Genomic DNA, 144,179 nt, shown 5'->3' on the forward strand with positions numbered 1-144,179 from the left:
CACTAATATGACCCCACCATCAATAGACACTAATATGACCCCACCATCAATAGACACTGATATGACCCCACCATCAATAGACTGATATGACCCCACCATCAATACACTAATATGACCCCACCATCAATACACTAATATGACCCCACCATCAATACACTAATATGACCCCACCATCAATACACTAATATGACCCCACCATCAATACACTAATATGACCCCACCATCAATACACTAATATGACCCCACCATCAATAGACACTAATATGACCCCACCATCAATACACTAATATGACCCCACCATCAATACACTAATATAACCCCACCATCAATACACTAATATGACCCCACCATCAATACACTAATATGACCCCACCATCAATACACTAATATGACCCCACCATCAATACACTAATATGACCCCACCATCAATACACTAATATGACCCCACCATCAATACACTAATATGACCCCACCATCAATAGACACTAATATGACCCCACCATCAATACACTGATATGACCCCACCATCAATAGACACTAATATGACCCCACCATCAATACACTAATATGACCCCACCATCAATAGACACTAATATGACCCCACCATCAATAGACACTAATATGACCCCACCATCAATACACTAATATGACCCCACCATCAATACACTAATATGACCCCACCATCAATACACTAATATGACCCCACCATCAATAGACACTAATTTGACCCCACCATCAATACACTAATATGACCCCACCATCAATACACTAATTTGACCCCACCATCAATACACTGATATGACCCCACCATCAATAGACACTAATTTGACCCCACCATCAATACACTAATATGACCCCACCATCAATACACTAATTTGACCCCACCATCAATACACTGATATGACCCCACCATCAATAGACACTAATTTGACCCCACCATCAATACACTAATATGACCCCACCATCAATACACTAATTTGACCCCACCATCAATAGACACTAATATGACCCCACCATCAATAGACACTAATATGACCCCACCATCAATACACTGATATGACCCCACCATCAATACACTGATATGACCCCACCATCAATACACTAATATGACCCCACCATCAATACACTAATATGACCCCACCATCAATAGACACTAATATGACCCCACCATCAATACACTGATATGACCCCACCATCAATACACTGATATGACCCCACCATCAATACACTAATATGACCCCACCATTAATGACCCCACCATCAATAGACACTAATTTGACCCCACCATCAATACACTAATATGACCCCACCATCAATACACTAATTTGACCCCACCATCAATAGACACTAATATGACCCCACCATCAATAGACACTAATATGACCCCACCATCAATATACACTAATATGACCCCACCATCAATATACACTAATATGACCCCACCATCAATATACACTATGACCCCACCATCAATAGACACTAATATGACCCCACCATCAAAAGACAATATGGCGGTTGTTTTGCTTTACACACAAGCCTCAAAAGACTAGTCTGAAGGTAGACCAGTTTAAAAAATGAATAGACATATACAGTTTATTTGGTACACCCATCTAGTACTGGGTTGGACCCCCCCCCCCCCCCACCCTCATTTCCTCCAGAAAAGCCTGAATTCTTCAGGGCTTGGAAACATTGCTCAATTGGTATCAAGGGGCTTAACGTGTACCAGGGAAACATCATTACACCTCCGCCACCAGCCTGTAACGTTGACACCAGGTAGGTTGTGGCCGTGGACTGATGCAGCTTACGCCAAATCCTGACTCTGCCATCAGCATGACGCAACAGGAACTAGGATTCATCGGGCCAGGCGATGTTTTCCACTCCTCAATTGTCCAGCTTGCATGATACCTGCCATTCTATTTCATCAACGAGCTGTTTTCACCATAAAGAACTGCCACTGACTGGATGTTTTTTGTTTGTCGCACCATTCCCCTTGCTTACAGGTGTATAAAATCGAGCACGCAGCCATGCAATCTCCATAGACAAACAGTGGCAGGAGAATTGCCTTACAGAAGAGCTCAGTGACTTTCAATGTGGCACCATCATAGGAAGCCACCTTTTCAACAAGTCAGTTTGTAAATGTAAGTGCTGTTATTGTGAAGTGGAAAAGCCCAACAGCGGCTCAGCCATGAAGTGGTACTTCACACAAGCTCACAGATTTGGATCGTCGAGTGCTGAAGCGCGTTTCCACTGCTAAGTATAAATCGTATGTCCTTGGTTGCAACACTCACTACCGAGTTTAGAACTGCCTCTGGAAGCAACGTCAGCACAATAACTGTTCGTCGGGAGCTTAAGAAATGGGTTTGCATGGCCGAGCAGCCGCACACAACCCTAAGATCAGCATGCTCAATTGCAGGAGTCGACTGGAGCGGTGTGAAACTCACCGCAATTGGAGCAGTGGAAATGCGATCTCAGGAGTGATGAGTCACCATCTGGCAGTCCGACTGACGTATCTGGATTTGGCAGATGCCAGGAGAATGCGACCTGCCCGAATGCATAGTGCCAACTAAAGTTTGGTGGAGAAGGAATAAGGGTCTGGTGCTGTTGTTCTTGGTTTGGGCCCCTTAGTTCCAGTGAAGGGAAATCTTAATGCTACTGCGTACTATGACATTGTAGACGATTCTGTGCTTCCAATTTGTGGCATCAGTTTGGGGAAGGCCCTTTCCTGTTTCAGCATGACAATCCCCCCGTGCAGGTTTATACAGAAATGGTTTGATGAGATTGGTGTGGAAAAACTTGACTGGACTGCACAGAGCCCTGACCTCAACCCCATCGAATACTTTTGGGATAATTGGAACGCCAACTGTGAGCCAGGCCTAATCGCCTAAAATCAGTGCCCGACCGCTCTTATGCTGTTGTGGCATAATGGAAGCACGTCCACCACAGCAATGTTCCGACATCTAGTGCAGAGCCTTCACATAAGAGTGGAGGCTGTTATAGCAAAGGGGGGACCAACTCCATGATTTTGGAATGAAATGTTTGAGGCAGGTGCCCACATACTTTTGATCATGTGGTGTGCGTTTTAGTTATAAAATTAACTAGTTAGCAAATTATAGGCTGAACATTTACTTACCCCACTAAAGTTATTAATTTCACTTTTTGGATGTCCTGTTCAGAGGGCAATGATGTGAATCACCCATTCTAGCTAGCTAATGCTGTAGTGACCATGTTCAGGCAAGTTTCCTCCCTGCCTCCAAATATGGGTATGAACATGAAGTACCCTGAACATGAATAGATCATTCTGGCCCTAAAAGATCAGATGGCATCAACATGTAACAAAACCAGGAGATATGAATTATCTTTCATCAAGTCATCCTACAAGTTCTAATACAACATTTACTCATGTAAAGATGAAGAGCAAGTACTTTATTTTACAGGATGATATAATGCATGAAGCAAACAATGGAATGATTTAGTGAAATGTGAAGCTGTAGACTCAGTAAAGGGGTCTTTCATCCCTCTGTGGCCTGGAACAATTCTTCAGCCTCAGAGTAGCATGGTTCTGATTGTGGACTCTGCTGAACTCCTGTATGTATATTGGAATGACATTTCGATGTCTATGAAGGACCAAAGCTGCCATAATTACAATTAATGTATTAAGAGAAATCCACACAAAGGAAATACTGACAGATTTGATTCCACAGTCCAAGTCCTGCAGTCAGAGTTAGGATGTGAATATTTGTAAACTCTTTCAGTTGTGTTCCGTGGGTGTCACTGAGTAGGCTGATGCCCCATATCATGGACCCAAGATCCACAGGCATTAGGAAGGCCTTGCCTGTGCACGTGACTAAACCCCACAACCCCCTTCTCAGCTGTCAATCTTTCTGATTTCCACCAATCAGAGTTGATGTCAGAATGATTAGAGGGACAATAGAGTGCTGAGTACCAGGCAGTTAACAAGTGTGGTAGACTACTAATGACCATCACCAGCATCAGAGCTTGGAGAAGCCTAATTACTACATGGTCACGTGGAATTTAACTGCCTTCATGTCCTGTAACTGCCGGTGTGGTGGTAATACAGTCACCATAACAGTCCTACTCCTTCCTCCATTTCCCAGAAATGAACTGGTTCAGATACATTGTTCAGCATATCACACCAACAAGAAAGAAAGTAAATCAACAGTTTAATCTCTGGATTTCTTCATTTATTTGTATAGAATGTGAATCAGGTCCTGTAGTACAGTAAAGACAACTGTCAAAGTCTTCAACGTCTTCGTTCCAACTCCTTTCATCTCGGTCCACATCTACAATTACAGACACAACATAAACATTGACAACATCCAGAACCAGCTGCAAAGAAATAACATTTAGTGAATGAGTGAGAGTGTGTGTGTTTTTGTGTGTATATACATTGGTGGACAAATGGCTAGTTGGTAGCAGTTGGTAGCAGTGCCTGGAGGAGTCTCAGTACCCGGGATCTTCTGTCCAGAACTGTTCACACACCAACAGTAACCTACCAGAAATGGACATGTTAATAACCTGTTACATATATAATATTTACACATTTTACTGTAACACATTGAATTTGTCACGTTCAACTGAATTGGATAATTTACTGTGGGCTTGTATGTGTGTGCGTGTTAACCTGTAGAGCCTGAACATTGCTCAGGGGTGTATTGTCCAGCGGCGTCACACGTGGGGATGAAGGCTCCAATTGGGCCATTTAGCGCGGCATCTCTAGCACGCTCACAAGGGGTCTTGGGTCGTATCGTAGCATCTGGTTACAGGGAACATACATTGTAATGTGGACATAACATTGCAGGACAATATACATTTCTGGACATACATTCTGGAATCTTGGAGTGCGTCCACTATGGGCCTTATTCAGAAGTAGTTTATACGGAATAGGGTTCCATTTCAGATGCAACCTAGGTACTTCCTGTCTAAATATTGAAGTTCTGCTACTTGTTTAAAAGGCCTGTAGAGTCAAATTCCAGTTTCGTAGAAGAGCTGATGAAACTAAGACTGGAAATTGTATCAGTGTTATTTCCTGTTAGTTGCTAGACAATATAATCAAACAAACCATTCATATCAGAATACCTCAGTCACCAATATCTAGACACCAATATACATCTCTGGAACTAGAGGAGTGGCAGGTAGCCTGCTGTTTGAGAGTTGGGCCAGTAGTTCAAATCAGTGATCTGACTAGTTGATATATCCGTCTATGTGCCCTTCAGCAAGGCACAACCTTCATTTCTCCAGTGTCAAGGTTGATAATGGCTGACCTCTCAGAGGGTGTCCCATGGAGAACCGGTTATGAATAGAAACACATTTCCAAATCACACCTGCGTATTAATACCTACATGTGTGAAGTAGGACAGAGCAACACCAACAAATGTTTTTATTAAAATGTAGGTGAGTAAGTGTGAGGTATGTCACGCTTACCTCCCAGAGCAAAAGCTGTGCTGACAAGCAGAATGATGGTGAATATCGCCATGGTGATCGTCTCCTGAGAGAGAAAGAGTGTAAGATTAGTTGAGCATTTTAAATCTGGAATGGCTGTGGGTACTAGAGGAGAGGTTAAGGAAACCAACTGTAAGGTGCAAAACTTAAGCAACTGCCAAAGCAGAAATTTTCTAAACCCAGTACTGAGGTAGTGGTGAGATTTTAATGGGTCTAGGAACGACAGATTTGTACCTTGTCAGCTCGGGGATTCGATCTTGCAACCTTTCGGTTACTAGTCCAACACTCTAACCACTAGCCCCCCGACACATAAACTACTGCAGCATAAATCACATATACAAAACACAGGGCTGAAACCCATTCAAAAGAGCGAGGAGTACCTCGAATAAATACACAGGAGGAGACCCGAAAACAGAAGCGCACAATGATACAACACGGGATGAGACCCGTAATTATCTATGCACAATACAAGTGGCACGAAAGCCAACACAACAAGGCACAGGTACTCACACAACCGACGGACATTGGAACAATAAATCGACAGCCCAATTGAGAACAAAGGGCACAAACATACAATTACTATTCAGGGGAGAATATGTGGACCAGGTGTGGGTAATGACACAGTTCAGTTCCTAGAGGCCGGTGACGTTGGCCTCCGAAGCCGGTGCACGGAAAGAGCAACAGTACCGGAGGGATCCGTGACAGAGAGGTTAAGGAAACCCTGTGTAAGCTACAAAACTTATGCAACTGCTAAGGCAGCATTTTCCCAACTCGGTCCTGGTGATCCCAGGTATCATCTCTTCAACCACTTACAATAGATTCTCCTTGCACACAGGAACATGGATGCTTCCCAAATGGCTTCTTATCCCCTATGTAGTGCACTACTTTGGACCAGGGCCCACAGTGAACTAAATAGAGAATAGCTCAGGGCCACAAAGATAATATGGACCCTTGTCTAAAGTAGCTCACTACAAAGGGAATAGGAGGTCAGTTGGGACGCAGCCAGGTACAGTATTAGATGAACAGATGTTGAAATCTCACCTTCTGAAGTCTTCAGTTGTAGCTTCACTTCTTCAGAGATCTTCAAAGGTCTTCACTGGGTCTCTCTCTCTCTCTGTCCTGCCTGTGAGTTGAGTTCTACCTCTCCCTCAACTCCTATTTAAGGACCCGTCCAGTCAGACCCCTCCCTCTATTTTTCTCAATCTCTCATCCTTCAACCCTCCACATACTTTCTGTCCAGCCCAAAACCTGCTGGACCTGTCTATCTATTTGTTTGACAGGGTTGGGGTCAATTCAAAGAGAAGGTATTGAACTTTTGTAACACATTCATGTGCTGCATATTGGGTCACAATATGGTTATGAAGATACTTAATTCTACCTAATTGAAGCTGATGAAGATGTAGTCTGAAGTGCATTACAATGTCTTGGAAACACAATGACATTTCAGAAGGAGATAAATAATGAGCAGGAAAACCTCTTGTCATCATTGTGATGTCACCAGCTAACTCTGGAATGTTTAATTCATTTGAATGAACTGTGTTCTATTTGAATTAAGTGCCAACCCTGCTGTCTGTCTGTTAGCTAATGATGAGCTTTATTCACCCCAAATCACTGTATCAGAGATGGGCCACTACACCCCTTAGGGACCCACAAAGGCTGTCCCAAATGGCTCCCAATCGCCTATGATATTGTGCCCTACTTTTGACCAGGGCCCATATGACTTTGGTCAAAAGTAGGGCACTATAAAGATAGGAAGTTGTGATTTGTAATGCTACCCATGTAATTGAGAACATATGTTACTGTGTTACAGTGTTGCTGTTTGTAACCTTATTTTACAATGAATTTAAAGAATCGACTTGTATTTTTTTCCAGAGTTTCCTGGTCTTTGCATTAACAAGATAATAATTTCCAGCACCCTTCAGACCGTTGAAAATGCAAGACAGGGAGAGGAGTACAGGCACAGCCTGCCCCACCACTCCCAATCATTCTCGGGTAGCGGTGGCTAATGTTAGCAGAAGTTTGTAGGAAGTTGGTTGGTTTCTAATATTCTTAAATATCCTCCTGATTTCAGTTGATGTGACACAACAATCAATGTAACATGTAGAGAATCACTGTACCATCTAAACCACTGTAATGTATATTTCCAATAACCAAAAATGTCAAAGAGTAAGGTTAGAGAGACCATAGTGCACATAGAATAGAATAGATCTACAACTTATTGACTCACTTCCCATGGGAATGACAGATCTATAACGTGACTTTCTATCTGAAATGAGTCCAGTCATACACCAAACTACATAATGGACCTATCGAAGAAAACGTAATGTAACTTGTATTATCCAGGCTTCTAATATGCATCAATAAAATAGATATTCCTAACATCACACCTTGTAAGGCTGCCGGTCCGGTCCAGCCAGCACGGAACGTTGAAATGGAACAGGAATGACTGTCGAATTCTACAACGTCTTCATTCTATTCATTCTATTACAGGTGAGGTGAAGGGTCAATGTCTTAAGGCTGAAGGGCTGGAAGGGAGATATGTAGTAGGACCAGGGTTGTGTTGTTAGGAGAGGGGGGAGAGGAGAAGAGGAGAGGGAAGGAGGAGAGGTGATGGGTCAATGTCTTAAGGCTGATGTATTGGAGGAGAAATATGTTGTAGGACCAGCAGCATTCCTTTATGAGGAGATGAGGGGATGTGAGGCGGAGAGAAGGGGGGAGGGTGATTAGCTAGCATCCCTTTCTTTGTGAAGGTGAAGCCTCTCTCTCTCACCACACCATGTCATCAAAATGACTTTCTGTATTTCTGGAGGAACAATACAATGGAATAGATGGATGGAGTCTGAAGTGACGTGGTACAAGAAAATAAGATATGAGACAAATGTGTGGATGAGAAGAGGGGAGAGAAGAGAGAGAGGGGGAAGGGAGAAGAGAGAGAGAAAGAGAGAGTGGAGGGGAGAGAAGAGAGTTAGAGGGTAGGGGAAAGGAGTTTCTGTATTTATGGAAGAACAGGACAGTGGAATAGATGGATGGGTTTTTAAACGAATCTATTATGGGTCAACATGTACATTTTGTGGTTTGTTCGTTATGTTCTCCTGTCTCTTAGTGAATCCTGACCAGTGGTGTTATATTCTCCTGTCTCTTAGTGAATCCTGACCAGTGGTGTTATATTCTCCTGTCTCTTAGTGAATCCTGACCATGGTGTTATATTCTCCTGTCTCTTAGTGAATCCTGACCATGGTGTTATGTTCTCCTGTCTCTTAGTGAATCCTGACCAGTGGTGTTATGTTCTCCTGTCTCTTAGTGAATCCTGACCATGGTGTTATATTCTCCTGTCTCTTAGTGAATCCTGACCAGTGGTGTTATATTCTCCTGTCTCTTAGTGAATCCTGACTAGTGGTGTTATGTTCTCCTGTCTCTTAGTGAATCCTGACCATGGTGTTATGTTCTCCTGTCTCTTAGTGAATCCTGACCAGTGGTGTTATGTTCTCCTGTCTCTTAGTGAATCCTGACCAGTGGTGTTATGTTCTCCTGTCTCTTAGTGAATCCTGACCAGTGGTGTTATGTTCTCCTGTCTCTTAGTGAATCCTGACCAGTGGTGTTATGTTCTCCTGTCTCTTAGTGAATCCTGACCAGTGGTGTTATATTCTCCTGTCTCTTAGTGAATCCTGACCAGTGGTGTTATGTTATCCTGTCTCTTAGTGAATCCTGACCAGTGGTGTTATGTTCTCCTGTCTCTTAGTGAATCCTGACCAGTGGTGTTATGTTCTCCTGTCTCTTAGTGAATCCTGACCAGTGGTGTTATGTTCTCCTGTCTCTTAGTGAATCCTGACCAGTGGTGTTATGTTCTCCTGTCTCTTAGTGAATCCTGACCAGTGGTGTTATATTCTCCTGTCTCTTAGTGAATCCTGACCAGTGGTGTTATATTCTCCTGTCTCTTAGTGAATCCTGACCAGTGGTGTTATGTTCTCCTGTCTCTTAGTGAATCCTGACCAGTGGTGTTATGTTCTCCTGTCTCTTAGTGAATCCTGACCAGTGGTGTTATGTTCTCCTGTCTCTTAGTGAATCCTGACCAGTGGTGTTATGTTCTCCTGTCTCTTAGTGAATCCTGACCAGTGGTGTTATGTTCTCCTGTCTCTTAGTGAATCCTGACCAGTGGTGTTATATTCTCCTGTCTCTTAGTGAATCCTGATCAGTGGTGTTATGTTCTCCTGTCTCTTAGTGAATCCTGACCAGTGGTGTTATGTTCTCCTGTCTCTTAGTGAATCCTGACCAGTGGTGTTATGTTCTCCTGTCTCTTAGTGAATCCTGACCAGTGGTGTTATGTTCTCCTGTCTCTTAGTGAATCCTGACCAGTGGTGTTATGTTCTCCTGTCTCTTAGTGAATCCTGACGAGTGGTGTTATGTTCTCCTGTCTCTTAGTGAATCCTGACCATGGTGTTATGTTCTCCTGTCTCTTAGTGAATCCTGACCAGTGGTGTTATGTTCTCCTGTCTCTTAGTGAATCCTGACCAGTGGTGTTATGTTCTCCTGTCTCTTAGTGAATCCTGACCAGTGGTGTTATATTCTCCTGTCTCTTAGTGAATCCTGACCATGGTGTTATATTCTCCTGTCTCTTAGTGAATCCTGACCAGTGGTGTTATGTTCTCCTGTCTCTTAGTGAATCCTGACCAGTGGTGTTATGTTCTCCTGTCTCTTAGTGAATCCTGACCAGTGGTGTTATATTCTCCTGTCTCTTAGTGAATCCTGACCATGGTGTTATATTCTCCTGTCTCTTAGTGAATCCTGACCAGTGGTGTTATATTCTCCTGTCTCTTAGTGAATCCTGACCAGTGGTGTTATGTTCTCCTGTCTCTTAGTGAATCCTGACCAGTGGTGTTATGTTCTCCTGTCTCTTAGTGAATCCTGACCAGTGGTGTTATGTTCTCCTGTCTCTTAGTGAATCCTGACCAGTGGTGTTATGTTCCCCTGTCTCTTAGTGAATCCTGACCAGTGGTGTTATGTTCTCCTGTCTCTTAGTGAATCCTGACCATGGTGTTATGTTCTCCTGTCTCTTAGTGAATCCTGACCAGTGGTGTTATGTTCTCCTGTCTCTTAGTGAATCCTGACCATGGTGTTATGTTCTCCTGTCTCTTAGTGAATCCTGACCAGTGGTGTTATGTTCTCCTGTCTCTTAGTGAATCCTGACCAGTGGTGTTATGTTCTCCTGTCTCTTAGTGAATCCTGACCAGTGGTGTTATCTTCTCCTGTCTCTTAGTGAATCCTGACCAGTGGTGTTATGTTCTCCTGTCTCTTAGTGAATCCTGACCATGGTGTTATGTTCTCCTGTCTCTTAGTGAATCCTGACCAGTGGTGTTATGTTCTCCTGTCTCTTAGTGAATCCTGACCAGTGGTGTTATGTTCTCCTGTCTCTTAGTGAATCCTGACCAGTGGTGTTATATTCTCCTGTCTCTTAGTGAATCCTGACCAGTGGTGTTATGTTCTCCTGTCTCTTAGTGAATCCTGACCAGTGGTGTTATGTTCTCCTGTCTCTTAGTGAATCCTGACCAGTGGTGTTATATTCTCCTGTCTCTTAGTGAATCCTGACCAGTGGTGTTATGTTCTCCTGTCTGTTAGTGAATCCTGACCAGTGGTGTTATTTTCTCCTGTCTCTTAGTGAATCCTGACCATGGTGTTATGTTCTCCTGTCTCTTAGTGAATCCTGACCAGTGGTGTTATGTTCTCCTGTCTCTTAGTGAATCCTGACCAGTGGTGTTATGTTCTCCTGTCTCTTAGTGAATCCTGACCAGTGGTGTTATGTTCTCCTGTCTCTTAGTGAATCCTGACCAGTGGTGTTATATTCTCCTGTCTCTTAGTGAATCCTGACCAGTGGTGTTATATTCTCCTGTCTCTTAGTGAATCCTGACCAGTGGTGTTATGTTCTCCTGTCTCTTAGTGAATCCTGACCAGTGGTGTTATGTTCTCCTGTCTCTTAGTGAATCCTGACCAGTGGTGTTATGTTCTCCTGTCTCTTAGTGAATCCTGACCAGTGGTGTTATATTCTCCTGTCTCTTAGTGAATCCTGACCAGTGGTGTTATGTTCTCCTGTCTCTTAGTGAATCCTGACCAGTGGTGTTATTTTCTCCTGTCTCTTAGTGAATCCTGACCATGGTGTTATGTTCTCCTGTCTCTTAGTGAATCCTGACCAGTGGTGTTATGTTCTCCTGTCTCTTAGTGAATCCTGACCAGTGGTGTTATGTTCTCCTGTCTCTTAGTGAATCCTGACCAGTGGTGTTATGTTCTCCTGTCTCTTAGTGAATCCTGACCAGTGGTGTTATATTCTCCTGTCTCTTAGTGAATCCTGACCAGTGGTGTTATATTCTCCTGTCTCTTAGTGAATCCTGACCAGTGGTGTTATGTTCTCCTGTCTCTTAGTGAATCCTGACCAGTGGTGTTATTTTCTCCTGTCTCTTAGTGAATCCTGACCATGGTGTTATGTTCTCCTGTCTCTTAGTGAATCCTGACCAGTGGTGTTATGTTCTCCTGTCTCTTAGTGAATCCTGACCAGTGGTGTTATGTTCTCCTGTCTCTTAGTGAATCCTGACCATGGTGTTATGTTCTCCTGTCTCTTAGTGAATCCTGACCAGTGGTGTTATGTTCTCCTGTCTCTTAGTGAATCCTGACCAGTGGTGTTATGTTCTCCTGTCTCTTAGTGAATCCTGACCATGGTGTTATGTTCTCCTGTCTCTTAGTGAATCCTGACCAGTGGTGTTATGTTCTCCTGTCTCTTAGTGAATCCTGACCATTGGTGTTATGTTCTCCTGTCTCTTAGTGAATCCTGACCATGGTGTTATGTTCTCCTGTCTCTTAGTGAATCCTGACCAGTGGTGTTATGTTCTCCTGTCTCTTAGTGAATCCTGACCAGTGGTGTTATTTTCTCCTGTCTCTTAGTGAATCCTGACCAGTGGTGTTATATTCTCCTGTCTCTTAGTGAATCCTGACCAGTGGTGTTATGTTCTCCTGTCTCTTAGTGAATCCTGACCAGTGGTGTTATGTTCTCCTGTCTCTTAGTGAATCCTGACCAGTGGTGTTATGTTCTCCTGTCTCTTAGTGAATCCTGACCAGTGGTGTTATGTTCTCCTGTCTCTTAGTGAATCCTGACCAGTGGTGTTATGTTCTCCTGTCTCTTAGTGAATCCTGACCATTGGTGTTATGTTCTCCTGTCTCTTAGTGAATCCTGACCAGTGGTGTTATGTTCTCCTGTCTCTTAGTGAATCCTGACCATGGTGTTATGTTCTCCTGTCTCTTAGTGAATCCTGACCAGTGGTGTTATGTTCTCCTGTCTCTTAGTGAATCCTGACCAGTGGTGTTATTTTCTCCTGTCTCTTAGTGAATCCTGACCAGTGGTGTTATATTCTCCTGTCTCTTAGTGAATCCTGACCAGTGGTGTTATGTTCTCCTGTCTCTTAGTGAATCCTGACCAGTGGTGTTATGTTCTCCTGTCTCTTAGTTAATCCTGACCAGTGGTGTTATGTTCTCCTGTCTCTTAGTGAATCCTGACCAGTGGTGTTATGTTCTCCTGTCTCTTAGTGAATCCTGACCAGTGGTGTTATGTTCTCCTGTCTCTTAGTGAATCCTGACCAGTGGTGTTATGTTCTCCTGTCTCTTAGTGAATCCTGACCAGTGGTGTTATGCTCTCCTGTCTCTTAGTGAATCCTGACCAGTGGTGTTATGTTCTCCTGTCTCTTAGTGAATCCTGACCAGTGGTGTTATGTTCTCCTGTCTCTTAGTGAATCCTGACCATTGGTGTTATGTTCTCCTGTCTCTTAGTGAATCCTGACCATGGTGTTATGTTCTCCTGTCTCTTAGTGAATCCTGACCAGTGGTGTTATGTTCTCCTGTCTCTTAGTGAATCCTGACCAGTGGTGTTATTTTCTCCTGTCTCTTAGTGAATCCTGACCAGTGGTGTTATATTCTCCTGTCTCTTAGTGAATCCTGACCAGTGGTGTTATGTTCTCCTGTCTCTTAGTGAATCCTGACCAGTGGTGTTATGTTCTCCTGTCTCTTAGTGAATCCTGACCAGTGGTGTTATGTTCTCCTGTCTCTTAGTGAATCCTGACCAGTGGTGTTATGTTCTCCTGTCTCTTAGTGAATCCTGACCATGGTGTTATGTTCTCCTGTCTCTTAGTGAATCCTGACCAGTGGTGTTATGTTCTCCTGTCTCTTAGTGAATCCTGACCAGTGGTGTTATGTTCTCCTGTCTCTTAGTGAATCCTGACCAGTGGTGTTATGCTCTCCTGTCTCTTAGTGAATCCTGACCAGTGGTGTTATGTTCTCCTGTCTCTTAGTGAATCCTGACCAGTGGTGTTATGTTCTCCTGTCTCTTAGTGAATCCTGACCATTGGTGTTATGTTCTCCTGTCTCTTAGTGAATCCTGACCATGGTGTTATGTTCTCCTGTCTCTTAGTGAATCCTGACCAGTGGTGTTATGTTCTCCTGTCTCTTAGTGAATCCTGACCAGTGGTGTTATTTTCTCCTGTCTCTTAGTGAATCCTGACCAGTGGTGTTATATTCTCCTGTCTCTTAGTGAATCCTGACCAGTGGTGTTATGTTCTCCTGTCTCTTAGTGAATCCTGACCAGTGGTGTTATGTTCTCCTGTCTCTTAGTGAATCCTGACCAGTGGTGTTATGTTCTCCTGTCTCTTAGTGAATCCTGACCAGTGGTGTTATTTTCTCCTGTCTCTTAGTGAATCCTGACCAGTGGTGTTATGTTCTCCTGTCTCTTAGTGAATCCTGACCATTGGTGTTATGTTCTCCTGTCTCTTAGTGAATCCTGACCAGTGGTGTTATGTTCTCCTGTCTCTTAGTGAATCCTGACCATGGTGTTATGTTCTCCTGTCTCTTAGTGAATCCTGACCAGTGGTGTTATGTTCTCCTGTCTCTTAGTGAATCCTGACCAGTGGTGTTATGTTCTCCTGTCTCTTAGTGAATCCTGACCATGGTGTTACGTTCTCCTGTCTCTTAGTGAATCCTGACCAGTGGTGTTATGTTCTCCTGTCTCTTAGTGAATCCTGACCAGTGGTGTTATGTTCTCCTGTCTCTTAGTGAATCCTGACCAGTGGTGTTACGTTCTCCTGTCTCTTAGTGAATCCTGACCAGTGGTGTTATGTTCTCCTGTCTCTTAGTGAATCCTGACCAGTGGTGTTATGTTCTCCTGTCTCTTAGTGAATCCTGACCAGTGGTGTTATGTTCTCCTGTCTCTTAGTGAATCCTGACCAGTGGTGTTATGTTCTCCTGTCTCTTAGTGAATCCTGACCATTGGTGTTATGTTCTCCTGTCTCTTAGTGAATCCTGACCAGTGGTGTTATGTTCTCCTGTCTCTTAGTGAATCCTGACCAGTGGTGTTATGTTCTCCTGTCTCTTAGTGAATCCTGACCATTGGTGTTATGTTCTCCTGTCTCTTAGTGAATCCTGACCAGTGGTGTTATGTTCTCCTGTCTCTTAGTGAATCCTGACCAGTGGTGTTATGTTCTCCTGTCTCTTAGTGAATCCTGACCAGTGGTGTTATGTTCTCCTGTCTCTTAGTGAATCCTGACCATGGTGTTATGTTCTCCTGTCTCTTAGTGAATCCTGACCACTGGTGTTATGTTCTCCTGTCTCTTAGTGAATCCTGACCAGTGGTGTTATGTTCTCCTGTCTCTTAGTGAATCCTGACCAGTGGTGTTATGTTCTCCTGTCTCTTAGTGAATCCTGACCAGTGGTGTTATGTTCTCCTGTCTCTTAGTGAATCCTGACCATGGTGTTATGTTCTCCTGTCTCTTAGTGAATCCTGACCAGTGGTGTTATGTTCTCCTGTCTCTTAATGAATCCTGACCAGTGGTGTTATGTTCTCCTGTCTCTTAGTGAATCCTGACCAGTGGTGTTATGCTCTCCTGTCTCTTAGTGAATCCTGACCAGTGGTGTTATGTTCTCCTGTCTCTTAGTGAATCCTGACCAGTGGTGTTATGTTCTCCTGTCTCTTAGTGAATCCTGACCATTGGTGTTATGTTCTCCTGTCTCTTAGTGAATCCTGACCATGGTGTTATGTTCTCCTGTCTCTTAGTGAATCCTGACCAGTGGTGTTATGTTCTCCTGTCTCTTAGTGAATCCTGACCAGTGGTGTTATTTTCTCCTGTCTCTTAGTGAATCCTGACCAGTGGTGTTATATTCTCCTGTCTCTTAGTGAATCCTGACCAGTGGTGTTATGTTCTCCTGTCTCTTAGTGAATCCTGACCAGTGGTGTTATGTTCTCCTGTCTCTTAGTGAATCCTGACCAGTGGTGTTATGTTCTCCTGTCTCTTAGTGAATCCTGACCAGTGGTGTTATTTTCTCCTGTCTCTTAGTGAATCCTGACCAGTGGTGTTATGTTCTCCTGTCTCTTAGTGAATCCTGACCATTGGTGTTATGTTCTCCTGTCTCTTAGTGAATCCTGACCAGTGGTGTTATGTTCTCCTGTCTCTTAGTGAATCCTGACCATGGTGTTATGTTCTCCTGTCTCTTAGTGAATCCTGACCAGTGGTGTTATGTTCTCCTGTCTCTTAGTGAATCCTGACCAGTGGTGTTATGTTCTCCTGTCTCTTAGTGAATCCTGACCATGGTGTTACGTTCTCCTGTCTCTTAGTGAATCCTGACCAGTGGTGTTATGTTCTCCTGTCTCTTAGTGAATCCTGACCAGTGGTGTTATGTTCTCCTGTCTCTTAGTGAATCCTGACCAGTGGTGTTACGTTCTCCTGTCTCTTAGTGAATCCTGACCAGTGGTGTTATGTTCTCCTGTCTCTTAGTGAATCCTGACCAGTGGTGTTATGTTCTCCTGTCTCTTAGTGAATCCTGACCAGTGGTGTTATGTTCTCCTGTCTCTTAGTGAATCCTGACCAGTGGTGTTATGTTCTCCTGTCTCTTAGTGAATCCTGACCATTGGTGTTATGTTCTCCTGTCTCTTAGTGAATCCTGACCAGTGGTGTTATGTTCTCCTGTCTCTTAGTGAATCCTGACCAGTGGTGTTATGTTCTCCTGTCTCTTAGTGAATCCTGACCAGTGGTGTTATGTTCTCCTGTCTCTTAGTGAATCCTGACCAGTGGTGTTATGTTCTCCTGTCTCTTAGTGAATCCTGACCAGTGGTGTTATGTTCTCCTGTCTCTTAGTGAATCCTGACCATGGTGTTATGTTCTCCTGTCTCTTAGTGAATCCTGACCAGTGGTGTTATGTTCTCCTGTCTCTTAGTGAATCCTGACCAGTGGTGTTATGTTCTCCTGTCTCTTAGTGAATCCTGACCAGTGGTGTTATATTCTCCTGTCTCTTAGTGAATCCTGACCAGTGGTGTTATGTTCTCCTGTCTCTTAGTGAATCCTGACCATGGTGTTATGTTCTCCTGTCTCTTAGTGAATCCTGACCAGTGGTGTTATGTTCTCCTGTCTCTTAGTGAATCCTGACCAGTGGTGTTATGTTCTCCTGTCTCTTAGTGAATCCTGACCAGTGGTGTTATGCTCTCCTGTCTCTTAGTGAATCCTGACCAGTGGTGTTATGTTCTCCTGTCTCTTAGTGAATCCTGACCAGTGGTGTTATGTTCTCCTGTCTCTTAGTGAATCCTGACCATTGGTGTTATGTTCTCCTGTCTCTTAGTGAATCCTGACCATGGTGTTATGTTCTCCTGTCTCTTAGTGAATCCTGACCAGTGGTGTTATGTTCTCCTGTCTCTTAGTGAATCCTGACCAGTGGTGTTATTTTCTCCTGTCTCTTAGTGAATCCTGACCAGTGGTGTTATATTCTCCTGTCTCTTAGTGAATCCTGACCAGTGGTGTTATGTTCTCCTGTCTCTTAGTGAATCCTGACCAGTGGTGTTATGTTCTCCTGTCTCTTAGTGAATCCTGACCAGTGGTGTTATGTTCTCCTGTCTCTTAGTGAATCCTGACCAGTGGTGTTATGTTCTCCTGTCTCTTAGTGAATCCTGACCATGGTGTTATGTTCTCCTGTCTCTTAGTGAATCCTGACCAGTGGTGTTATGTTCTCCTGTCTCTTAGTGAATCCTGACCAGTGGTGTTATGTTCTCCTGTCTCTTAGTGAATCCTGACCAGTGGTGTTATGCTCTCCTGTCTCTTAGTGAATCCTGACCAGTGGTGTTATGTTCTCCTGTCTCTTAGTGAATCCTGACCAGTGGTGTTATGTTCTCCTGTCTCTTAGTGAATCCTGACCATTGGTGTTATGTTCTCCTGTCTCTTAGTGAATCCTGACCATGGTGTTATGTTCTCCTGTCTCTTAGTGAATCCTGACCAGTGGTGTTATGTTCTCCTGTCTCTTAGTGAATCCTGACCAGTGGTGTTATTTTCTCCTGTCTCTTAGTGAATCCTGACCAGTGGTGTTATATTCTCCTGTCTCTTAGTGAATCCTGACCAGTGGTGTTATGTTCTCCTGTCTCTTAGTGAATCCTGACCAGTGGTGTTATGTTCTCCTGTCTCTTAGTGAATCCTGACCAGTGGTGTTATGTTCTCCTGTCTCTTAGTGAATCCTGACCAGTGGTGTTATGTTCTCCTGTCTCTTAGTGAATCCTGACCAGTGGTGTTATGTTCTCCTGTCTCTTAGTGAATCCTGACCATTGGTGTTATGTTCTCCTGTCTCTTAGTGAATCCTGACCAGTGGTGTTATGTTCTCCTGTCTCTTAGTGAATCCTGACCATGGTGTTATGTTCTCCTGTCTCTTAGTGAATCCTGACCAGTGGTGTTATGTTCTCCTGTCTCTTAGTGAATCCTGACCAGTGGTGTTATTTTCTCCTGTCTCTTAGTGAATCCTGACCAGTGGTGTTATATTCTCCTGTATCTTAGTGAATCCTGACCAGTGGTGTTATGTTCTCCTGTCTCTTAGTGAATCCTGACCAGTGGTGTTATGTTCTCCTGTCTCTTAGTTAATCCTGACCAGTGGTGTTATGTTCTCCTGTCTCTTAGTGAATCCTGACCAGTGGTGTTATGTTCTCCTGTCTCTTAGTGAATCCTGACCAGTGGTGTTATGTTCTCCTGTCTCTTAGTGAATCCTGACCAGTGGTGTTATGTTCTCCTGTCTCTTAGTGAATCCTGACCAGTGGTGTTATGCTCTCCTGTCTCTTAGTGAATCCTGACCAGTGGTGTTATGTTCTCCTGTCTCTTAGTGAATCCTGACCAGTGGTGTTATGTTCTCCTGTCTCTTAGTGAATCCTGACCATTGGTGTTATGTTCTCCTGTCTCTTAGTGAATCCTGACCATGGTGTTATGTTCTCCTGTCTCTTAGTGAATCCTGACCAGTGGTGTTATGTTCTCCTGTCTCTTAGTGAATCCTGACCAGTGGTGTTATTTTCTCCTGTCTCTTAGTGAATCCTGACCAGTGGTGTTATATTCTCCTGTCTCTTAGTGAATCCTGACCAGTGGTGTTATGTTCTCCTGTCTCTTAGTGAATCCTGACCAGTGGTGTTATGTTCTCCTGTCTCTTAGTGAATCCTGACCAGTGGTGTTATGTTCTCCTGTCTCTTAGTGAATCCTGACCAGTGGTGTTATGTTCTCCTGTCTCTTAGTGAATCCTGACCATGGTGATATGTTCTCCTGTCTCTTAGTGAATCCTGACCAGTGGTGTTATGTTCTCCTGTCTCTTAGTGAATCCTGACCAGTGGTGTTATGTTCTCCTGTCTCTTAGTGAATCCTGACCAGTGGTGTTATGCTCTCCTGTCTCTTAGTGAATCCTGACCAGTGGTGTTATGTTCTCCTGTCTCTTAGTGAATCCTGACCAGTGGTGTTATGTTCTCCTGTCTCTTAGTGAATCCTGACCATTGGTGTTATGTTCTCCTGTCTCTTAGTGAATCCTGACCATGGTGTTATGTTCTCCTGTCTCTTAGTGAATCCTGACCAGTGGTGTTATGTTCTCCTGTCTCTTAGTGAATCCTGACCAGTGGTGTTATTTTCTCCTGTCTCTTAGTGAATCCTGACCAGTGGTGTTATATTCTCCTGTCTCTTAGTGAATCCTGACCAGTGGTGTTATGTTCTCCTGTCTCTTAGTGAATCCTGACCAGTGGTGTTATGTTCTCCTGTCTCTTAGTGAATCCTGACCAGTGGTGTTATGTTCTCCTGTCTCTTAGTGAATCCTGACCAGTGGTGTTATTTTCTCCTGTCTCTTAGTGAATCCTGACCAGTGGTGTTATGTTCTCCTGTCTCTTAGTGAATCCTGACCATTGGTGTTATGTTCTCCTGTCTCTTAGTGAATCCTGACCAGTGGTGTTATGTTCTCCTGTCTCTTAGTGAATCCTGACCATGGTGTTATGTTCTCCTGTCTCTTAGTGAATCCTGACCAGTGGTGTTATGTTCTCCTGTCTCTTAGTGAATCCTGACCAGTGGTGTTATTTTCTCCTGTCTCTTAGTGAATCCTGACCAGTGGTGTTATATTCTCCTGTCTCTTAGTGAATCCTGACCAGTGGTGTTATGTTCTCCTGTCTCTTAGTGAATCCTGACCAGTGGTGTTATGTTCTCCTGTCTCTTAGTTAATCCTGACCAGTGGTGTTATGTTCTCCTGTCTCTTAGTGAATCCTGACCAGTGGTGTTATGTTCTCCTGTCTCTTAGTGAATCCTGACCATGGTGTTATGTTCTCCTGTCTCTTAGTGAATCCTGACCAGTGGTGTTATGTTCTCCTGTCTCTTAGTGAATCCTGACCAGTGGTGTTATGTTCTCCTGTCTCTTAGTGAATCCTGACCATGGTGTTATGTTCTCCTGTCTCTTAGTGAATCCTGACCAGTGGTGTTATGTTCTCCTGTCTCTTAGTGAATCCTGACCATGGTGTTATGTTCTCCTGTCTCTTAGTGAATCCTGACCAGTGGTGTTATGTTCTCCTGTCTCTTAGTGAATCCTGACCATGGTGTTATGTTCTCCTGTCTCTTAGTGAATCCTGACCATGGTGTTATGTTCTCCTGTCTCTTAGTGAATCCTGACCAGTGGTGTTATTTTCTCCTGTCTCTTAGTGAATCCTGACCAGTGGTGTTATGTTCTCCTGTCTCTTAGTGAATCCTGACCAGTGGTGTTATGTTCTCCTGTCTCTTAGTGAATCCTGACCAGTGGTGTTATGTTCTCCTGTCTCTTAGTGAATCCTGACCAGTGGTGTTATGTTCTCCTGTCTCTTAGTGAATCCTGACCAGTGGTGTTATGCTCTCCTGTCTCTTAGTGAATCCTGACCAGTGGTGTTATGTTCTCCTGTCTCTTAGTGAATCCTGACCAGTGGTGTTATGTTCTCCTGTCTCTTAGTGAATCCTGACCAGTGGTGTTATGTTCTCCTGTCTCTTAGTGAATCCTGACCAGTGGTGTTATGTTCTCCTGTCTCTTAGTGAATCCTGACCAGTGGTGTTATTTTCTCCTGTCTCTTAGTGAATCCTGACCAGTGGTGTTATATTCTCCTGTCTCTTAGTGAATCCTGACCAGTGGTGTTATGTTCTCCTGTCTCTTAGTGAATCCTGACCAGTGGTGTTATGTTCTCCTGTCTCTTAGTGAATCCTGACCAGTGGTGTTATGTTCTCCTGTCTCTTAGTGAATCCTGACCAGTGGTGTTATGTTCTCCTGTCTCTTAGTGAATCCTGACCAGTGGTGTTATGTTCTCCTGTCTCTTAGTGAATCCTGACCAGTGGTGTTATGTTCTCCTGTCTCTTAGTGAATCCTGACCAGTGGTGTTATGTTCTCCTGTCTCTTAGTGAATCCTGACCATGGTGTTATGTTCTCCTGTCTCTTAGTGAATCCTGACCATGGTGTTATGTTCTCCTGTCTCTTAGTGAATCCTGACCAGTGGTGTTATGTTCTCCTGTCTCTTAGTGAATCCTGACCATGGTGTTACGTTCTCCTGTCTCTTAGTGAATCCTGACCAGTGGTGTTATGTTCTCCTATCTCTTAGTGAATCCTGACCATGGTGTTATGTTCTCCTGTCTCTTAGTGAATCCTGACCAGTGGTGTTATGTTCTCCTGTCTCTTAGTGAATCCTGACCAGTGGTGTTATGTTCTCCTGTCTCTTAGTGAATCCTGACCAGTGGTGTTATGTTCTCCTGTCTCTTAGTGAATCCTGACCATTGGTGTTATGTTCTCCTGTCTCTTAGTGAATCCTGACCAGTGGTGTTATGTTCTCCTGTCTCTTAGTGAATCCTGACCAGTGGTGTTATGTTCTCCTGTCTCTTAGTGAATCCTGACCAGTGGTGTTATGTTCTCCTGTCTCTTAGTGAATCCTGACCAGTGGTGTTATGTTCTCCTGTCTCTTAGTGAATCCTGACCAGTGGTGTTATGTTCTCCTGTCTCTTAGTGAATCCTGACCATGGTGTTACGTTCTCCTGTCTCTTAGTGAATCCTGACCAGTGGTGTTATGTTCTCCTGTCTCTTAGTGAATCCTGACCAGTGGTGTTATGTTCTCCTGTCTCTTAGTGAATCCTGACCAGTGGTGTTATGTTCTCCTGTCTCTTAGTGAATCCTGACCAGTGGTGTTATGTTCTCCTGTCTCTTAGTGAATCCTGACCATGGTGTTATGTTCTCCTGTCTCTTAGTGAATCCTGACCAGTGGTGTTATGTTCTCCTGTCTCTTAGTGAATCCTGACCAGTGGTGTTATGTTCTCCTGTCTCTTAGTGAATCCTGACCATGGTGTTATGTTCTCCTGTCTCTTAGTGAATCCTGACCAGTGGTGTTATGTTCTCCTGTCTCTTAGTGAATCCTGACCATGGTGTTATGTTCTCCTGTCTCTTAGTGAATCCTGACCATGGTGTTATGTTCTCCTGTCTCTTAGTGAATCCTGACCAGTGGTGTTATTTTCTCCTGTCTCTTAGTGAATCCTGACCAGTGGTGTTATGTTCTCCTGTCTCTTAGTGAATCCTGACCAGTGGTGTTATTTTCTCCTGTCTCTTAGTGAATCCTGACCAGTGGTGTTATATTCTCCTGTCTCTTAGTGAATCCTGACCAGTGGTGTTATGTTCTCCTGTCTCTTAGTGAATCCTGACCAGTGGTGTTATGTTCTCCTGTCTCTTAGTTAATCCTGACCAGTGGTGTTATGTTCTCCTGTCTCTTAGTGAATCCTGACCAGTGGTGTTATGTTCTCCTGTCTCTTAGTGAATCCTGACCATGGTGTTATGTTCTCCTGTCTCTTAGTGAATCCTGACCAGTGGTGTTATGTTCTCCTGTCTCTTAGTGAATCCTGACCAGTGGTGTTATGTTCTCCTGTCTCTTAGTGAATCCTGACCATGGTGTTATGTTCTCCTGTCTCTTAGTGAATCCTGACCAGTGGTGTTATGTTCTCCTGTCTCTTAGTGAATCCTGACCAGTGGTGTTATGTTCTCCTGTCTCTTAGTGAATCCTGACCAGTGGTGTTATATTCTCCTGTCTCTTAGTGAATCCTGACCATGGTGTTATGTTCTCCTGTCTCTTAGTGAATCCTGACCAGTGGTGTTATGTTCTCCTGTCTCTTAGTGAATCCTGACCAGTGGTGTTATGTTCTCCTGTCTCTTAGTGAATCCTGACCAGTGGTGTTATATTCTCCTGTCTCTTAGTGAATCCTGACCAGTGGTGTTATGTTCTCCTGTCTCTTAGTGAATCCTGACCAGTGGTGTTATGTTCTCCTGTCTCTTAGTGAATCCTGATCAGTGGTGTTATGTTCTCCTGTCTCTTAGTGAATCCTGACCAGTGGTGTTATGTTCTCCTGTCTCTTAGTGAATCCTGACCAGTGGTGTTATGTTCTCCTGTCTCTTAGTGAATCCTGACCAGTGGTGTTATGTTCTCCTGTCTCTTAGTGAATCCTGACCAGTGGTGTTATATTCTCCTGTCTCTTAGTGAATCCTGACCAGTGGTGTTATGTTCTCCTGTCTCTTAGTGAATCCTGACCAGTGGTGTTATGTTCTCCTGTCTCTTAGTGAATCCTGACCAGTGGTGTTATGTTCTCCTGTCTCTTAGTGAATCCTGACCAGTGGTGTTATGTTCTCCTGTCTCTTAGTGAATCCTGACCAGTGGTGTTATGTTCTCCTGTCTCTTAGTGAATCCTGACCAGTGGTGTTATGTTCTCCTGTCTCTTAGTGAATCCTGACCAGTGGTGTTATGTTCTCCTGTCTCTTAATGAATCCTGACCAGTGGTGTTATGTTCTCCTGTCTCTTAGTGAATCCTGACCAGTGGTGTTATGTTCTCCTGTCTCTTAGTGAATCCTGACCATGGTGTTACGTTCTCCTGTCTCTTAGTGAATCCTGACCAGTGGTGTTATGTTCTCCTATCTCTTAGTGAATCCTGACCATGGTGTTATGTTCTCCTGTCTCTTAGTGAATCCTGACCAGTGGTGTTATGTTCTCCTGTCTCTTAGTGAATCCTGACCAGTGGTGTTATGTTCTCCTGTCTCTTAGTGAATCCTGACCAGTGGTGTTATGTTCTCCTGTCTCTTAGTGAATCCTGACCATTGGTGTTATGTTCTCCTGTCTCTTAGTGAATCCTGACCAGTGGTGTTATGTTCTCCTGTCTCTTAGTGAATCCTGACCAGTGGTGTTATGTTCTCCTGTCTCTTAGTGAATCCTGACCAGTGGTGTTATGTTCTCCTGTCTCTTAGTGAATCCTGACCAGTGGTGTTATGTTCTCCTGTCTCTTAGTGAATCCTGACCAGTGGTGTTATGTTCTCCTGTCTCTTAGTGAATCCTGACCATGGTGTTACGTTCTCCTGTCTCTTAGTGAATCCTGACCAGTGGTGTTATATTCTCCTGTCTCTTAGTGAATCCTGACCAGTGGTGTTATGTTCTCCTGTCTCTTAGTGAATCCTGACCAGTGGTGTTATGTTCTCCTGTCTCTTAGTGAATCCTGACCAGTGGTGTTATGTTCTCCTGTCTCTTAGTGAATCCTGACCAGTGGTGTTATGTTCTCCTGTCTCTTAGTGAATCCTGACCATGGTGTTATGTTCTCCTGTCTCTTAGTGAATCCTGACCAGTGGTGTTATGTTCTCCTGTCTCTTAGTGAATCCTGACCAGTGGTGTTATGTTCTCCTGTCTCTTAGTGAATCCTGACCATGGTGTTATGTTCTCCTGTCTCTTAGTGAATCCTGACCAGTGGTGTTATGTTCTCCTGTCTCTTAGTGAATCCTGACCATGGTGTTATGTTCTCCTGTCTCTTAGTGAATCCTGACCATGGTGTTATGTTCTCCTGTCTCTTAGTGAATCCTGACCAGTGGTGTTATTTTCTCCTGTCTCTTAGTGAATCCTGACCAGTGGTGTTATGTTCTCCTGTCTCTTAGTGAATCCTGACCAGTGGTGTTATTTTCTCCTGTCTCTTAGTGAATCCTGACCAGTGGTGTTATGTTCTCCTGTCTCTTAGTGAATCCTGACCAGTGGTGTTATGTTCTCCTGTCTCTTAGTGAATCCTGACCAGTGGTGTTATGTTCTCCTGTCTCTTAGTGAATCCTGACCATGGTGTTATATTCTCCTGTCTCTTAGTGAATCCTGACCATGGTGTTACGTTCTCCTGTCTCTTAGTGAATCCTGACCATGGTGTTATGTTCTCCTGTCTCTTAGTGAATCCTGACCAGGGGTGTTATATTCTCCTGTCTCTTAGTGAATCCTGACCAGTGGTGTTATGTTCTCCTGTCTCTTAGTGAATCCTGACCAGTGGTGTTATATTCTCCTGTCTCTTAGTGAATCCTGACCAGTGGTGTTATGTTCTCCTGTCTCTTAGTGAATCCTGACCATGGTGTTATGTTCTCCTGTCTCTTAGTGAATCCTGACCAGGGGTGTTATATTCTCCTGTCTCTTAGTGAATCCTGACCAGTGGTGTTATGTTCTCCTGTCTCTTAGTGAATCCTGACCATGGTGTTATGTTCTCCTGTCTCTTAATGAATCCTGACCAGTGGTGTTATGTTCTCCTGTCTCTTAGTGAATCCTGACCAGTGGTGTTATGTTCTCCTGTCTCTTAGTGAATCCTGACCATGGTGTTACGTTCTCCTGTCTCTTAGTGAATCCTGACCAGTGGTGTTATGTTCTCCTATCTCTTAGTGAATCCTGACCATGGTGTTATGTTCTCCTGTCTCTTAGTGAATCCTGACCAGTGGTGTTATGTTCTCCTGTCTCTTAGTGAATCCTGACCAGTGGTGTTATGTTCTCCTGTCTCTTAGTGAATCCTGACCAGTGGTGTTATGTTCTCCTGTCTCTTAGTGAATCCTGACCATTGGTGTTATGTTCTCCTGTCTCTTAGTGAATCCTGACCAGTGGTGTTATGTTCTCCTGTCTCTTAGTGAATCCTGACCAGTGGTGTTATGTTCTCCTGTCTCTTAGTGAATCCTGACCAGTGGTGTTATGTTCTCCTGTCTCTTAGTGAATCCTGACCAGTGGTGTTATGTTCTCCTGTCTCTTAGTGAATCCTGACCAGTGGTGTTATGTTCTCCTGTCTCTTAGTGAATCCTGACCATGGTGTTACGTTCTCCTGTCTCTTAGTGAATCCTGACCAGTGGTGTTATATTCTCCTGTCTCTTAGTGAATCCTGACCAGTGGTGTTATGTTCTCCTGTCTCTTAGTGAATCCTGACCAGTGGTGTTATGTTCTCCTGTCTCTTAGTGAATCCTGACCAGTGGTGTTATGTTCTCCTGTCTCTTAGTGAATCCTGACCAGTGGTGTTATGTTCTCCTGTCTCTTAGTGAATCCTGACCATGGTGTTATGTTCTCCTGTCTCTTAGTGAATCCTGACCAGTGGTGTTATGTTCTCCTGTCTCTTAGTGAATCCTGACCAGTGGTGTTATGTTCTCCTGTCTCTTAGTGAATCCTGACCATGGTGTTATGTTCTCCTGTCTCTTAGTGAATCCTGACCAGTGGTGTTATGTTCTCCTGTCTCTTAGTGAATCCTGACCATGGTGTTATGTTCTCCTGTCTCTTAGTGAATCCTGACCATGGTGTTATGTTCTCCTGTCTCTTAGTGAATCCTGACCAGTGGTGTTATTTTCTCCTGTCTCTTAGTGAATCCTGACCAGTGGTGTTATGTTCTCCTGTCTCTTAGTGAATCCTGACCAGTGGTGTTATGTTCTCCTGTCTCTTAGTGAATCCTGACCAGTGGTGTTATGTTCTCCTGTCTCTTAGTGAATCCTGACCAGTGGTGTTATGTTCTCCTGTCTCTTAGTGAATCCTGACCAGTGGTGTTATGTTCTCCTGTCTCTTAGTGAATCCTGACCAGTGGTGTTATGTTCTCCTGTCTCTTAGTGAATCCTGACCAGTGGTGTTATGTTCTCCTGTCTCTTAGTGAATCCTGACCAGTGGTGTTATGTTCTCCTGTCTCTTAGTGAATCCTGACCAGTGGTGTTATATTCTCCTGTCTCTTAGTGAATCCTGACCAGTGGTGTTATGTTCTCCTGTCTCTTAGTGAATCCTGACCAGTGGTGTTATGTTCTTCTGTCTCTTAGTGAATCCTGACCAGTGGTGTTATGTTCTCCTGTCTCTTAGTGAATCCTGACCAGTGGTGTTATGTTCTCCTGTCTCTTAGTGAATCCTGACCAGTGGTGTTATGTTCTCCTGTCTCTTAGTGAATCCTGACCAGTGGTGTTATGTTCTCCTGTCTCTTAGTGAATCCTGACCAGTGGTGTTATGTTCTCCTGTCTCTTAGTGAATCCTGACCAGTGGTGTTATGTTCTCCTGTCTCTTAGTGAATCCTGACCAGTGGTGTTATGTTCTCCTGTCTCTTAGTGAATCCTGACCAGTGGTGTTATGTTCTCCTGTCTCTTAGTGAATCCTGACCAGTGGTGTTATGTTCTCCTGTCTCTTAGTGAATCCTGACCAGTGGTGTTATGTTCTCCTGTCTCTTAGTGAATCCTGACCAGTGGTGTTATGTTCTCCTGTCTCTTAGTGAATCCTGACCAGTGGTGTTATGTTCTCCTGTCTCTTAGTGAATCCTGACCATGGTGTTATGTTCTCCTGTCTCTTAGTGAATCCTGACCAGTGGTGTTATGTTCTCCTGTCTCTTAGTGAATCCTGACCAGTGGTGTTATGTTCTCCTGTCTCTTAGTGAATCCTGACCAGTGGTGTTATGTTCTCCTGTCTCTTAGTGAATCCTGACCAGTGGTGTTATGTTCTCCTGTCTCTTAGTGAATCCTGACCAGTGGTGTTATGTTCTCCTGTCTCTTAGTGAATCCTGACCATGGTGTTACGTTCTCCTGTCTCTTAGTGAATCCTGACCAGTGGTGTTATATTCTCCTGTCTCTTAGTGAATCCTGACCAGTGGTGTTATGTTCTCCTGTCTCTTAGTGAATCCTGACCAGTGGTGTTATGTTCTCCTGTCTCTTAGTGAATCCTGACCAGTGGTGTTATGTTCTCCTGTCTCTTAGTGAATCCTGACCAGTGGTGTTATGTTCTCCTGTCTCTTAGTGAATCCTGACCATGGTGTTATGTTCTCCTGTCTCTTAGTGAATCCTGACCAGTGGTGTTATGTTCTCCTGTCTCTTAGTGAATCCTGACCAGTGGTGTTATGTTCTCCTGTCTCTTAGTGAATCCTGACCATGGTGTTATGTTCTCCTGTCTCTTAGTGAATCCTGACCAGTGGTGTTATGTTCTCCTGTCTCTTAGTGAATCCTGACCATGGTGTTATGTTCTCCTGTCTCTTAGTGAATCCTGACCATGGTGTTATGTTCTCCTGTCTCTTAGTGAATCCTGACCAGTGGTGTTATTTTCTCCTGTCTCTTAGTGAATCCTGACCAGTGGTGTTATGTTCTCCTGTCTCTTAGTGAATCCTGACCAGTGGTGTTATGTTCTCCTGTCTCTTAGTGAATCCTGACCAGTGGTGTTATGTTCTCCTGTCTCTTAGTGAATCCTGACCAGTGGTGTTATGTTCTCCTGTCTCTTAGTGAATCCTGACCAGTGGTGTTATGTTCTCCTGTCTCTTAGTGAATCCTGACCAGTGGTGTTATGTTCTCCTGTCTCTTAGTGAATCCTGACCAGTGGTGTTATGTTCTCCTGTCTCTTAGTGAATCCTGACCAGTGGTGTTATGTTCTCCTGTCTCTTAGTGAATCCTGACCAGTGGTGTTATATTCTCCTGTCTCTTAGTGAATCCTGACCAGTGGTGTTATGTTCTCCTGTCTCTTAGTGAATCCTGACCAGTGGTGTTATGTTCTTCTGTCTCTTAGTGAATCCTGACCAGTGGTGTTATGTTCTCCTGTCTCTTAGTGAATCCTGACCAGTGGTGTTATGTTCTCCTGTCTCTTAGTGAATCCTGACCAGTGGTGTTATGTTCTCCTGTCTCTTAGTGAATCCTGACCAGTGGTGTTATGTTCTCCTGTCTCTTAGTGAATCCTGACCAGTGGTGTTATGTTCTCCTGTCTCTTAGTGAATCCTGACCAGTGGTGTTATGTTCTCCTGTCTCTTAGTGAATCCTGACCAGTGGTGTTATGTTCTCCTGTCTCTTAGTGAATCCTGACCAGTGGTGTTATGTTCTCCTGTCTCTTAGTGAATCCTGACCAGTGGTGTTATGTTCTCCTGTCTCTTAGTGAATCCTGACCAGTGGTGTTATGTTCTCCTGTCTCTTAGTGAATCCTGACCAGTGGTGTTATGTTCTCCTGTCTCTTAGTGAATCCTGACCAGTGGTGTTATGTTCTCCTGTCTCTTAGTGAATCCTGACCATGGTGTTATGTTCTCCTGTCTCTTAGTGAATCCTGACCAGTGGTGTTATGTTCTCCTGTCTCTTAGTGAATCCTGACCAGTGGTGTTATGTTCTCCTGTCTCTTAGTGAATCCTGACCAGTGGTGTTACGTTCTCCTGTCTCTTAGTGAATCCTGACCAGTGGTGTTATGTTCTCCTGTCTCTTAGTGAATCCTGACCAGTGGTGTTATGTTCTCCTGTCTCTTAGTGAATCCTGACCAGTGGTGTTATGTTCTCCTGTCTCTTAGTGAATCCTGACCAGTGGTGTTATGTTCTCCTGTCTCTTAGTGAATCCTGACCATTGGTGTTATGTTCTCCTGTCTCTTAGTGAATCCTGACCAGTGGTGTTATGTTCTCCTGTCTCTTAGTGAATCCTGACCAGTGGTGTTATGTTCTCCTGTCTCTTAGTGAATCCTGACCAGTGGTGTTATGTTCTCCTGTCTCTTAGTGAATCCTGACCAGTGGTGTTATGTTCTCCTGTCTCTTAGTGAATCCTGACCAGTGGTGTTATGTTCTCCTGTCTCTTAGTGAATCCTGACCATGGTGTTATGTTCTCCTGTCTCTTAGTGAATCCTGACCAGTGGTGTTATGTTCTCCTGTCTCTTAGTGAATCCTGACCAGTGGTGTTATGTTCTCCTGTCTCTTAGTGAATCCTGACCATGGTGTTATGTTCTCCTGTCTCTTAGTGAATCCTGACCAGTGGTGTTATGTTCTCCTGTCTCTTAGTGAATCCTGACCAGTGGTGTTATGTTCTCCTGTCTCTTAGTGAATCCTGACCAGTGGTGTTATGTTCTCCTGTCTCTTAGTGAATCCTGACCAGTGGTGTTATGTTCTCCTGTCTCTTAGTGAATCCTGACCAGTGGTGTTATGTTCTCCTGTCTCTTAGTGAATCCTGACCAGTGGTGTTATGTTCTCCTGTCTCTTAGTGAATCCTGACCAGTGGTGTTATGTTCTCCTGTCTCTTAGTGAATCCTGACCAGTGGTGTTATGTTCTCCTGTCTCTTAGTGAATCCTGACCAGTGGTGTTATGTTCTCCTGTCTCTTAGTGAATCCTGACCAGTGGTGTTATGTTCTCCTGTCTCTTAGTGAATCCTGACCAGTGGTGTTATGTTCTCCTGTCTCTTAGTGAATCCTGACCAGTGGTGTTATATTCTCCTGTCTCTTAGTGAATCCTGACCAGTGGTGTTATGTTCTCCTGTCTCTTAGTGAATCCTGACCAGTGGTGTTATGTTCTCCTGTCTCTTAGTGAATCCTGACCAGTGGTGTTATGTTCTCCTGTCTCTTAGTGAATCCTGACCAGTGGTGTTATGTTCTCCTGTCTCTTAGTGAATCCTGACCAGTGGTGTTATATTCTCCTGTCTCTTAGTGAATCCTGACCAGTGGTGTTATATTCTCCTGTCTCTTAGTGAATCCTGACCAGTGGTGTTATGTTCTCCTGTCTCTTAGTGAATCCTGACCAGTGGTGTTATGTTCTCCTGTCTCTTAGTGAATCCTGACCAGTGGTGTTATGTTCTCCTGTCTCTTAGTGAATCCTGACCAGTGGTGTTATGTTCTCCTGTCTCTTAGTGAATCCTGACCAGTGGTGTTATGTTCTCCTGTCTCTTAGTGAATCCTGACCAGTGGTGTTATGTTCTCCTGTCTCTTAGTGAATCCTGACCAGTGGTGTTATGTTCTCCTGTCTCTTAGTGAATCCTGACCAGTGGTGTTATGTTCTCCTGTCTCTTAGTGAATCCTGACCAGTGGTGTTATGTTCTCCTGTCTCTTAGTGAATCCTGACCAGTGGTGTTATGTTCTCCTGTCTCTTAGTGAATCCTGACCAGTGGTGTTATATTCTCCTGTCTCTTAGTGAATCCTGACCAGTGGTGTTATGTTCTCCTGTCTCTTAGTGAATCCTGACCAGTGGTGTTATGTTCTCCTGTCTCTTAGTGAATCCTGACCAGTGGTGTTATATTCTCCTGTCTCTTAGTGAATCCTGACCAGTGGTGTTATGTTCTCCTGTCTCTTAGTGAATCCTGACCAGTGGTGTTATGTTCTCCTGTCTCTTAGTGAATCCTGACCAGTGGTGTTATGTTCTCCTGTCTCTTAGTGAATCCTGACCAGTGGTGTTATGTTCTCCTGTCTCTTAGTGAATCCTGACCAGTGGTGTTATGTTCTCCTGTCTCTTAGTGAATCCTGACCAGTGGTGTTATATTCTCCTGTCTCTTAGTGAATCCTGACCAGTGGTGTTATGTTCTCCTGTCTCTTAGTGAATCCTGACCAGTGGTGTTATGTTCTCCTGTCTCTTAGTGAATCCTGACCAGTGGTGTTATGTTCTCCTGTCTCTTAGTGAATCCTGACCAGTGGTGTTATGTTCTCCTGTCTCTTAGTGAATCCTGACCAGTGGTGTTATGTTCTCCTGTCTCTTAGTGAATCCTGACCAGTGGTGTTATGTTCTCCTGTCTCTTAGTGAATCCTGACCAGTGGTGTTATGTTCTCCTGTCTCTTAGTGAATCCTGACCAGTGGTGTTATATTCTCCTGTCTCTTAGTGAATCCTGACCAGTGGTGTTATGTTCTCCTGTCTCTTAGTGAATCCTGACCAGTGATGTTATGTTCTCCTGTCTCTTAGTGAATCCTGACCAGTGGTGTTATGTTCTCCTGTCTCTTAGTGAATCCTGACCAGTGGTGTTATGTTCTCCTGTCTCTTAGTGAATCCTGACCAGTGGTGTTATATTCTCCTGTCTCTTAGTGAATCCTGACCAGTGGTGTTATGTTCTCCTGTCTCTTAGTGAATCCTGACCATGGTGTTATGTTCTCCTGTCTCTTAGTGAATCCTGACCAGGGGTGTTATATTCTCCTGTCTCTTAGTGAATCCTGACCAGTGGTGTTATGTTCTCCTGTCTCTTAGTGAATCCTGACCATGGTGTTATATTCTCCTGTCTCTTAGTGAATCCTGCCCAGTGGTGTTATGTTCTCCTGTCTCTTAGTGAATCCTGACCAGTGGTGTTATGTTCTCCTCTCTTAGTGAATCCTGACCAGTGGTGTTATGTTCTCCTGTCTCTTAGTGAATCCTGACCAGTGGTGTTATATTCTCCTGTCTCTTAGTGAATCCTGATCAGTGGTGTTATGTTCTCCTGTCTCTTAGTGAATCCTGACCAGTGGTGTTATGTTCTCCTGTCTCTTAGTGAATCCTGACCAGTGGTGTTATGTTCTCCTGTCTCTTAGTGAATCCTGACCAGTGGTGTTATGTTCTCCTGTCTCTTAGTGAATCCTGACCAGTGGTGTTATATTCTCCTGTCTCTTAGTGAATCCTGACCAGTGGTGTTATGTTCTCCTGTCTCTTAGTGAATCCTGACCAGTGGTGTTATGTTCTCCTGTCTCTTAGTGAATCCTGACCAGTGGTGTTATGTTCTCCTGTCTCTTAGTGAATCCTGACCAGTGGTGTTATGTTCTCCTGTCTCTTAGTGAATCCTGACCAGTGGTGTTATGTTCTCCTGTCTCTTAGTGAATCCTGACCAGTGGTGTTATGTTCTCCTGTCTCTTAGTGAATCCTGACCAGTGGTGTTATGTTCTCCTGTCTCTTAGTGAATCCTGACCAGTGGTGTTATGTTCTCCTGTCTCTTAGTGAATCCTGACCAGTGGTGTTATGTTCTCCTGTCTCTTAGTGAATCCTGACCAGTGGTGTTATGTTCTCCTGTCTCTTAGTGAATCCTGACCAGTGGTGTTATATTCTCCTGTCTCTTAGTGAATCCTGACCAGTGGTGTTATGTTCTCCTGTCTCTTAGTGAATCCTGACCAGTGGTGTTATGTTCTCCTGTCTCTTAGTGAATCCTGACCAGTGGTGTTATATTCTCCTGTCTCTTAGTGAATCCTGACCAGTGGTGTTATGTTCTCCTGTCTCTTAGTGAATCCTGACCAGTGGTGTTATGTTCTCCTGTCTCTTAGTGAATCCTGACCAGTGGTGTTATGTTCTCCTGTCTCTTAGTGAATCCTGACCAGTGGTGTTATGTTCTCCTGTCTCTTAGTGAATCCTGACCAGTGGTGTTATATTCTCCTGTCTCTTAGTGAATCCTGACCAGTGGTGTTATATTCTCCTGTCTCTTAGTGAATCCTGACCAGTGGTGTTATGTTCTCCTGTCTCTTAGTGAATCCTGACCAGTGGTGTTATGTTCTCCTGTCTCTTAGTGAATCCTGACCAGTGGTGTTATGTTCTCCTGTCTCTTAGTGAATCCTGACCAGTGGTGTTATGTTCTCCTGTCTCTTAGTGAATCCTGACCAGTGGTGTTATGTTCTCCTGTCTCTTAGTGAATCCTGACCAGTGGTGTTATGTTCTCCTGTCTCTTAGTGAATCCTGACCAGTGGTGTTATGTTCTCCTGTCTCTTAGTGAATCCTGACCAGTGGTGTTATATTCTCCTGTCTCTTAGTGAATCCTGACCAGTGGTGTTATGTTCTCCTGTCTCTTAGTGAATCCTGACCAGTGATGTTATGTTCTCCTGTCTCTTAGTGAATCCTGACCAGTGGTGTTATGTTCTCCTGTCTCTTAGTGAATCCTGACCAGTGGTGTTATGTTCTCCTGTCTCTTAGTGAATCCTGACCAGTGGTGTTATATTCTCCTGTCTCTTAGTGAATCCTGACCAGTGGTGTTATGTTCTCCTGTCTCTTAGTGAATCCTGACCATGGTGTTATGTTCTCCTGTCTCTTAGTGAATCCTGACCAGGGGTGTTATATTCTCCTGTCTCTTAGTGAATCCTGACCAGTGGTGTTATGTTCTCCTGTCTCTTAGTGAATCCTGACCATGGTGTTATGTTCTCCTGTCTCTTAATGAATCCTGACCATGATGTTATGTTCTCCTGTCTCTTAGTGAATCCTGACCATGGTGTTATATTCTCCTGTCTCTTAGTGAATCCTGACCAGTGGTGTTATGTTCTCCTGTCTCTTAGTGAATCCTGACCAGTGGTGTTATGTTCTCCTCTCTTAGTGAATCCTGACCAGTGGTGTTATGTTCTCCTGTCTCTTAGTGAATCCTGACCAGTGGTGTTATATTCTCCTGTCTCTTAGTGAATCCTGATCAGTGGTGTTATGTTCTCCTGTCTCTTAGTGAATCCTGACCAGTGGTGTTATGTTCTCCTGTCTCTTAGTGAATCCTGACCAGTGGTGTTATGTTCTCCTGTCTCTTAGTGAATCCTGACCAGTGGTGTTATGTTCTCCTGTCTCTTAGTGAATCCTGACCAGTGGTGTTATATTCTCCTGTCTCTTAGTGAATCCTGACCAGTGGTGTTATGTTCTCCTGTCTCTTAGTGAATCCTGACCAGTGGTGTTATGTTCTCCTGTCTCTTAGTGAATCCTGACCAGTGGTGTTATGTTCTCCTGTCTCTTAATGAATCCTGACCAGTGATGTTATGTTCTCCTGTCTCTTAGTGAATCCTGACCATGGTGTTATGTTCTCCTGTCTCTTAGTGAATCCTGACCAGTGGTGTTATGTTCTCCTGTCTCTTAGTGAATCCTGACCATGGTGTTATGTTCTCCTGTCTCTTAGTGAATCCTGACCAGTGGTGTTATGTTCTCCTGTCTCTTAGTGAATCCTGACCAGTGGTGTTATATTCTCCTGTCTCTTAGTGAATCCTGACCAGTGGTGTTATGTTCTCCTGTCTCTTAGTGAATCCTGACCAGTGGTGTTATGTTCTCCTGTCTCTTAGTGAATCCTGACCAGTGGTGTTATATTCTCCTGTCTCTTAGTGAATCCTGACCAGTGGTGTTATATTCTCCTGTCTCTTAGTGAATCCTGACCATGGTGTTATGTTCTCCTGTCTCTTGGTGAATCCTGACCAGTGGTGTTATGTTCTCCTGTCTCTTAGTGAATCCTGACCAGTGGTGTTATGTTCTCCTGTCTCTTAGTGAATCCTGACCATGGTGTTACGTTCTCCTGTCTCTTAGTGAATCCTGACCAGTGGTGTTATGTTCTCCTATTTCTTAGTGAATCCTGACCATGGTGTTATGTTCTCCTGTCTCTTAGTGAATCCTGACCAGTGGTGTTATGTTCTCCTGTCTCTTAGTGAATCCTGACCAGTGGTGTTATGTTCTCCTGTCTCTTAGTGAATCCTGACCATGGTGTTATGTTCTCCTGTCTCTTAGTGAATCCTGACCAGTGGTGTTATGTTCTCCTGTCTCTTAGTGAATCCTGACCAGTGGTGTTATGTTCTCCTGTCTCTTAGTGAATCCTGACCAGTGGTGTTATGTTCTCCTGTCTCTTAGTGAATCCTGACCAGTGGTGTTATATTCTCCTGTGTCTTAGTGAATCCTGACCAGTGGTGTTATGTTCTCCTGTCTCTTAGTGAATCCTGACCAGTGGTGTTATGTTCTCCTGTCTCTTAGTGAATCCTGACCATTGGTGTTATATTCTCCTGTCTCTTAGTGAATCCTGACCAGTGGTGTTATGTTCTCCTGTCTCTTAGTGAATCCTGACCAGTGGTGTTATGTTCTCCTGTCTCTTAGTGAATCCTGACCAGTGGTGTTATGTTCTCCTGTCTCTTAGTGAATCCTGACCAGTGGTGTTATATTCTCCTGTCTCTTAGTGAATCCTGACCAGTGGTGTTATGTTCTCCTGTCTCTTAGTGAATCCTGACCATGGTGTTATGTTCTCCTGTCTCTTAGTGAATCCTGACCAGTGGTGTTATGTTCTCCTGTCTCTTAGTGAATCCTGACCAGTGGTGTTATGTTCTCCTGTCTCTTAGTGAATCCTGACCAGTGGTGTTATGTTCTCCTGTCTCTTAGTGAATCCTGACCATGGTGTTATATTCTCCTGTCTCTTAGTGAATCCTGACCAGTGGTGTTATATTCTCCTGTCTCTTAGTGAATCCTGACCAGTGGTGTTATGTTCTCCTGTCTCTTAGTGAATCCTGACCAGTGGTGTTATATTCTCCTGTCTCTTAGTGAATCCTGACCAGTGGTGTTATGTTCTCCTGTCTCTTAGTGAATCCTGAACATGGTGTTATATTCTCCTGTCTCTTAGTGAATCCTGACCAGTGGTGTTATGTTCTCCTGTCTCTTAGTGAATCCTGACCAGTGGTGTTATGTTCTCCTGTCTCTTAGTGAATCCTGACCAGTGGTGTTATGTTCTCCTGTCTCTTAGTGAATCCTGACCAGTGGTGTTATGTTCTCCTGTCTCTTAGTGAATCCTGACCAGTGGTGTTATGCTCTCCTGTCTCTTAGTGAATCCTGACCAGTGGTGTTATGTTCTCCTGTCTCTTAGTGAATCCTGACCAGTGGTGTTATGTTCTCCTGTCTCTTAGTGAATCCTGACCAGTGGTGTTATGTTCTCCTGTCTCTTAGTGAATCCTGACCAGTGGTGTTATGTTTTCCTGTCTCTTAGTGAATCCTGACCAGTGGTGTTATGTTCTCCTGTCTCTTAGTGAATCCTGACCAGTGGTGTTATGTTCTCCTGTCTCTTAGTGAATCCTGACCAGTGGTGTTATGTTCTCCTGTCTCTTAGTGAATCCTGACCAGTGGTGTTATGTTCTCCTGTCTCTTAGTGAATCCTGACCAGTGGTGTTATGTTCTCCTGTCTCTTAGTGAATCCTGACCAGTGGTGTTATGTTCTCCTGTCTCTTAGTGAATCCTGACCAGTGGTGTTATGTTCTCCTGTCTCTTAGTGAATCCTGACCAGTGGTGTTATGTTCTCCTGTCTCTTAGTGAATCCTGACCAGTGGTGTTATGTTCTCCTGTCTCTTAGTGAATCCTGACCAGTGGTGTTATGTTCTCCTGTCTCTTAGTGAATCCTGACCAGTGGTGTTATGTTCTCCTGTCTCTTAGTGAATCCTGAACATGGTGTTATATTCTCCTGTCTCTTAGTGAATCCTGACCAGTGGTGTTATGTTCTCCTGTCTCTTAGTGAATCCTGACCAGTGGTGTTATGTTCTCCTGTCTCTTAGTGAATCCTGACCAGTGGTGTTATGTTCTCCTGTCTCTTAGTGAATCCTGACCAGTGGTGTTATGTTCTCCTGTCTCTTAGTGAATCCTGACCAGTGGTGTTATGTTCTCCTGTCTCTTAGTGAATCCTGACCAGTGGTGTTATGCTCTCCTGTCTCTTAGTGAATCCTGACCAGTGGTGTTATGTTCTCCTGTCTCTTAGTGAATCCTGACCAGTGGTGTTATGTTCTCCTGTCTCTTAGTGAATCCTGACCAGTGGTGTTATGTTCTCCTGTCTCTTAGTGAATCCTGACCAGTGGTGTTATGTTTTCCTGTCTCTTAGTGAATCCTGACCAGTGGTGTTATGTTCTCCTGTCTCTTAGTGAATCCTGACCCGTGGTGTTATGTTCTCCTGTCTCTTAGTGAATCCTGACCAGTGGTGTTATGTTCTCCTGTCTCTTAGTGAATCCTGACCAGTGGTGTTATGTTCTCCTGTCTCTTAGTGAATCCTGACCAGTGGTGTTATGTTCTCCTGTCTCTTAGTGAATCCTGACCAGTGGTGTTATATTCTCCTGTCTCTTAGTGAATCCTGACCAGTGGTGTTATGTTCTCCTGTCTCTTAGTGAATCCTGAACATGGTGTTATATTCTCCTGTCTCTTAGTGAATCCTGACCAGTGGTGTTATGTTCTCCTGTCTCTTAGTGAATCCTGACCAGTGGTGTTATGTTCTCCTGTCTCTTAGTGAATCCTGACCAGTGGTGTTATGTTCTCCTGTCTCTTAGTGAATCCTGACCAGTGGTGTTATGTTCTCCTGTCTCTTAGTGAATCCTGACCAGTGGTGTTATGTTCTCCTGTCTCTTAGTGAATCCTGACCAGTGGTGTTATGTTCTCCTGTCTCTTAGTGAATCCTGACCAGTGGTGTTATATTCTCCTGTCTCTTAGTGAATCCTGACCAGTGGTGTTATGTTCTCCTGTCTCTTAGTGAATCCTGACCAGTGGTGTTATGTTCTCCTGTCTCTTAGTGAATCCTGACCAGTGGTGTTATGTTCTCGTGTCTCTTAGTGAATCCTGACCAGTGGTGTTATGTTCTCCTGTCTCTTAGTGAATCCTGACCAGTGGTGTTATGTTCTCCTGTCTCTTAGTGAATCCTGACCAGTGGTGTTATGTTCTCCTGTCTCTTAGTGAATCCTGACCAGTGGTGTTATGTTCTCCTGTCTCTTAGTGAATCCTGACCAGTGGTGTTATATTCTCCTGTCTCTTAGTGAATCCTGACCAGTGGTGTTATGTTCTCCTGTCTCTTAGTGAATCCTGAACATGGTGTTATATTCTCCTGTCTCTTAGTGAATCCTGACCAGTGGTGTTATGTTCTCCTGTCTCTTAGTGAATCCTGACCAGTGGTGTTATGTTCTCCTGTCTCTTAGTGAATCCTGACCAGTGGTGTTATGTTCTCCTCTCTCTTAGTGAATCCTGACCAGTGGTGTTATGTTCTCCTGTCTCTTAGTGAATCCTGACCAGTGGTGTTATGTTCTCCTGTCTCTTAGTGAATCCTGAACATGGTGTTATATTCTCCTGTCTCTTAGTGAATCCTGACCAGTGGTGTTATGTTCTCCTGTCTCTTAGTGAATCCTGACCAGTGGTGTTATGTTCTCCTGTCTCTTAGTGAATCCTGACCAGTGGTGTTATGTTCTCCTGTCTCTTAGTGAATCCTGACCAGTGGTGTTATGTTCTCCTGTCTCTTAGTGAATCCTGACCAGTGGTGTTATGTTCTCCTGTCTCTTAGTGAATCCTGACCAGTGGTGTTATGCTCTCCTGTCTCTTAGTGAATCCTGACCAGTGGTGTTATGTTCTCCTGTCTCTTAGTGAATCCTGACCAGTGGTGTTATGTTCTCCTGTCTCTTAGTGAATCCTGACCAGTGGTGTTATGTTCTCCTGTCTCTTAGTGAATCCTGACCAGTGGTGTTATGTTTTCCTGTCTCTTAGTGAATCCTGACCAGTGGTGTTATGTTCTCCTGTCTCTTAGTGAATCCTGACCCGTGGTGTTATGTTCTCCTGTCTCTTAGTGAATCCTGACCAGTGGTGTTATGTTCTCCTGTCTCTTAGTGAATCCTGACCAGTGGTGTTATGTTCTCCTGTCTCTTAGTGAATCCTGACCAGTGGTGTTATGTTCTCCTGTCTCTTAGTGAATCCTGACCAGTGGTGTTATATTCTCCTGTCTCTTAGTGAATCCTGACCAGTGGTGTTATGTTCTCCTGTCTCTTAGTGAATCCTGACCAGTGGTGTTATATTCTCCTGTCTCTTAGTGAATCCTGACCAGTGGTGTTATGTTCTCCTGTCTCTTAGTGAATCCTGACCAGTGGTGTTATGTTCTCCTGTCTCTTAGTGAATCCTGACCAGTGGTGTTATGTTCTCCTGTCTCTTAGTGAATCCTGACCAGTGGTGTTATGTTCTCCTGTCTCTTAGTGAATCCTGACCAGTGGTGTTATGTTCTCCTGTCTCTTAGTGAATCCTGACCAGTGGTGTTATGTTCTCCTGTCTCTTAGTGAATCCTGACCAGTGGTGTTATGTTCTCCTGTCTCTTAGTGAATCCTGACCAGTGGTGTTATGTTCTCCTGTCTCTTAGTGAATCCTGACCAGTGGTGTTATGTTCTCCTGTCTCTTAGTGAATCCTGACCAGTGGTGTTATGTTCTCCTGTCTCTTAGTGAATCCTGACCAGTGGTGGTATGTTCTCCTGTCTCTTAGTGAATCCTGACCAGTGGTGTTATGTTCTCCTGTCTCTTAGTGAATCCTGACCAGTGGTGTTATGTTCTCCTGTCTCTTAGTGAATCCTGACCAGTGGTGTTATATTCTCCTGTCTCTTAGTGAATCCTGACCAGTGGTGTTATGTTCTCCTGTCTCTTAGTGAATCCTGACCATGGTGTTATGTTCTCCTGTCTCTTAGTGAATCCTGACCAGTGGTGTTATGTTCTCCTGTCTCTTAGTGAATCCTGACCAGTGGTGTTATGTTCTCCTGTCTCTTAGTGAATCCTGACCAGTGGTGTTATGTTATCCTGTCTCTTAGTGAATCCTGACCAGTGGTGTTATATTCTCCTGTCTCTTAGTGAATCCTGACCAGTGGTGTTATGTTCTCCTGTCTCTTAGTGAATCCTGACCAGTGGTGTTATGTTCTCCTGTCTCTTAGTGAATCCTGACCAGTGGTGTTATGTTCTCCTGTCTCTTAGTGAATCCTGACTAGTGGTGTTATATTCTCCTGTCTCTTAGTGAATCCTGACCAGTGGTGTTATGTTCTCCTGTCTCTTAGTGAATCCTGACCAGTGGTGTTATGTTCTCCTGTCTCTTAGTGAATCCTGACCAGTGGTGTTATGTTCTCCTGTCTCTTAGTGAATCCTGACCAGTGGTGTTATGTTCTCCTGTCTCTTAGTGAATCCTGACCAGTGGTGTTATGTTCTCCTGTCTCTTAGTGAATCCTGACCAGTGGTGTTATGTTCTCCTGTCTCTTAGTGAATCCTGACCAGTGGTGTTATGTTCTCCTGTCTCTTAGTGAATCCTGACCATGGTGTTATGTTCTCCTGTCTCTTAGTGAATCCTGACCAGTGGTGTTATATTCTCCTGTCTCTTAGTGAATCCTGACCAGTGGTGTTATGTTCTCCTGTCTCTTAGTGAATCCTGACCAGTGGTGTTATGTTCTCCTGTCTCTTAGTGAATCCTGACCAGTGGTGTTATGTTCTCCTGTCTCTTAGTGAATCCTGACCAGTGGTGTTATATTCTCCTGTCTCTTAGTGAATCCTGACCATGGTGTTATGTTCTCCTGTCTCTTAGTGAATCCTGACCAGTGGTGTTATGTTCTCCTGTCTCTTAGTGAATCCTGACCAGTGGTGTTATGTTCTCCTGTCTCTTAGTGAATCCTGACCATGGTGTTATGTTCTCCTGTCTCTTAGTGAATCCTGACCAGTGGTGTTATGTTCTCCTGTCTCTTAGTGAATCCTGACCATGGTGTTATGTTCTCCTGTCTCTTAGTGAATCCTGACCATGGTGTTATGTTCTCCTGTCTCTTAGTGAATCCTGACCAGTGGTGTTATTTTCTCCTGTCTCTTAGTGAATCCTGACCAGTGGTGTTATGTTCTCCTGTCTCTTAGTGAATCCTGACCAGTGGTGTTATGTTCTCCTGTCTCTTAGTGAATCCTGACCAGTGGTGTTATGTTCTCCTGTCTCTTAGTGAATCCTGACCAGTGGTGTTATGTTCTCCTGTCTCTTAGTGAATCCTGACCAGTGGTGTTATGTTCTCCTGTCTCTTAGTGAATCCTGACCAGTGGTGTTATGTTCTCCTGTCTCTTAGTGAATCCTGACCAGTGGTGTTATGTTCTCCTGTCTCTTAGTGAATCCTGACCATGGTGCTATGTTCTCCTGTCTCTTAGTGAATCCTGACCAGTGGTGTTATATTCTCCTGTCTCTTAGTGAATCCTGACCAGTGGTGTTATATTCTCCTGTCTCTTAGTGAATCCTGACCAGTGGTGTTATATTCTCCTGTCTCTTAGTGAATCCTGACCAGTGGTGTTATATTCTCCTGTCTCTTAGTGAATCCTGACCAGTGGTGTTATTTTCTCCTGTCTCTTAGTGAATCCTGACCAGTGGTGTTATATTCTCCTGTCTCTTAGTGAATCCTGACCAGTGGTGTTATGTTCTCCTGTCTCTTAGTGAATCCTGACCAGTGGTGTTATGTTCTCCTGTCTCTTAGTTAATCCTGACCATGGTGTTATGTTCTCCTGTCTCTTAGTGAATCCTGACCATGGTGTTATGTTCTCCTGTCTCTTAGTGAATCCTGACCAGTGGTGTTATGTTCTCCTGTCTCTTAGTGAATCCTGACCAGTGGTGTTATGTTCTCCTGTCTCTTAGTGAATCCTGACCAGTGGTGTTATGTTCTCCTGTCTCTTAGTGAATCCTGACCAGTGGTGTTATATTCTCCTGTCTCTTAGTGAATCCTGACCAGTGGTGTTATATTCTCCTGTCTCTTAGTGAATCCTGACCAGTGGTGTTATGTTCTCCTGTCTCTTAGTGAATCCTGACCTGTGGTGTTATGTTCTCCTGTCTCTTAGTGAATCCTGACCAGTGGTGTTATGTTCTCCTGTCTCTTAGTGAATCCTGACCAGTGGTGTTATGTTCTCCTGTCTCTTAGTGAATCCTGACCAGTGGTGTTATCTTCTACTGTCTCTTAGTGAATCCTGACCAGTGGTGTTATGTTCTCCTGTCTCTTAGTGAATCCTGACCAGTGGTGTTATGTTCTCCTGTCTCTTGGTGAATCCTGACCATGGTGTTATGTTCTCCTGTCTCTTAGTGAATCCTGACCAGTGGTGTTAAGTTCTCCTGTCTCTTAGTGAATCCTGACCAGTGGTGTTATGTTCTCCTGTCTCTTAGTGAATCCTGACCAGTGGTGTTATATTCTCCTGTCTCTTAGTGAATCCTGACCATGGTGTTATATTCTCCTGTCTCTTAGTGAATCCTGACCAGTGGTGTTATGTTCTCCTGTCTCTTAGTGAATCCTGACCATGGTGTTATATTATCCTGTCTCTTAGTGAATCCTGACCAGTGGTGTTATGTTATCCTGTCTCTTAGTGAATCCTGACCAGTGGTGTTATGTTATCCTGTCTCTTAGTGAATCCTGAACCTGGTGTTATGTTCTCCTGTCTCTTAGTGAATCCTGACCAGTGGTGTTATGTTCTCCTGTCTCTTAGTGAATCCTGACCAGTGGTGTTATGTTCTCCTGTCTCTTAGTGAATCCTGACCATGGTGTTATGTTCTCCTGTCTCTTAGTGAATCCTGACCAGTGGTGTTATATTCTCCTGTCTCTTAGTGAATCCTGACCATGGTGTTATGTTCTCCTGTCTCTTAGTGAATCTTGACCAGTGGTGTTATGTTCTCCTGTCTCTTAGTGAATCCTGACCAGTGGTGTTATGTTCTCCTGTCTCTTAGTGAATCCTGACCAGTGGTGTTATGTTCTCCTGTCTCTTAGTGAATCCTGACCAGTGGTGTTATGTTCTCCTGTCTCTTAGTGAATCCTGACCAGTGGTGTTATGTTCTCCTGTCTCTTAGTGAATCCTGACCAGTGGTGTTATCTTCTCCTGTCTCTTGGTGAATCCTGCCCAGTGGTGTTAAGTTCTCCTGTCTCTTAGTGAATCCTGACCAGTGGTGTTATGTTCTCCTGTCTCTTAGTGAATCCTGACCAGTGGTGTTATATTCTCCTGTCTCTTAGTGAATCCTGACCATGGTGTTATATTCTCCTGTCTCTTAGTGAATCCTGACCAGTGGTGTTATGTTCTCCTGTCTCTTAGTGAATCCTGACCATGGTGTTATATTATCCTGTCTCTTAGTGAATCCTGACCAGTGGTGTTATGTTATCCTGTCTCTTAGTGAATCCTGACCAGTGGTGTTATGTTATCCTGTCTCTTAGTGAATCCTGAACCTGGTGTTATGTTCTCCTGTCTCTTAGTGAATCCTGACCAGTGGTGTTATGTTCTCCTGTCTCTTAGTGAATCCTGACCAGTGGTGTTATGTTCTCCTGTCTCTTAGTGAATCCTGACCATGGTGTTATGTTCTCCTGTCTCTTAGTGAATCCTGACCAGTGGTGTTATATTCTCCTGTCTCTTAGTGAATCCTGACCATGGTGTTATGTTCTCCTGTCTCTTAGTGAATCTTGACCAGTGGTGTTATGTTCTCCTGTCTCTTAGTGAATCCTGACCAGTGGTGTTATGTTCTCCTGTCTCTTAGTGAATCCTGACCAGTGGTGTTATGTTCTCCTGTCTCTTAGTGAATCCTGACCATGGTGTTATGTTCTCCTGTCTCTTAGTGAATCCTGACCAGTGGTGTTATGTTCTCCTGTCTCTTAGTGAATCCTGACCAGTGGTGTTATGTTCTCCTGTCTCTTAGTGAATCCTGACCAGTGGTGTTATGTTATCCTGTCTCTTAGTGAATCCTGACCATGGTGTTATGTTCTCCTGTCTCTTAGTGAATCCTGACCAGTGGTGTTATGTTCTCCTGTCTCTTAGTGAATCCTGACCAGTGGTGTTATATTCTCCTGTCTCTTAGTGAATCCTGACCAGTGGTGTTATATTCTCCTGTCTCTTAGTGAATCCTGACCAGTGGTGTTATATTCTCCTGTCTCTTAGTGAATCCTGACCAGTGGTGTTATGTTCTCCTGTCTCTTAGTGAATCCTGAACATGGTGTTATGTTCTCCTGTCTCTTAGTGAATCCTGACCAGTGGTGTTAAGTTCTCCTGTCTCTTAGTGAATCCTGACCAGTGGTGTTATGTTCTCCTGTCTCTTAGTGAATCCTGACCAGTGGTGTTATATTCTCCTGTCTCTTAGTGAATCCTGACCATGGTGTTATATTCTCCTGTCTCTTAGTGAATCCTGACCAGTGGTGTTATGTTCTCCTGTCTCTTAGTGAATCCTGACCATGGTGTTATATTATCCTGTCTCTTAGTGAATCCTGACCAGTGGTGTTATGTTATCCTGTCTCTTAGTGAATCCTGACCAGTGGTGTTATGTTATCCTGTCTCTTAGTGAATCCTGAACCTGGTGTTATGTTCTCCTGTCTCTTAGTGAATCCTGATTAGTGGTGTTATGTTCTCCTGTCTCTTAGTGAATCCTGACCAGTGGTGTTATGTTCTCCTGTCTCTTAGTGAATCCTGACCATGGTGTTATGTTCTCCTGTCTCTTAGTGAATCCTGACCAGTGGTGTTATATTCTCCTGTCTCTTAGTGAATCCTGACCATGGTGTTATGTTCTCCTGTCTCTTAGTGAATCTTGACCAGTGGTGTTATGTTCTCCTGTCTCTTAGTGAATCCTGACCAGTGGTGTTATGTTCTCCTGTCTCTTAGTGAATCCTGACCAGTGGTGTTATGTTCTCCTGTCTCTTAGTGAATCCTGACCAGTGGTGTTATGTTCTCCTGTCTCTTAGTGAATCCTGCCCAGTGGTGTTAAGTTCTCCTGTCTCTTAGTGAATCCTGACCAGTGGTGTTATGTTCTCCTGTCTCTTAGTGAATCCTGACCAGTGGTGTTATATTCTCCTGTCTCTTAGTGAATCCTGACCAGTGGTGTTATATTCTCCTGTCTCTTAGTGAATCCTGACCAGTGGTGTTATGTTCTCCTGTCTCTTAGTGAATCCTGACCATGGTGTTATATTATCCTGTCTCTTAGTGAATCCTGACCAGTGGTGTTATGTTATCCTGTCTCTTAGTGAATCCTGACCAGTGGTGTTATGTTATCCTGTCTCTTAGTGAATCCTGAACCTGGTGTTATGTTCTCCTGTCTCTTAGTGAATCCTGACCAGTGGTGTTATGTTCTCCTGTCTCTTAGTGAATCCTGACCAGTGGTGTTATGTTCTCCTGTCTCTTAGTGAATCCTGACCATGGTGTTATGTTCTCCTGTCTCTTAGTGAATCCTGACCAGTGGTGTTATATTCTCCTGTCTCTTAGTGAATCCTGACCATGGTGTTATGTTCTCCTGTCTCTTAGTGAATCTTGACCAGTGGTGTTATGTTCTCCTGTCTCTTAGTGAATCCTGACCAGTGGTGTTATGTTCTCCTGTCTCTTAGTGAATCCTGACCAGTGGTGTTATGTTCTCCTGTCTCTTAGTGAATCCTGACCATGGTGTTATGTTCTCCTGTCTCTTAGTGAATCCTGACCAGTGGTGTTATGTTCTCCTGTCTCTTAGTGAATCCTGACCAGTGGTGTTATGTTCTCCTGTCTCTTAGTGAATCCTGACCAGTGGTGTTATGTTATCCTGTCTCTTAGTGAATCCTGACCATGGTGTTATGTTCTCCTGTCTCTTAGTGAATCCTGACCAGTGGTGTTATGTTCTCCTGTCTCTTAGTGAATCCTGACCAGTGGTGTTATATTCTCCTGTCTCTTAGTGAATCCTGACCAGTGGTGTTATATTCTCCTGTCTCTTAGTGAATCCTGACCAGTGGTGTTATATTCTCCTGTCTCTTAGTGAATCCTGACCAGTGGTGTTATGTTCTCCTGTCTCTTAGTGAATCCTGAACATGGTGTTATGTTCTCCTGTCTCTTAGTGAATCCTGACCATGGTGTTATGTTCTCCTCCCTCTTAGTGAATCCTGACCAGTGGTGTTATGTTCTCCTCCTGATTGACCTTTAGCAGCATCTTCACCACTCTCTCAAACGGCTAACTCCACCCTCTCGCGGAACAGGCCGAGAAACAAACTACACCAGCTCGCAGTCAACTCAGTGTATTTGAGAGATGCCGGAGAAAAGGCAATTTTAAAACCGTCCTGAAACTGCTGCATAGTCTACAGATATCCCTCAAACAAACAAAAAACGACTCTAATAGAATGAGTGGTAAAAATTAGCTTATAGAGAGTGTTTAATTTGTAAATCAGGAGGTCCCTGAACACACAGATAGTAGGCCTAGTAGCCTAATATCTATGGTGGTGAAATGGACAGCATTTTAGACTTCACTGCAGTGTCATGACGTGGCCCTCTTTGGGGATAGCGAGTACCATCCCCTTGTCTCTGCACCATCTCTCTCTCTCACCACCTCTCTCTTCCCCCTACACCCAGGCTCTGTTATCGCAGGTCATACATTCCTAGAGGAGTCTCTCTCCTCAGGGCCATGCTGTATAGACAGAGAGGTTTCACAGGAGAACAAAGGAACCTCTTCTCCATCATAGAACTGGGGGAACTGAACAATGTCCATGTTTTGGAGAATGTGTACACGGTCGGGGGAGAACACGGCAAAACTCCCGAAAAATTTTCAGTAATCTGATGAAACTATATTGAAAAAACATACTTTACGATGATATGGTCACATGTATCAAATAAAATCAAAGCCGGAGATATTAGTCGACTATAACGGCAGCTAAACAGAAGGCAAATCCATGTCTCCCTGCGCGCTCTCCAGAAAACCGGAAATGAGGGACACGTCATACAAAGAGCTTGTATTCCACCTCAGACCAAGATAAACACGAAATTTCTTCTCTCACCGCCTCTTGACATCCAGGGGAAGGTGTATGAAGTGCACGTATACTCTTACGTATCATGCCCATGTATAGGCAGGAAGTAGAACAGAGCATCGATTTCAGACTTTCCACTTCCTGGTCAGGAAGTTTGTGCCAAATGAGTTCTGTTTGACTCACAGATATAATTCAAACGGTTTTAGAAACTAGAGAGTGTTTTCTATCCAATAGTAATAATAATATGCATATTGTACGAGCAAGAATTGAGTACGAGGCCGTTTGAAATGGGCACCTTTAATCAGAGCTACTCAATACTGCCCCTGCAGCCATAAAAAGTTATACATAAATCTTCAATAATGTTTCAACCGGAGAATTCCTTTGTCTTTAGAAATGCATTGGAACGCAGCTAACTCTCACGGGAGCGCGCCTGAGTGAGCTCATGGCCTTCTGGCAGACCCCTTACTCAATCAGCTCTTATTCTCTCTTCCTTCACAGTAGAAGCCTGAAACAAGGTTCTAAAGACTGTTGACATCTAGTGGATGCCTTAGGAAGTGCAATCAGACCAAATTTCCACTGTATATTGGATAGGCAAAGACTTGAAAACCTACAAACCTCAGATTTCCCACTTCCTGGTTGGATTCTTTCTCAGGTTTTTGCCTGCCAAATGAGTTATGTTATACTCACAGACATCATTCAAACAGTTTTAGAAACTTCAAAGTGTTTTCTATCCAAATCTACTAATAATATAATTCATATTCTAGCTTCTGGGCCTGAGTAGCAGGCAGTTTACTCTGGGCACCTCTGGGCACCTTATTCATCCAAGCTACTCAATACTGCCCCCAGCCATAAGAAGTTATTAACTGACTTGCCTAGTAAAATGTAGGTTATCAATGACCAGCTGATATAGGTATTACCGTGATGTCGGATCAAGAAACAAAAGCATTTCACCCGCTAAACAGATGTGACCAGATTTGATAGCCCACCCTCTTTTCCCTATGTCAATCACGTTTTTAGAAGGCTTGCTGACAATTTGTGATGAAATGCAGGGGGGGGGGGGGGAATCAGAGCCTCTGCCACCTGAAAAGGTCTATGCACAGTCTGTATCTGACACCTTAGAAGGCTGAGCTGATAAGTCTCTCGTGTGTTTTCATACAATACATGCAACACTTCGGTGAAGTCTAAATGTGACTCACTCTACGTCAGCCATTAAAATAATATTGTATGATTCTTGATAGTGTATTTGCTGCCATTTGTATTTGACAAGTTCCAGGTAGAACATACAGGAATCTGATTAGATTCTTATACTATACATCTTTTCCATGTTGAAGTCCCCCCCCTCCCCCCAACATACAGATCTAGAATCAGCTTCCTCTCCCCCAATCCTAACCTTAACCATTAGTGGGGGAAATGCAAAACTGACCCCAGATCAGCATCTATGGGTAACGTCACTATATACCGCCTGTCTTGCCACTGTTCCCTGGGCTCCGAAGACATGGATGTCAATTATGGCAGCCCCCCGCTCTCTGATTCAGAGGGGTTGGTTAAATGCAGGAAGACACATTTCAGTTGAATGACTAGGTTGTAACACTGACTAGGTATCCCCCTTTCCCTTTCCCTTTCCCAGTCATGTCAAGGTTTTCAGGGTTCTTTGCCTTCTCTCTGCTTCCATCTAGTGGTTGTTGTGAACAGCATCGGTTTGTGAAAAAACAATCAAATCACTCACACAGACAAAGTCTTGAATCAATGCTTTATTTCTGTGTCACGTTTGTACCAAGAAAACAAGGGTTGAAGGTCAAGGTCAACAAGGAAGTGATGTCATCAGTGGTGGACGACCCTGGTCCTGTGCAGAGTTTAGAGCCATCCCAGCACTAACTAACAGACTGGCTACAGCTGATCAACTAATCATCAAACCTTGACTATAGCTGTTAACGGGTATGTTAGTGCTGGGTTGGAACTAATCCCTGCACCCCCTGTGGGTCCCATGGACCAGGATTAAGAGGAGTGATCGTAACCATTATATATATATATATTACATAGGCTTGTCTCCCAAATGGCACCCTATATAGTGCACAACTTTTGACATAGGGCTCTGGTCAACGGTAGTGCACTACGTAGGGTATAGGTCAACACTAGTGCACTACGGAGGGGATAGGGTGCTATCTAAGGGGCAGACAGAGTAGAACCTAAAGACTGAGAAAGTGACCTACTATATCGTATAGGTCAACCCACTTCTCAGCTGTCCATCTTTGATTTCCACCAATCAGAGTTGATGTCAGAGTGATTAGAAGGACAATAGAGTGCTGAGTACCGAACGCTTTTCAGAAGACAATGTCGAGGTCCCCCGCGCGCCGTCGAAGACAAAGAAATCCCTGACCTGTCACTCCAAAAGCTCTTGTTCGGCCTCAGATCAAGATAGACACCCCATTCCAACTTCCACTGCCTGTTGACATCTAGTGGAAGGCGTATGAAGTGCATACATATCGATAAATAAAAGCCAGTTGAATAGGCAGGCCCTGAAACAGAGCCTCGTTTTCAGATTTTTCACTTCCTGTATGGAAGTTTGCTGCCAAATGAGTTCTGTTTCACTCACAGATATAATTCAAACCGTTTTAGAAACTTCAGAGTGTTTTCTATCCAATAGTAATAATAATATGCATATTGTATGATCTAGAACAGAGTACGAGGCCGTTTAATTTGGGCACGATTTTTTCCAAAGTGAAAACAGCGCCCCCCTATTGACAAGAAGTTTTAAGACGGAGATAAACTAGTATCTTTAAAAGAATGTTTTAAAAAAAAATTGTTGCGATGGTCAATATTTGGTTGAGAGTCCAGAAGATAAATTCTCAGCGAGGCTGGCCGACTGACTAATAGATGAAATGTGTTTGTTAATTGCTTGGCTATTATTGTAGATAATATTTTTCTAAACTGACTTGCCTAGTTAAATAAATACTTTCTTCTCTAGAGGCACTGTGTGTCCCTTGGTGATCAACTGGTGTCTGTACCCAACGTTGTGAAGTACCTTGGCGCAAACCTGGCATCTGTGCACAGCTCCGAGGAGGATCAGTTTCTACAGGCGTTGGTCTTGCTGAAGACTGTTCGTTTCCCTCCTACCTGGATTGGCGGATTTTATTCTGTTAAGGTGGGACCATTAAACGTACGGTGTTATATGGCCATTATTGCAAGGAACTCTGTTCCATCATCTTTCGCAAGTGAAAAGCAAACCTTGTTAAAAATGTGAGGTTTGGCATGTAGGCTACCTGTAATTTGTTTATATAGTTCTGTCTGAGTTGTGTGATGTTCTAATGTGATTTTGTGTGGACCCCAGGAAGAGTAGCTGCTTTTTTTTAACAGATACTCAAATGGGTTCCTAATAAAATGTCAAGATTACCCAGGTGACAGGTAGCCTCGCCGTTAAGACCATGGGGCCATTAAAGGCAAGGTTGGTAGTTTGAATCCCAGAGCTCACAGCGTGAAATCTGACGTGCCCTTGAGCAACACCCTTAACCCTAAATGATCCTGTAAGTCATTCTAGATGAATCTACTAAATTACTTTAATGCATTTAACTGTCAACTTCAGTAGGAGGCTTTTATACACATGTAAAACGGTTCTAGTTAAGTATAAATGCGATCGAAGTAATATATTCCAGGCAGTCTGCTTGTAAGCATGTGTATGGGGTTTCTAGCTTCAAGTTGTAGACCAGTTATGGTCTTTGAAATGCATTGGGATGATTGAAAATGTGAGGAGTAGGCTCCACGTTCTTTACACAAGCATCAGTCGGTGTGTTGTGGTAGCTTAGTTTCAGGTCGTCGAAGAAAGACTACATTAAGTTTATTCTGAAACCCCACTTTTCCCCCCTCAGGACAGGCGGTGGTTCTGGAGCGATGGCTCCAACTTTGATCACCAGAACTGGGCAAAAGGAAGGCCTGACTCTGCTGGTGTCAGAGACACTTGTATTCATATCAACTTTGGAGGTACAGTAAGCCCAGTATCATTCACTGAGTCATCAAATTAAACTTTAAATAGTTAAATGACCTAGAATAATCTCTCATGTAGACCTTCCTACTGTAGTCTGTGTACAGCTGAATATTTCGGTTGTGTTTCGTCTTCAGGGGAACACCGCTGGAACAATGAATTATGTGTAATGAGCTTGCCCTCGGTGTGCTCCCTGAGACTCCTGCCTCTTCGTCAGACTATGCATTAAAAGCAGCAATGCTATTCCGTAGTTCTGCATCAATACTTCATGGTAACGTCATACTTTGTTGCTGTTAAATGAAGTCTCATTTACTACACAAATATTGAGGAATTGTTTGCAGCCAATAAAATGTGTACACTATTTTGTCTCATGAGTTATTGAACATGAATGATACGTTGTAGTTAGTATTCTTTCTTACTGGTCCCCTGTGGGACTCAAACCCACAACCCTGATGTTGGAAGTGCCATGTTCGACTGTGTCACCAGGACATAACTGTCATTGTGCTTAACTTTTTGTAAATGTTTACCTGCAAAATGACGCAGTATGTTTAGGATACTGAAGGTTCAAAATACATGTTTAACCTGTCATGAAGGTTATTTTGTTTAAATGTTTGTTTCTTAAGTTGCGTTTTAAAGAACAATGTCATTATACCTGTCCTTTGTCACCACTCTAAAAATAGGTGGTTTTTATTCACATAGGCAAGTCCACTTGTTTACAATGACAACCTACTCTGGATGGCGCTAGGCTGATTGTGCGCTTCCTTTTGGGACTCAATCACGGCTGAATGTGCCACAGCCTGGATTTGAACCAGGTACTGTAGCGACTCTTGCACTGAGATGCAGTGCCTTTTACTGCTGTGCCACTCAGTCACAGGTTCCTGGAGTATCTTTTAGGGTTTCTTAAAATTGTAACTAGGGGGAACCCCTATGTTCAGAGAACCCCTTGTAAGTGATCCTTGAAGAAAAAATTAAATCATGAGGTGAAATGCCAGAGGAGCTTCAAGTCCAATGTTTTATATCTGGGGTGTTGATGTTCTCTATCCGTAGCCAGAATGCTCACCATGCACTGCAACATCAAACACGAATCCAGTTACATTCATCAGTCGTGTAGGGAGGTTGAAGTCTGAACATTTTTATTATACAGATGAACAAAACAAGGGCACGACAGAATTCATACCTCGGTGAATGACTTTTGCTAAAAGTTCTCATACCTTGTCCATAATGTAGAGTCCTATAGGGTATTAACCTTTCTAGGACACACGTTTCCCCCCACAACATTCCGCTGAAAAGGCAGCGCGCGAAATTAAAAAATATTTTTTAGAAAATATTTTCACACCTTAACAAGTCCAATACAGCAAATGAAAGAAACATCTTGTTAATATACCCATGGTGTCTGATAATAAAAAATGTACAGCGAGATCAACATTTATGCTAGATCACCAAATCCAAAAAACACACAGCCATTTTTCCCAGCCAAAGATAGTCAAAGCCGAAATAGAGAAAATGAATCACTAATCTTCATCAGATGACACTCATAGGACATGTTAAACAATACATTTGTTTTGTTCGATAATGTGCATATTTATATCCACAAATCTCGGTTTACATTGGCGCTATGTTCAGAAATGCCTCCAAAATATCCGGAGTAATTAGAGCCACGTCAAATAACAAATATTCAAACTTTGATGAAAGATACATGTTTTACATATAATTAAAAATACACTTGTTCTTAATGCAACAGCTGTCAGATTTTTAAAAAACTTTAGGAAAAAGCTTACCATGCAATAATCTGAGACGGTGCTCAGAAATACACAACATTTCTCCGCCATGTTGGAGTCAACAAATTACATAAATATTCCCCTTGATCTTTCATCAGAATGCAGTGCCAGGAATCCTAGTTCCACAAATCGTTGATTTGTTTGATAATGTCCATTACTAGTGTCCAATTAGCTACTTTTGCTAGCACGTTTAGTTCACATGTCCAAACTCTTGCGACGGTCCAGTTGAACTCGGACGAAAACTTAAAAAAGTTATATTCCAGGTCGAATAAACTGGTCAAATTAAGTAGAGAATCAATCTTCAGGATGTTATATATCTCCAATAACGTTCCAACCGGAGCGTTCGTTTTTGTCTACAGAGCAATGGAACACATGGCCATATCATGACTAGTGCGCGTGACCAGGAACTAGCATTCTGCCAGACCACTGACTCAAATAGCTGCCATCTGGCCCCACATCACACTAGAGGCTTCCTTCCACGTTCTACTGACTGTTGACATCTAGTGGAAGGCGTAGGAAGTGCCGTCAGATCCATATCTTACTGGGATGTGAATAGACAATGAGTTTAACATCAACCAGCCCCAGAATTTCCACTTCCTGTTTGGAATTTTGCCTGCCATATGAGTTCTGTTATAATCACAGACATAATTCAAACAGTTTTAGAAACTTCAGAGTGTTTTCTATCCAATAGTAATAATACTATGCATATATTAGCATCTGGGACAGAGTAGGAGGCAGTTCACTATGGGCACACGATTCATCCAAAGTGAAAATGCTGCCCCTATCCCTAAAAAGTTAATTGAAGAGGTAAGGGAGGATGAATGTGCTCTGCATAACATACCAATACCAATTGACGTACCTCGTCTGTATACCTGCGGACACAAGTCTTCTGCACGCAATACAGCTAACCTTATCCATTGAATTGTGTCCATGTTCTGTTTAAGATTGACACAGGAAAAGATGGTATCAAACAATATTTGTCATACAAGGGACAAACCTCACCTTCATCATTCCATTTTTCAGTTAAGAGCCTGCTTCTACTGTCCTTATCTAAATGTTTGTTGGGCAGGTAGGTTCCTGTAAGGACCCCCACCAGCTAAGGAGGTTCAATGATGAACCCCACCTATCTTATTCAACTGTAATCATGCATCTGCAACAAAGATAGCTCAGATGTGCGAGTGCCTTCTGAATCCTAGTCCAAGTACACTCTAAAAATGTGGGGTTCAACGAGATCTAAGGTCCGCAGTTCTTTTTAGAACCTTACGGTTCTTGGCACTGAAAATGCCCCCCAAAAGGTTCTTCCAAGAACCCCATAGAAGGTGGAAAGATCTAAAAAAAATATATATCAGAAGACACTAATATGACCCCACCATCAATAGACACTAATATAACCCCACCATCAATACACTAATATGACCCCACCATCAATACACTAATATGACCCCACCATCAATACACTAATATGACCCCACCATCAATAGACACTAATATGACCCCACCATCAATACACTGATATGACCCCACCATCAATACACTGATATGACCCCACCATCAATACACTAATATGACCCCACCATTAATGACCCCACCATCAATAGACACTAATATGACCCCACCATCAATACACTAATATGACCCCACCATCAATACACTAATATGACCCCACCATCAATAGACACTAATATGACCCCACCATCAATACACTAATATGACCCCACCATCAATAGACACTAATATGACCCCACCATCAATACACTAATATGACCCCACCATCAATACACTAATATGACCCCACCATCAATACACTAATATGACCCCACCATCAATACACTAATATGACCCCACCATCAATACACTAATATGACCCCACCATCAATACACTAATATGACCCCACCATCAATAGACACTAATATGACCCCACCATCAATACACTAATATGACCCCACCATCAATAGACACTAATATGACCCCACCATCAATAGACACTAATATGACCCAACCATCAATAGATACTAATATGACCCCACCATCAATACACTAATATGACCCCACCATCAATAGACACTAATATAACCCCACCATCAATACACTAATATGACCCCACCATCAATACACTGATATGACCCCACCATCAATAGACACTAATATAACCCCACCATCAATAGACACTAATATAACCCCACCATCAATACACTAATATGACCCCACCATCAATAGACACTAATATAACCCCACCATCAATACACTAATATGACCCCACCATCAATAGACACTAATATAACCCCACCATCAATACACTAATATGACCCCACCATCAATACACTGATATGACCCCACTATCAATAGACACTAATATAACCCCACCATCAATAGACACTAATATGACCCCACCATCAATAGACACTAATATAACCCCACCATCAATACACTAATATAACCCCACCATCAATACACTAATATGACCCCACCATCAATACACTAATATAACCCCACCATCAATACACTAATATAACCCCACCATCAATAGACACTGATATGACCCCACCATCAATACTCTAATATGACCCCACCATCAATAGACACTAATATGACCCCACCATCAATACACTGATATGACCCCACCATCAATACACTAATATGACCCCACCATCAATACACTAATATGACCCCACCATCAATACACTAATATGACCCCACCATCAATACACTAATATGACCCCACCATCAATACACTAATATGACCCCACCATCAATACACTAATATGACCCCACCATCAATACACTAATATGACCCCACCATCAATACACTGATATGACCCCACCATCAATACACTAATATGACCCCACCATCAATACACTAATATGACCCCACCATCAATAGACACTAATATGACCCCACCATCAATAGACACTAATATGACCCCACCATCAATAGACTGATATGACCCCACCATCAATACACTAATATGACCCCACCATCAATACACTAATATGACCCCACCATCAATACACTAATATGACCCCACCATCAATACACTAATATGACCCCACCATCAATACACTAATATGACCCCACCATCAATACACTAATATGACCCCACCATCAATAGACACTAATATGACCCCACCATCAATACACTAATATGACCCCACCATCAATACACTAATATAACCCCACCATCAATACACTAATATGACCCCACCATCAATACACTAATATGACCCCACCATCAATACACTAATATGACCCCACCATCAATACACTAATATGACCCCACCATCAATACACTAATATAACCCCACCATCAATAGACACTAATATAACCCCACCATCAATACACTAATATAACCCCACCATCAATAGACACTAATATGACCCCACCATCAATACACTAATATGACCCCACCATCAATAGACACTAATATGACCCCACCATCAATACACTGATATGACCCCACCATCAATAGACACTAATATGACCCCACCATCAATACACTAATATGACCCCACCATCAATAGACACTAATATGACCCCACCATCAATAGACACTAATATGACCCCACCATCAATACACTAATATGACCCCACCATCAATACACTAATATGACCCCACCATCAATACACTAATATGACCCCACCATCAATAGACACTAATTTGACCCCACCATCAATACACTAATATGACCCCACCATCAATACACTAATTTGACCCCACCATCAATACACTGATATGACCCCACCATCAATAGACACTAATTTGACCCCACCATCAATACACTAATATGACCCCACCATCAATACACTAATTTGACCCCACCATCAATAGACACTAATATGACCCCACCATCAATAGACACTAATATGACCCCACCATCAATATACACTAATATGACCCCACCATCAATATACACTAATATGACCCCACCATCAATATACACTATGACCCCACCATCAATAGACACTAATATGACCCCACCATCAAAAGACAATATGGCGGTTGTTTTGCTTTACACACAAGCCTCAAAAGACTAGTCTGAAGGTAGACCAGTTTAAAAAATGAATAGACATATACAGTTTATTTGGTACACCCATCTAGTACTGGGTTGGACCCCCCCCCCCCCCCCCCCACCCTCATTTCCTCCAGAAAAGCCTGAATTCTTCAGGGCTTGGAAACATTGCTCAATTGGTATCAAGGGGCTTAACGTGTACCAGGGAAACATCATTACACCTCCGCCACCAGCCTGTAACGTTGACACCAGGTAGGTTGTGGCCGTGGACTGATGCAGCTTACGCCAAATCCTGACTCTGCCATCAGCATGACGCAACAGGAACTAGGATTCATCGGGCCAGGCGATGTTTTCCACTCCTCAATTGTCCATCTTGCATGATACCTGCCGTTCTCTTTCATCAACGAGCTGTTTTCACCATAAAGAACTACCACTGACTGGATGTTTTTTGTTTGTCGCACCATTCCCCTTGCTTACAGGTGTATAAAATCGAGCACGCAGCCATGCAATCTCCATAGACAAACAGTGGCAGGAGAATTGCCTTACAGAAGAGCTCAGTGACTTTCAATGTGGCACCATCATAGGAAGCCACCTTTTCAACAAGTCAGTTTGTAAATGTAAGTGCTGTTATTGTGAAGTGGAAAAGCCCAACAGCGGCTCAGCCATGAAGTGGTACTTCACACAAGCTCACAGATTTGGATCGTCGAGTGCTGAAGCGCGTTTCCACTGCTAAGTATAAATCGTATGTCCTTGGTTGCAACACTCACTACCGAGTTTAGAACTGCCTCTGGAAGCAACGTCAGCACAATAACTGTTCGTCGGGAGCTTAAGAAATGGGTTTGCATGGCCGAGCAGCCGCACACAACCCTAAGATCAGCATGCTCAATTGCAGGAGTCGACTGGAGCGGTGTGAAACTCACCGCAATTGGAGCAGTGGAAATGCGATCTCAGGAGTGATGAGTCACCATCTGGCAGTCCGACTGACGTATCTGGATTTGGCAGATGCCAGGAGAATGCGACCTGCCCGAATGCATAGTGCCAACTAAAGTTTGGTGGAGAAGGAATAAGGGTCTGGTGCTGTTGTTCTTGGTTTGGGCCCCTTAGTTCCAGTGAAGGGAAATCTTAATGCTACTGCGTACTATGACATTGTAGACGATTCTGTGCTTCCAATTTGTGGCATCAGTTTGGGGAAGGCCCTTTCCTGTTTCAGCATGACAATCCCCCCGTGCAGGTTTATACAGAAATGGTTTGATGAGATTGGTGTGGAAAAACTTGACTGGACTGCACAGAGCCCTGACCTCAACCCCATCGAATACTTTTGGGATAATTGGAACGCCAACTGTGAGCCAGGCCTAATCGCCTAAAATCAGTGCCCGACCGCTCTTATGCTGTTGTGGCATAATGGAAGCACGTCCACCACAGCAATGTTCCGACATCTAGTGCAGAGCCTTCACATAAGAGTGGAGGCTGTTATAGCAAAGGGGGGACCAACTCCATGATTTTGGAATGAAATGTTTGAGGCAGGTGCCCACATACTTTTGATCATGTGGTGTGCGTTTTAGTTATAAAATTAACTAGTTAGCAAATTATAGGCTGAACATTTACTTACCCCACTAAAGTTATTAATTTCACTTTTTGGATGTCCTGTTCAGAGGGCAATGATGTGAATCACCCATTCTAGCTAGCTAATGCTGTAGTGACCATGTTCAGGCAAGTTTCCTCCCTGCCTCCAAATATGGGTATGAACATGAAGTACCCTGAACATGAATAGATCATTCTGGCCCTAAAAGATCAGATGGCATCAACATGTAACAAAACCAGGAGATATGAATTATCTTTCATCAAGTCATCCTACAAGTTCTAATACAACATTTACTCATGTAAAGATGAAGAGCAAGTACTTTATTTTACAGGATGATATAATGCATGAAGCAAACAATGGAATGATTTAGTGAAATGTGAAGCTGTAGACTCAGTAAAGGGGTCTTTCATCCCTCTGTGGCCTGGAACAATTCTTCAGCCTCAGAGTAGCATGGTTCTGATTGTGGACTCTGCTGAACTCCTGTATGTATATTGGAATGACATTTCGATGTCTATGAAGGACCAAAGCTGCCATAACTACAATTAATATAGAGAAACCCACACAAAGGAAATACTGACAGATTTGATTCCACAGTCCAAGTCCTGCAGTCAGAGTTAGGATGTGAATATTTGTAAACTCTTTCAGTTGTGTTCCGTGGGTGTCACTGAGTAGGCTGATGCCCCATATCATGGACCCAAGATCCACAGGCATTAGGAAGGCCTTGCCTGTGCACGTGACTAAACCCCACAACCCCCTTCTCAGCTGTCAATCTTTCTGATTTCCACCAATCAGAGTTGATGTCAGAATGATTAGAGGGACAATAGAGTGCTGAGTACCAGGCAGTTAACAAGTGTGGTAGACTACTAATGACCATCACCAGCATCAGAGCTTGGAGAAGCCTAATTACTACATGGTCACGTGGAATTTAACTGCCTTCATGTCCTGTAACTGCCGGTGTGGTGGTAATACAGTCACCATAACAGTCCTACTCCTTCCTCCATTTCCCAGAAATGAACTGGTTCATATACATTGTTCAGCATATCACACCAACAATGAAGTAAGTAAAACAACAGTTTAATATCTGGGTTCCTTCATGTATTTATTTGAATGGAATGTGACTCAGTTCCTGTAGTACAGTAAAGGCAACTGTCAGTCTTCTACATCTTACTTCCAACACCTTTCATCTACAATTAGAAAACAAAAAATACACATCAATAACCAGCTGCAAAGAAGTAACATTTAGTGAAAGAGTATGTATATACACACACCTTGGTGGAACAGTTGATTGCAGTGCCTGGTGGAGTCTCCGTACCCTGGATCTTCTGTCCGGTACTTGTCACACACCAACAGTAACCAACCAGAAAGACATGTTGCATATACAATATATACACATTGAATTGTCACATTCAACTGAATTGATTATTTTGTGCGTGCGCGCCAGTGTTAACCTGTAGAGCCCCAACATTGCTCGGGGGTGTATTGTCCATTGCCGTCACATGTGGGGACGTAGGCTCCAATTGAGCCATTTAAAGCGGCACGTCTAGCAACCTCACAAGGGGTCTTGGGTCGTGTCATAGCATCTGGACATAGGTAACATACATTGTAATGTGGACATAACTGCAGAACAATATACAATTCATGACATACATTCTGGAATCTTGGGGTGTGTCCCATATGGGCTTTATTCAGAACTATTTTCCTGGCTAAATATTGAAGTTCTGCTACTTGTTTAAAAGGCCTGTGGAGTCAAATTCCAGTTTCTGTGTTTTGTAGAAGAGCTGATGAAACTAAGACTGGAAATTGTATCAGTGTTATTTCCTGATAGGTGCTAGACAATCCAACCATACATCCAGTTGAATGATCAAACCGTTCGTATCAGAATACCTCAGTCCAGCATCTAGACACCAATATACATCTCTGGAACTAGAGGAGTGGCAGGTAGCCTGCTGTTTGAGAGTTGGGCCAGTAGTTCAAATCAGTGAGCTGACTAGTTGATATATCCGTCTATGTGCCCTTCAGCAAGGCACAACCTTCATTTCTCCAGTGTCAAGGTTGATAATGGCTGACCTCTCAGAGGGTGTCCCATGGAGAACCGGTTATGAATAGAAACACATTTCCAAATCACACCTGCGTATTAATACCTACATGTGTGAAGTAGGACAGAGCAACACCAACAAATGTTTTTATTAAAATGTTGGTGAGTAGGTGTGAGGTATGTCACACTTACCTCCCAGAGCAAAAGCTGTGCTGACAAGCAGAAGGATGGTCAATATCGCCATGGTGATCGGCTCCTGAGAGAGAGAGAGAAAGAGTGAGATTAGTTGAGCATTTTAAATCTGGAATGGCTGTGGGTACTAGAGGAGAGGTTAAGGAAACACACTGTTAGGTACAAAACTTAAGTAACTGCCAAAGCAGCATTTTCTAAACCCAGTACTGAGGACCCCAAGAACCGAGTATGGGCAACACGGTGCTACTAGTCTTCTGCCAAAACCCAGTACTGAGGTAGTGGAATAGTGGTGAGGTTATAATGGGTCTAGGATCAGATAGGGCCAAGTAGTGGAATAGTGGTGAGGTTATAATGGGTCTAGGATCTCACACTAGCACGAGCGAGTGAGCGCACACACACACATACTAAATTCTCCAATTCAACCTCGGTGTATCCCCTGCGGGATGGTTGAGCTAACATGCGCTAATGTGATTAGCATGAGGTTGTAAGTAACAAGAACATTTACCAGGACATAGACATGTCTTATTCGGGCAGAAAGCTTAACTTCTTGTTAATCAAACTGCACTGTCCAATTTACAGTAGCTGTTACAGTGAAAAAATGCCATGCTATTGCTTGAGGAGAGTGTACATTTATCTACTTGAAAATGTATATATTGATCAATTAGGCACATATGGGCAGACTTTATACAACATTTTGAATAGAAATGCAAAACTTTGCACTTACACTGCTGGCATCTAGTAGCCAAAATCTAAATTCACCTAATACATTATGGCCCCTGTTTGCATGAGAATTGTCCATTCTAAATCAAAACAAATTTCACAGATTTAGTACATTTAAAGACAAGATTAAATCAAGAATAGTCTGATGGGTGACAATATTAGCCCATCAGTTGTGAATGATGCCCAGTGGAATTCAAGAAACAGCACATACCTTTTTTTGGGCCACTTTTTCAAATCATAGTGCCACACCTCATGTAGCTGAGCCCATAGGCCTATATGTTTTATTTTACCTTTATTTAACTAGGTAAGTCAGCTAAGAACAAATTCTTATTTTCAATGACGGTCTAGGAACAGTGGGTTCAGAGGCAGAACGACAGATTTGTACCTTGTCAGCTCGGGGATTCGATCTTGCAACCTTTCGGTTACTAGTCCAACACTCTAACCACTAGCCCCCCGACACATAAACTACTGCAGCATAAATCACATATACAAAACACAGGGCTGAAACCCATTCAAAAGAGCGAGGAGTACCTCGAATAAATACACAGGAGGAGACCCGAAAACACAAGCGCACAATGATACAACACGGGACGAGACCCGTAATCATCTATGCACAATACAAGTGGCACGAAAGCCAACACAACAGGGTACAGGTACACGACCAACGACCGACGGACATTGGAACAATAATCGATTGAGAACAAAGGGCACAAACATATAATTACTAATCAGGGGAGAATATGTGGACCAGGTGTGGGTAATGACACAGTTCAGTTCCTAAAGGCCGGTGACGTTGGCCTCCGAAACTGGTGCACGGAAAGAGCAACAGTACCGGAGGGATCCGTGACAGAGAGGTTAAGGAAACCCTGTGTAAGCTACAAAACCTATGCAACTGCTAAGGCAGCATTTTCCCAACTCGGTCCTGGTGATCCCAGGTATCATCTCTTCAACCACTTACAATAGATTCTCCTTGCACACAGGAACATGGATGCTTCCCAAATGGCTTCTTATCCCCTATGTAGTGCACTACTTTGGACCAGGGCCCACAGTGAACTAAATAGAGAATAGCTCAGGGCCACAAAGATAATATGGACCCTTGTCTAAAGTAGCTCACTACAAAGGGAATAGGAGGTCAGTTGGGACGCAGCCAGGTACAGTATTAGATGAACAGATGTTGAAATCTCACCTTCTGAAGTCTTCAGTTGTAGCTTCACTTCTTCAGAGATCTTCAAAGGTCTTCACTGGGTCTCTCTCTCTCTGTCCTGCCTGTGAGTTGAGTTCTACCTCTCCCTCAACTCCTATTTAAGGACCCGTCCAGTCAGACCCCTCCCTCTATTTTTCCTATATGTTAGCAAACAATTCAATTAAAACACGCCCATTCATAAGAATTTGTAAGATACTTATTTGCATAAATGGACAGAAACCAGTCTCAAAATCAATCAATCAATAGCGTTTATTCTCGAGAGTACTGATCATATTACAATTTACATCAGGTTATATAATAATAATGACGTGATAGGTTTTAAAATGTCCTTCCTCCTCTCGGATACAATGGCAATACTGTTCACAGCTTCCTTATTGTCTGCCACCTGTTAAACAATCTACAACCAGCCCAAGGTCTCTCCCCTCCCTGGGTAGAGACAGAATGTCCTGTAAGGAACGCATCATTCCAGCCTGTCTGATGATGACTCCATTCTTTCTAACAAGGAACAGACATTCCTTGTTCCAATTCTTGATTACAATTTCACACCTTATATTCAGCATTATGATTATAATAAGTTTCATTCATCCATACAGTAACATAGTAGTATTCTGTTTAGTTATAATTAAGTTATAATAAGTCAAATGTATACATATTTTAGTCATTATTCATAAAAGTCCCGTAACATATCCACCCTATGACTAAATATGATGAAGATGTAGTCTGAAGTGCATTACAATGTCTTGGAAACACAATGACATTTCAGAAGGAGATAAATAATTAGCAGGAAAACCTCTTGTCATCATTGTGATGTCACCAGCTAACTCTGGAATTTTTAATTCATTTGAATGAACTGTGTTCTATTTGAATTAAGTGCCAACCCTGCTGTCTGTCTGTTAGCTAATGATGAGCTTTATTCACCCCAAATCACTGTATCAGAGATGGGCCACTACACCCCTTAGGGACCCACCAAGGCTGTCACAAATGGCTTCCTATCGCCTATGATATTGTGCCCTACATTTGACCAGGGCCCATATGACTTCGGTCAAAAGTAGGGCACTATAAAGATAGGAAGTTGTGATTTGGAACGCTGCCCATGTAATTGAGTACATATGTTACGCTGGCTTGTGTTGCTGTTTGTAACCTTATTTTACAAAGAATTTAAAGAATCGACTTGTATTTTTTCCCAGAGTTTCCTGGTCTTTGCATTAACAAGATAATAATTTCCAGCACCCTTCAGACCGTTGAAAATGCAAGACAGGGAGAGGAGTACAGGCACAGCTTGCCCCACCACTCCCAATCATTCTCGGGTAGCGGTGACTAATGTTAGCAGAAGTTTGTAGGAAGTTTTCACATGATCGTAGCACAAAAGTATTGTGCAAAGTCCCCAAAAATACCATAAACCTCATAATCTCACAGTGTGATTTAATTTGAAATGTTGTAAGGAGGTAATTACTTAAAAAGAGTTTATTAAACTAAGCAATACATAAATAGTTGCCTCTAATGGCATTCTATGTCATATTTAGCTCTGCCATTTCCTGGTTCCATTTCCATGGTTTCTAAGATTCTTAAATATCCTCCTGATTTCAGTTGATGTGACACAACAATCATTGTAACATGTAGAGAATCACTGTACCATCTAAACCACTGTAAAGTATATTTCCAATGACCAAAAATGTCAAAGATTAAGGTTAGAGAAACCATAGTGCACATAGAATAGTACAATAATACAACTTATTGACTCACTTCCCATTGGAATGACAGATCTATAACTTGACTTTCTATCTGAAATGAGTCCAGTCATACACCAATCTACATAATGGACCTATCGAAGAAAACGTAATGTAACTTGTATTATCCAGGCTTCTAATATGCATCAATAAAATAGATATTCCTAACATCAGACCTTGTAAGGCTGCCGGTCCGGTCCAGCCAGCACGGAACGTTGAAATGGAACAGGAATGACTGTCGAATTCTACAACGTCTTCATTCTATTCATTCTATTACAGGTGAGGTGAAGGGTCAATGTCTTAAGGCTGAAGGGCTGGAAGGGAGATATGTAGTAGGACCAGGGTTGTGTTGTTAGGAGAGGGGGGAGAGGAGAAGAGGAGAGGGAAGGAGGAGAGGTGAAGGGTCAATGTCTTAACCTGTTAGGCGGGCTGTCCCGTCGTCGGTACACTTATGACAACATCCAGCTCAATTGCAGGGCGCGAAATTCAAAATCTATTTTTTTTAAATATTTAACTTTCACACATTACCAAGTCCAATACAGCATTTGAAAGATAAACATCTTGTTAATCCAGCCAACGTGTCCGATTTTTAAAATGTTTTACAGCAAAAACACCACGTATATTTATGTTAGTTCACCACCAAATACAAAAGAGGGCAGACATTTTTCACAGCACAAGTAGCATGCACAAAGCCAACCTAACTAACCAAGATCCAACCAAACAAACCTAGAAACAACTTCCTCAGATGACAGTCCTATAACATGTTACACAATAAAACTATATTTTGTTCGAAAAATGTGCATATTTGAGCTATAAATCAGTTTTACATTGATGCTACCATCATAGCTACAGTCAGAAATAGCACGGGAGTAGCCAGAGTAAATACAGACACCAACGTCAACTATCTAATTACTCATCATAAAACATTTCAGAAAAATATATGGTGTATAGCAAAATGAAAGACAAAGATCTTGTGAATACAGACAATATTTCCGATTTTTTAAGTGTTTTACAGCGAAAACACAATATATCGTTATATTAGCTTACTGCAATGGCTAACACACAACAGCATTGATTCCAAGTAATCGGTAGCGATAGCACAGCTCGACAGATATATTAAATAGCATCCCAAATTGGGTCCTTATCTTTGTTGATCTTCCATCAGAATGTTGTAAAGGGGTCCATTGTCCAGTACCGTCTTTGTTTGGATCCAGAACGAACTATTTCCCTCTTGAATTAGCAAGCACACTGGCCGTGCGGCGCTAACCTCTCCTTCTTGAAAAAATTCTTCCAAAGCATCACGTCTAAAGTCCCGAATAAATTTCAATAATATAATTAAACTATATTGAAAAAACATACTTTAGGATGATATTGTGACATGTATCAAGTCAAATCGAAGCCGGAGATTATATTCACCTATAACGACAGTTTTCCAGGAGGCAATACAAAGTCCAACTTCGCGCCTTGGAGGAAAAAAATAATGGCGGTCCTCTCACTCCATGAGGCTGTATTCAATCCCTGAACGAGATATTCAAGTCCTTTCTGCTCTCACTTCCGCATGACACCCAGGGGAAGGCGTATGACGTGTTTCTATGGTCCCAAGTGACATGCCCTTTTATAGACAAGCTCTTGAAAAGAGACCTCGCATTTGGAAATCTCACTTCCGGATAGGAAATGGGCTGCAGAAAGAGTTCTGGTTCACTTAGAGAAATAATTCAAACGGTTTAAGAAACTAGAGAGTGTTTTCTATCCAATAGAAATGATAATATGCATATTGTACGAGCAAGAATTGAGTAGGAGGCCGTTTGAAATGGCCACCTATTTTCAGGTTACTCAGTGCTGCCCCTTGCAGCCATAAGAAGTTTTTAAGGCTGAAGGGCTGGAAGGGAGATATGTAGTAGGAGCAGGGTTGTGTTAGGAGAAGGGGGGAGAGGAGAAGAGGAGAGGGAAGGGTTAATGGTGGTTCTTGTGAAAAGGCCCAGAGGTCTGATCACCATACAGTCCAATGGAATAGGCCCACAGGAGGTGAGTCAGTCCCATGGAATAGACCTACAGGAGGTGAGTCAGTCCCATGGAATAGACCTACAGGAGGTGAGTCAGTCCCATGGAATAGACCAACAGGAGGTGAGTCAGTCCCATGGAATAGACCTACAGGAGGTGAGTAAGTCCCATGGAATAGACCTACAGGAGGTGAGTCAGCTACATGGAATACACCTACAGGAGGTGAGTCAGTCCCATGGAATAGACCAACAGGAGGTGAGTCAGTCCCATGGAATAGACCTACAGGAGGTGAGTCAGTCCCATGGAATAGACCTACAGGAGGTGAGTCAGTCCCATGGAATAGACCTACAGGAGGTGAGTCAGTCCCATGGAATAGACCTACAGGAGGTGAGTCAGTCCCATGGAATAGACCTACAGGAGGTGAGTCAGTCCCATGGAATAGACCTACAGGAGGTGAGTCAGTCCCATGGAATAGACCAACAGGAGGTGAGTCAGTCCCATGGAATAGACCTACAGGAGGTGAGTCAGTCCAATGGAATAGACCTACAGGAGGTGAGTCAGTCCAATGGAATAGACCTACAGGAGGTGAGTCAGTCCCATGGAATAGACCTACATGAGGTGAGTCAGTCCCATGGAATAGACCAACAGGAGGTGAGTCAGTCCAATGGAATAGACCTACAGGAGGTGAGTCAGCTACATGGAATACACCTACAGGAGGTGAGTCAGTCCCATGGAATAGACCAACAGGAGGTGAGTCAGTCCCATGGAATAGACCTACAGGAGGTGAGTCAGTCCCATGGAATAGACCTACAGGAGGTGAGTCAGTCCCGTGGAATAGACCTACAGGAGGTGAGACAGTCCCATGGAATAGACCCACAGAAGGTGAGTCAGTCCCATGGAATAGACCTACAGGAGGTGAGTCAGTCCCATGGAATAGACCTACAGGAGGGGAGTCAGTCCCATGGAATAGACCTACAGGAGGGGAGTCAGTCCCATGGAATAGACCTACAGGAGGTGAGTCAGTCCCATGGAATAGACCTACAGGAGGGGAGTCAGTCCCATGGAATAGACCTACAGGAGGGGAGTCAGTCCCATGGAATAGACCTACAGGAGGTGAGTCAGTCCCATGGAATAGACCTACAGGAGGTGAGTCAGTCCCATGGAATAGACCTACAGGGGGTGAGTCAGTCCCGTGGAATAGACCTACAGGAGGTGAGTCAGTCCCATGGAATAGACCCACAGAAGGTGAGTCAGTCCCATGGAATATACCAACAGGAGGTAAGTCAGTCCCATGGAATAGGCCTACAGGAGGGGAGTCAGTCCCATGGAATAGACCTACAGGAGGGGAGTCAGTCCCATGGAATAGACCTACAGGAGGTGAGTTAGTCCCATGGAATAGACCTACAGGAGGTGAGTTAGTCCCATGGAATAGACCTACAGGAGGTGAGTCAGTCCCATGGAATAGACCTACAGGAGGTGAGTCAGTCCCATGGAATAGACCTACAGGAGGTGAGTCAGTCCCATGGAATAGACCTACAGGAGGTGAGTCAGTCCCATGGAATAGACCTACAGGAGGTGAGTCAGTCCCATGGAATAGACCAACAGGATGCGAGTCAGTCCCATGGAATAGACCTACAGGAGGTGAGTCAGTCCAATGGAATATACCTACAGGAGGTGGGTCAGTCCCATGGAATAGACCTACAGGAGGTGAGTCAGTCCCATGGAATAGACCAACAGGAGGTGAGTCAGTCCCATGGAATAGACCTACAGGAGGTGAGTCAGTCCCATGGAATAGACCAACAGGAGGTGAGTCAGTCCCATGGAATAGACCTACAGGAGGGAGTTCAGTCCCATGGAATAGACCTACAGGAGGTGAGTCAGTCACATGGAATAGACCAACAGGAGGTGAGTCAGTCCCATGGAATAGACCTACAGGAGGTGAGTCAGTCCTATGGAATAGACCTACAGGAGGTGAGTCAGTCCCATGGAATAGACCCACAGGAGGTGAGTCAGTCCCATGGAATAGACCCACAGGAGGTGAGTCAGTCCCATGGAATAGACAAACAGGAGGTGAGTCAGTCCCATGGAATAGACCCACAGGAGGTGAGTCAGTCCCATGGAATAGACTTACAGGAGGTGAGTCAGTCCCATGGAATAGACCCACAGGAGGTGAGTCAGTCACATGGAATAGACCCACAGGAGGTGAGTCAGTCCCATGGAATAGACCTACAGGAGGGGAGTCAGTCCCATGGAATAGACCAACAGGAGGTGAGTCAGTCCCATGGAATAGACCTACAGGAGGTGAGTCAGTCCCATGGAATAGACCCACAGGAGGTGAGTCAGTCCCATGGAATAGACCCACAGGAGGTGAGTCAGTCCCATGGAATAGACCTACAGGAGGTGAGTCAGTCCCATGGAATAGACCCACAGGAGGTGAGTCAGTCCCATGGAATAGACCTACAGGAGGTGAGTCAGTCCCATGGAATAGACCCACAGGAGGTGAGTCAGTCCCATGGAATAGACCTACAGGAGGTGAGTCAGTCCCATGGAATAGACCCACAGGAGGTGAGTCAGTCCCATGGAATATGCCTACAGGAGGTGAGTCAGTCCCATGGAATAGACCAACAGGAGGTGAGTCAGTCCCATGGAATAGACCTACAGGAGGTGAGTCAGTCCCATGGAATAGACCCACAGGAGGTGAGTCAGTCCCATGGAATAGACCCACAGGAGGTGAGTCAGTCCCATGGAATAGACCTACAGGAGGTCAGTCAGTCCCATGGAATAGACCTACAGGAGGTGAGTCAGTCCCATGGAATAGACCAACAGGAGGTGAGTCAGTCCCATGGAATAGACCTACAGGAGGTGAGTCAGTCCCATGGAATAGACCAACAGGAGGTGAGTCAGTCCCATGGAATAGACCTACAGGAGGGAGTTCAGTCCCATGGAATAGACCTACAGGAGGTGAGTCAGTCACATGGAATAGACCCACAGGAGGTGAGTCAGTCCCATGGAATAGACCTACAGGAGGTGAGTCAGTCCCATGGAATAGACCTACAGGAGGTGAGTCAGTCCCATGGAATAGACCTACAGGGGGTGAGTCAGTCCCGTGGAATAGACCTACAGGAGGTGAGTCAGTCCCATGGAATAGACCCACAGAAGGTGAGTCAGTCCCATGGAATATACCAACAGGAGGTAAGTCAGTCCCATGGAATAGGCCTACAGGAGGGGAGTCAGTCCCATGGAATAGACCTACAGGAGGGGAGTCAGTCCCATGGAATAGACCTACAGGAGGTGAGTTAGTCCCATGGAATAGACCTACAGGAGGTGAGTTAGTCCCATGGAATAGACCTACAGGAGGTGAGTCAGTCCCATGGAATAGACCTACAGGAGGTGAGTCAGTCCCATGGAATAGACCTACAGGAGGTGAGTCAGTCCCATGGAATAGACCTACAGGAGGTGAGTCAGTCCCATGGAATAGACCTACAGGAGGTGAGTCAGTCCCATGGAATAGACCAACAGGATGCGAGTCAGTCCCATGGAATAGACCTACAGGAGGTGAGTCAGTCCAATGGAATATACCTACAGGAGGTGGGTCAGTCCCATGGAATAGACCTACAGGAGGTGAGTCAGTCCCATGGAATAGACCAACAGGAGGTGAGTCAGTCCCATGGAATAGACCTACAGGAGGTGAGTCAGTCCCATGGAATAGACCAACAGGAGGTGAGTCAGTCCCATGGAATAGACCTACAGGAGGGAGTTCAGTCCCATGGAATAGACCTACAGGAGGTGAGTCAGTCACATGGAATAGACCAACAGGAGGTGAGTCAGTCCCATGGAATAGACCTACAGGAGGTGAGTCAGTCCCATGGAATAGACCTACAGGAGGTGAGTCAGTCCCATGGAATAGACCCACAGGAGGTGAGTCAGTCCCATGGAATAGACCCACAGGAGGTGAGTCAGTCCCATGGAATAGACAAACAGGAGGTGAGTCAGTCCCATGGAATAGACCCACAGGAGGTGAGTCAGTCCCATGGAATAGACTTACAGGAGGTGAGTCAGTCCCATGGAATAGACCCACAGGAGGTGAGTCAGTCACATGGAATAGACCCACAGGAGGTGAGTCAGTCCCATGGAATAGACCTACAGGAGGGGAGTCAGTCCCATGGAATAGACCAACAGGAGGTGAGTCAGTCCCATGGAATAGACCTACAGGAGGTGAGTCAGTCCCATGGAATAGACCCACAGGAGGTGAGTCAGTCCCATGGAATAGACCCACAGGAGGTGAGTCAGTCCCATGGAATAGACCTACAGGAGGTGAGTCAGTCCCATGGAATAGACCCACAGGAGGTGAGTCAGTCCCATGGAATAGACCTACAGGAGGTGAGTCAGTCCCATGGAATAGACCCACAGGAGGTGAGTCAGTCCCATGGAATAGACCTACAGGAGGTGAGTCAGTCCCATGGAATAGACCCACAGGAGGTGAGTCAGTCCCATGGAATATGCCTACAGGAGGTGAGTCAGTCCCATGGAATAGACCAACAGGAGGTGAGTCAGTCCCATGGAATAGACCTACAGGAGGTGAGTCAGTCCCATGGAATAGACCCACAGGAGGTGAGTCAGTCCCATGGAATAGACCCACAGGAGGTGAGTCAGTCCCATGGAATAGACCTACAGGAGGTCAGTCAGTCCCATGGAATAGACCTACAGGAGGTGAGTTAGTCCCATGGAATAGACCTACAGGAGGTGAGTCAGTCCCATGGAATAGACCTACAGGAGGTGAGTCAGTCCCATGGAATAGACAAACAGGAGGTGAGTCAGTCCCATGGAATAGACCCACAGGAGGTGAGTCAGTCCCATGGAATAGACTTACAGGAGGTGAGTCAGTCCCATGGAATAGACCCACAGGAGGTGAGTCAGTCACATGGAATAGACCCACAGGAGGTGAGTCAGTCCCATGGAATAGACCTACAGGAGGGGAGTCAGTCCCATGGAATAGACCAACAGGAGGTGAGTCAGTCCCATGGAATAGACCTACAGGAGGTGAGTCAGTCCCATGGAATAGACCCACAGGAGGTGAGTCAGTCCCATGGAATAGACCTACAGGAGGTGAGTCAGTCCCATGGAATAGACCCACAGGAGGTGAGTCAGTCCCATGGAATGGAAACTTAAATCCGTTTTACCTAATTTACATCAACATGTTAAATGTGCAACCAGAGTGAAAATAACTCTGTACCACCTGTACTCCACACACAGAGATGCATACAAAGCTCTCCCTCGCCCTCCATTTGGCAAATCTGACCATAATTCTATCCTCCTGATTCCTGTCTACAAGCACAATGAAAGCAGGAAGCACCAGTGACTAGATCAATAAAAAAGTGGTCAGATGAAGCAGATGCTAAACTACAGGACTGTTTTGCTATCACACACTGGAATATGTTCCAGGATTCTTCCGATGGCATTGAGGAGAACACCACATCTGTTATTGGCTTCATCAATAAGTGCATCGACGACGTCGTCCCCACAGTGACTGTACGTACGTACATACCCCAACCAGAAACCATGAATTACAGTCAACATCCGCACTGAGCTAAAGGCTAGAGATGCCGCTTTCAAGGAGCGGGACTCTAACCCAGAAGCTTATGAGATATTCCTCCAGTCCCTCCAACGAACCATCAAACAGGCAAAGCGTCAATACAGGACTAAGATCGAGTCGTACTACACCGGCTCTGACACTCGTCAGATGTTCAACGGTTGTGGCAGGGCTTGCAAACCATTACAGACTACAAAAGGGAAGCACAGCCAAGAGCTGCCCAGTGAAACGAGTCTACCCGACGAGCTAAACTACTTCTATGCTCGCTACGAGGCAAATAACACTGAAACATGCATGAGTGCACCAGCTGTACCAGAAGACTGTGTGATCACGCTCTCCACAGCCGATGTGAGTAAGACCTTTAGACAGGTCAACATTCACAAGGCTGCAGGGCCAGAAGGATTACCAGGATGTGTACTGCGAGCATGCAATGACCAACTGGCAAGTGTCTTCACTGACATTTTCAACCTCTCCCTGTTTGAGTCTGTAATACCAACATGTTTTAAGCAGACCACCATAGTGCCTGTGCCCAAGAACACTAAGGTAACCTGCCTAAATGTCTACAGACCAGTAGCACTCACATCTGTAGCCATGAAGTGCTTTGAAAGTCTGGTCATGGCTCACATCAACACCATCATCCCAGAAACCCTAGACCCACTCCAATTTGCATACTGCCCCAACAGATCCACAGATGATGCAATCTCTATTGCACTCCACACTGCCCTTTCCCACCTGGACAAAAGGAACACCTATGTGAGAATGCTGTTCATTGACTACAGCTTAGCGTTCAACACCATAGTGCCCTCAAAGCTCATCTATAAGCTAAGGACCCTGGGACTAAACACCTACCTCTGCAACTGGATCCTGGACTGGCCGCCCCCAAGTGGTAAGGGTAGGTAACAACACATCCACCACGCTGATCCTCAACACAGGGGCCCCTCAGGGGTGCGTGCTCAGCCCCCTCCTTTACTCCCTGTTCAGGCACGACTCCAACACCATCATTAAATTTGCCGATGACACAACAGTGGAAGGCTTGATCACCGACAACAATGAGACAGCCTATAGGGAGGAGGTCAGAGACCTGACCGTGTGGTGCCAGGATAACAACCTCTCCCTCAACGTGATCAAGACAAAGGAGATGATATTGGACTACAGGAAAAAGAGGACAGAGCACGCCCCCATTCTCATCGACGGGGCTGCAGTGGAGCAGGTTGAAAGATTCAAGTTCCTTGGCGCCCACATCAACAACAAACTAGAATGGTCCAAACTCACCAAGACAGTCGTGAAGAGGGCACGACAAAACCTATTCCCCCTCAGGAGACTGAACATATTTGGCATGGGTCCTCAGATCCTCAAAAGGTTCTACAGCTGCACCATCGAGAGCATCCTGACTGGTTGCATCACTGCCTGGTATGGTAACTGCTCAGCCTCCGACCGCAAGGCACTACAGAGGGTTGTGCGTACTGCCCAGTACATCACTGGGGCCAAGCCTTCTGCCATCCAGGACCTCTATACCAGGCGGTGTCAGAGGAAGGCCCTGAAAATTGTCAGACTCCAGCCACCCTAGTCATAGACTGTTCTCTCTGCTACCACACGGCAAGCGGTACCGGAGTGCCAAGTCTAGGTCCAAGAGGCTTCTTAACAGCTTCTACCCCCAAGCCATAAGACTCCTGAACATCTAGTCAAATGGCTACCCAGACTATTCACATTGCCCCCCCTCCCCTCTCCACACCACTGCCACTCTCTGTTGTCATCTACATGTATGCAGAGTCACTTTAATTAACTCTACCTACAATGTACATACTACCTCACCTAACTGGTGCCCCGCACATTGACTCTGTACCGGTACCTCGCTGTATATATTCTTATTTTTTACTGCTCCTCTTTTATTACTTGTGACTTTTATCTCTTATTCCTATCCATATTTTTTGAAACTGCATTGTTGGTTAGGGGCTCGTAAGTAAGCATTTCACTGTAAGGTGAAACATGTTGTTCTCGGGCGCATGTGACAAAAACATTTTGATTTGATTTGATCATTTATATCAATCATGCAACTGGTTTTAAAAATAAATATATGTATAATTTATATATACACTGCTCAAAAAAATAAAGGGAACACTTAAACAACACAATGTAACTCCAAGTCAATCCCACTTCTGTGAAATCAAACTGTCCACTTAGGAAGCAACACTGATTGACAATACATTTCACATGCTGTTGTGCAAATGGAATAGACAAAAGGTGGAAATTATAGGCAATTAGCAAGACACCCCCAAAAAAGGAGTGATTCTGCAGGTGGTGACCACAGACAACTTCTCAGTTCCTATGCTTCCTGGCTGATGTTTTGGTCACTTTTGAATGCTGGCGGTGCTCTCACTCTAGTGGTAGCATGAGACGGAGTCTACAACCCACACAAGTGGCTCAGGTAGTGCAGTTCATCCAGGATGGCACATCAATGCGAGCTGTGGCAAAAAGGTTTGCTGTGTCTGTCAGCGTAGTGTCCAGAGCATGGAGGCGCTACCAGGAGACAGGCCAGTACATCAGGAGACGTGGAGGAGGCCGTAGGAGGGCAACAACCCAGCAGCAGGACCGCTACCTCCGCCTTTGTGCAAGGAGGTGCACTGCCAGAGCCCTGCAAAATGACCTCCAGCAGGCCACAAATGTGCATGTGTCTGCTCAAACGGTCAGAAACAGACTCCATGAGGGTGGTATGAGGGCCCGACGTCCACAGGTGGGGGTTGTGCTTACAGCCCAGCACCGTGCAGGACGTTTGGCATTTGCCAGAGAACACCAAGATTGGCAAATTCGCCACTGGCGCCCTGTGCTCTTCACAGATGAAAGCAGGTTCACACTGAGCACATGAGCACATGTGACAGACGTGACAGAGTCTGGAGACGCCGTGGAGAATGTTCTGCTGCCTGCAACATCCTCCAGCATGACCGGTTTGGCGGTGGGTCAGTCATGGTGTGGGGTGGCATTTCTTTGTGGGGCCGCACAGCCCTCCATGTGCTCGCCAGAGGTAGCCTGACTGCCATTAGGTACCGAGATGAGATCCTCAGACCCCTTGTGAGACCATATGCTGACACATGCACATTTGTGGCCTGCTGGAGGTCATTTTGCAGGGCTCTGGCAGTGCTCCTCCTGCTCAAAGGCGGAGGTAGCGGTCCTGCTGCTGGGTTGTTGCCCTCCTACGGCCTCCTCCACGTCTCCTGATGTACTGGCCTGTCTCCTGGTAGCGCCTCCATGCTCTGGACACTACGCTGACAGACACAGCAAACCTTTTTGCCACAGCTCGCATTGATGTGCCATCCTGGATGAACTGCACTACCTGAGCCACTTGTGTGGGTTGTAGACTCCGTCTCATGCTACCACTAGAGTGAGAGCACCGCCAGCATTCAAAAGTGACCAAAACATCAGCCAGGAAGCATAGGAACTGAGAAGTGGTCTGTGGTCACCACCTGCAGAATCACTCCTTTTTTGGGGGTGTCTTGCTAATTGCCTATAATTTCCACCTTTTGTCTATTCCATTTGCACAACAGCATGTGAAATTTATTGTCAATCAGTGTTGCTTCCTAAGTGGACAGTTTGATTTCATAGAAGTGTGATTGACTTTGAGTTACATTGTGTTGTTTAAGTGTTCCCTTTATTTTTTTGAGCAGTGTATATAAAACACCACAAATGATTATACCATCTCACCACCAGAGGGTGTTGCAGCAACTCCAGCACCCCTACTTCCCACGGCTGTAGTATCTTCCATAAGAGACATGTAATTTTCTACACTGTATTGGTGAATCGTTGGTAGGTAGGCTGCTGGCAGGCTTCAGCTGCAGCTCAGCAAAGCCAAGTCAGCCCGTACTCGTTGTTCTCACAAGGGAAGGGAACTGATAGGCTACAATGACTCTGCTCATGATGTACGTCATAGATGACGTAACAACGTGTACATCAGACACGAATCACCAATACAAATGTAACAACAGCACAACAAAATCGATAAACAAGTTCCTTCAATATTATTATGCTGGTGCGTGTAGTGAAGCAAGACTTTAGAGGAATGGGGTTCTCAGAGTGAAGGAGTGGTAGAGGAATGGGGTTCTCAGAGTGAAGGAGTAGTAGAGGAATGGGGTTCTCAGAGTGAAGGAGTGGTAGAGGAATGGGGTTCTCAGAGTGAAGGAGTAGTAGAGAAATGGGGTTCTCAGAGTGAAGGAGTGGTAGAGGAATGGGGTTCTCAGAGTGAAGGAGTAGTAGAGGAATGGGGTTCTCAGAGTGAAGGAGTAGTAGAGAAATGGGGTTCTCAGAGTGAAGGAGTGGTAGAGGAATGGGGTTCTCAGAGTGAAGGAGTGGTAGAGAAATGGGGTTCTCAGAGTGAAGGAGTAGTAGAGGAATGGGGTTCTCAGAGTGAAGGAGTAGTAGAGAAATGGGGTTCTCAGAGTGAAGGAGTAGTAGAGAAATGGGGTTCTCAGAGTGAAGGAATGGTAGAGAAATGGGGTTCTCAGAGTGAAGGAGTGGTAGAGGAATGGGGTTCTCAGAGTGAAGGAGTGGTAGAGGAATGGGGTTCTCAGAGTGAAGGAGTGGTAGAGAAATGGGGTTCTCAGAGTGAAGGAGTAGTAGAGGATTGGGGTTCTCAGAGTGAAGGAGTAGTAGAGAAATGGGGTTCTCAGAGTGAAGGAGTGGTAGAGGAATGGGGTTCTCAGAGTGAAGGAGTAGTAGAGGAATGGGGTTCTCAGAGGAATGGGGTTCTCAGAGTGAAGGAGTGGTAGAGGAATGGGGTTCTCAGAGTGAAGGAGTGGTAGAGGAATGGGGACTTTGATCTGAAACCATTCTTGTGATTGTTGTGACTTTGCCATTGTGGTTGTTTGTGGGCTTGTGTGGTCTTAAGTGAGTCTATGATCGTATGCTATCCATTTGTTTTTTGTATGCTGCTCTTTCTATGCCATTTTAATATTTGAGAAATTAACCAATGATATTAGGCCACTCTTGGCCATGATTACAGACACCTGTGTGTCTTGACACTATATAAACGAGTCATGCCGCAGTGTTTGTGATTATACCCTGATGAAGACAGCTTGCCTGTCGAAACGTTGGTAAATTAAATATTTTTGCATCTGAGCTCCTAGAGTGTGCGGCTCTCCTTTATTTTTAAGTGTTCTACTCCGCTGGCCAGCACCTCTCCTAAACAGGTGTTCTACTCCGCTGGCCAGCACCTCGCCTAAATAGGTGTTCTACTCCGCTGGCCAGCACCTCGCCTAAATAGGTGTTCTACTCCGCTGGCCAGCACCTTGCCTAAACAGGTGTTCTACTCCGCTAGCCGGCACCTCACCTAAACAGGTGTGCGTTTCTTTTTCTTCTAGAGGAATGGGGTTCTCAGGTTGAAGTAGTGAGAGAGTGATGGGGTTCTCAGGTTGAAGTAGTGAGAGAGTGATGGTGTTCTCAGGTTGAAGTAGTGAGAGAGTGATAGGGTTCTCAGATTGTAGTGAGAGAGTGATGGGGTTCTCAGGTTGAAGTAGTGAGAGAGTGATGGGGTTCTCAGGTTGAAGTAGTGAGAGAGTGATGGGGTTCTCAGATTGAAGTAGTGAGAGAGTGATGGGGTTCTCAGGTTGAAGTAGTGAGAGAGTGATGGGGTTCTCAGGTTGAAGTAGTGAGAGAGTGATGGGGTTCTCAGATTGAAGTAGTGAGAGAGTGATGGGGTTCTCAGATTGAAGTAGTGAGAAAGTGATGGGGTTCTCAGATTGAAGTAGTGAGAGAGTGATGGGGTTCTCAGGTTGAAGTAGTGAGAGAGTGATGGGGTTCTCAGATTGAAGTAGTGAGAGAGTGATGGGGTTCTCAGATTGAAGTAGTGAGAGAGTGATGGGGTTCTCAGATTGAAGTAGTGAGAGAGTGATGGGGTTCTCAGATTGAAGTAGTGAGAGAGTGATGGGGTTCTCAGATTGAAGTAGAGAGAGTGATGGAAGTAGGGAGGAGCGTTTCTCTGTCTGGAATAAGTAACCATTCTTAGTGTCTATGTCCATAATGGCTCCCCATTCCCTATGTAGTGCAGGTATGGCCTAAAGTAGTGTCCTAAGTAGGGTTCAAATAGGCCCTGGTCTAAAGTAGTGCACTACATAGGGAATAGGGTTCAAACAGGCCCTGGTCTAAAGTAGTCCACTAAATAGGGAATAGGGTTCCATTTGGGATGAAGAAATACATCACTGACCTGGGAGAAAACATGGAGAACCCTGTACTCACCATGTTACCAATCTGTCACCAATCACTTTGCTGATCCATCAGAAACCAATAAATATCTCCAGGTCTGTTGAACAAAGAGATTTTCATTGTAACTGGGGTCATAGACAGACAGACACACACACATACACACACACACACACACACACACACACACACACTTTCTGCAGTGATTGTCATTATATTGTGTAATTTATTTATGTATTTATTTTCTGTTGTACAGAGTTGTCTACTGTTGTCTGTCGCCCCCCAGTGGTTCTTTGTTGTAAGAACGAACTTAATTCCGTCCCAAATGGGACCCTATTGTAGTGCACTATAAAGGGAATAGGGGGCCATTAGGGACGTATATAAATGGAATATGTTGTTGCACTACGTCCTAATGATTAGCTCTGGTCCAGGGTGTGACGAGAAACCCGCACACTGCTCTTGCTAGTATCACTGCTCTTTATTCAGCTTTCCGTATCGGCCTCAAGGCCTTCCTCAGAGCTTTGTGAGTGTTAGTCGTTTGCACCCTTATGTAGACATTGCATCGAATGGGGTTGGAGTCGAGGGGATATAAACATGTGTTACCAAATATAACAATGTGCATTTCATAAGTATTCTAATAAAGTGTGTACATAAAATGTATTAAACACGTTCTGCCCCGGACCTGGACGTTCTGCCCAGGAGGTATTTAATCAGAACCAAACACACCAAGCCCTTCCCAGACACGGAGGTATTTAATCAGTACATGCGACAGTATTGTAGTATTTGTCTATACCGACATCTATGGAGGATAATTGTGTCCGTCAAACAGGAAGTCTCACCACTTATTTATAGGAGGATGAAGAAATAATCTCCAATGATCTGTGTAATTGTGTGTTTCTGACCGTTAACATGTTGGGTGGACGCGTGTACATATAGGAGGTTCCTGACCAGGCAGAAGGGAGTTTCACTTTAACCGCTGCATCGGAGAGTTACAATGTTGCTGTCACTATGTAACCTACTACCTACAGTAGGAAAACGAGTTTCTGATTAATAATATCACACCTGTTATCACACATGGTACGACCCCATAATTGTTACAATTACAATAAAAATAACACTTTTATATAACATATTCAACCTATATTTTAATATTCCTGTAGAACTGTAAAACACAGTAAGATCATCTGAGCTTTGGAAACAAGCGCGTTCATAAATGCATGGTGGGCCTCGTTATAAATGCATGGTGGGCCTCGTTATAAATGGGTGGGCCTCGTTATAAATGGGTGGGCCTCGTTATAAATGGGTGGGCCTCGTTATAAATGGGTGGGCCTCGTTATAAATGCATGGTGGGCCTCGTCATAAATGCATGGTGGGCCTCGTTATAAATGGGTGGGCCTCGTTATAAATGGGTGGGCCTCGTTATAAATGGGTGGGCCTCGTTATAAATGGGTGGGCCTCGTTATAAATGCATGGTGGGCCTCGTTATAAATGCATGGTGGGCCTCGTTATAAATGCATGGTGGGCCTCGTTATAAATGCATGGTGGGCCTCGTTATAAATGCATGGTGGGCCTCGTTATAAATGGGTGGGCCTCGTTATAAATGCATGGTGGGCCACGTTATAAATGCATGGTGGGCCACGTTATAAATGCATGGTGGGCCTCGTTATAAATGGGTGGGCCTCGTTATAAATGCATGGTGGGCCTCGTTATAAATGGTTGGGCCTCGTTATAAATGGGTGGGCCTCGTTATAAATGGGTGGGCCTCATTATAAATGGGTGGGCCTCGTTATAAATGCATGGTGGGCCTCGTTATAAATGGTTGGGCCTCGTTATAAATGGGTGGGCCTCGTTATAAATGCATGGTGGGCCTCGTTATAAATGGGTGGGCCTCGTTATAAATGCATGGTGGGCCTCGTTATAAATGGGTGGGCCTCGTTATAAATGGGTGGGCCTCGTTATAAATGGGTGGGCCTCGTTATAAATGCATGGTGGGCCTCGTTATAAATGGTTGGGCCTCGTTATAAATGGGTGGGCCTCGTTATAAATGGGTGGGCCTCGTTATAAATGGGTGGGCCTCGTTATAAATGCATGGTGGGCCTCGTTATAAATGGTTGGGCCTCGTTATAAATGGGTGGGCCTCGTTATAAATGGGTGGGCCTCGTTATAAATGGGTGGGCCTCGTTATAAATGTATGTTGGGCCTCGTTATAAATGGGTGGGCCTCGTTATAAATGGGTGGGCCTCGTTATAAATGGGTGGGCCTCGTTATAAAAGCATGGTGGGCCTCGTTATAAATGCATGGTGGGCCTCGTTATAAATGGGTGGGCCTCGTTATAAATGGGTTGGCCTCGTTATAAATGGGTGGGCCTCGTTATAAATGCATGGTGGGCCTCGTTATAAATGCATGGTGGGCCTCGTTATAAATGGGTGGTGGGCCTCGTTATAAATGGGTGGGCCTCGTTATAAATGCATGGTGGGCCTCGTTATAAATGGGTGGTGGGCCTCGTTATAAATGGGTGGGCCTCGTTATAAATGTATGGTGGGCCTCGTTATAAATGGGTGGGCCTCGTTATAAATGGGTGGGCCTCGTTATAAATGGGTGGGCCTCGTTATAAATGGGTGGGCCTTGTTATAAAAGCATGGTGGGCCTCGTTATAAATGCATGGTGGGCCTCGTTATAAATGTGTGGGCCTCGTTATAAATGGGTGGGCCTCGTTATAAATGGGTGGGCCTCGTTATAAATGCATGGTGGGCTTCGTTATAAATGCATGGTGGGCTTCGTTATAAATGCATGGTGGGCCTCGTTATAAATGGGTGGTGGGCCTCGTTATAAATGGGTGGGCCTCGTTATAAATGGGTGGGCCTCATTATAAATGCATGGCGGCCTCGTTTCGCTGGAGCAGTGTAAAATAAGCTTTCTGTCAATGACCCAGCCTTAACGAATTTCGTTTATTTCCATATTGAATGTGATTGAATGTGATTGTCCAACATCATCATGTATTTATTGTGTAGAGTGGCCTCTTTCCTCTGCTGTGGTGCTGCATTGCAGTCAGCGATGTTTTCTCTCGGTAGCTGTCCAGGGTCCTGAAATCAAATCATGTGAGTTTGCTTGGACACCAGCCTGATCTCCAGCTCCTTCCACCTCTGGAAACTATCTGGGTGGTCATGTGACTTCTCATGAGAGCCTGAGGAGGTGACACTGATTCTTCCAGTCCCTGGTTCCATCCCTGACCAGCGCAGATTTGCACACGTGTGAAAAAAGTTTGCAACAAAAACAGAAGTCTGCATCGTTTTGCTTGGAATAGACAAGCCTTGGTCTCTCCACTCTCTCCCCGTTCGCCATCCTCCTATTGTAGTTGGCCACCGAAAACGTTCGTTGCCCCTCATCTCTTGGTAAATTCCCCTCCTTATCCTGATGTGGTCCAGCCTGCACTAACGTATCCCGTAAAGATCCATTCATATATTTTGGCCACTCACCGGGATCTTCTATGTTTTTGTCTGGGAGTCGGATTTAGCAGCAGCACCACCACTGTCACCGGGGACGGGGAGCGACGAATCTGAGTCTGGGTCCAAGATAGTAAGGTCTTCGCCGGCATTGTTTGTAGGTGTAGCTAGGCCTGGTGCGACCACCTGTTCTTGTCCAGCCAGAGAGCTGTCATCATCGGTGGAAGTGCATGGCTCGGACTCCTCCGGTTTGTCCTCTTCGCTGCTAGAATCAGCTAACGGGGGCTCGTCGTTCTCGGTGAATGAATGTCCTGTCCTCGTAGGCTTGTAATTCTCCACACCGGCTGATGGACATTGCTGCACACTGATACATTTCACCAGAGAATTTCTTTGGTTTAGAGATTGTGTACTCACACAGACACTTAAACAAAATACAATCATTTATTTGGCAGATTCATTTATTAATGTTTCACAATTGTATATTCCCATATAAAGACACACCTCACCATTCCTACCAAGGATAGTGTGAGTGAACTTCGGGAGAAGGGGGAATGGGGTGGGGGAGGGAACTGTAGCAGCACTATGAGCTGGTGGCTGGGGCGCCGCGGGCGGTGTAGTGACCGAACAGGGGCGACGGAGGGCGGCAGACAATTGTCAAAATATCACCTCAAATTCAAGTGCTGCCATAGGCGACGGCCTAATGGGAGGGCTGGCCCTGAACACGTCTGTTAACCCACAATGAGGACATCAAGTAAGTTTTCATTAATCATTGGGTTCCGTTCAAGAAGAAACGTCAGAGTAGTCTGAAGTGGAGGCATTAATTCATGCTGACATTTACAACATAACATGCATGGACATTTCATCATTAAGACCTTTAGGGAATCATGTCTCGAGGGTGAAAACCCCCAAACATTCTCATTAGCTCAGTGTTATATCACCTCCCCTGTCTGATATCTTGACTTTCTCTCTGTCACACAACCTAAAGGTATTAATGTCATGTTGTGGGTCATTACAATGTACTGCGACTGGATAATCCCTGTCTTTACTCCTGATTGAACTTTTATGTTCACTAATTCTCTGAGATAACGAGAGGTTTTACCTACATATCACAACCCACATGGACATTTAATCATGTAGATAACATGGGTGGTGTTTACCTACATAACACAACCCACATGGACATTTAATCATGTAGATAACATGGGTGGTGTTTACCTACATAACACAACCCACATGGACATGTAATCATGTAGATAACATGGGTGGTGTTTACCTACATAACACAACCCACATGGACATTTAATCATGTAGATAACATGGGTGGTGTTTACCTACATAACACAGCCCACATGGACATTTAATCATGTAGATAACATGGGTGGTGTTTACCTACATAACACAACCCACATGGACATTTAATCATGTAGATAACATGGGTGGTGTTTACCTACATAACACAGCCCACATGGACATTTAATCATGTAGATAACATGGGTGGTGTTTACCTACATAACACAACCCACATGGACATTTAATAATGTAGATAACATGGGTGGTGTTTACCTACATAACACAACCCACATGGACATGTAATCATGTAGATAACATGGGTGGTGTTTACCTACATAACACAACCCACATGGACATTTAATCATGTAGATAACATGGGTGGTGTTTACCTACATAACACAACCCACATGGACATTTAATCATGTAGATAACATGGGTGGTGTTTACCTACATAACACAGCCCTGTAATAAAGTATTGTCTCAGGATGGAATAACTAGTGGAACCAAAAGAGATGCTGGTTTTCATTAACTAGTGGAACCAAAAGAGATGCTGGTTTTCATTAACTAGTGGAACCAAAAGAGATGCTGGTTTTATTAACTAGTGGAACCAAAAGAGATGCTGGTTTCATTAACTAGTGGAACCAAAAGAGATGCTGGTTTTCATTAACTAGTGGAACCAAAAGAGATGCTGGTTTTATTAACTAGTGGAACCAAAAGAGATGCTGGTTTCATTAACTAGTGGAACCAAAAGAGATGCTGGTTTTCATTAACTAGTGGAACCAAAAGAGATGCTGGTTTTCATTAACTAGTGGACCAAAAGAGATGCTGGTTTTCATTAACTAGTGGAACCAAAAGAGATGCTGGTTTTCATTAACTAGTGGAACCAAAAGAGATGCTGGTTTTCATTAACTAGTGGAACCAAAAGAGATGCTGGTTTTATTAACTAGTGGAACCAAAAGAGATGCTGGTTTCATTAACTAGTGGAACCAAAAGAGATGCTGGTTTTCATTAACTAGTGGAACCAAAAGAGATGCTGGTTTTCATTAACTAGTGGAACCAAAAGAGATGCTGGTTTTCATTAACTAGTGGAACCAAAAGAGATGCTGGTTTTCATTAACTAGTGGAACCAAAAGAGATGCTGGTTTTCATTAACTAGTGGAACCAAAAGAGATGCTGGTTTTCATTAACTAGTGGAACCAAAAGAGATGCTGGTTTTCATTAACTAGTGGAACCAAAAGAGATGCTGGTTTTCATTAACTAGTGGAACCAAAAGAGATGCTGGTTTTATTAACTAGTGGACCAAAAGAGATGCTGGTTTTCATTAACTAGTGGTATCAAAAGAGATGCTGGTTTTATTAACTAGTGGAACCAAAAGAGATGCTGGTTTTCATTAACTAGTGGAACCAAAAGAGATGCTGGTTTTCATTAACTAGTGGAACCAAAAGAGATGCTGGTTTTATTAACTAGTGGAACCAAAAGAGATGCTGGTTTCATTAACTAGTGGAACCAAAAGAGATGCTGGTTTTCATTAACTAGTGGAACCAAAAGAGATGCTGGTTTTCATTAACTAGTGGAACCAAAAGAGATGCTGGTTTTCATTAACTAGTGGAGCCAAAAGAGATGCTGGTTTTCATTAACTAGTGGAACCAAAAGAGATGCTGGTTTTATTAACTAGTGGAACCAAAAGAGATGCTGGTTTTCATTAACTAGTGGAACCAAAAGAGATGCTGGTTATATTAACTAGTGGAACCAAAAGAGATGCTGGTTTTATTAACTAGTGGAACCAAAAGAGATGCTGGTTTTCATTAACTAGTGGAACCAAAAGAGATGCTGGTTTTCATTAACTAGTGGAACCAAAAGAGATGCTGGTTTTCATTAACTAGTGGAACCAAAAGAGATGCTGGTTTTCATTAACTAGTGGAACCAAAAGAGATGCTGGTTTTATTAACTAGTGGAACCAAAAGAGATGCTGGTTTTCATTAACTAGTGGAACCAAAAGAGATGCTGGTTTTCATTAACTAGTGGAACCAAAAGAGATGCTGGTTTTATTAACTAGTGGAACCAAAAGAGATGCTGGTTTTCATTAACTAGTGGAACCAAAAGAGATGGTGGTTTTCTTAACTAGTGGAACCAAAATAGATGCTGGTTTTATTAACTAGTGGAACCAAAAGAGATGCTGGTTTTCATTAACTAGTGGAACCAAAAGAGATGCTGGTTGTATTAACTAGTGGAACCAAAAGAGATGCTGGTTTTCATTAACTAGTGGAACCAAAAGAGATGGTGGTTTTATTAACTAGTGGAACCAAAATAGATGCTGGTTTTATTAACTAGTGGAACCAAAAGAGATGCTGGTTTTCATTAACTAGTGGAACCAAAAGAGATGCTGGTTTTCATTAACTAGTGGAACCAAAAGAGATGCTGGTTTTATTAACTAGTGGAACCAAAAGAGATGCTGGTTTTATTAACTAGTGGAACCAAAAGAGATGCTGGTTTTAATAACTAGTGGATCCAAAATAGATGCTGGTTTTATTAACTAGTGGAACCAAAAGAGATGCTGGTTTTATTAACTAGTGGAACCAAAAGAGATGCTGGTTTTCATTAACTAGTGGAACCAAAAGTGATGCTGGTTTTATTAACTAGTGGAACCAAAAGTGATGCTGGTTTCATTAACTAGTGGAACCAAAATAGAAGTGTTACTGGTTTTCATTGGCCCTCACTGACTCGTAGTATACCGTGTCACAAACTACCCTTGAAGTGTTAACAGTATGAAGGAGTGAGCTAACCTCTGTGGCAAGCAGAGATAGACCAGAAGATGTTGACCCGGGTTGCTCCTACAGACAGTGAGTCACGTGTCCGTGGCTTGCCATATAAAGCAGGCAGACAGGCATCGAGGCATTCAGTTACTGTTCAGTTGAACATTAGAAGGATCAAAACGAGATGCCTAAGTGACGTAGAGCGTGGTGTGATTGTCGGTGCCAGGTGCAACGGTTCCAGTATCTCAGAAACGGACGGCTTTTCATGCACGCCAGTGTCTAGGGTTTACCGAGAACGGTGCTACAAACAGAAAACATCAGGTCAGCAGCAGTCCTGTGCTGGAGAACAGCTTGATGAGAGAGGTCCAAGGAGAATGCCAAGAATCCTGCAAGCTAACAGGCGTGCCACAAACAGGCAAATAACCCTGCAGTACAACAGTGGTGTGTAGAACGACATCTTGGAACGCACAACTCGTCGGTCTTCGTCACAGATGGGTTTGTAGCAGACGACCAAACCGGGTTCCTATCAGCTTAAAACAAGAAGAAGCTGCTCCAGTGGGACACGATCACCAACACTGGACATTTGAGGAGTGGAAAAACATTGCCTGGTCCGACAAATCCTGGTTCATGTTGCGTCATGCTGATGGCAGAGTCAGGATTTGGTGTAAGCAGCATGAGTCCATGGCCCCATCCTGCCTGGTGTCAATGGTACAGGGAATGTCAGGTCCCTTGATACCAATTGAGCAACATTTGAACTCCACACCTTATAGAATCCAAGTCCCAAATAATTCAGGCTGTTCTGGAGACAAAGGGGGGTCCGACCCAGTACTAGATGGGTGTAGGCTGACCTATTAAACTGGCCACTGAGTGTATATATACAGCAGTAAACAAATACAAATAAGGGTGGTCTCTTTCCCCATCCCCAGTGAAGGTGTAGGCTGAGAACGCAGGGATCCTGTTGGTCGTATCGTAGAGAGTTGCAAACCTGTAGATGTTGTTGAACTTCTGGCAGATCGGCTTGTAGCGGTTCTGGTTCTGGACTTTCCCACCAACCAAAATACCCAGAATATTAAGAGTTAACTTATCCATAAAGAACTTCTCACAATCTGCAACGTCACTGAACTTCACCACTACATGTCTGTGCATCTGTCTGTCTGTCGTTCTGTCTGTGTGACTCTGTCTAGATTTAGGTTCCCAAGGAAGGTACTCCTGATAGCGCTCAAACCCGTCTGGATCTTGACACTCTGAACATACGTTCTGCATCATATCTCTTACACCAGATATGATATTTTTTTAGTATTTTGTACTTTGTAAAAGGGTATTTTATTTTTGTTTGCTGCAAAAACTGCTAAACCTGCTTGGAACGAAATACTGCTGTGAAACCTACATGTAACGAAACTCTAGTTCTTCCTCCTCCTCGGACGAGGAGAGGAGAGAGGGATCGGAAGACCAATTTGCAGCGAGGTATGATGACATAATTTATTTAAACAAGACGAAACTAAACACACGAAGAACACTTGATAATTTTACAAAACAACAACACGAATGTAGACAAACCTGAACATACGAACTTACATAAAACACGAAGAACGCACAACAGGAAAAATGACTACATAAAACGATGAACGAACGAAACAGTCCCGTATGGTGCAACAAACACTGACACAGGAAACAACCACCCACGACAAACAATGTGAAACAACCTCCCTATGTATGTCTCTCAATCAGAGGAAAACGAAAACACCTGCCTCTGATTGAGAGACATACATAGGGAGGTTGTTTCACATTGTTTGTTTGTTGGTCAATTAACCCTGACACTTAACAAGGAACAAACACAGAGAATGCCCACCCAGCTCACGTCCTGACCAACAAAACAAAGCTATACAAAAGGAAAACAAGGTCAGGAACGTGACACTACAGGAGCCGTATCTTAATTTGATCATCCTGTTGTAGGAATTTTCCTGCACAAATGAAATGCTAATTTGTAATGTATTCCAGGTTGAAAAGGCTTCTAAAGTTTGTATTTTCTTCTTTAAAATGTCATACTTTTTTTGACCAAACAACTTTTTTAACAACCCCTACAAAAAATGTCCATTAATTAAAAACAACAAACAACAATGGATACATTGCAGCGATCGGTTGAAGAGCATAAATTTACGTTCAATAATTTATATTTTTAGCTCAAATAACGTGGTTTAATGTTGAATTGGAACATTTTGGAGTCACTTGGTTACATTTAAACAACATGAGAACAAAACACCAGACTCTCACAGGCTTAATTCATTATAGATGTTTGTTCCTTCAGATGGGAAGAAGATGGATACATACAGTGATATAATTACATTCAGAACATATAATAGTATCTCTATGGTAACAGTGATAGAATTACATTCAGAACATATAATAGTATCTCTATGGTAACAGTGATATAATTACATTCAGAACATATAATAGTATCTCTATGGTAACAGTGATAGAATTACATTCAGAACATATAATAGTATCTCTATGGTAACAGTGATAGAATTACATTCAGAACATATAATAGTATCTCTATGGTAACAGTGATAGAATTACATTCAGAACATATAATAGTATCTCTATGGTAACAGTGATAGAATTACATTCAGAACATATAATAGTATCTCTATGGTAACAGTGATAGAATTACATTCAGAACATATAATAGTATCTCTATGGTAACAGTGATAGAATTACATCCAGAACATATAATAGTATCTCTATGGTAACAGTGATAGAATTACATTCAGAACATATAATAGTATCTCTATGGTAACAGTGATAGAATTACATTCAGAACATATAATAGTATCTCTATGGTAACAGTGATAGAATTACATTCAGAACATATAATAGTATCTCTATGGTAACAGTGATAGAATTACATTCAGAACATATAATAGTATCTCTATGGTAACAGTGATAGAATTACATTCAGAACATATAATAGTATCTCCATGGTAACAGTGATAGAATTACATTCAGAACATATAATAGTATCTCCATGGTAACAGTGATAGAATTACATTCAGAACATATAATAGTATCTCCATGGTAACAGTGATAGAATTACATTCAGAACATATAATAGTATCTCTATGGTAACAGTGATAGAATTACATTCAGAACATATAATAGTATCTCCATGGTAACAGTGATAGAATTACATTCAGAACATATAATAGTATCTCTATGGTAACAGTGATAGAATTACATTCAGAACATATAATAGTATCTCTATGGTAACAGTGATAGAATTACATTCAGAACATATAATAGTATCTCTATGGTAACAGTGATAGAATTACATTCAGAACATATAATAGTATCTCTATGGTAACAGGGATAGAATTACATTCAGAACATATAATAGTATCTCCATGGTAACAGTCATAAGGAAGTCACAACCTGACAAACTGTAGGCCAGGGTTGGGGTTAATTCCATTTCAATTCCAAATGTTCCTCATTGAAAAGCATTGAAGAGAAATGGATTTCCAGTCTACTTCTAGAACTGACTGGAATTGAAATGGAATTGACCTCAACCCTGCTGTAAGCCTAATTATTAACATTAACAAGAGTAATGGCAGCACATCATCAAGAAATTAAACTGTATTTTATTTATTAAAATAGAATTCTGTCCCCTTACATACTTTTTATATTTGATATAAACAGAGAAGAGATGGACAGAGAGAGAAGAGAAGAGTATATACTATAGATATATATAGACATAGAAGAGATGGGTAGAGAGAAAAGAGTAGAGACTATAGATATATATAGACATAGAAGAGATGGACAGAGAGGGGAGAGAAGAGTAGAGACTATAGATATATATAGACATAGAAGAGTATAGACTATAGATATATATAGACACAGAAGAGATGGACAGAGGGAAGAGAAGAAACTACAACCCCTATAACCCGTTTTACCCCTATAACCCGTATAACCCGTATTACCCCTATAACCCGTATTACCCCTATAACCCGTATTACCCCTATTACCCCTATAACCCCTATTACCACTATAACCCCTATTACCCCTATAACCCCTATTACCCCTATAACCCGTATTACCCCTATAACCCCTATTACCACTATAACCCCTATAACCCCTATAACCCCTATAACCCGTATTACCCGTATTACCCCTATTACCCCTATAACCCGTTTTACCCCTAACCACTATAACCCTTATTACCACTATAACCCCTATAACCCTTATAACCACTATAACCCTTATTACCACTATAACCCCTATAACCCTTATAACCACTATAACCCTTATTACCCCTATAACCCTTATTACCCCTATAACCCTTATAACCACTATAACCCTTATTACCCCTATAACCACTATAACCACTATAACCACTATAACCCTTATTACCACTATAACCCTTATTACCACTATAACCCTTATTACCACTATTACCACTATAACCCTTATTACCCCTATAACCCTTATTACCACTATAACCCCTATAACCCTTATAACCCCTATAACCCTTATTACCCCTATAACCCTTATAACCCCTATAACCCTTATTACCACTATAACCCTTATTACCACTATAACCCTTATAACCCCTATAACCCTTATAACCCCTATAACCCCTATAACCCTTATTACCCCTATAACCCTTATAACCACTATAACCCTTATAACCACTATAACCCCTATAACCCTTATTACCACTATAACCCCTATAACCCTTATTACCCCTATAACCCCTATTACCACTATAACCCCTATAACCCTTATAACCACTATAACCCCTATAACCCTTATTACCCTTATAACCACTATAACCCCTATAACCACTATAACCCCTATAACCCCTATAACCACTATAACCCCTATAACCCTTATAACCACTATAACCACTATAACCACTATAACCCTTATTACCCCTATAACCCTTAATACCACTATAACCCTTATTACCCCTATAACCCTTATAACCACTATAACCACTATAACCCTTATTACCCCTATAACCCTTAATACCACTATAACCCCTATAACCCTTATTACCCCTATAACCCCTATTACCCTTATTACCCCTATTACCCCTATTACCCTTATAACCACTATAACCACTATAACCCTTATTACCACTATAACCACTATAATCATTACTCTAACCGTAACAAGTGGTTGCATATCTACATCATTTCAACAGAGTTTAGTTGATAGTTTGTTGATATAGTCTGAGCATCTGTACCTTGATCATCCAATTCTATTCATCATGGAATTGTAAAGATTCCTGACTGTGGAAGAAATGATTTTAAGAGAATTCTTCCAACTGGGTGGGTTAGAGGTAGTGGTCGGTTTAGGACCTCTTGGACAATCCTTGGGGAACACCTGGACACGACCACCTTGGTGAAATTGGTTCAACTCCTTTTCGAGTGCTCCCAAGGTTTCTGGTTTCAATGTTTTCCTCTTTACCTTCTTGTTCCACCCCCAGTGTGCTTCGGCCATCCACTTTTTCTTCTTGTTCAAACAGCAGTAGGCTGTCCACATGAGATCTGGGATGTTCACTCGGTCGTTCAGTGCGTTCTTCAGTGTGTTGTTCAATGCGTTCTTCAGTGTGTTGCTCTTACTGGGCACCGCTCCAGTCACCACATAGGCCTTTATCTTCCTGTTGTTACTAAAACAGTCCGTCATCAGCTTTTCTCTGACATTTCTCTCCATTTCCTTCCAGCTGCCATCGTTGAAGGACACCACCTGGGGAACGATGTTGGTTAGGGTAAAGGTGGACTTCTGAGTATCAAGGTCATGAGCATGTGAATTTGGGAAGAGGTGACCTCTGTTCACCCCTTTATTTTGTATTGAGTTACTATAGTCGTAGTTCCCAGCCTGGTGTTGATAGTGTTCTCCCATTATCTTCATTTCAGGGCTGTTGTTTACCCCGTTGAGCTGCAGGAAACAATCATACATCCATTCATTCACAACCTTTCTGTAGAATAAACCCTCTTTTCTGTACAATAAACCCTATTTTCTGTACAATAAACCCTCTTTTCTGTACAATAAACCCTATTTTCCGGGGGAGGAGGTTCACAATCAAGACAATCAATCAAGTCTCTACACCCTCCATAGTGGTAGTTTTATATTCTGTAACATTACTGTCTGTGATATACAGTTGAAGTCGGAAGTTTACATACACCTTAGCCAAATAGATTTAAACTCAATTTTTCACAATTCCTGACATTTAATCCTAGTACAAATTCCCTGGTAGGTCAGGTAGGATCACCACTTTATTTAAAAAATGTGAAATGTCAGAATAATAGTAGAGAGAATGATTTATTTCAGCTTTTACATACACGTTTACATACACTCAATTAGTATTTGGTAGCATTGCCTTTAAATTGTTAACTTGGGTCAAACATTTCAGGTAGCCTTCCACAAGATTCGCACAATAAGTTGGGAGCATTTTGGCCCATTCCTCCTGACAGAGCTGGTGTAACTGAGCCAGGTTTGTAGGCCTCCTTGCTCGCCCACGCTTCTCCCCACAAATTTTCTATAGGACTGAGGTCTGGGCTTTGTGATGGCCACTCCAATACCTTGACTTTGTTGTCCTTAAGCCATTTTGCCACAACTTTGGAAGTATTCTTGGGGTAATTATTCGTTTGGAAGACCCATTTGCGACCAAGCTTTAACTTCCTGACTGATGTCTTGAGATGTTGCCTCAATATATCCACATAATTTTCCTTCCTCATGATGCCATCTATTTTATGAAGTGCACCAGTCCCTCCTGCAGCAAAGCACCCCCATCAGACCAGAGGACATTTCTCCAAAAAGTACGATCTTTGTCCCCATGTGCAGTTGCAAACCGTGGTCTGGCTTTTTTATGGCAGTTTTGGAGCAGTGGCTTCTTCCTTGCTGAGCGGCCTTTCAGGTTATGTCGATATAGGACTCGTTTTACTGTGGATATAGATACCTTTGTACCTGTTTCCTCCAGCATCTTCACAAGGTCCTTTGCTGTTGTTCTCGGATTGATTTGCACTTTTCGCACCAAAGTGCGTTCAGCTCTAGGAGACAGAACGCGTCTCCTTCGTGAGCGGTATGACGGCTGCGTGTTCCCATGGTGTTTATACTTGCATACTATTGTTTGTATAGATGAACGTGGTACCTTCAGGTGTTTGGAAATTGCTCCCAAGGATGAACCAGACTTGGAGGTCTACAATTTTGTTTCTGAAGTCTTGGCTGATTTCTTTAGATTTTCCCATTATGTCATGCGAAGAGGCACTGAGTCTGAAGGTAGGCCTTGAAATACATCCACAGGTACACCTCCAATTGACTCAAATGATGTCAATTAGCCATTTCAGAAGCTTCTAAAGCTATGACATAATTTTCTGGAATTTTCCAAGCTGTTTAAAGGCACAGTCAACTTAGTGTATGTAAACTTCTGACCCACTGGAATTATGATACAATTAATATTCTGACACAATCGGTGATACAATGAATTATAAAAGTGAAATAATCTGTCTGTAAACAATTGTTGGAAAAATTACTTGTGTCATGCAAAGTAGATGTCCTAACCGACTTGCCAAAACTATAGTTTGTCAACAAGAAATGTGTGGAGTGGTTGAAAAATGAGTTTTAATGACTCCAACCTAAGTGTCTGTAAACTTCTGACTTGAACTGTATAGCAGTAAACAAATCATGTCATGTTATATGAAAAAAACATTAGTCCTACCTGGGGCTCTATCATCCAGGGTTGATTTGGTCTGGGGCCCGTAGGAGGACCAGTGAAGGTGTAGGCTGAGAACACAGGGATCCTGTTGGTCGTGTCGTAGAGAGTTGCAAACCTGTAGATGTTGTTGAACAACTGGCAGATCGGCTTGTAGCGGTTCTGGTCCTGGACTTTCCCACCAACCAAAATACCTGGGAGATTTGGAGTTGTCTCCTCCAGGAAGAACTTCTGGCACTGTGGAACATCACTGAACTTCTTCACTACACGAGAGAGAGCAGGAGGAAGGAGAGAGAGAAGGAGGAGAGTAGAGAGATGATTCAATACCCCCATCATCACCTGAAGACTGTACACCACAGAGACAAAGATGAAGTTACAGAGACCAGTTGGTAGACTGGAGACTGTTGAGCTGAGTCAGGACAGACTGCTTTAAATAGTTATTTCAGAGACCAGTTGGTAGACTGGAGACTGTTGAGCTGAGTCAGGACAGACTGCTTTAAATAGGTTTTCAGAGACTCCTCCTTCAGATGTCAAGACAGAAAGGGTTGATTTGCATAAACCCCTCTGTATGTTTCCATGGAAACTGCTGTAACAAATAACATGTGACTCACCTGTAGTTTCTAACACGTATGGACCCAGAACTTAATCACACAAGATTATAGTTCTGGGTTAACGAGATTAGACTGCTCAAATAGTGACTGAATCCACACTTTGGTTCTGGTAGAAAAAGGTTTTAGGATAAAAACATGACTTTACTCAGCATAGTCTGTCAGAAGATACACATCACACTATTACAACAGTGGGACTGTTCTGGAATTACGGTTGCTGAGTTCACATTCATTAATAACTTCTCAAGACTAGGGGGCGGTATTTTCGTTTTTGTCTAAAAAAACGTACCCATTTGAAACTGCCTATTTCTCAGCCCCCGAAACTAGAATATGCATATAATTGTCAGATTAGGATAGAAAACACTCTAAAGTTTCCAAAACTGTCTTAATATTGTCTGTGAGTTAAACAGAACTGATATTGTAGGCGAAAACCGGAGGAAAATCCAATCAGGAAGTGCCCCTGTTTTTGAAACCTCTCTGTTCCTATGCATCCCTATTGCCCATTTAAAGGGATATCAACCAGACATCTTTTTCTATGGCTTCCCTAAGGTGTCAACAGCCTTTAGACATAGTTTCAGGCTTTTATTTTGAAGAATGAGCGTGAACGACCACATTGCGTAAGTGGATATGTGGGGGCTCTCAAAGTGAGTTGTGCGCAAAAGGGAAAGGCAGCCATTGATACTCCCGGTCCTAGTGAAAAGCCAACTGTCCCGGTTGATATATTATCGAATAGACATTTGAAAAACACCCTGAGGATGGGATATAAAAAACGTTTGACATGTTTCTGTGGACATTATGGATATAATTTGGAATTTTTGTCTGCGTTGTCGTGACCGCTCTTTCCGGTGGATTCCTGGGCATAACGCAGCAAACTAATGGAGGTATTTGGATATAAAAAATATCTTTAAGGAACAAAAGGAACATTTGTTGTCTAACTGGGAGTCTCGTGAGTGAAAACATCCGAAGATCATCAAAGGTAAACGATTAATTTGATTGCTTTTCTGATTTTCGTGACCAAGTTACCTGATGCTAAGTGTACTTATTGTTTCGTCCAGCGATCGATAAACTTACACAAACGCTTGTATTGCTTTCGCTGTAAAGACGACAGGTGGATTAACAAAAGGCTAAGCTGTGTTTTGCAATATTGCACTTGTGATTTCATGAATATGAATATTTTCTAGTAATATTATTTACCTGTGGCACTATGCTACGCTATGCTAGTCAGCGTTTCTGATGACAATTATCCCGGATCCGGGATGGGTGGTTATCCCACAAGGCTTAACACTTCTAACTCAGCAACTCAAAGAAGTAAACTTGCATTTCCCTTGACCAGCAAGTCAACATATCTAGTATGATGTCTCAAAGGCCTCACATACAGTCGTGGCCAAAAGTTTTAAAAATGACACAAATATTAATTTTCACAAAGTCTCCCGACTCAGTTTGTATCATGGCAATTTGCATATACTCCAGAATGTTATGAAGAGTGATCAGATGAATTGCAATTAATTGCAAAGTCCCTCTTTGCCATGCAAATTAATTGAATCCCCCAAAAACATTTCCACTGCATTTCAGCCCTGCCACAAAAGGACCAGCTGACATCATGTCATTGATTCTCTCGTTAACACAGGTGTAAGTGTTGACGAGGACAATGCTGGAGATCACTCTGTCATGCTGATTGAGTTTGAATAACAGACTGGAAGCTTCAAAAGGAGGGTGGTGTTGTCTCTGATTGGGAACCATATTTAGGTAGCTTGTTTTGTATTGTGGGTTGTGGGTGATTGTTTCCTGTTTCTGTGTCTTTGTGTATGTCACCATACGGGACTGTTGCGTTTTCATTCGTTTGTCCGTTTATTGTTTTGTATGGTTATTCAGTGTTATTCGTTAATAAAAGTAACGATGTACTCATATCACGCTGCGCATTGGTCCTCCGATCCTTCTTACTACTCATCCTCAGATGAGGAGGACGACGAAGGTGACAGATATTGCTGCCAGTAAGATTGCACCTAAATCAACCATTTATCGGATCATCAAGAACTTCAAGGAGAGCGGTTCAATTGTTGTGAAGAAGGCTTCAGGGCGCCCAAGGAAGTCCAGCAAGCGCCAGGACCATCTTCTAAAGTTGATTCAGCTGCGGGATCGGGGCACCACCAGTACAGAGCTTGCTCAGGAATGGCAGCAGGCAGGTGTGAGTGCATCTACACGCTCAGTGAAGTGAAGACTTTTGGAGGATGGCCTGGTGTCAAGAAGGGCAGCAAAGAAGCCACTTCTCTCCTGGAAAAACATCGGGGACAGACTGATATTCTGCAAAGGGTACAGGGATTGGACTGCTGAGGACTGGGGTAAAGTAATTTTCTCTGATGAATCCCCTTTCCGATTGTTTGGGGAATCCGGACAAAAGCTTGTCTGGAGAAGACAAGGTGAGCGCTACCATCAGTCCTGTGTCATGCCAGCCAACAGTAAAGCATCCTGAGACCATTCATGTGTGGGGTTGCTTCTCAGCCAAGGGAGTGGACTCACTCACAATTTTGCCTAAGAACACAGCCATGAATAAAGAATGGTACCAACACATCCTCCGATAGCAACTTCTCCCAACCATCCAGGAACAGTTTGGTGATGAACAATGCCTTTTCCAGCATGATGGAGCACCTTGCCATAAGGCAAAAGTGATAACTGAGTGGCTCGGGGAACAAAACATCGATATTTTGGGTCCATGGCCAGGAAACTCCCCAGACCTTTATCCCACTAAGAATTTGTGGTCAATCCTCAAGAGGCGGGTGGACAAACAAAAACCCACAAATTCTGACAAACTCCAAGCATTGATTATGCAATAATGGGATGCCATCAGTCAGGATGTGGCCCAGAAGTTAACTGACAGCATGCCAGGGCAGATTGCAGAGGTCTTGAAAAAAAGGGTCAAATATTGCAAATATTGACACTTTGCATCAACTTCATGTAATTGTCAATAAAAGCCTTTGACACTTATGAAATGCTTGTAATTATTCTTCAGTATTCCATAGTAACATCTGACAAAAATATCTAAAGAGCCTGAAGCAGCAAACTTTGTGGAAATTAATATTTGTGTCATTCCCAAAACATTTGGCCAAGACTGTATACTACCACAGGAGAAACCATGTCTGTGTCTAATGCAGCTGGTTTGACCCTCTGGGAAGAATAAACTTGGTTTGGTTCAAGTTCTCACTCTAGTAATAGAACCTAACAGCATATTCTGTGGTCTGACCACTGCTGAGTATATTTCCAGTAACTGAAGTAGTTCACAGTAAGAGTTGACACAAGGCTGTGTGTGTAGAGTTAGAAAATGTGGTTCCTAACAACACTGTGGTCAGAGCAGCACTGGACTGGTTAACACCTCAGACTCAGCAGCTGTAGATTCTTCAGTTGAGGCCTTTTCTCAGTAAGAGTAGAGGAGACTGGGGAACAAACTAACACTTTTAGACTTTAGTTTATTAGGAAAATATTATTTAAGTTAGAGGAATCATATTTTTATACAAACAACATATCTCAGCTACCATAACACACTAAGTATGTTCCCAGGACGTACCAGTCATTTACAATTCAACCAAGTGGTGGGAATTAAATGTTACAATTGACCCAGTAGGTGAATGTTCCACAGGTCAATAATTTAACAAAAAGAGAGGAGGCAAGTATATTTACTCAAGTGTCTCAAAAACCTTTTTTTATTGAAGAAAAAACTTAAATAAAACTAAAAGTAATCAATGGATTTAAACAAAACCTCTTGGTCATGTAGCGACTAGAGCTGGGCGATATGGCCAAAAGATCATATTATATTTTTCACATTTTTGACGGTATTTAATGTTTTTGATTAATAAAAGTTGTCCATTTTCTTTATGAGTAGTGTGTGATCCTACGGTGGCAACACATATATTCTGAATTATTTCAATGTCAATTATTTCAAAGTCTTTCTCCATTCTGATTGGCTTATTCTGTTCAATTCAACTTCAACCTAAAATCATTTCCTGCATTTCCATCTTTGTCTGCATTTCCTGCACTCATTTCAGATCATTTCCACAGGGCCACGATACGGGCAAAAATACTAGGCCTTATTTTAACCAAATGTTGCAATTGCGATTTAGATCAACACACTTGGGTGAACTTTTGGAATCATGGAAATAGAATGTTTATTATAATTCTATAGTTAGAATATAAATAATGGTGGGTACTTTGAATACAGTGGTGTTTGACATGACAACGAATGAAAATGCCATGGATGAGTTATTGTGACAGGGTAGGAACCAAAGGGATGTTCAGTGTTTCCTAGGGGACCCTATAATATTTGGCTACATTACATATGCATGCTTTGCCTCTTCCTCTTTGATTTAGAAGTTGAACAAACAACATGCTGATTTAGCCAGCTAACTAGCGTGTTAGCCATTAGTGGCAAACACGATTTAGCTTAACTTGCTAAGAAAATCCAAACGAGCTGCTTGCAGATGTAAGAAACACAAAGTAATATTGTAATTATAGATGTGGATTTATATTAAGATCAAAGTGGAAACAACATCGTTGTCATCAACATTGTTGCATGTGCTGCATTGACCAAGTAGACTGAACGAAAGTGTCTGTTGTCAAGCAACAACACATGTTCTCCTTGAGTGACAGGGGGCGGGACTAGGTCTGTGTGGAAAGTGGCGTGGAGAGAGAGAGAGAGAGCGGAGAGGGATGAATCAAGTAGCAGAGTAAACTATAAAAATGGACGTTACACACAGCGTATCACATTTAACAAACCAAACATTCAAATACCGTTCTAGAAAGTAAAGTAAAAACTCAAACCGGTCCTTGTATCAACACTGGTATATAGTAAAATACAGTATACCGCCCAGCCCTAGTAGAGACACTAACCAACCATTATCACATTGAATAAGAGCTTTCTACCTGGTTACTAATTGGACTTATTTATCTGTTACAACTGACCCTGTGTTACTTTGTTCCCCAGTCTACCCTACCTTCATGTATAACATTTAAAATGACTGCTTCACTTAAGTAAAACATGTTTAACTTCTTCACCTACATACAAATGTTAAACAGCTGAAGCAGGTCACACAGTTTTACTTCCTGTAAAGGTGTGGACGTTTATTTGCTAAGTGTTCACATCAAATGTTGACTTAAATGTTGGTCTTGTATGAAATACTATTGTTGGGGGTTACCCTGGGGGTCGGAGGTGGGGCTACACCAATGCCATGATTAATAAAATGCTAATTAATTCCTTAAAAATCATACAATGTTATTTTCAGGATTTTTGTTTTAGATTCCGTCTCTCACAGTTGAAGTGTACCTATGATAAAAATTACAGACCTTTGTAAGTAGGAAAACCTGCAAAATCGGCAGTGTATCAAATACTTGTTCTCCCCACTGTATGTGATAACCTTTGTGTGCTTGCAATGTGCAACGATGTAAAAGTACTGGGTGATGGAGATGTACTGCTTTAGTTCTCAGGCTGAGAACTGTCTGCTCCTGCTGATAGTCACTCAGCCGCAAGGCCAAGATGTTCTGAAAGTAGCAAAGAGCCTGAGACCACACAGGTGTGGTTGATGGCTCATAGCAGAGTGACAAACCACAGTCTTGACATGCTTTTCTCATCTTAGATACCTTGTATCTAATCCAATGCAACAATGTTAAGGTATGATTGACGTATGCATTTGACATAGGTTGTCCACACCACCTGGTATAAAGAGTGTTGTCCACACCACCTGGTATAAAGAGTGTTGTCTCCTGTTTTACCACACAGATCTTTACTATAGACTACTGAGGTATTCTGGATGTGAATCTCTGTCTGCAATTACATTTTATTACTAAAGAGTTTTATACTAAGGTTCCTGTGTCATCTATCTGGAACACTGATTGTTGAAGGAAACTCACATCACCCCAGACAAAGGACACTATGAATACATTTCTTATTTCATGAAACTACAGGAATCCTTTGTTTCAGGGAAACATTATATTTGTTCAACATGCGTGTGGGGAGGAGTTCCCCTTTCTGTCCAATGAGGTCATTTCTGGAGAATATTTCAGCAAGTAAAATGATGGTTCTACTTTAGAATGTGGAACACACAGCCAATAGGGAGGTTTAATTGTTACACATGATAAATAGTCACACCTGTTCCACATACAGAGGAGTTTATCCAACCCTCCTTGTCCTGTCTTGACCTCTAATTATACCAGACAGGACTCATCTTCATACAGAGGAGTTTATCCAACCCTCCTTGTCCAGTCTTGACCACTAATTATACCAGACAGGACTCATCTTCATACAGAGGAGTTTATCCAACCCTCCTGGTCCAGTCTTGACCACTAATTATACCAGACAGGACTCATCTTCATAGAGAGGAGTTTATCAAACCCAACTCTCCTCGTCCAGCCTTGACCACTGATTATACCAGACAGGACTAACTCTAGGCCAGTTCCTCTGTTTACTTCAGACACATCTTCTTCCACATATCATCACAGAAAAGTTAATCAGTTAGATCATGTTTACCCAGTGGCATCCTGAGGTATTGATAGATCATGAGAGAAGAAAATATTAAAATTACAATTTCTAAGCTGCTCATTTATTATGGAAAAACTCACCCCAGCACATTCTGAGACAGGAAGGACATCACCCTCTTCTGGTCTTCACCCCACTGGGGAAAGGACAGTGATGAACTGTGAGCTCTGTAGGAGGCTCCTGGTAAACAGCATCCGGTCAATCCACTGCTGCTTCTTGTTGAGAGATGCCCGCCGGCTCTCTGGAATCACCAGCTGCATTTAAGGGAGAGAGAGAGAGAGGCAGGAAGGACATCACCCTCTTCTGGTCTTCACCCCACTGGGGCAAGTTCAGAAGCCTGGGGTGGATACAAGGGGGCCTGGGGTAGATCACCAGGGACAGCGGCCAAACGTGAGGCAGGAGGGAGAGCTGGAGGTACCTGTATGTCCAAGGGTTCATACCTAATACATACAGAGAATACATAAGTGACAGATACAGTACTAAGCATTCTCAGCACCATGACAGCAGATCTACAGCATGAAAGGTAAGTGACAGATACTAGATTTAGTTGTGTAACTAAAGGACAAAGAATGCATAGGCCTTTATGACAGATACAGGAAGGGAGTGTCATAATGGAAGGGGTTTCATCTGTAAAAAGTCCACACTGCATTTATGGAAAGCTGTGTATCATTCAATACATGGACAAATAGTAAGATTAACACAATGCATATCTTCCATTATTGTAAAGTATTCATGCTTGCAGAATGCCAAGGGAATTGAATAGCCTACCTAACATTGCAATACATTGTAGAACCATATTCATGTGTAGATTGAAATGTAAGGCAAATATCCCGATTACCACACCATTAAAGTAGATAACATAATACATGTATTAGCTAATCCATGACTGATACATGTTGAATAAAACTGTTATACACTGGAACCGAAAATAAACTACTGTACAGTAGCTGGCTAAAGTTACTGAACTGTAGTCTGCATCACGTACACACTATTTCACAATTTCACAGACGTCTTACACCATACAACAAAGCACGAATATAAGCGATAGTATGCATTAAAATAACTACGATTGTAAAAATACTATTGAACATGCAGACAAGTGGCCGCTGATTGTACCGGTAGTTACCGATACCAAACCAATGCTACGGGTATCATAGGTAGATGACTGCAGAGATAGAACTGTATAATGTTTTCAATTCGCTTTTCCGTTCTTCTTACAACTTCACAGATGTAGCAATAAGATTACAATCCATTTCATTCAACCTTATAAAAGATACTTCCTCTGTAACTCTCCGTTTGATGTAAACAATGATCCGATGAAGGGAAAGTGTCTTCTTCTTCGATGGAGTTTAACGGCGGTTGACATCCAATGTTTAGGTGCATTACCGCCACCAGCTGGACGAGGTATTAAAAAAGAAACGTAAACAAAATATTCCGGATAAGAGGTAAAACGATATCATATAAAATAAAACACGTCAACTAAAAAAAGCATCAAACGTCTTCAATCCCAGTCCAGTCCAAAATACATCCCTACACCGGCTCAGGGGCCTGTGATGGGGCTACATTCACCGACAGGATTTCTTGCAACGAGGAAATCAGGAAGACCCCCAAAAACGTTCAGCTGCATTCACAATGATTCCAATGTTCTTAGACTTCTTCTCTGCTTGTGTTGTACAGTTTATGACCATTGTATTATTTATGCCATTTCCCACCTGGACAAAATGAACACCTGTGTGATAATGCTGTTTGTTGACTACAGCTCTGCGTTCAACTCCATAGGGCCCTCAAAGATCATCAATAAGCTTAGGACCCTGGGACTAAACACCTCCCACCGCAACTGGATCCTGGACTTCCTGACGGGCTGCCCCCTGGTGGTAAGGGTAGGTAACAACACATCCGCCACGCTGATCCTCAACACGGGGCGCCTCAGGGGTGTGTGCTCAGTCACCTCCTGTTCACTCATGACTGCACGGCCAGGCACGACTCCAACCCCATCATTACGTTTGCTGATGACACAACAGTGGTAGGCCTGATCACCGACAACGATGAGACAGCCTATAGGGAGGAGGTCAGAGACCTGACAACGATGAGACAGCCTATAGGGAGGAGGTCAGAGACCTGACAACGATGAGACAGCCTATAGGGAGGAGGTCAGAGACCTGGCAACGATGAGACAGCCTATAGGGAGGAGGTCAGAGACCTGACAACGACGAGACAGCCTATAGGGAGGAGGTCAGAGACCTGGCCGGGTGGTGCCAGGATAACAACCTCTCCCCCAACATGATCAAGACAAAGGAGATGATTGTGGACTACAGGAAAAGGAGCACCGAGCACGCCCCCATTCTCATCGACAGGGCTGTAGTGGAGCAGGTTGAGAGCTTCAAGTTCCTGGATGTTCACATCACCAACAAACTATCATGGTCCAAACACACCAAGACAGTCGTGAAGAGGGCAAGAAAAAGCCTATTCCCTCTCAAGAGACTGAACATATTTGGCATGGGTCCCCAGGTCCTCAAAATGTTCTACAGCTGCATCATCGAGAGCATCCTGACGGGTTGCATCACTGCCTGGTATGGCAACTACTTGGCCTCCGACCGCAAGGCACAACAGAGGGATGTGTGTACGGCCCAGGTTTCCTGCCATCCAGGACCTCTATGCCAGACAGTGTCAGAGGAAGGCCCTACAAATTGTCAAAGACTCCAGCCACCCCAGTCATAGACTGTTCGTTCTGCTACCACATGGCAAGCGGAACCGGAGCACCAAGTTTAGGTCCAAGAGGTGTCTAAACAGCTTCTTACCCCCAAGCAATAAGACTCCTGAACATCTAATCAAATAGCTACCCAGACTATTTGCATTGTCCCCCTTCTATGCTGCTCTTGTTATTTACTGCTGCTCTTTAATTATTTTAATTAAATGAAGGTAAATACATTTAATTTGTGCCTTTGCCTTTGATTTGATAGCCTTCACATGGAGGTGCACTGCCAGCGCCCTGCAAAATGACCTCCAGCAGGCCACAAATGTGCATGTGTCAGCATATGGTCTCACAAGGGGTCTGAGGATCTCATCTCGGTACCTATTGGAAAAGCAAAGAAATGCCACCCCACGCCATGACTGACCCATCGCCAAACCGGTCATGCTAGAGGATGTTGCAGGCAGCAGAACGTTCTCCACGGCGTCTCCAGACTCTGTCACGTCTGTCACATGTGCTCATGTTCTCAGTGTGAACCTGCTTTCATCTGTGAAGAGCACAGGGCGCCAGTGGGGAATTTGCCAATCTTGGTGTTCTCTGATAAATGCCAAACGTCCTGCACGGTGTTGGGCTGTAAGCACAACCCCCACTTGTGGACGTCGGGCCCTCATACCACCCTCATGGAGTCTGTTTCTGACCGTTTGAGCAGACACATGCACATTTGTGGCCTGCTGGAGGTCATTTTGCAGGGCGCTGGCAGTGCACCTCCTTGCAGAAAGGCGGAGGTAGCGGTCCTGCTGCTGGGTTGTTGCCCTCCTACGGCCTCCTCCAAGTCTCCTGATGTACTGGCCTGTCTCCTGGTAGCGCCTCCATGCTCTGGACACTACGCTGACAGACACAGCAAACCTTTTTGCCACAGCTCGCATTGATGTGCCATCCTGGATGAACTGCACTACCTGAGCCACTTGTGTGGGTTGTAGACTCCGTCTCATGCTACCACTAAAGTGAGAGCACCGCCAGCATTCAAAAGTGACCAAAACATCAGCCAGGAAGCATAGGAACTGAGAAGTGGTCTGTGGTCACCACCTGCAGAATCACTCCTTTTTTGGGGGTGTCTTGCTAATTGCCTATAATTTCCACCTTTTGTCTATTCCATTTGCACAACAGCATGTGAAATTTATTGTCAATCAGTGTTGCTTCCTAAGTGGACAGTTTGATTTCACAGAAGTGTGATTGACTTGGAGTTACATTGTGTTGTTTAAGTGTTCCCTTTATTTTTTTGAGCAGTGTAGTACTAGTGAGCCAAGTTAGGCATGACTTACTACGCGCTGAATGGAGCTGTATGCGTACTACAGAGTTATGCTGAAGTAGAGACTAACTAATCAACATTACCTTGCTCTTATATAGAATAAACACCGTACAAAACATTACTAAACCATCTTTGGAATAACTGACAACTAAAAGAGGGCTTTCAATAATCACTATTTTTAGCTCAAATACATTTCTCCAATGTTGAATTGTCTCATATGGGAATCACTTGGCTACATTTACAAGCCATACGTACCAAACACCAGACTTTCAAATGCTTCATTACAGATATTTTATTCCTTCCAAGAAGAAGATTGATCACATTTAGAAAATAAAGTAGGATCTCTATGGTTACAGTGATAAAACAAACAGAACCTGACATACCGATAAGGGGAACAAGGGAAACCTAGATGTGTCTTCCACATCAAACCCAAGCCCTCTGAATCAGAGAGGTGGGGGGGACAGCCTTACTCAACATCCAAGGCACCCAGGGAACAGTAACTGTTGTTGGGGGTTAAATGCCTTGCTCAAGGGCAGAACGGCAGATGTTTCCACCTTGCCTTCTCAGGGACTAGAACAAGCAACCTATCAGTTACTGTCACAACGTTCTAACCTCTAGACTACCTACAGTATACAGGGGCAATATGCAGCTCAAACAATAACACATTGTCTCACCCCATCACTGTTTGAGATAACATCTGAGGGATAAGGGCTGGAGAAATGTAAACACTCTCAAATTCATAGACAGAGCTTCTGATGCAATGACTGACAATCCATGATATCAAAATTATAGTTTTAACCATGTTTTGAGGGTATACAATGTTTGTTTACAACTAATACAGCTGTCTACTACAGCAGGTCAGGTCAGTAGTCTACTACAGCAGGTCAGGTCAGTAGTCTACTAAAGCAGGTCTGAAGTCTACTACAGCAGGTCAGGTCAGTAGTCTACTAAAGCAGGTCAGTAGTCTACTACAGCAGGTCAGGTCAGTAGTCTACTAAAGCAGGTCAGGTCAGTAGTCTTCTAAAGCAGGTCAGGTCAGTAGTCTTCTAAAGCAGGTCAGGTCAGTAGTCTACTAAAGCAGGTCAGGTCAGTAGTCTACTGAAGCAGGTCAGTACAGTAGTTTACTAAAGCAGGTCAGGTCAGTAGTCTACTAAAGCAGGTCAGGCCAGTAGTCTACTAAAGCAGGTCAGTAGTCTACTAAAGCAGGTCAGGTCAGTAGTCTACTGAAGCAGGTCAGTACAGTAGTCTACTAAAGCAGGTCAGGTCAGTAGTCTACTAAAGCAGGTCAGGTCAGTAGTCTACTGTGCTAATAGTTCAGAAAGTATTGTCATTAATAGTGAATGTTGATCACAGCGTGAAACTCAGGTCAGACTAAACCAGGTCCATTATTACCTGCTTGACCTGATGATGTCACAGGTTCCTGGTGGTTATGTCACTACATCATCATCACCAGCACAGAAACAAATACAACAGGTAGGTAATAACCTTTGACCCCAACAGAGACACAGTCATCATCATAGACACAATGATCACGTACATCCCGATCCTTGAGGAGAAGCGCTCTCGGAATATCCCCTTTTAGACACTGATCTGGGGGGTTATGGGCTAGTGGTAGGGTTAGGGGGTAGGGGTAGGGGTAGGGGGTAGGGGTAGGGAGTAGGGGTAGGGTTAGGGGGTAGGGGTAGGGAGTAGGGGTAGGGTTAGGGGTTAGGGGTAGGGAGTAGGGTTAGGGGTTAGTGGTAGGGTTAGGGGGTAGTGGTAGGGTTAGGGGGTAGTGGTAGGGTTAGGGGGTAGTGGTAGAGTTAGGGGTTAGTGGTAGGGTTAGGGGGTAGTGGTAGGGTTAGGGGGTAGTGGTAGGGTTAGGGGGTAGTGGTAGGGTTAGGGGTTAGTGGTAGGGTTAGGGGTTAGTGGTAGGGTTAGGGGTTAGTGGTAGGGAGTAGGGGTTAGTGGTAGGGTTAGGGGGTAGTGGTAGGGAGTAGGGGGTAGTGGTAGGGTTAGGGGTTAGTGGTAGGGTTAGTGGTAGGGAGTAGGGGTTAGTGGTAGGGTTAGGGGGTAGTGGTAGGGGGTAATGGTAGGGTTAGGGGTTAGTGGTAGGGTTAGGGGTTCGTGGTAGGGTTAGGGGTGGACTGGACACCCCCACCATAATGATGGTTCAGCATGTTATTCAGGCTGTCCACAGGAGATCTGGGACTCTGTTGTTCAGATCGATGTTGATGTTGTTGAGAACTGCTCCAGTCACCATAGACTGTTGTCTGGTCGTTAGCATCCTTACAGTTCTTCACAAGAGCTTCTCTGATTCTCCATTTTACACCATCTGCCTCGGTTGAAGGATCTTTCCTGTGGGGAACGGCGTTTGTCAGGGTGAACGTGGACCTCTTGGTATCATCATCATGTACTAACATGGGAAAAGGTGACCTCTGTCCATATCCATGTTGTTTTATTGTAGTCTGCATCCGCTGCCTGGTGGTCGACTCTTACACCTTTATAATCTACCTCCATGTCACGTTGACTCTTACACCTTTATAATCTACCTCCATGTCACGTTGACTCTTACACCTTTATAATCTACCTCCATGTCACGTTGACTCTTACACCTTTATAATCTACCTCCATGTCACGTTGACTCTTACACCTTTATAATCTACCTCCATGCCACGTTGACTCTTACACCTTTATAATCTACCTCCATGTCACGTTGACTCTTACACCTTTATAATCTACCTCCATGTCACATTGACTCTTACACCTTTATAATCTACCTCCATGTCACGTTGACTCTTACACCTTTATAATCTACCTCCATGTCACGTTGGGCATTTATATCTTCAAGCTGCAGAAACATCAGTCAGACATTAAAACTTTTTTAAAAGTTCATACGTTTAACTCACACAAAAAGTCACAATTTCACAATCCAGACTTAAGATGTGTTTCAAAAAGGAGTGTCTATATTTGACAAAGCGGTTTTATGCGCTGACAGATGGAAGATGATAATTAGGAGTTTTAAAATTATGAGTCCTCACTGTCCGACGTCGAGTCAAGACCGAGACACTCAAATTGTGGGCTCGATACTGGACTCCTGTAAGGGCTGTCTCTCTCCTCATCCTCGGACGAGGAGAGGAGAGAAGGATCATCAGACCAAAATGCAGCATTCGGGAAATAAGCCATCTTTTTATTATTAACGACGGCAACACGAAACAAAAACACTTTCAAATATACAAAACAAGAAAACGACGTTGACGAAACCTGAACATAAACTTACATCACTAAACGTAAACTCACGGACAGGAAACAGACGACATCAAAATAAACGAACAGCCAAACAGTCCCGTATGGTACATACATCGACGACACAGGAGACAATCACCCACAAACAAACAGTGAGAACACCCTACCTAAATATGACTCTTAATTAGAGGAGAACGCAAAACACCTGCCTCTAATTAAGAGCCATACCAGGCAACCAAAACCAACATAGAAACAGATAACATAGACTGCCCACCCAAAACACATGCCCTGACCTAAACACATACAAAAAACAACATAAAACAGGTCAGGACCGTTACAACTCCGAGTACTACAACACTGGCTTGCACTAAACTAGAAAATGCAGTTATCAGGAGAATGTTATTGAATTGTGACTAGAAAAACAAATTTAGTTCACTTCAGAGAGTTTTCACTTATACAAAGTATCAGGAGTCGACTGTCAATCATCACCTCCCAAAATATTCAAACAACATCACGAATGAGTAGAATTAGACGAGAATGGATGAGAAACACTCTTGGACAGATGGAAGCAAATGTATCCGACACCAAGACACTCATGATGTGGTCTGGAGACGGAACAGGAGTCCTACAACACTGCTTCATCACAATGTAAGATAAATGTGTTGGATACGAAACAAACCCTGGCATATTATAAAGGAGAACATGTCCAAATTAATGATATGCATGCATATCAAACAGGAATATGTATTAAATTAATACATTATGTGGTAAAACCGTGTTGTGTTTGTGTGCTCAGAGACAGAACCTCCCTATCAGAAAACACCTTTACTTGGCATCATAAAATAAACATGACAACATAACTTAGGGTCGGCTCGATCCTTCTTCAGGGCCGCATCCTCGTATTCGGTTCCGTTCCCCGGGAGCTTCTCGCCCTCCTCTCTTTTCCTCCCCCGCAGCGCTCCATTTAGGCGGCCTGCATGGCTGGTTGGTACTCTCCCCTAATTGCTGCCATCAGCGTCTCCATTCCGGGTTCTCCCAGCAGAGGGAGCCAACGTCACGGCACGTACCTCCCCTCTATCACCAACCCCCGGGGCAGGAAAGAACACGTGTACACAGTGCAGTACCCTGGGACAGAAATCACCCACATCTGTATTTTACAATGAGCTTTATGAGTTATAATGAGCGGACAATTCTGCATGATAGAGAACAATGTGTGGATCTACTTCCATCTAACCACAGTGATGCTGCTGAATAAACTCCTAACTAACTCCTGGGAGAGGGTGATGTTCCTGTTGGACCGGAGGTTCCCAAATTCTTTACATCTGTCTGGGTGATGGGGAGGGATGTGCTTCAACCTAAGGAGAACAGAGCAGAAACATAAGGGGGGGAATTAACCTCACTGCTCAAATGTCAGTGTTGGTTCAAGTTGCTGAGAACCTCCAACTACCTTTATTAATGTGCAATGGTTTCGGAAACAGTTTTGCATATTCATAGGCTTGATCTAGTTGTAGTCATTGTATGCAATCAGCTATACACTCGTAGTGGTGGAAAACGGTGTTTCATAAAGTAGGCATATCTTTCCGTTTTTATCCGCCTTCGATATTAAATCGAGTTCTGTAGAAAATTGACGCCTTGCAGCAGAATGTTTTCACGTACGAACCGGTCCACGGGGAATACGAATATAGCCGGCTGCATGCAATGCCTTTGGGTGGTAAGATGAAACAACTATATCTCCATCTGTATTGACTGATCATGTAATAATGTACAAATAACTTGGCTGGCTAACATGCCTAGATTGAACAGAGTACAGCTGGTTAGCTGCATTTCCAACGTTTTCAAATCACATGTGAAATGAACACATCAGTTGCCATCTTTAGTCTCTGAATTATGTTAATAGATTTACTAAATTTGTCATTAGCTGACTAGCAAGTTCCTCAATTCAGGGTTAAAAAAAATGTCTGGCTCTTCACAGTTGCCACATTGCTGACTTTAAACTTGGTTAGTTTAGTTCATCTCTTAACAGCTGATATGCAGGAAGAGATCGCCTGCTAACTAGTTTTTGGATCCGATGCCAATTTAGCTTGGCTAGCGGGCTGATAAAAAGCACTGACTCAACATTTGAATATGAAAGTAATTTGGTGAATAAATACAGGTACATTTCACAAAGTTATTCGCTATGCCTCTGGAACATTTTCTCCCAACCGGGGACTTTAAATCAGACATTTTGTTTTATTATTTCCGCTAATTGTCGCAAGGTGTTATGGGATACCCTCCCCGGCGAAGGAAACATCGACGAGGCCTTCAAAATTAATAAAATAACGACACCTTAAATCAGCAGTTTAATTGGGATTAAAACACGCCAATTCTGACATATTGCCTTGAAATTCTGCCTGTTGTCGATTGGGACACAGTGTGTGACTTGATTTAGGTTTAGTTCAGCCGTCCTGTTGCTCTTATCCAACATGACACTACAGGGCAGCGACATCCACAGAAGGCCCTGTTTTCTCCACCACAGTAAACTAAGTTTTAGGTCTAAAAAAAACAGGGAAGGGACAAAATAAGGATGCTTCACGAATTTGCAATAATCATGAATTTGCAATAATCTTTTGCACATTATTTTCCTGTTTAAGGCCAACCGGATGTCTAGCCAGTCTCAACTAGCGATAATCCACCAATGGCAATGCGAGACAGTCTCAAAGAACCGTATCCAACCACGTGTGGTCCAATCATATTCGCCCTTTGACCTTAGCTCCGCCCCAAAAGCAAACGGCGGCCATGACACTTTCCCTTCATCGGATCATTGTTTACATCAAACGGAGAGTTACAGAGGAAGTATCTTTAATAAGGTTGAATGAAATGGATTGTAATCTTATTGCTACATCTGTGAAAAACGGAAAAGCGAATTGAAAACATTATAGAGTTCAATCTCTGCAGTCATCTACCTATGATACCCGTAGCATTGGTTTGGTATCGGTAACTACCGGTACAATCAGCGGCCACTTCTCTGCATGTTCAATAGTATTTTTACAATCGTAGCTATTTTAATGCATACTATCGCTTAAATTCGTGCTTTGTTGTATGGTGTAAGACGTCTGTGAAGTTGTGAAATAGTGTTTACGTGATGCAGGCTACAGTACAGTAACTTTAACATGCTACTGTACAGTAGTTTATTTTCGGTTCCAGTGTATAACAGTTTTATTCAACATGCATCAGTCATGGATTAGCTAATACATGTATTATGTTATCTAGTTTAATGGGGTAGAAATCGTGATATTTTCTGTTACGTACGTCTCTTGGAGGAGGGAACGCAACACCCTGCTACAACTCAACTCCCCGTGGAGTGAAAAGGGTATGTGATCGTAGGTGCGGAGAAGGACGGCAGGGAAAAATACCGTTTACAGGGAATCTAATTCTTCCTTAAACACGTTAAGTTGGGTTAACTGGGCTGGGCCGAACCAAAGCAAAGAAAGTAAAAGTCCCCTCTCCTACCTTACCTGCCTTCCCACAGCTTACCTAACGTTTAGCACCAACTGGCGGCTAACCAAAATACAGGAGGTGATCCGCCCAGGTCTTACCTAGTGTGCATAGACAGATTCAATACTACGGGTTATGTATGCCCGCAGGCCTCTTGCCTAAACACTCCCAAGGTGCCTTCCCCTTCCCCTCTGGGAACAAATGAAACAGAATAATTCAAATTTAGTGAACAATTTCAATAACCCCAAAACACTCAGTCCTATGGCATACACATACCTCTGCAGGAGAGGCTACAAAATACTTTCAACAACTTTTACAGACCAACAGCCATCACAGGACGCCATTTCCTGAAATACACACAAACCCACAACAACACAGAAACTGTGGAACGTAACATTTGCCTTGCATTTCAATCTACACATGAATATGGTTCTACAATGTATTGCAATGTTAGGTAGGCTATTCAATTCCCTTGGCATTCTGCAAGCATGAATACTTTACAATAATGGAAGATCTGCATTGTGTTAATCTTACTATTTGTCCATGTATTGAATGGTACACAGCTTTCCATAAATGCAGTGTGGACTTTTTACAGATGAAACCCCTTCCATTATGACACTCCCTTCCTGTATCTGTCATAAAGGCCTGTGCATTCTTTGTCCTTTAGTTACACAACTAAATCTAGTATCTGTCACTTACCTTTCATGCTGTAGATCTGCTGTCATGGTGCTGAGAATGCTTAGTACTATATCTGTCACTTATGTATTCTCTGTATGTATTAGGTATGAACCCTTGGACATACAGGTACCTCCAGCGCTCCCTCCTGCCTCACGTTCGGCCCCTGTCCCTGGTGATCTACCCCAGGCCCTCTTGTATCCACCCCAGGCTTCTGAACTTGCCCCAGTGGGGTGAAGACCAGAAGAGGGTGATGTCCTTCCTGCCTCTCTCTCTCTCTCCCTTAAATGCAGCTGGTGATTCCAGAGAGCCGGCGGGCATCTCTCAACAAGAAGCAGCAGTGGATTGACCGGATGCTGTTTACCAGGAGCCTCCTACAGAGCTCACAGTCCATCACTGTCCTTTCCCTGGTGGGGTGAAGACCAGAAGAGGGTGATGTCCTTCCTGTCTCCAAGGCCTGCCTCAGAATGTGCTGGGGTGAGTTTTTCCATAATAAATGAGCAGCTTAGAAATTGTAATTTTAATATTTTCTTCTCTCATGATCTATCAATACCTCAGGATGCCACTGGGTAAACATGATCTAACTGATTAACTTTTCTGTGATGATATGTGGAAGAAGATGTGTCTGAAGTAAACAGAGGAACTGGCCTAGAGTTAGTCCTGTCTGGTATAATCAGTGGTCAAGGCTGGACGAGGAGAGTTGGGTTTGATAAACTCCTCTCTATGAAGATGAGTCCTGTCTGGTATAATTAGTGGTCAAGACTGGACCAGGAGGGTTGGATAAACTCCTCTGTATGAAGATGAGTCCTGTCTGGTATAATTAGTGGTCAAGACTGGACAAGGAGGGTTGGATAAACTCCTCTGTATGAAGATGAGTCCTGTCTGGTATAATTAGAGGTCAAGACAGGACAAGGAGGGTTGGATAAACTCCTCTGTATGTGGAACAGGTGTGACTATTTATCATGTGTAACAATTAAACCTCCCTATTGGCTGTGTGTTCCACATTCTAAAGTAGAACCATCATTTTACTTGCTGAAATATTCTCCAGAAATGACCTCATTGGACAGAAAGGGGAACTCCTCCCCACACGCATGTTGAACAAATATAATGTTTCCCTGAAACAAAGGATTCCTGTAGTTTCATGAAATAAGAAATGTATTCATAGTGTCCTTTGTCTGGGGTGATGTGAGTTTCCTTCAACAATCAGTGTTCCAGATAGATGACACAGGAACCTTAGTATAAAACTCTTTAGTAATAAAATGTAATTGCAGACAGAGATTCACATCCAGAATACCTCAGTAGTCTATAGTAAAGATCTGTGTGGTAAAACAGGAGACAACACTCTTTATACCAGGTGGTGTGGACAACACTCTTTATACCAGGTGGTGTGGACAACCTATGTCAAATGCATACGTCAATCATACCTTAACATTGTTGCATTGGATTAGATACAAGGTATCTAAGATGAGAAAAGCATGTCAAGACTGTGGTTTGTCACTCTGCTATGAGCCATCAACCACACCTGTGTGGTCTCAGGCTCTTTGCTACTTTCAGAACATCTTGGCCTTGCGGCTGAGTGACTATCAGCAGGAGCAGACAGTTCTCAGCCTGAGAACTAAAGCAGTACATCTCCATCACCCAGTACTTTTACATCGTTGCACATTGCAAGCACACAAAGGTTATCACATACAGTGGGGAGAACAAGTATTTGATACACTGCCGATTTTGCAGGTTTTCCTACTTACAAAGGTCTGTAATTTTTATCATAGGTACACTTCAACTGTGAGAGACGGAATCTAAAACAAAAATCCTGAAAATAACATTGTATGATTTTTAAGGAATTAATTAGCATTTTATTAATCATGGCATTGGTGTAGCCCCACCTCCGACCCCCAGGGTAACCCCCAACAATAGTATTTCATACAAGACCAACATTTAAGGCAACATTTGATGTGAACACTTAGCAAATAAACGTCCACACCTTTACAGGAAGTAAAACTGTGTGACCTGCTTCAGCTGTTTAACATTTGTATGTAGGTGAAGAAGTTAAACATGTTTTACTTAAGTGAAGCAGTCATTTTAAATGTTATACATGAAGGTAGGGTAGACTGGGGAACAAAGTAACACAGGGTCAGTTGTAACAGATAAATAAGTCCAATTAGAAACCAGGTAGAAAGCTCTTATTCAATGTGATAATGGTTGGTTAGTGTCTCTACTAGGGCTGGGCGGTATACTGTATTTTACTATATACCAGTGTTGATACAAGGACCGGTTTGAGTTTTTACTTTACTTTCTAGAACGGTATTTGAATGTTTGGTTTGTTAAATGTGATACGCTGTGTGTAACGTCCATTTTTATAGTTTACTCTGCTACTTGAGTCATCCCTCTCCGCTCTCTCTCTCTCTCTCCACGCCACTTTCCACACAGACCTAGTCCCGCCCCCTGTCACTCAAGGAGAACATGTGTTGTTGCTTGACAACAGACACTTTCGTTCAGTCTACTTGGTCAATGCAGCACATGCAACAATGTTGATGACAACGATGTTGTTTCCACTTTGATCTTAATATAAATCCACATCTATAATTACAATATTACTTTGTGTTTCTTACATCTGCAAGCAGCTCGTTTGGATTTTCTTAGCAAGTTAAGCTAAATCGTGTTTGCCACTAATGGCTAACACGCTAGTTAGCTGGCTAAATCAGCATGTTATTTGTTCAACTTCTAAATCAAAGAGGAAGAGGCAAAGCATGCATATGTAATGTAGCCAAAGATTATAGGGTCCCCTAGGAAACACTGAACATCACTTTGGTTCCTACCCTGTCACAATAACTCATCCATGGCATTTTCATTCGTTGTCATGTCAAACACCACTGTATTCAAAGTACCCACTATTATTTATATTCTAACTATAGAATTATAATAAACATTCTATTTCCATGATTCCAAAAGTTCACCCAAGTGTGTTGATCTAAATCGCAATTGCAACATTTGGTTAAAATAAGGCCTAGTATTTTTGCCCGTATCGTGGCCCTGTGGAAATGATCTGAAATGAGTGCAGGAAATGCAGACAAAGATGGAAATGCAGGAAATGATTTTAGGTTGAAGTTGAATTGAACAGAATAAGCCAATCAGAATGGAGAAAGACTTTGAAATAATTGACATTGAAATAATTCAGAATATATGTGTTGCCACCGTAGGTTCACACACTACTCATAAAGAAAATGGACAACTTTTATTAATCAAAAACATTAAATACCGTCAAAAATGTGAAAAATATAATATGATCTTTTGGCCATATCGCTCTAGTCGCTACATGACCAAGAGGTTTTGTTTAAATCCATTGATTACTTTTAGTTTTATTTAAGTTTTTTCTTCAATAAAAAAAGGTTTTTGAGACACTTGAGTAAATATACTTGCCTCCTCTCTTTTTGTTAAATTATTGACCTGTGGAACATTCACCTACTGGGTCAATTGTAACATTTAATTCCCACCACCTTTGGTTGAATTGTAAATGACTGGTACTTCCTAGGAACATACTTAGTGTGTAATGGTAGCTGAGATATGTTGTTTGTATAAAAATATTATTAATCTATCTTAAATAATATTTTCATAATAAACTAAAGCCTAAAAGTGTTAGTTTGTTCCCCAGTCTCCTCTACTCTTACTGAGAAAAGGCCTCAACTGAAGAATCTACAGCTGCTGAGTCTGAGGTGTTAAACAGTCCAGTGCTGCTCTGACCACAGTGTTGTTAGGAACCACATTTTCTAACTCTACATACACAGCCTTGTGTCAACTCTTACTGTGACCTACTTCAGTTACTGGAAATAAACTCAGCAGTGGTCAGACCACAGAATATGCTGTTAGGTTCTATTACTAGAGTGAGAACTTGAACCAAACCAAGTTTATTCTTCCCAGAGGGTCAAACCAGCTGCATTAGACACAGACATGGTTTCCCCTGTGGTAGTATACAGTCTTGGCCAAATGTTTTGGGAACGACACAAATATGAATTTCCACAAGGTTTGCTGCTTCAGTCTCTTTAGATATTTTTGTCAGATGTTACTATGGAATAATGAAGAATAATTACAAGCATTTCATAAGTGTCAAAGGCTTTTATTGACAATTACATGAAGTTGATGCAAAGAGACAATATTTGCAGTGTTGACCCTTTTTTTCAAGACCTCTGCAATCTGCCCTGGCATGCTGTCAGTTAACTTCTGGGCCACATCCTGACTGATGGCAGCCCATTCTTGGATAATCAATGCTTGGAGTTTGTCAGAATCTGTGGGTTTTTGTTTGTCCACCCGCCTCTTGAGGATTGACCACAAATTCTTAGTGGGATTAAGGTCTGAGGAGTTTCCTGGCCATGGACCCAAAATATCAATGTTTTGTTCCCCGAGCCACTCAGTTATCACTTTTGCCTTATGGCAAGGTGCTCCATCATGCTGGAAAAGGCATTGTTCATCACCAAACTGTTCCTGGATGGTTGGGAGAAGTTGCTATCGGAGGATGTGTTGGTACCATTGTTTATTCATGGCTGTGTTCTTAGGCAAAATTGTGAGTGAGCCCACTCCCTTGGCTGAGAAGCAACCCCACACATGAATGGTCTCAGGATGCTTTACTGTTGGCATGACACAGGACTGATGGTAGCGCTCACCTTGTCTTCTCCGGACAAGCTTTTGTCTGGATGCCCCAAACAATCGGAAAGGGGATTCATCAGAGAAAATTACTTTACCCCAGTCCTCAGCAGTCCAATCCCTGTACCTTTTGCAGAATATCAGTCTTTACCCGATGTTTTTCCAGGAGAGAAGTGGCTTCTTTGCTGCCCTTCTTGACACCAGGCCATCCTCCAAAAGTCTTCGCTTCACTGCGCGCGCAGATGCACTCACACCTGCCTGCTGCCATTCCTGAGCAAGCTCTGTACTGGTGGTGCCCCGATCCCGCAGCTGAATCAACTTTAGAAGATGGTCCTGGCGCTTGCTGGACTTTCTTGGGCGCCCTGAAGCCTTCTTCACAACAATTGAACCGCTCTCCTTGAAGTTCTTGATGATCCGATAAATGGTTGATTTAGGTGCAATCTTACTGGCAGCAATATCTGTCACGTTCGTCGTCCTCCTCATCTGAGGATGAGTAGTAAGAAGGATCGGAGGACCAATGCGCAGCGTGATATGAATACATCGTTACTTTTATTAACGAATAACACTGAATAACCATACAAAACAATAAACGGACAAACGAACGAAAACGCAACAGTCCCTTATGGTGACATACACAAAGACACAGAAACAGGAACAATCACCCACAACCCACAATACAAAACAGGCTACCTAAATATGGTTCCCAATCAGAGACAACGACTAACACCTGCCTCTGATTGAGAACCATATCAGGCCAAACACAGAAACAGACAAACTAGACATACAACATAGAATGCCCACTCAGATCACACCATGACCAAACAAAACATAGAAACATACAAAGCAAACTATGGTCAGGGCGTGACAATATCCTTGCCCGTGAAGCCCTTTTTGTGCAAAGCAATGATGACGGCACGTGTTTCCTTGCAGGTAACCATGGTTGACAGAGGAAGAACAATGATTCCAAGCACCACCCTCCTTTTGAATCTTCGTCTGTTATTCGAACTCAATCAGCATGACAGAGTGATCTCCAGCCTTGTCCTCGTCAACACTCACACCTATGTTAATGAGAGAATCACTGACATGATGTCAGCTGGTCCTTTTGTGACAGGGCTGAAATGCAGTGTAAATGTTTTTGGAGGAATCAGTTCGTTTGAATGGCAAAGAGGGACTTTGCAAATAATTGCAATTCATCTGATCACTCTTCATAACATTCTGGAGTATATGCAAATTGCCATCATACAAGCTGAGGCAGCAGACTTTGTGACAATTAATATTTGTGTCATTCTCAAAACCTTTGGCCACGACTGTATACCCCATTCTGGGTGGAGTCTCCTCCTCATCACTAAACATTACATCATTATTTCTAGGCAGGGATCTGAGTGATATGAGCCTTAAACGGTTCCTCCCCTTATCAGTACTGCCTCATGTGACCATGTTTCCCTGCATTCAGCCCCTCCCAAGCTTCATTATGGCTCCCCTCATGCCTCCATTATACCTAATGATTCCTAATAATTACAGCTCAGAAACCAAACCTACACCAACATAAACACCAATAAATGAAACATCCATTATTGCCATCTTCTGGTTTCCATTAAATGTGTTAGAGGCCAAATCAGAGGTGGAAATGTGATTGACATTTGATAGCTTCCTCCGTTTCATTCAGTTGGACACATCTTCCTCCGTTTCATTCAGTTGGACACATCTTCCTCCGTTTCATTCAGTTGGACACATCTTTCTCCGTTTCATTCAGTTGGACACATCTTCCTCCGTTTCATTCAGTTGGACACATCTTCCTCCGTTTCATTCAGTTGACCACATCTTCCTCCGTTTCATTCAGTTGTAATCATATCTGTAATGTATGTGAGGCCTTTGAGACCTCATACTAAATATGTTGACTTGCTGGTCAAGGGAAATGCAAGTTTACTTCTTTGAGTTGTTGAGTCAGAGGCGCTAAGCCTTGTGAGATATTAATGAATGTGAACTCAGCAACCGTAATTCCAGAACAGTCCCACTGTTGTAATAGTGTGATGTGTATCTTCTGACAGACTCTATGCTGAGTAAAGTCATGTTTTTATCCTAAAACGTTTTTCTACCAGAACCAAAGTGTTCCCAGAACTATAGACTTGTGTGATTAAGTTCTGGGTCCATATGTGTTAGAAACTACAGTAGGTGAGACACATGTTATTTGTGACAGCAGTGTCCATGGAAACAGAGGAGTTTATGCAAATCAACCCTTTCTGTCTTGACATCTGAAGGAGGAGTCTCTGAAAACCTATTTAAAGCAGTCTGTCCTGACTCAGCTCAGCAGTCTCCAGTCTACCAACTGGTCTCTGAAATAACTATTTAAAGCAGTCTGTCCTGACTCAGCTCAACAGTCTCCAGTCTACCAACTGGTCTCTGAAATAACTATTTAAAGCAGTCTGTCCTGACTCAGCTCAGCAGTCTCCAGTCTACCAACTGGTCTCTGTTATAACTATTTAAATCAGTCTGTCCTGACTCAGATCAGCATTCTCCAGTCTACCAGCTGGTCTCTGTGGTGTACAGTCTTCAGGTGATGATGGGGATATTGAATCATCTCTCTACTCTCCTCCTTCTCTCTCTCCTTCCTCCTGCTCTCTCTCATGTAGTGGAGAAGTTCAGTGATGTTCCACAGTGCAAGAGTTTCTTCCTGAAGGGGACAACTCCAAATCTCCCAGGTATTTTGGTTGATGGGAAAGTCCAGGACCAGAACCGCTACAAGCCGATCTGCCAGTTGTTTAAATACAAGAAGAAAACGGAAGTTAAAAACATCTACAGGTTTGCAACTCTCTACGACACGACCAACAGGATCCCTGTGTTCTCAGCCTACACCTTCACTGGTCCTCCTACAGACCGCAGACCAAGTCAACGCTGGATGATAGAGCCCCAGGTAGGACTAATGTTTGTCATATAACATAACATGTGTATTTGTTTACTGGTATATATCACAGACAGTTGTGTTACCTAGTCAGTCCTGGATGATAGAGCCTCAGGTAGTTCTAATCTCTATTCATTCAACATGTGTATTTGATTACTGGTATATATCATGTATATATGTATCTTTGTTGCAACCACTTTCAGCTTAAGTCTGGATTGTGAAATAGTGATTTTTTTTTAAATGTATGAATTTTTCTAATAGTTTTAATGTCGGACTGATGTTTCTGCAGCTTGAAGATAAACATTACACACGTGACATGATGGTGGCAGGTAGACGTCTAAGAGTCGAGCACCAGGCTACGAACGCAGACTACAAGGTAAAGATAAAGGGCATGCATCTGGACAGAGGTCACCTATTCCCATGTTCGTATGCTGATGATGATACCATGAGGTCCACTTTCACCCTGACAAACGCCGTTCCACAGGAAAGAGGCTTCAACCGAGGCAGATGGAGTAAAATTGAGTGCAAAGTCAGAGAATATCTTGTGAAGAACTGTAAGGAAGCTGAAGACCAGATTAAAGCCTATGTGGTGACTGGAGCAGTGCCCAGCAACAACAAACTGAACAAACGAGTGAACATCCCGGATCTTCTGTGGACAGCCTACTGCTGTAAAAACAACCTGGGACAGTGGGTGGCCGGAGCATACTGGGGGAAGAACGTAAAGGGGGAAACAGTGAATTCAAATACCTTGGGAGAACTCGAAAAAGAATTGACGAGTTTCTACAAGGACTTCAAGGTATTCCCATATTATTGCCCAAGAAAAGCTATTCAAAGTGTAGAACAGGATGAGACAGGGAGGAACAGAGAGAGAGTATTAGAGGGTGGGGCGGGGCAAAAGAGGAGCGGAAAAGGGAGCAGAGAGAGGAGCATGAAGATGGCGAGAAGAACAGGGGATGAGTTAAAGGAATGTGATGAGGAGGATGGATGTGATTGTGACTGTGATGAAAAATGATGAGTTTTGTCCAGTGGTAATTCCCACAACTATTGAGTACACATTGGTTAAGTAATAAGGGTTATAAGGGTTTAATGGTTATAAGGGTTAAATAATAATGGTTATAAGCCATGGTTAAAATGGTTATAATAAGGGTTATAATGGTTATAATAAGGGTTATAATAAGGGTTATAATAAGGGTTATAATTGTCACGTCCTGACCATAGTTCTTATGTGTTTTGCTTGTTTAGTGTTGGTCAGTACGTGAGCTGGGTGGAAATTCTATGTTGTGTGTCTAGTTGGTCTGTTTCTATGTTCAGCCTAATATGGTTCTCAATCAGAGGCAGCTGTCTATCATTGTCCCTGATTGAGAATCATATATAGGTGGCTTGTTTTGTGTTGGGGATTTGTGGGTGGTTGTTTCCTGTGTCAGTGTTTGTGCCACACGGGACTGTGACGGTTAGTTCATTTGTTATTTTGAATAGTGTCTTGTCTTCGTTGTATATTAAATCATGGAAACTTACCACGCTGCACATTGGTCCTCCGATCCTTCTCGCCTCTCCTCGTCCGAGGAGGAGGAAGAGCTAGACTGCCGTTACAATAATGGTTATAATAATGGTTATAATGGTTCTAATTAAACAAGTTTAAGGGTTATAAACATTAAAGACAAGCTCTGTTACTTTGGCAACTAAGAAAGTATATTTTAAACCTCCCACTTTGTGCCTGATGTATCAATGTGTCGTTCATACATATAGAATCTATGAGCAGAATTACTGTTTCCCTACATTTCACCCCCCCCCCCCTAGCAAATTGAGTCTTAGCCAATGAGCATCAGCCCCTCACATGTGAGTGAAAGCTACTGTGGTGGCAGAATTTGTGTTGAACTGTTGTAACTTCTCAAGGGACATGTTCTGTGTTGGACTGTGATGCCTTTCATAGAGTCCTGGTGTGTCTGTACCTTAAACACAAGGCCATTGTGTTCTGGAACTGTTGCTGGTATAAATAACTGTAACAATCTGATGGTATTATCACCTCCCACTATATAAGGGACATGGAACCATTTACTCAGGGGGTTCTTCCCTGTGAAATCACAATCATCTCCCCTGCAGCTGCTTGATTAAAGATCTTTCTATTCAATTAAAAAGTCTCTGCCTTCATCTTTGGATCTAATCTTCTACAACATTTGGTGCCGTGACCCAGATGGACTCAGACATCCCTCTGGCCACAACTTAAAGAAGGTAAGAGACCTTATTAAAACATCTCTGTGAAGGACTGTCTGTTGTCCAGCCGAGCCTTAATGGTGAAAGACCTCTTGTGCTCCTCAGCCACAAAATGTTGGTGTTCAATTTGGCAGAACTATTTATTCCCTATAACAATGAATCTAACCGGTTAACATTAATCAATGGGAGCACAGTGGTGTCTCCAATAGTAGGGATTGGTTTACCTATAATCACCTGAAATATACTGTTGGACCAGTATATTAGGAAGGATTGGTTTACCTATAATCACCTGAAATATACTGTTGGACCAGTATATTAGGAGGGATTGGTTTACCTATAATCACCTGAAATATACTGTTGGACCAGTATATTAGGAGGGATTGGTTTACCTATAATCACCTGAAATATACTGTTGGACCAGTATATTAGGAGGGATTGGTTTACCTATAATCACCTGAAATATACTGTTGGACCAGTATATTAGGAGGGATTGGTTTACCTATAATCACCTGAAATATACTGTTGGACCAGTATATTAGGAGGGATTGGTTTACCTATAATCACCTGAAATATACTGTTGGACCAGTATATTAGGAGGGATTGGTTTACCTATAATCACCTGAAATATAATGTTGGACCAGTATATTAGGAGGGATTGGTTTAACTATAATCACCTGAAATATACTGTTGGACCAGAATATTAGCAGAAATTGGATCGCCTGCAAGTAAGAGTTGGTTAGCCTACATTTGAATGCTGCAGCAACAGGAATTGGATAGCCTACAGCAGGAATTGAATAGCCTACAGCAGTTATTCTCAAACGTACCCCCAGGGGTACGCTGAATGCCGTCAGGGGAACGCCAAGTAAAAATGTTATTCACTGTCTTTTCCCTTCACATTTTTAAACAGTCCATTTATATTTTCCAACAGGGATATACATTTGGGTGAGATTTTTTCTCCGCCTGAGTTGCCTGGTTTCACTGCCAAAAACAAAATGAAACCATCTCGTGTTCAGCGAAATAACAACACAATGTCCTATTATTATTATTTTATTTATTGAACTGGGCACTTCGGTTAAGAACAAATTGTTATTTTCAATGACGGCCTACCGGGGAACAGTGGGTTAACTGCCTTGTTCAGGGGCAGAACAACAGAGTTTTACCTTGTCAGCTCAGGGATTCGATCTAGCAACCTTTCCTCAGCCACAGTGTATTATATGTGCAAAAGTACTATCTCACAACCTGACGAAACATTTAGAAACAAAACATGCCCCTTCTAAAGTAAGCCACGGGAGTATTTTGAGCGAGAATTACGAACAACTTTCAAGTAGTAAGACATTTATGAAAGCAACAGATATCATTCATAAGAAGGGGCTAGAAGCGTCTTATATGGTGAGCTACCGAGTGGCTAGGACAGGCAAGCCCCATACTATTGTGGAGGACTTCATTCTTCCTGCTGCCGCGGATATGGCTGGGACAATGCTGGGGGAAAAGTCAAAAAATACTACACAGACAATGCCTTCATCAAACAACACGACGCATCAGTGACATGTCAGGAGATGTTCTGAAACAATGGCTGCTTTGCATACAAGCCAGTGAATGATATGCGTGACAGCTGGATGAGTCAACAGACGTGGCTGGTCTGGCACAGCTCCTGGTATACAGTTGAAGTCAGAAGTTTACATACACTTAGGTTGGAGTCATTCAAACTCATTTTTCAACCACCTCACAAATGTCTTGTTCACAAACTATAGTTTTGGCAAGTCTGTTAGGACATCTACTTTGGGCATGACACAATTCATTTATCCAACAATTGTTTACAGACAGATTATTTCACTTATAATTCACTGTATCACGATTCCAGTGGGTCAGTAGTTTACATACACTAGGTTGACTGTGCCTTTAAACAGCTTGGAGAATTCCAGAAAATTATGTCATGGCTTTAGAAGCTTCTGATAGGCTAATTGACATCAATGAGTCAATTGGAGGTGTACCTGTGGATGTATTTCAAGGCCTACCTTCAAACTCAGTGCCTCTTTGCTTGACATCATGGGAAAATCAAAAGAAATCAGCCAAGACCCCAGAGAAAATAATGTAGACCTCCACAAGTCTGGTTCATCCTTGGGGGCAATTTCCAAACACCTGAAGGTACCACGTTCATCTGTACAAACAATAGTACGCAAGTATAAACACCATGGGACCACGCAGCCGTCATACCACTCAGGATGGAGACGCGTTCTGTCTCCTAGAGATGAACATACTTTGGTGCGAAAAGTGCAAAACAATCCCAGAACAACAGCAAAGGACCTTGTGAAGAAAAAACAGTATCTATATCCACAGTTAAACGAGTCCTATATCGACATAACCTGAAAGGCCGCTCAGCAAGGAAGAAGCTACTGCTCCTAAACCGCCATAAGAGCCGGGTTGTGACAAAAACTCACACTCATTCTTATTTTTAATAAATGTATTGTATAGTGTGTGTGTGGCAGGCTTACAATGATGGCAAAAAACAAACGTTGAGAGTGCGCTGACCCTGGTGCTAGAGGGGGTACACAGCTGACCCTGGTGCTAGAGGGGGTACACAGCTGACCCTGGTGCTAGAGGGGGTACACAGCTGACCCTGGTGCTAGAGGGGGTACACAGCTGACCCTGGTGCTAGAGGGGGTACACAGATGACCCTGGTGCTAGAGGGGGTACACAGCTGACCCTGGTGCTAGAGGGGGTACACAGATGACCATGGTGCTAGAGGGGGTACACAGCTGACCCTGGTACTAGAGGGGGTACACAGCTGACCCTGGTGCTAGAGGGGGTACACAGATGACCCTGGTGCTAGAGGGGGTACACAGCTGACCCTGGTGCTAGAGGGGGTACACAGCTGACCCTGGTGCTAGAGGGGGTACAGCTGACCCTGGTGCTAGAGGGGGTACACAGCTGACCCTGGTGCTAGAGGGGGTACAGCTGACCCTGGTGCTAGAGGGGGTACACAGCTGACCCTGGTGCTAGAGGGGGTACAGCTGACCCTGGTGCTAGAGGGGGTACACAGCTGACCCTGGTGCTAGGGGGGGTACAGCTGACCCTGGTGCTAGAGGGGGTACACAGCTGACCCTGGTGCTAGAGGGGGTACAGCTGACCCTGGTGCTAGAGGGGGTACACAGCTGACCCTGGTGCTAGAGGGGGTACACAGCTGACCCTGGTGCTAGAGGGGGTACAGCTGACCCTGGTGCTAGAGGGGGTACACAGCTGACCCTGGTGCTAGAGGGGGTACAGCTGACCCTGGTGCTAGAGGGGGTACACAGCTGACCCTGGTGCTAGAGGGGGTACAGCTGACCCTGGTGCTAGAGGGGGTACACAGCTGACCCTGGTGCTAGATGGGATACACAGCTGACCCTGGTGCTAGAGGGGGTACACAGCTGACCCTGGTGCTAGAGGGGGTACAGCTGACCCTGGTGCTAGAGGGGGTACACAGCTGACCCTGGTGCTAGAGGGGGTACAGCTGACCCTGGTGCTATATGGGGTACACAACTGACCCTGGTGCTAGAGGGGGTACACAGATGGAGGTTAAATGTTTAAAGGGGTACGGGACTATAAAAAGGTTGGGAACCACTGCATAGGTCATACAAGCCAACATTCAAGGAGAATTTGATGTAAACAATTAACAAATAAATGTCCACACCTTTTAAATCACAATTACAAAGGTAATTTGTGGAGGATGAATCAGAATTAGTTGGGTAACATAAGTAATTAAGATGTCATATCTGCATAATATTCTTATGTGATATACTTGTTATTAGAATGTATTTCTAATAGACTCTGGTGTTGGCAGTTGCATTTCTTCCCTCAGCTGGGGCTCAGTCACTTGGGGCCCAGAGAGGGGAGAGGTCAGGCTTGTCTTTCACATGTCTCTGGTGCTATGCAGAATATCAGAAAGGGAAGAGGACAGGACGGAACATTGTCTTCATATGTGAATGTATCTGTTAAACCATGTGAAGGGATGGCGTGATTAAGGGGGAACCAATTACTTGTCTTCACAATGTCTGTGCGCAAGTCACTCCCCTCAGTGAGCTTGTCCAGGAGTGGGGTCAAGAGGGGGTTTACTTGAGATGGGAGTATCTAGAGTTGACAATTGAGTTATGCCATTGGATGAGGTAATGGTTCTGTGCTATGAAGTACCAGGAATGAGATTAGAACCTCGTCTTAGGGACCAAACTGAACAATAGTTTATAGCGAATGCTATCTGGCTATGGGATACTCCTCTCTCTTAAGTAAAAGTCTTTCTTTGTGAACTGTTCCTAAGATCTGTGGTTCGTCATGTAGGTTGAGAGGGGTGTATCTTGGTTATAAAAGATCTTTGTAATTTTCTGTAGTCACTTTCAATGGTTCATTAGAGATAGCGCATCATTGAAAGTCAAAAGGCTATTGCAAAGCTCTTATTATTAAAGATGTAGTTTAAGTATAACTCTGACTGGTGTGTGGAGTTTGTAACTCTCCTCAATTGGTAAAGCAGAAATAAGCCACCACAAATTTTACATGAAGTATAATTATGTGACCTGCTTCAGCTGGTAATTGAAGAAGTTAAAAATGTTTTACTTAAGCAAAGCAGTCATTTTAAATATTATCCATGAAGGTAGGGTAGACTGGGGAACAAAGTAACACAGGGTCAGTTGTAACAGATAAATTAGTCCAATTAGAAACCAGGTAGAAAGCTCTTATTCAATGTGATAATGGTTGGTTAGTGTCTGTACATGACCAAGAGGTTTTGTTTAAATCCATTGATGACTTTTAGTTTTATTGAAGAAGAAAAAGGGTTTTGAGGCCCTAAAGTAAATATACTTGCTGCTTCTCTTTTTGTTAAATTATTGACCTGTGGAACATTCACCTACTGGGTCAATTGTAACATTTAATATCTGCCACTTGGTTGAATTGTAAACGACTGGTACTTCCTAGGAACATACTTACTGTGTAATGGTAGCTGAGATATGTTGTTTGTATAAAAATATTATTAATCTAACTTAAATAATATTTTCATAATAAACTAAAGTCTAAAAGTGTTAGTTTGTTCCCCAGTCTCCTCTACTCTTACTGAGAAAAGGCCTCAACTGAAGAATCTACAGCTGCTGAGTCTGAGGTGTTAATCAGTCCAGTGCTGCTCTGACCACAGTGTTGTTAGGAACCACATTTTCTAACTCTACATACACAGCCTTGTGTCAGCTCTTACTTTGAACTACTTCAGTTACTGGAAATAAACTCAGTGTTCAGACCACAGAATACACCAAGTTGTACACAAGGTCCTCCAACAACACCAGTAAATGAAACATCCATTACTTTATTAATTAATTAATGAAACATCTTCCTCCGTTTCATTCAGTTGGACACATCTTCCTCCGTTTCATTCAGTTGGACACATCTTCCTCCGTTTCATTCAGTTGGACACATCTTCCTTCGTTTCATTCAGTTGGACACGTCTTCCTCCGTTTCATTCAGTTGGACACGTCTTCCTCCGTTTCATTCAGTTGGACACATCTTCCTCCGTTTCATTCAGTTGGACACGTCTTCCTCCGTTTCATTCAGTTGGACACGTCTTCCTCCGTTTCATTCAGTTGGACACGTCTTCCTCCGTTTCATTCAGTTGGACACGTCTTCCTCCGTTTCATTCAGTTGGACACGTCTTCCTCCGTTTCATTCAGTTGGACACGTCTTCCTCCGTTTCATTCAGTTGGACACGTCTTCCTCCGTTTCATTCAGTTGGACACGTCTTCCTCCGTTTCATTCAGTTGGACACGTCTTCCTCCGTTTCATTCAGTTGGACACGTCTTCCTCCGTTTCATTCAGTTGGACACGTCTTCCTCCGTTTCATTCAGTTGGACACATCTTCCTCCGTTTCATTCAGTTGGACACATCTTCCTCCGTTTCATTCAGTTGGACACATCTTCCTCCGTTTCATTCAGTTGGACACGTCTTCCTCCGTTTCATTCAGTTGGACACGTCTTCCTCCGTTTCATTCAGTTGGACACGTCTTCCTCCGTTTCATTCAGTTGGACACATCTTCCTCCGTTTCATTCAGTTGGACACATCTTCCTCCATTTCATTCAGTTGGACACATCTTCCTCCGTTTCATTCAGTTGTAATCATATCTGTAATGTATGTGAGGCCTTTGAGACATCATAGTAAATATGTTGACTTGTTGGTCAAGGGAAATGCAAGTTTACTTCTTTGAGTTTTTGAGTTGCTGAGTCGCTAAGCCTTGTGGGATATTAATGAATGTGAACTCAGCAACCGTAATTCCAGAACAGTCCCACTGTTGTAATAGTGTGATGTGTATCTTCTGACAGACTCTATGCTGAGTAAAGTCATGTTTTTATCCTAAAATGTTGTTCTACCAGAACCAAAGTGTGGATGCAGTCACTATTTAGAGCAGTCTAATCTCATTCACCCAGAACTATAATCTTGTGTGATTAAGTTAAATCCAAGGTGGCGTAGCAGTTCAGACGTCCTTTTCTGTTCCGTATTGTTCGTGTCCTGTATATATATATATTTACACCTTTCTTCGCATATCTTTTATCTATTTTATTATCCAAGAACTCAACTACAAAAGCTTTCCTGCAAAAGCTTTCCTGCAACCCGCTTCACCAATTACAAAAGTATTACTTACCTCAATCTGAAAATCCATCGTGGAAGCTAGTCAGGGGCTAATTCAGAAGCTAGCCTGAAAGCTTAACCAGAAGCTACTCCGATAGCTAGCCAGAAGCTAATCTGTAGCTGCCCCGAAATTAGCCGGTTTGCTGGCTAGCGTTGGTGTTTCAGCTGCCCACGTTTAGTGGTCATCAGCTATTCCTTTAGCTCGATAATCTACCGGCACTTTTGTGCAACGCGACTCGGACCGGAGCATTCCGGGACTCTTTTTTTTTTTTTTTTTTTTCTCTCAGTTTCCCCGGATTCCAGCCGCAGGCTCTGGACACTTGTACCTTGATTTCGCAGCTAGCTAGCTGCAAACCGTGTGACTATTGGCTTACGTCGACCCCGGAGCAAACTCTAATCATTCTGGAGCTAGCCAGCTGAGGAGTTCCATCACCATCCGGACCCGTTTCTTTTGTTGCTGCTGCAGATACGGAACCCCACCGGGCCTTCACGACTGACTGCCGCGACTGACTGCCGACGTTATCTGCCCGAGGGATTTATCCAACTGGCACCTCCGTCCCGACGTTACCTGAACGCTCATCTGAGGCCCGCTAATCGTTAGCTGTCTTATCGGCTCCTATTTGAACAAGTATATCGGACAACTATTATTATTATTATTATTTATTTATTTTATTTTTTCCTTGGGTCACTATATCTATTTTGCCAATTTGGATTGATCCCCTCTACCACACGGAACCCCACTACACGGAACCCCACTAACCTACCGACGGAAACGCACGAGGTATCTACAAACAGACCTCCATCCTATGCTGCTACCGATAGCCATATACCCGGCCAGCTGTCTGGATCGCCACGACCCCAACCAACCTCTACTCACTGGACCCTTATTGATCACTCGATTAGCATGCCTCTCCTTAATGTAAATATGACTTGTCCATTGCTGTTCTGGTTAGTGTTTATTGGCTTATTTCACTGTAGAGACTCTAGCCCTGCTCTCTATACCATATCCAACCTCTCAGTTCCACCACCCACATATGCGATGACATCACCTGGTTTCAATGATGTTTCTAGAGACAATATCTCTCTCATCATCACTCAATACCTAGGTTTACCTCCACTGTATTCACATCCTACCATACCTTTGTCTGTACATTATTCCTTTAAACTATTTTATCGCCCCCAGAAACCTCCTTTTACTCTCTGCTCTAGTAGCTCTAGGCGACCAATTCTCATAGCTTTTAGCCGTACCCTTATCCTACTCATCCTCTGTTCCTCTGGTGATGTAGAGGTGAATCCAGGCCCTGCAGTACCTGGCTCCACTCCTATTCCCCAGGCGCTCTCTTTTGATGACTTCTGTAACCGTAATAGCCTTGGCTTCATGCATGTTAACATTAGAAGCCTCCTCCCTAAGTTTGTTTTGTTCACTGCTTTAGCACACTCTGCCAACCCGGATGTTTTAGCCGTGTCTGAATCCTGGCTTAGAAAGACCACCAAAAATTCAGACATTTTCATCCCCAATTACAAGATTTTCAGACAAGATAGAACGGCCAAAGGGGGCGGTGTTGCAATCTACTGCAAAGACTGCCTGCAGAGTTCTGTTATACTATCCAGGTCTGTTCCCAAACAATTTGAACTTCTACTTTTAAAAATCCACCTCTCTAAAAACAAGTCTCTCACCGTTGCCGCCTGCTATAGACCACCCTCTGCCCCCAGCTGTGCTCTGGACACTATATGTGAACTGATTGCCCCCCATCTATCTTCAGAGCTCGTGCTGCTAGGCGACCTAAATTTGAACATGCTCAACACCCCAGCCACCCTACAATCTAAGCTTGATGCCCTCAATCTCACACAAATTATAAATGAACCTACCAGGTACCACCCCAATTCCGTAAACACGGGTACCCTCATAGATATCATCCTAACAAACTTGCCCTCCAAATACACCTCTGCTGTTTTCAACCAAGATCTCAGCGATCACTGCCTCATTGCCTGCATCCGTAATGGGTCAGCGGTCAAACGACCTCCACTCATCACTGTCAAACGCTCCCTGAAACACTTCAGCGAGCAGGCCTTTCTAATCGACCTGGCCGGGGTATCCTGGAAGGATATTGATCTCATCCCGTCAGTAGAGGATGCCTGGTCATTTTTTAAAAATGCCTTCCTCACCATCTTGAATAAGCATGCCCCATTCAAGAAATTTAGAACCAGGAACAGATATAGCCCTTGGTTCTCTCCTGACCTGACTGCCCTTAACCAACAGAAAAACATCCTATGGCGTTCTGCATTAGCATCGAACAGCCCCCGTGATATGCAACTTTTCAGGGAAGCCAGAAACCAATATACACAGGCAGTTAGAACAGCCAAGGCTAGCTTTTTCAAGCAGAAATTTGCTTCCTGCAACACAAATTCAAAAAAGTTCTGGGACACCGTAAAGTCCATGGAGAATAAGAACACCTCCTCCCAGCTTCCAACCGCTCTGAAGATAGGAAACACTGTCACCACCGACAAATCCACTATAATTGAGAATTTCAATAAGCATTTTTCTACGGCTGGCCATGCTTTCCACCTGGCTACCCCCACCCCGGACAACAGCACTGCCCTCCCCTCTGCTACTCGCCCAAGCCTTCCCCATTTCTCTTTCTCCCAAATACAGTCAGCTGATGTTCTAAATGAGCTGCAAAATCTGGACCCTTACAAATCAGCCGGGCTAGATAATCTGGACCCTTTCTTTCTAAAACTATCTGCTGAAATTGTTGCCACCCCTATTACTAGCCTCTTCAACCTCTCTTTCGTGTCGTCTGAGATCCCCAAAGATTGGAAAGCAGCTGCGGTTATCCCCCTCTTCAAAGGGGGGGACACCCTTGACCCTAACTGCTACAGACCTATATCTATCCTACCCTGCCTTTCTAAGGTCTTCGAAAGCCAAGTCAACAAACAGATTACCGACCATTTCGAATCCCACCACACCTTCTCCGCAATGCAATCTGGTTTCAGAGCTGGTCATGGGTGCACCTCAGCCACGCTCAAGGTCATAAACGATATCGTAACCGCCATCGATAGGAAACAATACTGTGCAGCCGTATTCATTGACCTGGCCAAGGCCTTTGACTCTGTCAATCACCACATCCTCATTGGCAGACTCGACAGCCTTGGTTTCTCTAATGATTGCCTCGCCTGGTTCACCAACTACTTCTCTGATCGAGTTCAGTGTGTCAAATCGGAGGGTCTGTTGTCCGGGCCTCTGGCAGTCTCTATGGGGGTGCCACAGGGTTCAATTCTTGGACCGACTCTCTTCTCTGTTTACATCAATGATGTCGCTCTTGCTGCTGGTGATTCTCTGATCCACCTCTACGCAGACGACACTATTCTGTATACTTCTGGCCCTTCTTTTGACACTGTGTTAACAACCCTCCAGGCGAGCTTCAATGCCATACAACTCTCCTTCCGTGGCCTCCAACTGCTCTTAAATACAAGTAAAACCAAATGCATGCTCTTCAACCGATCGCTGCCTGCTCCTGCCCGCTTGTCCAACATCACTACTTTGGACGGCTCTGACTTAGAATATGTGGACACCTACAAATACCTAGGTGTCTGGTTAGACTGTAAACTCTCCTTCCAGACTCACATCAAACATCTCCAATCCAAAGTCAAATCTAGAATTGGCTTCCTATTCCGCAACAAAGCATCCTTTACTCATGCTGCCAAACATACCCTTGTAAAACTGACCATCCTACCAATCCTCGACTTCGGTGATGTCATTTACAAAATAGCCTCCAAAACCCTACTCAATAAATTGGATGCAGTCTATCACAGTGCCATCCGTTTTGTCACCAAAGCCCCATATACTACCCACCACTGCGACCTGTACACTCTCGTTGGCTGGCCCTCGCTTCATACTCGTCGCCAAACCCACTGGTTCCAGGTCATCTACAAGACCCTGCTAGGTAAAGTCCCCCCTTATCTCAGCTCGCTGGTCACCATAGCAGCACCTACCTGTAGCACGCGCTCCAGCAGGTATATCTCTCTAGTCACCCCCAAAACCAATTCTTCCTTTGGACGCCTCTCCTTCCAGTTCTCTGCTGCCAATGACTGGAACGAACTACAAAAATCTCTGAAACTGGAAACACCTATCTCCCTCACTAGCTTTAAGCACCAGCTGTCAGAGCAGCTCATAGATTACTGCACCTGTATATAACCCATCTACAATTTAGCCCAAACAACTACCTCTTTACCTACTGTATTTATTTATTAATTTATTTTGCTCCTTTGCACCCCATTATTTCTGTCTCTACTTTGCACTTTCTTCCACTGCAAACCAACCATTCCATTGTTTTTTTAGTTTTTATTTTACTTGCTGTGTTGTACTCACTTCGCCTCCATGGCCTTTTATATTTTTATTTATTTATACATATATTTGTTTGCCTTCACCTCCCTTATCTCACCTCACTTGCTCACATTGTATATAGACTTATTTTTTTTTCACTGTATTATTGACTATATGTTTGTTTTACTCCATGTGTAACTATGTGTTGTTGTATGTGTCGAACTGCTTTGCTTTATCTTGGCCAGGTCGCAATTGTAAATGAGAACGTGTTCTCAATTTGCCTACCTGGTTAAATAAAGGTTAAATAAATAAAAAAATAAAAGTTCTGGGTCCATACGTGTTAGAAACTACAGGTGAGTCACATGTTATTTGTTACAGCAGTTTCCATGGAAACATACAGAGGAGTTTATGCAAATCAACTCTTTCTGTCTTGACACATGAAGGAGGAGTCTCTGAAAACCTATTTAAAGCAGTCTGTCCTGACTCAGATCAACAGTCTCCAGTCTACCAACTGGTCTCTGTAATAACTATTTAAATCAGTCTGTCCTGACTCAGATCAACAGTCTCCAGTCTACCAACTGGTCTCTGTAACTTCATCTTTGTCTCTGTGGTGTACAGTCTTCAGGTGATGATGGGGGTATTGAATCATCTCTCTACTCTCCTCCTTCTCTCTCTCCTTCCTCCTGCTCTCTCTCATGTAGTGAAGAAGTTCAGTGATGTTCCACAGTGCAAGAGTTTCTTCCTGAAGGGGACAACTCCAAATCTCCCAGGTATTTTGGTTGGTGGGATATTCAAGGACGATGGCCGCTACAAGCCGATCTGCCAGAAGTACAAAAACTTCTACAGGTTTGCAACTCTCTACGACACATTCAACAGGATCCCTGTGTTCTCAGCCTACACCTTCACTGGTAATACAACGGGTCGACCAATAGATCGCTGGATGATCGAGCCTGGGGTAGGACTAATGTTTTGTCATATAACATAACATGTGTATTTGTTGACTGGTATATATCACAGACAGTTATGTTACAGAATATAGAACTACCACTATGGAGGGTATAGAGACTTGATTGTCTTGATTGTGAAACCCCCCCAAAAAAGAGAGGGTTTATTGTACAGAAAACTTGTGAATGAATGATTGTTTCCTGCAGCTCGACAGGGTAAACCGCACTGAAATGCAGATACAAGAGGGAGGCAGTTACAAACACCAGGCTGAGCAAAAGGACTATAAAAACTCAAAATATAAAGGGGTGAACAGAGGTCACCTCTTCCCAAGTTCACATGCTCATGACCTTGATACTCAGAAGTCCACCTTTACCCTGACCAACATCGTTCCCCAGGTGGTGTCCTTCAACGATGGCAGCTGGAAGACAATGGAGGGAAATGTCAGAGGAACTCTGAAGCTTAACTGTAAGGATGCTAACGACCAGATAAAAGCCTATGTGGTGACTGGAGCAGTTCCCAACAACAACAAAACCAAACTGAACAACCGAGTGAACATCCCGTATCTCATGTGGACAGCCTACTGCTGTGAAAACAAGAAGTACAAGAAGAACAAGAAGTGGATGGCCGGAGCATACTGGGGGTTGAACAAGGAGGGGACGGGGGCATTGGATCAGCAAACCTTGGGAGCACTCGAAATCATGTTGAACAGATATTACAAAGGTCAAGATGGTCCTGTCAAGGTGTTCCCAGAAGATTGTCCAAGAGGTCCTAAACCTACCACTTCCCCCTAACCCAGTTGGAAGAATTCCTTCCGTAGTGAGGAATCTTTACAATTCCATGAGAAATAGTTCTGGAAGGATCTTTGGATGATCTGGGTACAGATGCTCACACCATATCAACAAACTATCATTACTGTTAGACTAATGATTATCAGGGTTATAATGGTAATGAGGGTTGTAATGGTAACGAGGGTTATAATGGTAATGAGGGTTATAATGGTAATGAGGGTTGTAATGGTAATGAGGGTTGTAATGGTAATGAGGGTTATAATGGTAATGAGGGTTGTAATGGTAATGAGGGTTATAATGGTAGTGAGGGTTACAATGGTTACATGTCAACATATGTACACTTTCAATTGTAATACTTTTCTCTTCTATGTCTATATATATCTATAGTCTATAGTCTTCTCTTCCCTCTGTCCATATCTTCTATGTCTATATATCTATAGTCTATACTCTTCTCTCCCCTCTCTGTCCATCTCTTCTATGTCTATATCTATATTCTATACTCTTCTCTCCACTCTCTACCCATCTCTTCTATGTCTATATATATCTATATTCTATACTCTTCTCTTCCCTCTGTCCATCTCTTCTCTGTTTATATCAAATATAAAAAGTATGTAAGGGAACAGAATTCTGTTTTAATAAATAAAATACAGTTTAATTCCTTGATGATGTGCTGCCATTACCTTTGTTAATGTTAATAATTATGCTTACAGCAGGGTTGAGATCAATTCCATTTCAATTCCAGTCTTTTGGTTCCACTAGTTAATGAAACCAGCATCTCTTTTGGTTCCACTAGTTAATAAAACCAGCATCTCTTTTGGTTCCACTAGTTAATAAAACCAGCATCACTTTTGGTTCCACTAGTTAATAAAACCAGCAACTCTTTTGGTTCCACCAGTAATGAAAACCAGCATCTCTTTTGGTTCCACTAGTTAATGAAACCAGCATCTCTTTTGGTTCCACTAGTTAATGAAACCAGCATCTCTTTTGGTTCCACTAGTTAATGAAACCAGCATCTCTTTTGGTTCCACTAGTTAATAAAACAAGCATCACTTTTAGTTCAACTAGTTAATAAAAACAGCATCTCTTTTGGTTCCACTAGTTAATAAAACCAGCATCACTTGTTGTTCCACTAGTTAATAAAACCAGCATCTCTTTTGGTTCCACTAGTTAATAAAACCAGCATCTCTTTTGGTTCCACTAGTTAATAAAACCAGCATCTCTTTTGGTTCCACTAGTTAATGAAAACAGCATCTCTTTTGGTTCCAGTAGTTAATGAAAACCAGCATCTCTTTTGGTTCCACTAGTTAATAAAACCAGCATCTCTTTTGGTTCCACTAGTTAATAAAACCAGCATCTCTTTTGGTTCCACTAGTTAATGAAACCAGCATCTCTTTTGGTTCCACTAGTTAATAAAACCAGCATCACTTTTAGTTAAACTAGTTAATGAAACCAGCATCTCTTTTGGTTCCACTAGTTAATACAACCAGCATCTCTTTTGGTTCCACTAGTTAATGAAACCAGCATCTCTTTTGGTTCCACTAGTTAATAAAACCAGCATCACTTTTAGTTAAACTAGTTAATGAAACCAGCATCTCTTTTGGTTCCACTAGTTAATAAAACCAGCATCACTTTTGGTTCCACTAGTTAATAAAACCAGCATCTCTTTTGGTTCCAGTAGTTAATGAAAACAAACATCTCTTTTGGTTCCACTAGTTAATAAAACCACCATCTCTTTTGGTTCCACTAGTTAATGAAACCAGCATCTCTTTTGGTTCCACTAGTTAATAAAACCAGCATCACTTTTGGTTCCACTAGTTAATAAAACCAGCATCTCTTTTGGTTCCACTAGTTAATAAAACCAGCATCTCTTTTGGTTCCACTAGTTAATAAAACCAGCATCACTTTTGGTTCCACTAGTTAATAAAACCACCATCTCTTTTGGTTCCACTAGTTAATGAAAACCACCATCTCTTTTGGTTCCACTAGTTAATAAAACCACCATCTCTTTTGGTTCCACTAGTTAATAAAACCAGCATCACTTTTGGTTCCACTAGTTAATAAAACCACCATCTCTTTTGGTTCCACTAGTTAATAAAACCAGCTTCTCTTTTGGTTCCACTAGTTAATAAAACCAGCATCTCTTTTGGTTCCACTAGTTAATAAAACCAGCATCACTTTTGGTTCCACTAGTTAATAAAACCACCATCTCTTTTGGTTCCACTAGTTAATGAAACCAGCATCTCTTTTGGTTCCACTAGTTAATAAAACCAGCATCACTTTTGGTTCCACTAGTTAATAAAACCACCATCTCTTTTGGTTCCAGTAGTTAATGAAACCAGCATCTCTTTTGGTTCCACTAGTTAATAAAACCAGCATCACTTTTGGTTCCACTAGTTAATAAAACCACCATCTCTTTTGGTTCCACTAGTTAATAAAACCAGCATCTCTTTTGGTTCCACTAGTTAATGAAAACAAACATCTCTTTTGGTTCCACTAGTTAATAAAACCAGCATCTCTTTTGGTTCCAGTAGTTAATAAAACCAGCATCACTTTTGGTTCCACTAGTTAATGAAAACAAACATCTCTTTTGGTTCCACTAGTTAATGAAAACCAGCATCTCTTTTGGTTCCACTAGTTAATGAAAACCAGCATCTCTTTTGGTTCCACTAGTTAATGAAAACAAACATCTCTTTTGGTTCCACTAGTTAATAAAACCACCATCTCTTTTGGTTCCACTAGTTAATAAAACCAGCATCACTTTTGGTTCCACTAGTTAATAAAACCAGCATCTCTTTTGGTTCCAGTAGTTAATGAAAACAAACATCTCTTTTGGTTCCACTAGTTAATAAAACCAGCATCTCTTTTGGTTCCACTAGTTAATAAAACCAGCATCTCTTTTGGTTCCACTAGTTAATGAAAACAAACATATCTTTTGGTTCCACTAGTTAATGAAACCAGCATCTCTGTTTACAACTCTTTATAGAAAACAAACGGACAGTTATACTCTATTACAGGGAGACAGATTCCACCCTGAGACAATACTCTATTACAGGGAGACAGATTCCACCCAGAGACAATACTATATTACAGGGAGAGATTCCACCCTGAGACAATACTATATTACAGGGAGACAGATTCCACCCTGAGACAATACTCTATTACAGGGAGACAGATTCCACCCTGAGACAATACTATATTACAGGGAGACAGATTCCACCCTGAGACAATAATCTATTACAGGGAGACAGATTCCACCCTGAGACAATACTCTATTACAGGGAGACAGATTCCACCCTGAGACAATACTATATTACAGGGAGACAGATTCCACCCTGAGACAATACTATATTACAGGGAGACAGATTCCACCCTGAGACAATACTATATTACAGGGAGACAGATTCCACCCTGAGACAATACTATATTACAGGGAGACAGATTCCACCCTGAGACAATACTATATTACAGGGAGACAGATTCCACCCTGAGACAATACTATATTACAGGGAGACAGATTCCACCCTGAGACAATACTCTATTACAGGGAGACAGATTCCACCCTGAGACAATACTCTATTACAGGGATACAGATTCCACTCTGAGACAATACTATATTACAGGGAGACAGATTCCACTCTGAGACAATACTATATTACAGGGAGACAGATTCCACCCTGAGACAATACTATATTACAGGGAGACAGATTCCACTCTGAGACAATACTATATTACAGGGAGACAGATTACACCCTGAGACAAAACTATATTACAGGGAGACAGATTCCACCCTGAGACAATACTCTATTACAGGGAGACAGATTCCACTCTGAGACAATACTATATTACAGGGAGACAGATTCCACCCTGAGACAATACTCTATTACAGGGAGACAGATTCCACCCTGATACAATACTATATTACAGGGAGACAGATTCCACTCTGAGACAATACTATATTACAGGGAGACAGATTCCACCCTGAGACAATACTATATTACAGGGAGACAGATTCCACTCTGAGACAATACTATATTACAGGGAGACAGATTCCACCCTGAGACAATACTATATTACAGGGAGACAGATTCCACCCTGAGACAATACTATATTACAGGGAGACAGATTCCACCCTGAGACAATACTATATTACAGGGAGACAGATTCCACCCTGAGACAATACTATATTACAGGGAGACAGATTAAACCCTGAGACAATACTATATTACAGGGAGACAGATTCCACCCAGAGACAATACTCTATTACAGGGAGACAGATTCCACCCTGAGACAATACTCTATTACAGGGAGACAGATTCCACCCTGAGACAAAACTATATTACAGGGAGACAGATTCCACCCTGAGACAATACTATTATACAGGGAGACAGATTCCACCCTGAGACAATACTATATTACAGGGAGACAGATTCCACCCTGAGACAATACTATATTACAGGGAGACAGATTCCACCCTGAGACAATACTATATTACAGGGAGACAGATTCCACCCTGAGACAATACTATTATACAGGGAGACAGATTCCACCCTGAGACAATACTATATTACAGGGAGACAGATTCCACCCTGAGACAATACTATATTACAGGGAGACAGATTCCACCCTGAGACAATACTATATTACAGGGAGACAGCTTCCACCCTGAGACAATACTCTATTACAGGGAGACAGATTCCACCCTGAGACAATACTCTATTACAGGGAGACAGATTCCACCCTGAGACATTACTATATTACAGGGAGACAGATTCCACCCTGAGACAATACTATATTACAGGGAGACAGATTCCACCCTGAGACAATACTATATTACAGGGAGACAGATTCCACCCTGAGACAATACTCTATTACAGGGAGACAGATTCCACCCTGAGACAATACTCTATTACAGGAAGACAGATTCCACCCTGAGACATTAAAAAGAGAACTTCCAAGAAGCCAGTGTTTCAGACTGCGTGGTGTATGTCTCTCCACAGAGGACTCTGTAGAAACAGCAGCTGAGATGTGCAATATGTTTCTAAGAGGCTCCTCTCCACAATGTGTTTCTAAGAGGCTCCTCTCCACAATGTGTTTCTAAGAGGCTCCTCTCCACAATGTGTTTCTAAGAGGCTCCTCTCCACAATGTGTTTCTAAGAGGCTCCTCTCCACAATGTGTGGATGAAGCTCTTAATGTGGCATTAGGGGAAACACCAGATGAACTGCTACAACAAAGAGCCACTAGAGCTAAAGACCTCTGTAATGTTCACCACCACATAGTAGCCAGATTGTTTTGGGGGGGGGGAGGCCTAGAAAAATGTGGATAGGCATTTCTTCTACTTGTTTATTACATATATTTTGCGATGTGCACCGTATATTATTTCGTAATACAATCGTTTTATACTAGTGCATAGTACTAGGAGCAACCTCGTTACATATACAAATAATGACTTATCCCAGCATATTAAAATAAGATAGTAACTTTAGACCAGTTGCCAACACCATAAAACTCATCTTCAGGCGCACTTTAATCTCGATGGGCAAACAAGCCTATGTTTGATGTTACCATTTATACCACGGCGGACAGTAGTACTATAAAAAGGTACCTTACCTTTAGTAGACGTATCAATAAGGCGTGACCTACATCACAAAGCGCAGACGGCGAGGCTTTGAGTTGAATATGGTGATGATTTCATACTTAATCCAATGTGTCTGTCAGTTCACGCTCTAAAGACAGAGAACTGAAGTGGTTCAGCCGGGCGCTTGTCATTGATGTGCGAAGACGATGTTTTATCCTACTTGTTGTTGAGAAAAGTCTCTCCACACCGCATGATGTCATTGGAAGTGTGACAATGATCCTTAACAGAGAGTTTATATTAGGGGAAATATAATCAGGGCAGCTGTCAAGTACACTCATTATGGAGGAAAAGTCACTCTTTCCCATGTTCATTTTGCGACTCAACTGCTGAATAAAAACAGTGAATTCAGCATCCTCAATTGATATTAATGATCGCATGTGGTCTTCAGCTGCTCTTGAATGCCGCAGGTTGGGGATCCTTTGGAAAAGGAGGCTGCCGCTTGCATGATCCCATATGTGTTGAAATCTGGAGTTTAACTCAGTAATCTGTCTGTCTAGAATATTGTTCCAAAGTTGCCTCAGGTCACTGTCATTCTTAATGCTGGATGTTACCCCTAATGAAGTTGTGACTACACTGTCTGCCAATTTTACAGGCAGTTTTCGTTGCCGTGATGCGCTCACATCCCAATGACTAATATCATGCTTAATCATCATCTCTTCAGTTAGCTTGAGACATTTATCAAAGTCTCCTCCTGAGTTATCTGGGTGGGGGAGGCATGTCTGGCTCAACGTGGCATTGGCGGTTGTGATGGTGATTGCGGTTGTTTCTATCCTGGCGCCACCTGTTAATGTCTCATTCTAGTGCAGGGGTGTCAAACTCATTTTCACCGAGGGCCACATCAGCATAATGGCTGTCCTCAAAGGGCCAGATGTAACTTATAAATGTAATCGAATGTAATGTAAAATAAATGTAACTCCTCCTTAATGTTAAATAACTCATTATTTATTATAACTTATTCAAGTGACAATTACAGTTGCATAGAAAATATATGTTTGCTTGTAGCTCTAACATAAATCCTTTTAAATTTTGTCAGCTTATGAAAACCCACATAACTCCATTAATGAAGGATCAAACTGTCCAAGTGAATAAAGAAAAATAACATAAAACTTAGCTGCAAAGAACATGTATGACACATGTAGCATTTTACAAAAAAAGGCTGCACACAGCCGTGCACCCAACTGATGGTTTGATGACAACAATTTGTCTGCATACACACATAAACCTGCAAACATTAAATAATTACTACAGCAGCTACACATAAATAATATGTAATCAACTAAAAATACCAAAATAAAGGTTGACTCAGTTCACAACTATATTGGTCAAGTTTTTCGGTTAGTCTTTGATGAGGAGATGCTGCCTGTCCTTGAACACACCAAGTGGATTCTCTCTCTACTATCGATTGATCATGTTCTGAAAATGATAAACACAAAACAAAATGCAAGCACAATCATTAAATTGCACACAGTTTAACTGTTCTTCTTCTTGGTTGAATTACATTTTATTATATTTTAATTAAGTTTAAAAAAAAATGCTTGCCTGTGTGTTTTCTGACCAGATGTCTGACACCGTTTTCCCGTTACCAGTGTGTCAATGTCTGGTTTTAGGTCCTGTGCTGAGGCAATGCGTAGAACAGCATGGAGGTTGTCATCCGTGAGGCGTGATCTGTGCTTGTTTTTGTTCAGATTCATTATGGAAAAAAACTGTTCGCACAGATAGGTGCTCCCAAACATGGACAGAACACGGGCAGCATGAAGTCGAAGCTGTGGCATCAAACCAGGAGGCAGCAGACGGTAAAAGTCCTGGATTGTAGCATCCTGAAACTTTGCTCTCAGGCCACTGTCGCTTTGAAGCTCAATTAGCTCCATCTGAAGGTGTTGGGGTGCAGTGCAGACATCGGTGGTGAAAGGATTGGCAAAGATGTCAAAGCCAGACTGTTGTGCTCTGAAGTCAGAGAAGCGCCGATCAAACTCAGTCTTTAACCAGCTCAGTTTGGTAGCCAACTGAGCACATGAAAAAGTCTCGGGAAATGAGGCTGACATGCTCTGACAAACAGGAAAGTGAACAAGATTGTCCTGTTTCACTTGCCACATCCATAAGTCCAATTTACGCTGGAAAGCCGTGATCGTGTCGGACATCTGCGTGATGACTTGTTTGCGTCCCTGCAGCTTCTGATTCAGCTGGGCGAGATGGTCGGTTATGTCACACAACACAGCAAAGTCACACATCCACTTTGGATCTGATAGTTCAGACATGAGTTTTCCTTTACTCTGCATAAAAAGAGCAATGTCTTTCCTGAGCTCGAAAAATCGCTTGAGGACTTTGCTCCTACTCAGCCACCGCACTTCTGTATGGTACAGCACATCCCCGTGTTCCGAGCCCATCTCCAGCAAAAACTGCTGGAACTGACGGTGATTCAGGCCACGCGCCCGAATGAAGTTCACTGTTTTCATGACTGTGGTCACAATGTCCTCCATCCCCAGCACCTTCCCACACAAAGCTTCTTGATGGATAATGCAATGATACGTTATCAAAGGCGTGTGACAGTTAATTTTTTGCATTTTCCCCTTCATTAGTCCAACCAAGCCCACTTTTCCTCCACACATTGCCGGTGCACCGTCTGTAGTTAATCCTACCAAGTTTTCCCACTGCAATGCATTTTTACTTACGGACTTCTCTACCGCATCAAAAATGTTCTGTCCCGTCGTGGTCCCATGCATTGCAGCCACATCCAACAGCTCCTCAGTGATAGAGAGGTCCGACTTTACGCCTCTAATAAAAATTGATAACGGCGCCGTGTCCGTGTTATCTGTGCTTTCATCAACAGCTAATGAAAAAGCTGTGTAGCTGCGTGTCTCCTCGGCCGGCTGTGTTGTAAGATTTTCTGCTAGTTCCTTCACTCGGTCGACGATGGTGTTTCTTGATAAACTGACATTTTTAAAAGTCTGTAACTGGTCGGGACACACCTGCTCACAGACCTTCAGCATGCACTGCTTCAAAAACGCTCCCTCTGAAAAAGACTTGGAAGCGTGGGCGATTTCTTCAGCCACAATGAAGCTAGCTTTCACCGCGGCCTCGTTTTTGGCTGTGGATTTCATGAACAAACTCTGCTGCGACCGCAGTTTGCCTTTTAATTCTTGGGCAATTTGTTGCTTTTCTTGAAGGCTAGCTTTAGCGTACTTAGCTCCGTGTTTGGTGTCAAAATGTCGACGCAGATTGTACTCTTTGACAACCGACACCGCCTCGTAACACAAAAGACATACCGGTCTTTCTCCTTGAAGCGCAAACAAGTATTCGCCTTCCCATCTTTCTTGAAACAGTCTTCCGTCTGCATCAACTTTTCTCTTTCTGGACATTTTGGGATCATTATTTATATCTCAATTCCACTCGTTGGCATGGACACTGCCGTGGCTAGCGTAGTCGAAAGGCATTGTGGGAATGTAGTTTTTGGTCAAAGCACGCTCTTAATTTATTTTTTGGTATTTATTTTTAGACACTCAAAACTTTTAAGCTCTCGCGGGCCACATAAAATGACCTGGCGGGCCACATCTGGCCCGCGGGCCTTGAGTTTGACACATGTGTTCTAGTGGAAACTATCCTGTACCCACCTGTTAATGTCTCATTCTAGTGGAAACTATCCTGGCGCCACCTGTTAATGTCTCATTCTAGTGGAAACTATCCACCTGTTAATGTCTCATTCTAGTGGAAACTATCGGTAGATTGATCCGTATTATTTTCTGGCACACACTTTTTCCTCCAGACGTCTATTTTTTGGAAAAACCTAGGGATCGACATTTGGTTTGCCATTGCTAGAACTACTAAATCACCTTAGCTGGTGAGTCACTTCCAGTAAACTAGCGCGGTAGAGCTTGCTAGTTTCTGCTCTACAAAGTTTATCCACGTGACGTTGTTCAGGTAAACCACCGTATGATTTAAACATTTTTTTTAACCAATAGTCGGAAGCCAACGTGATTGTCGCGGACTATTTCCTTGTTACATTATATTAAAATGACCCATAGAAAATAAATCTCACACTCATTTATTTTAAACATGTAATAAAATAAATACAAATAATAATGTATATTGAATAATAATAATAATAATAATAACGTTTTTGGGGCCTGAGATCAAACCTACCCGTGGCCGCTGCCACCACATAGACTTGGAACTCGCACAAAGTGGGAGATGCTGTCAAGAACCATTGTCATGTTTTATCAGACCCAGCTCTGCCAGCTGAATTTAAGAACCCACCACTTATTGTATATAGGAGAGGTCGCAATTTACGCAACAAATTGGTCCATGCCAAACTTCCAGCCACAAAAGAAAACGAGCCAGGCTCTTTTACGCCCTCTTCTGATTGGTAGCTATAAATGCAGATGCTGAGCCCAGTGCAACAATATGATGAAGTGTGAACGTTTCTGCCACCCACATACAGGAGAACGGTTCCAAATAAATGACATTATTACGTGTTCCACCACCCATGTTAT

At 43.2% G+C, this 144,179-nt stretch overlaps 4 protein-coding genes and 1 long non-coding RNA gene across 10 annotated transcripts; 1 reads left to right on the top strand and 4 right to left on the bottom strand.

Annotated features, from left to right (window-relative positions):
• Positions 1 to 4,180: 4,180 nt before the first annotated feature.
• LOC139561527 (equistatin-like) lies at positions 4,181 to 62,490 on the bottom strand. Its single transcript, XM_071378726.1, has 5 exons — positions 62,403 to 62,490; positions 60,497 to 60,560; positions 59,718 to 59,849; positions 4,408 to 4,510; positions 4,181 to 4,301 (listed from the first exon to the last, which is right to left on the bottom strand). Exons 2-5 carry the CDS (start codon positions 60,546 to 60,548, stop codon positions 4,286 to 4,288), a joined length of 303 nt encoding a protein of 100 aa, XP_071234827.1. The 5' UTR covers positions 60,549 to 60,560; positions 62,403 to 62,490; the 3' UTR covers positions 4,181 to 4,285.
• On the bottom strand, positions 5,466 to 6,652 carry LOC139561529 (uncharacterized). Its single transcript, XR_011672163.1, has 2 exons — positions 6,502 to 6,652; positions 5,466 to 5,506 (listed from the first exon to the last, which is right to left on the bottom strand). It is a non-coding gene; the product is annotated as an uncharacterized lncRNA (long non-coding RNA).
• A 25,185-nt stretch (positions 62,491 to 87,675) lies between the features above and the next one.
• Positions 87,676 to 101,576, bottom strand: LOC139561341 (endonuclease domain-containing 1 protein-like). Of its 2 annotated transcripts, XM_071378367.1 has the most exons (3): positions 100,333 to 101,576; positions 93,128 to 93,384; positions 87,676 to 91,347 (listed from the first exon to the last, which is right to left on the bottom strand). In XM_071378367.1, exons 1-3 carry the CDS (start codon positions 100,340 to 100,342, stop codon positions 90,658 to 90,660), a joined length of 957 nt encoding a protein of 318 aa, XP_071234468.1. In that variant the 5' UTR covers positions 100,343 to 101,576; the 3' UTR covers positions 87,676 to 90,657. The 2 variants fall into 2 exon arrangements, with proteins under 2 accessions (XP_071234468.1, XP_071234467.1); XM_071378366.1 differs by lacking the exon at positions 100,333 to 101,576 and having other exon boundaries at positions 93,128 to 93,587.
• Positions 101,577 to 110,239: 8,663 nt separating this feature from the next.
• Positions 110,240 to 134,717, top strand: LOC139561516 (endonuclease domain-containing 1 protein-like). 5 transcript variants are annotated; one of them, XM_071378697.1, is made up of 5 exons: positions 110,240 to 110,318; positions 110,722 to 110,821; positions 111,729 to 112,098; positions 118,887 to 119,167; positions 119,445 to 120,677. In XM_071378697.1, the coding sequence occupies exons 3-5, from the start codon at positions 112,089 to 112,091 to the stop codon at positions 120,165 to 120,167; spliced, it is 1,014 nt and encodes a 337-aa protein (XP_071234798.1). In that variant the 5' UTR covers positions 110,240 to 110,318; positions 110,722 to 110,821; positions 111,729 to 112,088; the 3' UTR covers positions 120,168 to 120,677. The 5 variants fall into 5 exon arrangements, with proteins under 5 accessions (XP_071234798.1, XP_071234800.1, XP_071234801.1 ...); XM_071378699.1 differs by having other exon boundaries at positions 110,255 to 110,821; positions 119,445 to 119,531; positions 119,640 to 120,677; XM_071378700.1 differs by lacking the exons at positions 118,887 to 119,167; positions 119,445 to 120,677 and adding exons at positions 133,025 to 133,278; positions 133,475 to 134,717 and having other exon boundaries at positions 110,258 to 110,821.
• Positions 134,718 to 140,618: 5,901 nt separating this feature from the next.
• LOC139561512 (general transcription factor II-I repeat domain-containing protein 2-like) lies at positions 140,619 to 143,173 on the bottom strand. Its single transcript, XM_071378689.1, has 2 exons — positions 141,232 to 143,173; positions 140,619 to 141,105 (listed from the first exon to the last, which is right to left on the bottom strand). Exons 1-2 carry the CDS (start codon positions 143,046 to 143,048, stop codon positions 141,099 to 141,101), a joined length of 1,824 nt encoding a protein of 607 aa, XP_071234790.1. The 5' UTR covers positions 143,049 to 143,173; the 3' UTR covers positions 140,619 to 141,098.
• Between the last annotated feature and the right edge of the window lie 1,006 nt (positions 143,174 to 144,179).

Source organism: Salvelinus alpinus, chromosome 31, assembly GCF_045679555.1.
Source record: "Salvelinus alpinus chromosome 31, SLU_Salpinus.1, whole genome shotgun sequence".
Lineage (NCBI taxonomy): Eukaryota > Metazoa > Chordata > Actinopteri > Salmoniformes > Salmonidae > Salvelinus > Salvelinus alpinus.

Excerpts from the sequence above, each read along its gene's own strand:
- LOC139561527 (XM_071378726.1), bottom strand. The coding sequence starts at position 60,548 with ATGGCGATATTGACCATCCTTCTGCTTGTCAGCACAGCTTTTGCTCTG. Across the intron at positions 59,850-60,496 it reads CACAGCTTTTGCTCTGGGAG|ATGCTATGACACGACCCAAG; the intron begins GTAAGTGTGACA and ends ACCTATGTCCAG. Across the intron at positions 4,511-59,717 it reads GCAATGTTGGGGCTCTACAG|GTTACTGTTGGTGTGTGAAC; the intron begins GTTAACACTGGC and ends CATTTCTGGTAG.
- LOC139561341 (XM_071378366.1), bottom strand. The coding sequence starts at position 93,457 with ATGATGGGGGTATTGAATCATCTCTCTACTCTCCTCCTTCTCTCTCTC. Across the intron at positions 91,348-93,127 it reads CCTGGATGATAGAGCCCCAG|CTCAACGGGGTAAACAACAG; the intron begins GTAGGACTAATG and ends TGTTTCCTGCAG.
- LOC139561516 (XM_071378697.1), top strand. Across the intron at positions 119,168-119,444 it reads GCTGGATGATAGAGCCCCAG|CTTGAAGATAAACATTACAC; the intron begins GTAGGACTAATG and ends ATGTTTCTGCAG.
- LOC139561512 (XM_071378689.1), bottom strand. The coding sequence starts at position 143,048 with ATGTCCAGAAAGAGAAAAGTTGATGCAGACGGAAGACTGTTTCAAGAA.